The sequence below is a fragment of the Suncus etruscus genome, chromosome 1 (assembly GCF_024139225.1).
Source record: "Suncus etruscus isolate mSunEtr1 chromosome 1, mSunEtr1.pri.cur, whole genome shotgun sequence".
In the NCBI taxonomy this organism is placed as follows: Eukaryota; Metazoa; Chordata; class Mammalia; order Eulipotyphla; family Soricidae; genus Suncus; species Suncus etruscus.
In genome coordinates this window covers 184,262,157-184,405,988 of record NC_064848.1, presented here as the reverse complement: position 1 = coordinate 184,405,988, position 143,832 = coordinate 184,262,157, and the positions used below count along the sequence as shown (strand labels likewise).

General features: G+C 46.0%; 2 protein-coding genes across 2 annotated transcripts; one reads left to right on the top strand and one right to left on the bottom strand.

Moving 5' to 3' along the window:
- Nucleotides 1-31,017: 31,017 nt before the first annotated feature.
- TTLL6 (tubulin tyrosine ligase like 6) lies at nt 31,018-77,044 on the bottom strand. Its single transcript, XM_049766112.1, is given in 21 exon segments — nt 31,018-31,080; nt 42,440-42,685; nt 43,494-43,668; nt 44,857-44,903; nt 44,905-44,972; nt 44,975-45,045; nt 48,986-49,161; nt 50,440-50,555; nt 50,558-50,664; nt 55,627-55,712; nt 56,210-56,353; nt 57,122-57,278; nt 58,814-58,922; nt 58,925-58,943; nt 59,087-59,190; nt 60,342-60,350; nt 60,440-60,480; nt 62,453-62,541; nt 62,543-62,666; nt 76,463-76,800; nt 76,910-77,044. Coding segments are annotated over 21 exon segments (2,424 nt in total).
- Nucleotides 77,045-82,838: 5,794 nt separating this feature from the next.
- CALCOCO2 (calcium binding and coiled-coil domain 2) lies at nt 82,839-124,839 on the top strand. The gene is given in 16 exon segments (XM_049781789.1): nt 82,839-82,867; nt 93,026-93,184; nt 93,186-93,208; nt 100,086-100,095; nt 101,957-102,059; nt 102,756-102,889; nt 106,177-106,302; nt 111,538-111,626; nt 112,571-112,640; nt 115,411-115,533; nt 115,874-115,960; nt 117,383-117,532; nt 118,962-119,057; nt 120,149-120,284; nt 122,738-122,766; nt 123,933-124,839. Coding segments are annotated over 15 exon segments (1,482 nt in total). The 5' UTR covers nt 82,839-82,867; nt 93,026-93,037; the 3' UTR covers nt 124,092-124,839.
- The last annotated feature ends 18,993 nt before the right edge of the window (nt 124,840-143,832 follow it).

Genomic DNA, 143,832 nt, shown 5'->3' with positions numbered 1-143,832 from the left:
TGGTAGTTTCTTGCTTAGAAAATCAGATACCCACATGGAGCTATTTTAGCCCCTTGTTTTGCAGTAAATGCAAGAATCAGAGACAACCATCTTATTGCAGTATAAAATATTATGCTGGGGGGCTGAGAAGTAACAGTTCAGTGGGCACTTGTTTTGCATGTGCAGGCCTGGGTTCCACCCTGGCACCCCCTCAACAGAGTCTGCCAGGAGGATCTCTGTGCCATCTTCTCAGGGATCTTTTCAGAGCATCCGGCAGATCCCCACAGGCAGAGACAGTAAGTAGCACTGTAGGGCTGGTCCAGAACAGCACAGAGTCTGTGTTTAAAAGAAAAAAAAATTTTTTTCATGACGGGCTTGTGGAGATGAAATTGCTTATTTAAATATCATCTAGAAATACAGGAATGGCCTGTCAGCTCTGAGCTTCCCCCACCTCTGCCAAATGCCTTCCCTGGGTTAAAGCAATGGTGCTTGGGGAGAGGGTGCGGGCTGTGATTTGACATTGAGCCCCCTATTCAATGTCTAAGCAGATAATGATGGGAAGACTAAGGATTGTGTCTCCAAGAAACATTGTGGATATTTCTAGGAGGGATTTGGGGGAAGAATAGAGTAAATTTGCTCTACCTCTTAATTTTTATCAGGGCTCGGGAGACTGAGTTCATTTTGCCCTAAGGACTTCCTCCAACTTTAGTATTTTCCAGTTTTCTTTTTTTAACTTTATTTATTATTATTATTATTATTATTATTATTATTATTATTATTATTTTGGGGTTTTTTTGGGGGGCACACCCGGCGGTGCTCAGGGGTTACTCCTGGCTGTCTGCTCAGAAATAGCTCCTGGCAGGCACAAGGGACCATATGGGACACCGGGATTCGAACCAACCACCTTTGGTCCTGGATCGGCTGCTTGCAAGGCAAACGCCGCTGTGCTATCTCTCCAGGCCCAGTATTTTCCAGTTTTCTATTTTCCCCCTTTGCTACTTTTCTTCTCCTTCCCTGTCAGTGATTTCCTGGTATTTACAGGTTCTCCCTCATTGTCCAAAAGAAAAACGTTTCTAGTTGATGGCATTTTGCTAGGTGATGTTTTTGTTTTTGTTTTTAGATTTGAGAATAATATCACCATTCATTTATGTGGAAAAACTTTTGAGCATCCCCAGGCACAAAGGATTACCACTAAGTCATGTCAAACAGAACTATTCTAATGCATGTTTTTTGTGTGTGTTATGTGATTTTATTTTATACTACACGTAATAGACACAAAGCAATCCTCCTTAGTAAAGGTGACAGTTAGCTTCACTCAGAACATTTTTTAGAACATTTTTAATAACGCACTTTTGTGTGTGTTATGGGACTCCAAACAGAACTATTCTAATGAAATAAAGAAAATAAAAGGAGCTGTGTTTTTTTCTTTATGTAAACAAGTGAGGTTGAATTCCATATACTCCCCTTTTTCCTTCAGATCCCAACACTTTGAAGGACTTCCCCCATCCCACAACTTCTCTGGTTCTGGCCCTAAACAGGTAGCATAAAATCAAAGTCTGAGTTGGAGCCTCAACCAAAATTTCTTTTATTTTTTTTCCATACAGAAAGCAGCCAAGGAGATTCTCAGCTAAAACATAAAACCAATATCTTTGTCTTTGCCGGCCTACTGGAATATTCCTTTCAGGGGGAAAGCAGGTGATGTTATATCAAAACATATGGGAATGTGGGGGCAGAGAGAAAATACAAGTAGTTAAGATATAGGAATTGATTCTTTTGTTTGTTTGTTTGTTTTTTTGGTCACACCCGGCAGCGCTCAGGGTTTACTCCTGACTCTACACTCAGAAATCACTCCTTGCAGGCTCGGAGGACTATATGGAATGCCGGGATTCAAATCACCATCCCTCTGCATGCAAGACAAATGCCCTACCTCCATGCTATTTCTCCAGTCCCTGGAGTTGATTCTTGATACTACATATATATAGTCCCCAGAAATGATCCCTGAGAGCAGATCCGGGGATAAACCTTGAGCACTGCCCGTGTGGTACAAATCCTCTCCCCTCACAACCAGGGTGTTAGAATGTAATAGAAACAGGTGCTAGCCGGTTGTTCTCCTCAGGCTTGTTTGCTCCACCAGACAGGCTCAGGACTACCCCATGCACCCAGCTCTGAAAAGGCTGACAACAAACAACCACTTCCCAAAAGTGTGAGGCTGAAAGAAATGAAGACTTGCGACAGAGGGGCTGAGAGGAACAGAGCTATAGGGAAGGGCTGAAGTTGTTGAAGAGAAAGGAATGAAGGAATCTGAGGGTTCCGGAAAGTTGCCCAGAGCAGGCAGGACAATGGGGCTGGGGTCTTCCAGGACGGTGCTGACACAGACGCGTCTCCCAGCTCAGCCACCAGGTTGTCCTCAGACGCCAAACTAGCCTGGCAGCTCCCCCAATTTCAGCAGAAATCAGCCTCAGTTATTGTTTGGCTTTTCTTCCATTGAACAATAGTTGATTGTCTGGAAGTTTCACTTCCCCTGAGCTGTTAACTCTTGTAGGGAATTAGTCGGGCTTCCTTTGTCCTTACCCACCCACCCACCTCCAATAAGTTGAGTCCCGCTGCTTGGGGTTAGGGGGAGAAAATTCCCCCCATCTCTTCGGATTAGAGAGAAAAATCTCTCATTTCCTTAAAACCAAACTATGGAAAGTGATCCCCAAGTTTCACGAACTTGGAATTTATCTCTTTGATCAGAGTAAAGACTAGAAGCAGGACCAGAGATCCACCTAGAACATTATTTTTTTTTAAGTCTCAACAAAGTCAGTATTTTCCTTTCCCTTTTCTTCTTAGTTCTGTTCTTGGCCACCTCTATCTGTGCGAAAATTTCACAGACATTTTAATATTTGGGCAGATCCTCAGATTTCACACATCGCGTTTCCATTTCAAGTCAAATTGGGGTCGAGGAGGGCAGCTAATTCCAAGGGTTCTGCTGGACCATCTCCTGTCTTCTTTCTCCGGAGGGGACTGACCCTGGATGGTTGGGTCCCCAGAAAGAGGGAGAAAGGGGAAAGATCCCAATCTCACTTCAGCCTCTGCTACTCTTTGCAGTGACACCTAGAGCGCGGTTGTGCACCCCTTGTGTCCGGATCCTCCTCCCCAAGGAGCTTTGTTAGGATATAGGGGTGCTTCTCTTTGTTCCCCAGCACCTCCGTCTCAGTCCAAACCCGGACCCCATGCGCAGTCAGTTGTCCTTTCATAATTCACCCTCCTGGCTGGCCCCAAATGCCCTTGACCCCAGAACTCTCCCCAAGCTCGCCTCCAAAACATCTTTCTTGCCCCGTTCCGAGAAACCGCCTTCTAGGAGCTGCCTCGGTTTCAGGGGGGTTTTAACGAGAGATGGTTGAGGCTTTGGTCTGGGCAAGAAATGGGGATTCAGAGGAGCCCAGACCCAAGTCTCTGCAAGGGTTAGAATCGGTCCCTGGCGACGTGGGACAAGGAGAAGAAGGGCTCCAAAGAAAGGCCGGCGAGCTGCGCCCCAATCCCTCTCCCCATTCGTTTTTTTTCGGGGCGCCCTTTCAAAACACAGAGCCTGAGAACTCGCGGGACCTCCCTGGCCGCCCGGGTCTTCAAAGAATCGGCGCTCCGAGCTGATTTTTCGTTTGGAGAAATCCAGGAGTTGCGTCTGGGCCTCTTCGGGCGCTGGCAGCGGTTCCCAGCGGTCCTGGGTGCCAGGCGCCAGCGGCAATCAGGCCTTCTTTTTGCCCGATTGTGAGGCCTGGCAGGCGGCCGAGGGGTGCAGAACCAGCTCCTTCCCTCCAGGCTGGGACACGGAGGGTCCAGGGGTACCTCGGGTCCACGGTATGCGCCAACCCCACTCCTGCTGGCCCCAGCGCGGGCTGAAGACACCCTTGGAGACCCACCGCGCCGCGGGCGTCCCGGGGATCCGCCACGGGCATGTTTCGACGAGAAAACGAATCGAATTTGGCTAAATTTTCGATCTGAATGATGCAAATATTCGCCTTCTCATTCTGAAGCAGGGAACGGCGGGCCTTGATGGACGCGATCGAAGAGCCTTTAAAGCGTATTTTCACCCATTAATAAATCCCTTAACCCGGATTCCCAGTAAACTACCGATATTTTTGCATCGCTTTCTTGAGTTAAACTCTACACACCGTTGCCAAAAGAAATGTATCTTTTTTTCACTTTTAGTTTTAAGAGGAATTAAGACCGTCAAATCTGATTTTATTCATTCCGATCGTTTTCGATAGATTAGAAGAATTGTTTAGATCAGATCTTCAGAAACAGAAATTGATTTGGAGGCTAGAGAGTACAGCAGGTTGTTAAATTTTCTTTAAAAAAAAATAGGGGGCAGGAAAAAAAAAGTAAACACAGCAAGTTGGATTCCTCTAGTATACACTTAAAAGTGGCGCTATTGAAATAATAATTTCCGGGGCCGGAGAGATAGCATGGAGGTAGGGGGTTTGCCTTGCATGCAGAAGGACGTTGGTTCGAATTCAGGCATCTCATAGGGTCCCCCGAGCCTGCCAGGAGTAACCCCTGAGCGCTGCCGGATGTGACTCAAAAAATAAACAAACAAACAAACAGAACTTTAAAATAATAATTTCCATTTTCTTTTTTTTTTTTTTTTTTTTGGTTTTTGGGCCACACCCTGTGATGCTCAGGGGTTACTCCTGGCTATGCGCTCAGAAGTTGCTCCTGGCTTCTTGGGGGACCATATGGGACGCCGGGGGATCGAACCGTGATCCGTCCTAGGCTAGCGCAGGCACCTTACCTCCAGCGCCACGCCACCGCCCGGCCCCTTTTGTTGTTGTTTTTTTTTTTTTTTTTTTTTTTTTTTTGGAATAATTTCCATTTTCTAACCTCCTTTTTGAAATGGTAATTGGATGTGCAAAAGACGGAAATTCACAAGTTACAGAGGGGACCAGAGGACTAATACTTCTGATAGAGAATGAGTTGCTTGTACAAGCCCAACCTTGGTCAGTCTTCAGGGGTCAAATATGGTCCCCTGAGCTCTGGCAGAGCTCTGAGCACCATGAGGTGTGTGCCCCCTCCAATGTTCCAGAAGGTCATACATAGAAAAGGACAGCGGTTGAGGGAAGCAGACTGTCAGGTGAGGAGAGTGCGGTAGGCGGGAGACTGTTCTTGACAGCATGGTCTATTTTAGTAAAGAAGGAAGGGAAACGGAGGGGAAAAGAGTCTGTATTTCCTTATCTTTCTCAGATCTCCTTTCCCAAAGCAACCACTTACCCCAGCCATATCATCCCTTCCTGGGATATCTTTTTAATCACAAGTCAGAATATTATTCACATAGCTTTGTACTCGACTTTTACTAAAATGACAAAATCCCGTTACTGATGATTCTATATAACTTGACTTGTGCCCTCTTTTTAATGACTGTGGGTTTTTTTGGTTTTTGGTTTTTGGTCCACACCCAGCCATGCTCAGGGTTTACTCCTGGCTTTATGCTCAGAAATTGCTCCTGGCAGGCTCAGGGAACTAGCTGGGATATTGGGGATTGAGCCCGGGTCCGTCCAGGTTTGACCAGGCAAAGCAAGGCCAACACAGTGCAAGGCAAATAAATACCTTACTGCTGTGCTATCTCTTTGCCCTCTTTAATGACTGTTTATAATGTATGAATGTGCCTATATTAAGTTCACCTATTTTTTGTTTTAGACTTAACTCTTTTGTTTTATTTTATTTTATTTTGGGTTTTTTTTGGGGGGGGTCACAACTGGCATCAGTCAGGGGTTATTCCCAGCTCTACGCTCAGAAATTGCTCCTGGCAGGCTCAGGGGACCATAAGGGATGCAGGGATTCGAACCACCGTCCTTCTACATGCAAGGCAAACTCCCTACCTCCATGCTATCTCTCCGGCCCCTATTTTCTTAATTTTTTTAAAATAAAGTTCACCCATTTTTTACCTATTTTTTAAGATTAAAATTTGTTAATTGAGGGCTAGAAAAAAAAATAGTACAACAGTAAAGCACTTGCCTTGCATGCAGCTGATGTGAGTTTAATCTCTGGCATCCCATATAGATCCCTGGGCACTGCCAGGAGTATTCCTGAATGCAGTCAGTAGTAACCCCTGAGCATCATTGGGCATGCCCCCCCCCAAATTAACTGAATCACAGTGAATTAAAAAGTTATTAATAATTGAGGGGCCAGAGAGATAGCATGGAGGGAGGGTGTTTGCCTTGCATGCAGAAGGATGGTGGTTGGATTCCTGGCATCCCATCTGGTCCCCCGAGCCTGCCAAGAGTGTTTCTGCACATAGAGCCAGGAGTAACCCTTCATGATGCTGGGTGTGACCCAAAAACCAAAAAAAAAAAATAAAAGTTGTTAATAATTGAGTTTCAGGCTTTCAATGTTCCAACACCAATCTTTTCACCAGTTCTGACTTCCTTCCACCAATGTTCCCAATTTCTCTCCCATCCCATCTCTATGTCAGCCACTTTTTTTCTTTTTTCCTTTTAGGCACAGTTGTTTACAATAGTTACCGATAGGGTACACCCAGTGACTGTCCACAGACAATTACATCTTACATGATTTCCCCCCCTCCCCAGGCTGTTATGTTGCATCATCAGGGCACCTGCTATGGATCTACAAACACCTCTCTAAGAAAAATTCTTAGAAGTGAGTGACCTTCAAAACCAGTTTCATGTACATAGAGGTTGAACATGTTGTGCTAGAACAAAAAGCACTTGTTTGTCCTCTTGCAGAAAACTGCACATGTGTTCCCATTTTCTGTGGGGTTTGGCCAAGCTTGTTTTTCTACCAGTCTGCCTTGATAGCATTTTGCTAAAAATTGAGATTGTGGTTTGATTTTGGTGATGCAGCAGTCCACCTAACAGATATAACAGATGTTCAAAGAAATGTGTCAGCATTTGGCATTTTCACCCCCACTTTGTCTAGAAGTGGAGGGGAGACTGGCAGAAATCGAGTGTGGAATTTGAATTCTTCTCACTCTGTTTCCTATTGTCCTGTGGAATTCCCTCTTTGTTAAAAAGTGAGGGGAGATTTTTTTTTTTTATCCTTCAACATTTACTCATCTTGATATCTCTTTTAGGAGGCACAAAAGAGGCCCTTTTGTAGTAGAAAGAAAGTGGTTACAGTACAGCAGAACAGAGACCTCAGCCAGGGTTCTGCTCCAAACCCCCCATCCTGTTGCTCTCAGCCCTGAATAGATAAACCCAGGACAGGGGCCAGAGCAAGTAGCACAGCCGGTTGGGCTTTTGCCTTGCACAAGCAAGTTGGGTTCAATCTTCGAATCCCATATGGTTCCTCCCACCCCCAGCCTACCAGGAATGGTTTCTAAGTAAAGCAAGGAGCAACCCCTGCATTCTACCAGGTGTAGCCCCAAAACCAAAACCAAACAAAACAATACACCCAGGGCAACTCCTTTCAAGGGCTTCAGCCTCCTTTCCTAAGCTTGGCAAAGACTAGGAGACCAAGTGAGACTCAGCTAAGATCATAACCATTTCCAAACCAGAATGTTGTTTCCATGCTGGAGGAGGAGGAGGAGGTGATGGTGGTACAGCTATTAGTTCCTGAAACCTGAGAACAAACAGCTAGAAGGAAGGTGCCTTCCCCTGCTGTTTTGGGAATGGGACAGGGTGGGAGTGGGAGGTTAGGGGAGTGAAAGTACAGTACCATTGAGAGCACAAGAGTACACAGAATTGGGATAGCCAGTGCTGTTTGAGGGCAAGAGGAACAGAGGGAATGGAGTTGGGTTGGAGATGCCAGAGTAAGGAGTCTGAGAGTTTGGAGTGTTAGAGAAGACAATCCTGCTTTCTCCAGAAGTAATCAATATTCCAGCACTCAGTCACACTAAACTCCTGACCAAGCATTCTTTTTTTGTTTGTTTGTTTGTTTTGTTTTGTTTTTGGGGCCACACCCATTTGAATGCTCAGGGGTTACTCCTGGCTAAGAGCTCAGAAATTGCCCCTGGTTTGGGGGGACCATATGGGACGCTGGGGGATTGAACCACGGTCCTTCCTTGGCTAGCCCTTGCAAGGCAGACACCTTACCTCTAGCGCCACCTCGCTGGCCCCTGACCAGGATTTCTTGATCCCAGACGCAGTCCCTTTAAACTGTCCCAGATTTTCCATTGGCACCCCAGGAGGCATGGTCTGCACTGGCCTTAGTCCCATTGTTCAGCTTCCTCCTCCCCCAACTGCTTCACTTGCAGGAATTTTTCAGAAGACAGAATGCTTTGTGCCCATTTATGTTAATCCCAAAATGGAGCTAAAATATAGATCAGTGAGTCTTTAGGGAAAGAGGGCCAGAGCAATAGTACTGGCCTTGCATACAGCTGACCCAGATTTGATTTCTGGCACCCCCTAAGGTCCCCTCAGCATCTTCAGGAGTTATGCCTAAATTCAGAGCCAGGATTAAACCCGGAGCACTGCCAAGTGTGCCCCCCTCCAAAGTTAGGAAATGAGAGAATTTCCACACCCCCTCTATGGCCATGCTGGGGCACTCAGAGGTGGGCAAGGGTATGGGGAGGAGGGTTGGAGCCATTCTGTGCTCTTGTTGCTTTATGTTTACAACCTGTGAATGCTGACCATGTCAGAGTGCCTTGTCACTGATAGATCTCAGAATAGAAGCTATTGGAAATAAATTAAGAATTTGGTAGATTAAGTTTTAAGAAAAAAATTATTATTTTTGTTTGTTTGTTTTGGGGGGTTGGCCACACCCAGCAGCTTTCAGGGGTTAATCCTGGCTCTGCACTCAGAAATTGCTCTTGGCAGGTTTCGGAGACAATATGGGATACTGGGAGATTGAACCCTTGTTTTTCCCTAGTCTGCATGCAAGACACAGGCAATTGTTGATGTGCTATATCACTCTGGCCCCCAAGAAAAAAATTTAAAGTATTCAGATAATAGTGCTGAAGAGATAGTACTGGAGTAAGGCACTTGCTTGTATGTAACATAACCAGCTTAGGTCCCCAACACCGCAGATACTCCCCTTGAACATCTAGAGTAATTGCAGAGCAGAGTCAGGAATAAGTCCTGAGCACCACTGGAAGTGGCCCAAAAAACAACAAAGAAGGGCCTGAGTGGTAGGGCATTTACCCTGCACGCAGCTGATCCAGGAGAGACCGTGGTTTGAATCCTGACATCCTATATGGTCTCCCATGCCTGCCAGGAGCGATTTCTGAGCACAGAGCAAAAAGTAAAAAAAACAAATCAACAAAGAAGCAAAAATTATTCAGGGGCCAGAGAGATAGCTTGGAGATAGGATGTTTGCTTTGCATGCAGAGGATGGTGGTTTGAATCCCAGCATCCCATATGGTACCCCGAGCCTGCCAGGAGCCATTTCTGAGCTTAGAGCCAGGAATAACCCCTGAGCCCTATCAGGTGTGACCCCCACAAACATTTTTTTCAGAAATAACTTGCTATTTATTTCTTTTTGGTCTTAGACATCTCTTCCTGAGGAAGCTTGAGGGACTGACTGTCTTTCACACCTGATCTCAGACCAGACATTGAGCTGTGTTGTTTTGTTTGGGGGGCACACCTAAAGGGGCTCAGGGGCTACTTTCTGACTCTGCACTCAGAACTTTCTCCTGGCAGGCTCAGGGAACCATATGGGATACTGGGGATTGAGTTGGCCAAGCTGAAAAGCTGTGCTCTGCCCACTGTGCTATGGCTCTGACCCTGACATAGAACATTTTTGCTCATTTATTGAATTGCCCCAGGTAAGATTATACCCATTTCACTAAACAGTCACTTGCATTAGAAAAAAATGGCAACCTTGGTACTTCAGTACTCAGCTCCTTCTTGGAAAGGGTGGTGGCCAGGCCACCAGGAGGAGCTCCCATCCCACCAAGGACCCTTCTGTACCTCCCTCACCTCTGCCATTGACTTTCCCAAATAGCCTCCTGAGTTTTTTTTTTTTTTGGTTTTTGGGCCACACCCGGTGACACTCAGGGGTTACTCCTGGTTATGCGCTCAGAAGTCGCTCCTGGCTTGGGGGACCATATGGGACGCCGGGGGATCGAACCGCTGTCCGTCCTAGGCTAGCGCAGGCAAGGCAGGCACCTTACCTCCAGCGCCACCGCCCGGCCCCGCCTCCTGAGTTTTTGGTCAGGAAAGTCTCTTTCCTTGCCTGGGAATTTTCTTTTTTGGTTTTTTTTGGTTTTTGGGTCACACCCGGCGGTGCTCAGGGATTACTCCTGGCTATCTACTCAGAAATAGCTCCTGGCAGGCACGGGGGACCATATGGGACACTGGGATTCAAACCAACCACCTTTGGTCCTGGATCGGCTGCTTGCAAGGCAAACGCCGCTGTGCTATCTCTCCAGGCCCACCTGGGAATTTTCAATCAAACTGTCTTTCTTGGGAAAATGGTTGGGCGAACCAGCAATGTTGCTATCAACATTGTGTTTAAATGGGTGTGCATATCTGTATGTGTGTATTTATGTGTTTATGTATGCGTATTTGCATGCACTTGTGCATGTATATTGGTGTTTATGTGTGTGTGTAGGTGTGAAGATGTGCAAATATATGTTTGTATGTTTGTGTATGTATTTCTCATTGAGTGTGTTTGTGTATATGTTTCATGGGTATTTATGTGTCATGTGTGCATTTTTGAGAGCATGCATGCGTGTAAATATAATTTTGCGTATGTGTGTGCAAATGAGTGTCTAACATATGTATGCCTGTGTCTATGTGGGGGAGGAGTGAAGTTGCTGAAGCAAGCAGCTGCAGTGAGAATGGTCAGCTTCCTAATGGGATCCCCCCTCACCCTGACAGATGGTCTGAAAACCTGATACCATGGCCCAATGGGCTTTGCTTCATGGTACTAGCACAAAGCCATCTGATGTCTCCCAGCAAGGAATGATTTTCTTCTTTTTTAAAAATTTCAATCACCATGAAATACACAGTTATAAGATTGGTCATAATTAAAGTATCAGTCATACAATGTTTCAGCACCTCTCCTTTAGTGGACATTTACCACCGACCACCAATGTCCCCAGCAACTGAGCATTTTTGTATAGATGCTTCCTCTAAGACAGGCTCTCTGGCATGGTGGGGAGGGGGCTGAAGTTTTAACAAAGCAAATGAAAATAAACTGGGAGCATTGCATGGTTATTTAGTCCCAGGGGTAAATCCACTCTCCTTTCCCCTCTATTCAGGGTTGAATCCAGAGGGATTTGAAGCTTCCATTTCTGAAGTCATTGCTGACAGTCTCTGAGATTCACTTTTTCTTTGGATTTTTTTTTTTTTTGCGGGGGTCACACCTGGCAGTGCTCAGGGGTTACTCCTAGCTTTATGCTCAGAAATCACTCCTGGCAGGCTCAGGGGACCACATGGGATGCTGGGATGTGAACCACTGACCTTTTGCATGCAAGGCAAACGCCTTATCTCCATGCTATCTCTCCAGGCCCCTTCTTTGGATTTCTGAGTCTGAAGGCTAAATGAAAGCAAGGGATGAGGGGAGCTGGGTGGGGTGGGGATGGGGGTCACCCAGAAAGGTGATTCTAGTCTAGAAGCTGAAGACAGGGGAGGGACTATGAGTTTTGCCATGGAGGAGGGACACCTTCCCTGGCTGCTCCTCCTCCTGAGCCTGGGGTCGGGGAGAGGACAGACTGAGAAATCTAGAAAGGCAAAGAAGTTAACGATGTTTGGCTGTCTGGGGGCTTATCAGTGGGGCTGGGTCAGATGGGGGCCAGAGATACCCCAGACTGGGGCTGCAGAGCAAGGGTTGCCTGAGTACAAGTGCCCCGCCCCCCAAATGCTGATCAACAGTTCTTTGGAGTTTCTAGCTGGAGGGAATGGGGGAAAGAAGTGAAAGTTAACCCCTTCATTGTTAACCTCATGTAGTGGAGGCCCAGTGGTTGGGGACATGGAAGAGATGGTGGGAATGTTGCTATCTTCTTCCCAGCATTTTGAGATTCACTTCCAAATTGATTCTCATCAGCAGAACTTTCTAAACTCTTGGCAGGAGACTCCTCAGGTAGGTCATGAAAATCAAACATGTCTTATCTTCCAAATATCCCCTGAACCCCATAAAAGTGGGCAATACTAACAGCTATAGAGTTTGATACTAGAATCAACTCAGCGGGTTACTACATACCAAGCACAGCACAGCATATTATTTAGTGAGTGCAAAGTGAGTGGAAGAAAAGGAGGGAGAGAGTGTTTCCTTTCTTCTGGGGTAAAAGCAGTAACCCCTTCACAATAAGAGATCCAATAGCTCTGAGAAGACATAAATGCTCATAAACCATAATTTCTGGTGACAGAGACACTCCTTACAGCCTTTGAATCCAATACTGAGCTTTGTTGTTCTTAGTTTTGAGGCAGTGGTAGTGCTCAGGGGTTATTCCTAACTCTGCACTCAAATATCACTCCTGGCAGGCTCAGGGGACCAGATGGGATGCTGGGAATCAAATCCAGGTCTGTCGCATAGAGCTTGCAAAGCAAATGTCCTATCCACTGTGACATCGCTCAGGCCCCAACTGCTTTATTTCAAAGACAAAAATATGAATAGGGAGGTCATTTGCCTTGCATAAGCCAGGTCCTGGGTCAATCCCCATCTCTACATATAGTTCCCAAACCCATTTATCTATCCTGAGAATAGAGCCAAGAGTGCCCCCCCTTAAGCACTACGGGGTGTGCACCAACCTCCAAAAAGATTTAAAAAAATAATAATTAGGAGAGGACTGAAATACAGGGATTAAGACATTTGTACCCATATCACTAACCCTGATTCAATTTCCTGGTATTACATATGCCCCCCATGATAACTCCAGTGGTGATCCCTAAGCACAGAAAGAAGTAAGTAACTTGAGCACAGCTGGGTGGGGCTCAAAACTACTCCCAGCATTAAAATAAACATGAGAGTAGCCTGCCAACAGATCTCTCAGAGTTGACCATATCAAGCCTTTGAGTTCATCTCATTAATGGCAGAATGGCACAGGTCTTGATGATTTCCTGTTCTGAAAAGCTGGGACAATCTCCATTCTGTTTTGTTGGGGTTCTTCCTGGGAGCAATGGCGGAAAGGGGTGAATCACAAAGATTGCACAACTCTGTCCCCATCAGACAGGAATTCGAAGCTCGGAGCGTGAGCTCAGGTTCAAACCCAGTGGCAAGGGAGAAAGATGCCAAGTCCTGTATCACTTAACTTGCCTCGATGGTGTCTTGCTTCCTTCCAGTTGGGAGCCCAGGTTTCTTTTCCATAACTGTGGGGTGGAGGGAGATGGCCTCATTCTCCCGTATTTAAGGAATAAAGCCCACAAAGCACTTCCCTATAGGCTCTAAACACTGGGGGCTTGTATTCCCTGAAGTTAGTACCAGAGGGAGCCGCTTTCAGACAGACCCTTGGAAGAAACTACTTGACCCTTTGAGCGCTGGAAGATTCAGCGGCACCAGGAGAAAGGCAAGAGTTTAGCCTTCAGCCATGGGCTGTTTCTACAGGCACCAGCGTTTCTACCTTGCATTAGGCCCCCAGAGCCTCTAATTTGGGGGCTGCTTCCTCCAACCTCATCCTTCTCTAACTCCTCAGGGCTGGGGTACCGCGGAGAACTCTTGATACATCGTTCCTGACTCATACCATGCTCAGCAGAACCTTCAAACTAGCCCAGCATTGCCCCTGTCTCTGTCTCTCTCTTTGTCTTTCTGTTTCTGCTGTCTCTGTCTCTCTGTCTCTGTCTGTCTCTCTCTGCCTCTGCCTCTGTCTCTGTCTCTCTCTGTCTCTCTGTCTCTCTGTCTCTGTCTCTCTCTGTCTCTCTCTGTCTCTGTCTCTCTCTGTCTCTGTCTCTCTCTCTGTCTCTGTCTCTCTCTCTGTCTCTCTCTGTCTCTCTCTCTCTGTCTCTCTCTCTGTCTCTCTCTCTCTCTCTGTCTCTCTCTCTCTCTCTCTCTCTCTCTCTCTCTCTCTCTCTCTCTCCTGCTCCAATCTCCTGCCTCTAAGTTTTATCTCTGGAGATGGAGAATAGAAGGGAGATGTTTTCCTGCCCTCCTCAAGCCTACAGGCACCCCAGAAGCAAATGAGGATGTGAGTCACTGGGCCCACCCCTCCTTCCTTTCTGATCATCCCACTTTTTATACACACTGAAGAATAATCAAGGGACCCAGAGAGGACCAGCCCATCCCTGGCTGCCTTGTTTGCCTCTCAGCATTCCCAGGTTTCTCCATCAGACACAAGAATAGCAACGGCGCGGCGCGTCTCTCCCTGGAAGAGCACTGAACACTGTCCGTATACTTCAGGGATAGCACAGCAAGTAGTGTTTGCCTTGAATACCACCAACCTGGGTTCTTTACCTGTCACCTCATATGATCCGTGAGTCCAACAGGAATAATATCTGAGAGCAGAGCCAGGTGTAAACACTAAGAACAATTGAGTGTGTGTGTGTGTGTGTGTGTGTGTGTGTGTGTGAGAGAGAGAGAGAGAGAGAGAGAGAGAGAGAGAGAGAGAGAGAGAGAGAGAGAGAGAGAGACTTAAGAGTCTTAATGGGGGTTATAACTTTAGGGCTCTGAATTTTCATTGGTATGTATAGTAAACCTCAAGACACCACCATGAGACTGTATGTCATAACAGGGCTAATTTAGTTTGGTTCTGCCCAATTTCAATCTAAACAATGCCATCTAAACCAGAGATCTTGATTGAGAGCTTTTATATTTAAATAAAGGGACATGGGCCAGGGAGGTGGCTAAAAGTGCAGAGCACAGGCTGTGCCTGATGGAGCCCTGGGTGCCATCCCAGGCACCACATAGTTGCCTGAGCACTTCCAGGAATGTCTCTCACATTGGTGTTTGTCCCACACAAGCACCAAACTAGGAACAGTCCCTAAGCACTGATGTGTGGTCCCCAAACCAAAACAAATAACAAATCAGAAAGGGGCACTACTAGAATTACCTAAATGATAGAAAATATGGGGCTGGAGAGATAGCACAGTGGTGTTTGCCTTGCAAGCAGCCAATCCAGGACCTAAGGTGGTTGGTTCAAATCCCAGTGTCCCATATGGTCCCCCGTGCCTGCCAGGAGCTATTTCTGAGCAGACAGCCAGGAGTAACCCCTGAGCACTGCCAGGTGTACTCCAAAAACAAACAAACAAAAAAATGATAGAAAATATTTGTTTTGGGGCTAGACACAGCAGATAAAGTCCTTGACTTGCATGTGACTGACTGGAGTTTCATTTCCAGCCCCCCATATGGTCCTCTGAGTGCAGAGCCAGGAGTAAGGCTTGAGCACATCCAGGTGTGACCCAAAAACAACAAGAAAAATTGTTTTGTTTTCTATTGTTTTTGGACTCCAAGCATATTTCTGATTCTGAGCCAAGGGATAGTACCAGGAATTGCACTCATCTCATCTGCATGCAAGGCAAGAACCTTACTGCTGAAATTCTCTCTAGAATGACTTTGGTCCACACTCAGAGGTACCCAGGGCTTGCTCCTGGCTCTGTGCTCAGGGATAACTCCTGGCTGGCATCTGGGACTATAAGTGGTACAGGGATCAGATTCAGGTCAGTCATTTGCAAGGCAAGCACTTTATCCACTGTACCATCTCTCCAATTAAAAATATTTGGAGGGGCCGGAGAGATAGCATGGAGGTAAGGCGTTTGCCTTTCATGCAGAAGGTCATCGGTTTGAATCCCGGCGTCCCATATGGTCCCCCGTGCCTGCCGGGAGCAATTTCTGAGCATGGAGCCAGGAGTGGCCCCTGAGCACTGCCGGGTGTGACCCAAAAACCACAAAAAAAAAAAAAAATATTTGGAAACAGGGGCTGGAGCGATAGCACAGTGGTAGGGCGTTTGCCTTGCATGTGGCTGACCCAGTTTTGTGTATGTGAATATTTTATGGGATTATTATGTTACTGATCCTACCTTGATCGGTGATTGTGCCCTACCCTAGGGTGTGACCTGGCATTCTGCTCCCACCCTAGGGTGGTACCTGATTCTGCTCCCACCATTGGGTGGTACCTGATCCCACCATTGGGTGGTACCTGATGCTGGGGGATAAAAACAAGGGTCTGTGGAAGGCAAGAGGTTTTTTGCTGGAACTAAGGCTGAGACTTTGGACTTCAGTCTTGTCCACCAAATAAAGCTAATATTTCCACAAGCCTGACTGTCTGTGAGCTGTTTACCCGCTGTTACCCACCTCAGAACCGTCGGCTGGACAGGGTGGCAGACGCGTGCTCTGAGCTGGAGGGGAAAGTCCTCATCCTCAATCCCTCCATCAATCAACTTCTTCAGGGGCTGACTTGCAACAACCCAGGACAGACCGTGGTTTGATCCCCCAGCATTCCATATGGTCCCCAAAGCCAGGAGCGATTTCTGAGTGCTGAGCCAGCAGTGACACCTGAGCATCACTGAGTGTGGCCCAAAATAATAAAAAAAATTGGAAACATTAGTTCACTGGGCTTTTTTTTAATATTGGTAGGCATGGCAGAATCAGGAAATTCAACTAGCTGTTTCCTGATCTGAAAACAAGAATATCCCCTGTTCCTCCTTTAACTTATGCTTTTGAGATAATTTAAAGAAAGAGAATTTAAGGGGTCAGAGTTATGATAGTATAGCAGGTAGGGTGCTTGACTTTGATGGACCCGACCATCGTTAGACTCAAGTATGGTTCCCTGAGCATCATGAGGGATGATCTATGAGCAGAACCAGGGCAACACAGCTGGATGTGGCCCCAAAAAACAATCCCTCCCAAATAAAATGACTTGGACCAAAGCAATAATACTCTGTGGTAAGGCACTTATCTTGCACAGGCCTGAGCCAGATTTAATCCCTGGAAACCCATATGGTTGGTCCCCCAAGCTTCTCCAGGAGTAAGCCCTGAGCACTTCTGGCATAAAAATACAAAGAGATAAAGAGGATTCAAGTCCCTTTTTGGTATGGAAACCCCTGAAAGGGACCTTCGAAACGTCTTGGGAGAGTTTGTAGTGGAGAGGAGTGCAATAGCCATTGTCAGAGGCCCCGAGACCAGGTTTTTCACTGCCCCTGGCCTCAGTTTTTCTCAGCTGTTAGATGGAGATAATGCTAATCTCACAGGACAGCAGTGAAGAACCAAGTAAAACAAATGGAAAAAAAATTATCATCATCAGTCTGTCCTTCTCCTGTGCCAAGTGGAAAGGGCACCTGGGCAAGGAGAGTAAGGATCCAGATGGGCCCACTTCCTGGGATGACTTGGTCTCAGCATCTCCATTGGCTGCTTGAAGTTTTGACCTATAGACTTATCTGACTCCCTCTTATCTTCTGCCAGATTCAAGGGGGAATGAGAGCCTGTTGGAGTTTGCTTTGGCCACACTGTTGTGGCCCTGCTGGGGTTGCCAACAGGATTTCGCTGTTTGCTCTCCCACCCAGCATGACTGGTAAGGCAGCTGCTTTCTGCTCGCTCCATCACCACACTGACCAAGGCTGCACAGGACAAGGGGACTCTGTCTCAGTGTCACCTCCCCCAATTCAGGCTGCTTCTGCCCCTTTCTTCTATGACTGGAATCCCTTTACATGAGTATCCTTCAACTCCTGGGCTTAAGAATACCACAGTCTTATCTTTTAATATGGTTGTCCAGGGGCTGAAGAGATAAGATACTATTGCAAGTATGACATATGACTTGTTCACAGGCAATTCCAATTTAATCCCCAACATGGCATATGATCTGCAGAGCGCCACTCAGAGCAATTCCTGAGCACAGAGTCCAGAGAAAGACCTGAACATCACAGGGATTTTCCCTCAATAAATAGTTCAGTTGTAGGTCCCTGTCTTTCCTTGCATTCAAACCCTGGCACTGCTAAAATAAAATAAAATAGCTTTCCCAAAAAGTCCATACTTAAGAATTAAGAACCAAGAAATAAGGTAGGAAAAAAACTTGAGCAGAGAACCCCAGGAAGTTTAGACTTTCATCTTTTTAAGACTTTTGGTTCTTAAATAATTTAGATCTTTGCAACTCTTTTGGCTGTTTTCCCACACTTTTTCCCTCATGCTGTCCAGGGACAATAGGTATTCTGGAAGTTAAGAGAAAACTTTTGCTCATATTCATCCCAGGTCAGTCCAGTCCTAGCAAAAAAAAGTCTGATGAGCTGTTATTTACATACACAACAATGAGCGAGTGACTGATGGGAGAAACAGACCACATCAGGGCAGAGCCGGGAGCCCTGGTGCACCTTGCCAGCACACAGTGTGCATGCAGGAGACGTGCAGTGCCTTCCAGGATCCCCATTGCCTGCTTGGCTTTCAAGCCAGGCTGCTCGTTAATCACTTCGAGTCATGGCTGAAGAATGCAAAATAACTGAAAGCAATGCTTAGTCAATTGCAGTTCCAAGGTCTTCATTGCTTTCCTAACAATTTACAAAACCCACTTTATTGCTTTTTAGATTCCTTGAGTTGAAATACCACTGTGTGCTGTAATTAAGCTAAGTGACATGCCAGCTGTAAAATCAAGGGCTGAGAATGATTACGTTCAGCTCATATAATCAGCCAGTATGTGTGTGTGGAGAACACTTGGAACAGCTGCCAGTCTGTCTGACTTTCACTCCTTGCCAGGATAGAAGAAAAACTAGAATCTGAAATTTGCTCCTTTTATTTTTTTATTTCAGAGCTGTTGGGAGCAGGTTAATTGCAGTATGGAATCTGTCCAGTATAGAGTAAGTTGGTTAAAGGACTCTCAAGGTCAGTTTCTAAACTTGGTCAGACACAAACTTGGTCTCCAGGAGAACTAGGAGAGATAAGACAGTGGACAAAGCACTTGTCTTGCACACTGCTGACCTAGGTTCAATTCCCAGCATTCCATATGGCCCCTTGATTGCTGAGTGCAGAGTCAGGAGTAACCTCTGAGCAATACCAGGTGTGGCCCCCAAATGAAAAACCCCTTGATCTCAAGAGATGGCTGTTTCTTATCTTTTAAGCTATCCAGATAGTCTTAGATAATCTTAGGGCTGGAAATTTCGGACAATTCTCCTAGTTCGAGGTTGTCACTTTAAACAATTTGGTCTTCAGGAAAGCTTCTTTTACATTGGAGATTTTTTCCTTCAATGTGTTTCTTCAAAGTTCACCTGGGAGAACAATTATGGGGACAGAAGAAAACCCACACAGGTCTCCAGGTATAGTATCTTGGAATTATTCTTTCTGATTCAGCCCAATTGAACTAGGCATTTTTTTCTTTCCTCTTTTTCTTATCTCTCAGAACTCAGAACTTATCTCACACTTTATGGAGGGAGGGGGAAAACGTAGCCACATCTGTTGGTGCTCAGGGACTATTCCTGGCTCCATATTCAGGAGTAACCCTGACCAGTGCCAGGGATGGAACCAATACTGGCTGTATTTGCAAGGCATTTGCAAGGCCAGTTATTTCACATCTTATTGATCCTTTTCCTTTCTTTCTTTGTTTTTTCTTTTTTCTTTTCCTTTTTTTTTTTGTTTGTTTTTTGTTTTGTTTTTGGTTTTTGGTTTTTGGTTTTTGGTCATACCTGGTGGAGCTCAGGGGGTTACTCCTGGCTCTGCGCTTAGAAATCCCTCCTGGCAGGCAAGGGGGATCATATGGAATGCTGGAAATCAAACAACCATCAATCCTAGTTTGGCTGCATGCAAGGCAAACGCCCTACTGTTGTGCTATCTCTCTGGACCCTCCCTCCTTTCCTTTTTCCTTCCTTCCTTCCTTCCTTTTTCTTTCTTTTTCTTTTTTCTTTCTTTTATTCTCTTCCTTCCTTTCTTTCTTATTTCCTTCTTCTTTTCTTTCTTATTCTTTCTTTTTTGTTTGTTTGTTTTTTTGGGTGGGGCCACACCTGGCGGTGCTCAGGGGTTACTCCTGGCTGTCTGCTCAGAAATAGCTCCTGGCAGGCACGGGGGACCATATGGGACACCGGGATTCGAACCAACCACCTTAGGTCCTGGATCGGCTGCTTGCAAGGCAAACACCGCTGTGCTATCTCTCTGGGCCCTCTTTCTTATTCTTTCTTTCCTTTCTTTTTCTTTCTTTTCTTATTCTTTCTTTCCTTTCTTTTTCTTTCTTCTTTCTTTCTTTTTTGCTCTTTCCCCTTTCTTTCTCTTTTTTCTTTTTCTCTTCCTTTGACTCTCTCACTCTCTTCACCCTCCCTCTTATTTCTTTGTTTTCTATTTGTTCATTTGTTTTTGTTTTTAGTTTTTTTGGGGGGTCATACCCTAAGCTGCTCAGGAGTTACTCCTGGCTCTGTATGCAGAAGTCGCTCCTGGCAGGCTCTGGGGACTATTTGGGATGCCAGAAATAGAACCAGAGTCCTGCACTCAAGGCAAATGCCCTACAGCTATGCTGTCACTTCAGCCCCTGTTCATTTTGGTTTTGGGGCCACATCTAGCAAAAAAAAAATAATAATAATGCTCAGACGTTACTCTTGGCTCTGCTCTCAGAAATTACTCCATATAGGATGCTAGACTCAGGAGACCATATGGGATGTAAGGGTCAGGGAGATCATAAGGGATGCCAGGGATTGAACCTGAATCAGCTGCATGTAAAGCAAATACCCTAGCTGCTGTGCTATTGCTCTGCCCCCTCCTTTATTTCTTTTTATTTATTTATTTATTTATTTTGCTTTCAAACCATTCTGAGAGGTGCTCAGGGGTTCCTTCAGGATATATGTCAGGAATTACTCCTGGTGGGCTTAGGGGACCATATGGGATACCAGGGATTAAACCCTGTTCAGTTGCGTGCAAGGCAAATGCCCTACCTGCTGTCCTGTAACTCTGGCCCCACCTTTCCTTTTTAATTTTTTGGGGGTTTTTGACCATACTGGATGGTTCTGCTGACTCCTGACTTTGTGCTCAAGAATCACTCCTGGAGGAGCTGCAGGGGTCCTCAAACTTTTTAAACAGGGGGCCAGTTCACTGTCCCTCAGACCATTGGAGGGTCTGACTATAGTAAAAACAAAACTTATGAACGAATTCTTATGCACACTGCATATATCTTATTTTGCAATGAAGAAACAAAACAGATACAAATACAATATGTGGCCCGTGGGCCATAGTTTGAGGACCACTGGTTAGAGGAACATGTGCGATGCTGGGGATAAAACACAGATAGATTGCATGCAAGGCAAATGCCCTATCAGCTATATTATCTCTCCAGACCTATATTTTTATTTTTTGGGGTGGCACACCCTGTGATGCTCAGGGGTTACTCCTGACTATGAGCTCAGAAATCACTCCTGGCTGGGGGACCATATGGGATGCTGGGGATTAAACCCAGGTCTGTCCTGGGCAGCCATGTGCAAGGCAAATTCCCTACCTCAGTGCTATTGCTCAGTTACCTCTATTTCCACTTTTTAAAAACTTTTTATTTGCAAGCTACTTTGTCTTATCTCCTCCGATAAAGTGGTCTTAATTCCACACATCGCAGTTGGATGTGAAGGCATTTCCTTCTCACGTCCTGATACTTTTTTCCCTCGGGCTGACTAGCTATGAACCTGTCTCTCCCACAGTACTGCACAGTGTGCCAAGTGGGCAGGGATGCTGCAAGGCCTTTTGTGTTTGTGTTCCCCCACCCCAAGCCTTTTGAGGACAAACAGGAACTGAGCAGACGTGGAGAGCCACCATTTTGCCTTCTTCTAGGCTAACCCTGAACTACTAGTCTCTGACACAGTATAAAATGAAAATGCAGGGCTCTTGGTTTCTCAATGATCTTGAGACATCAAGACAACAGCACCTGGAACACAGGGCAGTGGCCTTCTAAGGGCAGAGAGCCCTGTATGTGGCAGACTGCATGTCCGCAGAAAACGATCCTGTCTCTAGGACCCAAGGTGCTGCCACCAAATTGTGCCAATAATGACAAATATTAGCCCCATTTTATTAAGAAACTTTCTTTTGATTGGATCAGGAACCTTGATTGGCTGGGCCTGGTGTCTAGGGAGAAAAAAAGGGAAAAGATATAAACCTTCTAGAAGGCCCATTTCTCTTACATATTCTAAAGTCTTTCTTTTTTTATTTTTATTTATATTTTTTGGTTTGGGGGTCACACCCAGCTGCATTCAGGGCTTACTTCTGGCTCTGTGTGTAGAGATGACTCCTAATAGGGCTTCAAGGATACAAAACTAGGGATTGAGCTAGTGTTGGCTGCATGCAAGTTAGGAGCCTTACTATTTGTATATTTTCTCCCATCCCAAGTCTTTCTTTTTAGGGGGGATTTTATCTCTGGTGATGCTCAGGGGTTACTCCTAGCTTTGAACTCAGAAATTACTCCTGATAGTGCTTAGGGACCATGTGGGATGCTGAGGATCAAACCTGGATTGACTGCATGCGAGACAAACACCCCATCTGCTGAACTACCTGTCTTCCAGCCCTGTCTTCCACCTTTTACTTGAGCCAAGCACTTGAACCTCATAATTGGAAAATTAGCATTGATGTGGGTGAGCTCTGACTCAATATTTTGAGGGTGGAGTAGGATATAGGGTGTCAGAAAATCCAGGATCTCAGATATCCAAACATCAGTTCTATCACTGGGCTCCAGTCCCAGCCCTAATCTTGAGCTTTCTAACTGGCATCTGGAAAGGACTGGGAAAGGGAGAGGGAGGCTTGAGTGATGCTTAGTCTTCTACTAGTCTATCCTTTGGTAGCCAGAGACTCCTGCTGCCATCCAGATGATCCTTACCTTGCTTTAAAAAGTCCTACATCAGGGGCCGGGAAGGTGGCGCTGGAGATGTCTGCCTTGCAAGCGCTACCAAGGAACGGACCCGCGGTTCGATCCCCCGGTGTCCCATATGGTCCCCCCAAGCCAGGGGCGATTTCTGAGCACATAGCCAGGAGTAACCCCTGAGCGTCAAACGGGTGTGGCCCAAAAACCAAAAAAAAAAAAAAAAAAAAAAAAAAAAGTCCTACATCAGACTACCAGACCTTGAAAACCAGGCCTAAGTGAGAATGAAAGTGGTGTTTATGTATGATCCACTGCTGGATACAAATGGCTTGAGTCTAAACTCCTCTATTGGATAGCTTATCAAATGAAAGTCTTTTGCCTGAGAAGTACTATAACTTACATGTATTCTAGAATGCCCTGATAGCTTCAAGGCCAGAAACCCATCCCACTGGGGACCGCATAAGGGAAAGCTGAGTCAACCTTGTGAAGTAGATGTTAGTTTTCAGACCTTACCCTTCTCTCAGGCCTCGTTCTCCTCTCCCAAACTTAATTCCAGGGCTCAAGATGAGCAAAGCATACATAAAACTGAGCTCCAGACCTGGAGCGTGGAAATGAATTGGCAGGCCAAGTGAGATGGTTGATTTGAAATCTAGCCAGGGCTGATCCTGGGCAGAGACAGTTATAGAGTCACCTCAGCTCCAGCAAGACAGAGCTCAATATAGTAGAATTTGTACGAAGATTCTTCAAAGGTTAATAGGATGTGTTTTTGTGAATTAGGAAGTTTTTGGTTTTTTTTTTTTTTTTTTTTAGGAAGATCGTTTGTTCCTTTTCTTTCCATTACCATTCTTTTGTCTTTTATTTTGTTTTGTTTTGTTTTTGGATCACACCCAGCAGCTCTCAGGGGTTACTCCTGGCTCTATGCTCAGAAATCACCCCTGGCAGGCACAGTGACCATATGGGATGCCGGGATTTGAACCACTGTCCTTCTGCATGCAAGTCAAACACCTTACCTCCATACTATCTCACCGGCCCCTCCCATTCCCATTCTTTTTTTGGGGGGGGCACACCCGGCAGTGCTCAGGGGTTACTCCTGGCTGTCTGCTCAGAAATAGCTCCTGGCAGGCATGGGAGACCATATGGGACACCGGGATTCAAACCAACCACCTTTGGTCCTGGATTGGATTGGCTGCTTGCAAGGCAAACACCGCTGTGCTATCTCTCCAGGCCCCCATTCCCATTCTTTTTTTTTTTTTGTTTGTTTGTTTTGTTTTTGGGCCACACCCTGTGACGCTCAGGGGTTACTCCTGGCTATGCGCTCAGAAGTTGCTCCTGGCTTCTTGGGGGACCATATGGGATGCCGGGGGATCGAACCGCAGTCCGTCCTAGGCTAGCGCAGGCAAGGCAGGCACCTTACCTCCAGCGCCACCGCCCGGCCCCCCATTCCCATTCTTACATCAGAAATGACTAGTCATTATTAAACATAACAATGTATTTTCTGTTTATTTTCATACTTTTGAGGGTGAGATGTATTATTTCTTCAGGTTGATTGAAGAATACCCTGCCAGCTGGGTATTCTTACCTCACCTCTGACTTTACTGGCAAGCAGAGCTGGAATGATAAGGGAAGTAGCTGGAAATTGTTTGGATACTGAGATGGCCAGGGTGGCAAGAAGTATGGTCTTGATCTGTGATGGGACAAGTGCCCTTTTTCTCTTGCTCAGGCTCAGACTGCCTAACCCTCCTTTCTCTTTTATCTTTGTCATCGGGCCCACTGACTCAGGCCTGCTAATGGATGGAAGGTCTTGCATTCCTGGACATTGTGAGTCCAATTCAGAAACATGCCACCTTTTATGCTGCTTTACCTGTGGGGCAATGCCACATAAGAGATCCAGAGAAAGGCCACTGGTGGAGCAAACTGGATATGTCCCGGGGCAGGGAAACACTAATAATTCCCAGAAGCCATGGTCCTTTCGTGCTGAATGCTAAAGGGGAGGGCACAGAAGGCAAGACTGTTGGCCTCAATGGTGCTAATGGGAGGTAGTTTTAAGACCAGTAAGTGAGGAGAAAAAAAACATTCAGTTGATTCCATGGACACTGTCAACACTGTAAGAAGAGACAATCATTTCCTAGGAGTATATGCCAGATGGAAAGGAAAGGATTGGCAGAGATCCAGCCTGAGTCTGGAAAAAAAGAACAAAAAAAGATAAATTTTTTTTAGATTTTTTTTTTCCTCTGAAATGACCTCTAGTCAAGGAATTCTTCATCACTATTTTTTTTTTTTTTTTGGTTTTGGGCCACACCTGGCGGTGCTCAGGGGTTACTCCTGGCTGTCTGCTCAGAAATAGCTCCTGGCAGGCACAGGGGACCATATGGGACACTGGGATTCGAACCAACCACCTTTGGTCCTGGATCAGCTGCTTGCAAGGCAAACGCCGCTGTGCTGTCTCTCCGGGCCCTCTTCATCACTATTAACTCATTACCACCATCTAGAGGTTGGGAGGTGTTTAGGTCATTAACAGCCACTAACATCCGAAACTACAAAGGCAATTGTGCAGCCTAGGAGAATGTTTTCTGCATCCTCTCAGCCTAAGCAATTGCAATGGTATTATATGAGTAGCCAGGCTCAGAGATGAAATGTGGTCAAGAACACAGGCTTAGGAACTCTCAGTGTCTGCTCTTGGGCAAAACTCTTATTCTCTCTAAACCTTGGTTAAAGGGAGAAACTCTTCATCCTGAGTCCATCATTTGTGTGAGATTGAACAGCCCAGACTTTGGGTCTCACCTGCAAAGTCAGGAAAAAGAATGTCTATCCTGCCAACCTCCAGCATCAAGCTGAGGATTCTGAAAGCTGTGGGATGGAAACTTGGTATGTGAAAAGTAGTAAGAAAGCCACTGGTCGGCTGGAGCGATAGCACAGTGATATGGCGTTTGCCTAGCATGCAGCCGATCCAGGACAGATGGTGGTTTGAATACCAGCATCCCATATGGCCCCTGAGCCAACCAGAAGCAATTTTTAGCACAGAACCAGGAGTAACCCCTGGGCACCACTGGGTGTGAACCCTTCCAAAACAAACAAACAAACAAACAAAAAAGAAAGCCACTGATCTATGAGTTAGATCTTGGCTCTGTTTTTTCCTTCTTTCATTCAACTTTGCTTTTTTTCTTTTTTTTTTTTTTTTTGGTTTTTGGGCCACACCCGGTGACGCTCAGGGGTTACTCCTGACTTCGCTTAGAAATTTCTCGTGGCTTGGGGGACCATATGGGATGCTGGGGGATCGAACTGCGGTCTATCCTAGGCTAGTGCGTGCAAGGCAGACATCTTACGGTTTGCACCACCACTCTGGCTGCTCATCCAACCATTTTTTAAACTATATATCTAAACCACTATTTATTATGTTTTATATATAATAATTAATATGTATATATATTTACTTCTTTCCTCCAACCATTATATACTATATATTTCATACCATCTCCTGCTCCACTAAAAATCGAGTTAATAAGTGAGTATTCTACTATATATTATTAGATTTCTGCAAGTTTGCCTTGTACATATCAACCCTTTATGATCTAAGAGGTTTGCAGAAAAATTTATTTCATTTATTTATTAGATAATAAATCTAGGGCCCGGAGAGATAGCACAGCGGCATTTGCCTTGCAAGCAGCCGATCCAGAACCAAAGGTGGTTGGTTCGAATCTTGGTGTCCCATATGGTCCCTCCGTGTCTGCCAGGAGCAATTTCTGAGCAGCCAGCCAGGAGTAACCCCTAAGCACCGCCAGGTGTGGCCCCCCCCAAAAAATATAATAAATCTAATAAATATGTTTATTTATTATGATAATAAATAATGTTATTTATTAATTATTTAATTTATTATAATATTTATTATTATTTATTTATTAGATTTCTGCAAGTTTTCCTTGTACATATCAACCTTTCATGATCTAAGAGGTTTGCAGAGAAATTTATTTTATTTTGGGGCCACACCCAAGTGATGCTTGGAGACTATTCCTGGATTAGCGTTTTACCTTCAGCAGTGGTTGGGGAGTCCATGTAGTACCAGGGACTGAATCTGGGTCCCCTGAATGTGGAACTTTTTTTAGTTATTACTCCAACCCAGGAGAAATATTTTGAGAAACCATGATTTGACCCAAAAGCAGAAAGTAAGCTTGGTTTGGATCGGTTTGAGGGTCACACTCAGCAGTGTTGGGGCTACCCTCGATTTGTGCTTATAAATGATCACTAGCAAGTGCTCATATGTGGTACAGAGAATTCAAACCAGGATCAGAGACACTGCAGTCACATGGCAGGCATATAATTGCTTAGCTGCACTATCTAGCTCAGAAGGCCAACTTTGGAACTCTATGACCTCTAATGTTATTCTAGAAAGCCCTGATTTTTTAATTTTTATTTATTTTTTTTATTTTTTGGTTTTTGGGCCACACCCGGCGTTGTTCAGGAGTTACTCCTAGCTGTCTGCTCAGAAACAGCTCCTGGCAGGCACAGGGGACCATATGGGACACCGGGATTCGAACCAACCACCTTAGGTCCTGGATTGGCTGCTTGCAAGGCAAATGCCGCTGTGCTATCTCTCTGGGCCCGGAAGCCCTGATTCCTAATGTCTTCTATTACATGCAGAAAGCCTCTACTGAAGAGCCATTTATGATGCTGCCAGGTCTAACTAAGTTATGAAAAGTTGCATTAGGAAGGAAGAGCTTGGGCCAGAGAGATAGCACGGAGGTAAGGCGTTTGCCTTTCATTCAGAAGGATGGTGGTTCGAATCCCCGCATCCCATATGGTCCTCTGTGCCTGCCAGGGGCGATTTCTGAGCATAGAGCCAGGAGTAACCCCTGAGAGCTGCTGGTGTGACCAAAAAAAAAAAAAAAAAAAAAAGAAGAGCTTTATTTTATCTTTAATTTTTGTTTTTGGGGCCATACCTGGCAGTGCTCAGGATTTACACCTCGGTCTGTGCTCAGAAATTACTCGCAGCAGGCATGGTGAGGGGCATATGGGATGCTAGGGATTAAACCTGGATTGACCACGTGCAAGGCAAATGTCTTACTCTCTGTACTATCGCTCTGACCCCTCAAAGGAAGAGCTTTAAAGCATGGAGTTTGGGGCTGGAGTGTGGCGCAAGCGGTAAGGCATTTGCCTTGCATGCGCTAACCTGGGACAAATTGCAGTTCCATCTCCCAGTGTCCCATACAATCCCCCAAGCCAGGAGGGATTTCTTAACCTTAACTTAACCAGGAGTAACACCTGAGCATCACTGGGTGTGCCCCCAAAACCAAAAATAAATAAATAAATATAAAATAAAACATGAAGTTTGAGAATAGAAAGATTTTGCTTTATATCCTTGCTCTATAATCAGGGGTGGCAAACACGCGACTCTTGAGCCGCATGAGGCTCCCGGCCAAAATGAATGCGGCTCTTTGCCTCTTATCATTGTTTTGTATACTGTGGCTCTTTGCCAAGTTTGGATTTTGTTCTGCTTCTTCTGAGGAGGGATCTCTGAGGAGAGATCTCCGAGCACGTAGTCCCTCCCACCCCCAGGCTGTGGCATCCCGTCTCCCATTCCTAGGAAAGAACTGCAGGAGCCAGCGAGTGGGGGGACCCGTGTGTCACATGTTGGGTTACATCTTGCCATTAGTTTTTAGTGTGGAGGATGCAGCACACCCTCACCATCACTGCAGAATTTTGACCCTCACTCAAAATGGCAAGATGCAATATGTGTTCAATAGATTATTGTTAAAATTAGATGCTTTTGTGTGAGTGTTTGTCTGTTTTGGCAGGTCACTGCGTGGTGTGGCTCTCTGACTCTCACAGTTTAAAATTTTGGCTCTTTGTGTCGAACTTGTTTGCCACCCCTGTCTATAATTATTTTTTTTGTTTGTTTGTTTGTTTTTGTTTTTGGGCCACACCTGGCGGTGCTCAGGAGTTACTCCTGGCTGTCTGCTCAGAAATAGCTCCTGGCAGGCACGGGGGACCATATGGGACACCGGGATTCGAACCAACCACCTTTGGTCCTGAATTGACTGCTTGCAAGGCAAACACCGCTGTGCTATCTCTCCGGGCCCAATTATTAACAGAAATAAAATGGATAGTCTTCTTCCTATGGCAGTTCAACTTCCTTTTAACAGCTATAATTAATAACACTTTTCATTGCAATTTGCTATATCATTTCCATTATTTTTGTTTTGTTTTGGGAACATACCTAATTATACTTACAGGTTACTCCTGACTATTCACTCAGGAATTACTACTCCTAGTGGCACTCAAGGGAAGATATGGGATACAGGGATTAAACCTGAATCAACCGTGTGTAAGACAAGCATCTTAACCATTGTAACTATCACTCTGTCCTTTTAAAAATCATTGTTGGGACTGGAGTGATAGTAAAGTAGGTAGGGCATCTGCCTTGCACGCAGCTGACATGGGTTCAATTTCTGGCATCCCATATGGTCTCCTGAACCCACCAGGAGTGATTCTTGAGTGGAAAGCTAGGAGTAACCCCTGAGAACTGCTGAGTATGGCCCAAAAAAACAAAACAAAAATATTATTGTTGGTGACAGTTCTGGAGGTACTTGAGAACCTAAAACACATCAGGACTGTTTGGGCCAAGGGTCAAATTCAGGACCCCTTACATTCAACTAATATAATTTATCATTTAAGCTACATTTCAATCCATAATTTCTTCCTTTTTTGTTTATTTATTTATTTATTTATAATTTTTGGGCCATGCCAGCACTGTTCAGAGATTATTCCTAGCTAATACTCAGGAATCACACCTGATGGGGCTTAAGGAAATATATATGGTGCCAAGAATCTGGTCTTGGTTGGTTGCATGACCTTACCTATTGTACTATCTCACCAAAAACTCCCTCCCCACTTTATTTAACCATGCCCTGTGACACTCAGAGATTCCTGGCAAGGCTCAAGGGACCATATATGGTACTAAGAATAGAAATAGATCAGCTACTTGCAAGGCAAGTGCCCTACCTGCTGTACTATTGCTCTGGTTCTTTTCTACTTTATAAAGAATATAAGTATACAGGGCAATATATAAGCAGCCTGTGGGGGTCAGAGCAGTGGCACAAACAGTAGGGCATTTGCCTTGTATGCTCGAACCTAGAATGGACCACAGTTCAATCCTCCAGCATCCCATATGGTCAAGAACCATTTCTGAGCACATAGCCAGGAGTAACCCCTGAGCATCACCGGATGTGGCCCCAAAAGAGAAAAAAGTAAGTAGCCTGTGTTGGGTGGGCCAGAGAAATAGTGATCCTTGAGCACAGAGCCAGGAGTAAGCCCTGAGTACTCTGGGGTGTGATCCCAAAACCAAAATACAGAATGGATTGGATGGGCTTCTTCCAGTGGCATTCAAACAGACCCACCTCCATCATAGTGATGTGCCATGAATCACCTTGAAATTCTTCATAAGCATTGTGGCTTCTAGCTTTGACCTGGGCTTTCCATACAGTAAATCACAGTTATCAGGGCCAGATCAATAGTACAGCATGGAGGGTGTTTGCCTTGCACAAAGTTGACCCAGGTTTATTCCCTGTTACCCCATATGGTCCCATATGCCTGCCTCTGGGGGCAGAGGCAGGAGTGAGTCCTGAACATTGCTGATGTGTCTTCCAAACAAAACAAAATAAAGCTACTCAAAGCTGCTCTTTGCTTCCACGAGGTCCCAAGCTCTACCACTCTGTCCCCTCATTCCACCCCTCATTGCACCATTTTGGGGACAAGTGCCAGTACTTAGCAGGCCAATACAGCCAAAAAGTGTGGCCATCAGTCCCACATTGTGGACATGCTCCTACTTCTGTGACTGGCATTTCCTAGTGTCTCTATTCTGAATTAATAGTGGACCAGGTCAAAGGGCTGGAAGCAGGGGAGGAGGGAGCGGCAGTCAGGGCATCAGAGCAGGAACAGATAGATCCTGAGGAAGCCACACTGTATGTGAGATTCTCATTCTTGTTTACTTACCTGTACTATCCATTTCATGTATTATCCATCCCCGGATGCCACTAACTTGGGCACATACACACATGTATTATGCTGCCTGTGTGATATAGGGAGGCCTGCTTTTGTGCTGAGTCCATTTGGGGAACAGGGGGTTACTGCATTTACCTAGTTCCTGCCGCTTCCCTTCTGACCAGAGACCAGGCAATGGCTACACGCCTGCTGGTCATGCAGATGCAGGGTCCTTAGGGAGGACATGGAGCTCCTGCTTGGCCTTGGGGCCAGGCGGGCTGGCCTGGCCACCACCAGCAAATCCTTCATGGAAACATCTGGGCTAGAATACTCCTTCCAAGGGAACACTGGCACCTTCCTCTTCTCAGCAGAGTTTCGGTCACAGGGCCGGTAGTCATGGGACATGATGGGTTTTTCTAGAAAGGCAGAAATAGAGGCAGCATCAATGTGCACAGTTGCCCTGGGCTCAAGGAAGGCCACCTCTGACAAAGCCAGCTTAAACTGCAAATTAGTACCATCCCTTATACCTTTTCCGTTTCCTGTCCCTGATTGCCCATACGCACCCCCTCATGAGTGGAATTCATCTAAAGGAGAACTGAGAAATGGAGGTGACAGTCCTTAGTCCCAGTATTGTTTCTTTGGGGTGTTGAAATGGCTTCCAAGTAGTGTTTAGGTTCTTGGGGCCACTCCCAGTAATACTTGTCTAATTGGACCAGACAGTTCAATGTTCAGGCCAATCCCATGGGGTGCCAGGGATCACCTAGAACTCTCCAGGGCAACACTTAAATCTGCAGGGAAGTCATACGGTGTTGGGTGGGCATCGAGAAGGCATGTACCCAGACCCTCCCATTCTCTTCTTCTCTTTCTCATTTTCCCAGTGAGACTAGAGACTTGCTAAAAAGATAGATGATGTCTCTACCATCAGATAGGGTCTCTGGAGGGCAGGAGCTACCTTCCCTCTCCCCATTGACTAGGACTGGTCCTGTGGTCCCTCCATCCCCGTACAATCACTCACGCAGTTGGTTGCATGGCACTGGATTTGGGCTGTGAGGTCGGATCCCAGAGAACATTTTCCCCCTCGCTGAAATCTTGTTGGGTGGATTAAACAACAGATATCGGGGCTGCTTAACCTTGGACAGAGAGAGCCAGCCCTGGTTCAGACAACCCAAGAATCTCTGGGACGGGGAAGGCAGTGCCGCTGTAGATCTATTCTCCTGGCCGATTGACGGCTGTTTGAAGGAGGTTGTCTTGAGTGCCTCTGGGCTGCTGCATTCTGAGCTGCTGGTTGCAGTTGGGTTCAGAGATTCAGCAGAGTCTGAGCCCCGTGTAGTAGATCCTATTGATGTTAAGGACTGAAAGGAAAAAACAGTTGAAATGGGAAATCGAATCTCTGCTCAAATATATATTTGAGAGCCATACCTGGCAGTACTCATAGCTCACTGTTGACTCTGAGTTCAGGAATCACTCCTACTAGGACTCAGGAAACCATATGAGGTGTCAGGGATAGAACCCAGATTGACTACATGCAAGGCATGTAGTCACTGCCTGCTGTGCCATTGCTCAGCCCCCACCTATGTCATTCTTTTTTGGGGAGGCACACCTGTCTGTGCTCAGGGGTTACTCCTGGCAGGCTTGGGGGACCATATGGAAAGCCAGAGATTGAACCCAGGTTGACCATGTTGCAAGGCAAACACTCTACCCACTCTGCTATCGCTCTGGCCCCCATGACATTTGCTGGGGTCACATCTGGCAGTGCTCAGGGTTACTCCTGGCTCTGCACTCAGAAATCGCTCCTGGCAGGCACAGTGGACCATATAGGATGCCAGTATTCAAACCACCATTGTCCTGAATTGGCTGCATGCAAGGCAAATGCCCTACTGCTGCGCTATCTCTCCATCCCTATTCTCTTTTTGAATTTTTTGACCATACCCAATAGTGTTCTGTGTCTATTCCTGATCTGTGCTCATGAGTGATCTCTAGTGTAGTGTGCTTAGGGGGCTTATGTATAAGGTACAGGAGATTCAAACTGGTGTCATTGGATGCAAAGCAAGCACCTTAAGCCCCTAGTATTGTCTGACTCCCAGGCCCTAAATTTTAATCTCTAGCACTGTACCCCCAGCACTGTCAGATGTGGCCTGGTTGCTCCCCACAGCAGGGCATTTTGGTTTGATTTTTATTAAATCACTGTGAGATACAGAGTTAAAAAGTTGTTGATAGTTAAGTTTCAATCATACAATGCTCCAACACCCATCTCTTCACCAGTGTTCATTCCCACACCAATCTTCAGTTTCCCCAGTTACCTTCCCATTACTTCCCACCCCTTCTGGCAGACACTTTTTCTCTTCCTTCTTTCTTCTGTCTTCTTTCTTTCTTTCTTTCTTTCTTTCTTTCTTTCTTTCTTTCTTTCTTTCTTTCTTTCTTTCTTTCTTTCTTTCTCTCTTTCTTCCTTCCTTCCTTCCTTCCTTCCTTTCTTTCCTTCCTTCCTTCCTTCCTTCCTTCTTTCCTCCCTCTCTCTCTCTTTCTTTCTTTCTTTCCTCTCTTTCTTTCTTTCTTTTTTTTTTTTTTTTTTTTGGTTTTTTGGGCCACACCCAGTGACGCTCAGGGGTTACCTGGCCTAGGGGGCTATGCGCTCAGAAGTCGCCTCCCTGGCTTGGGGGACCATATGGGACACCGGGGGATAGAACCGAGGTCCGTCCTAGGCTAGCGCTGGCAAGGCAGACACCTTACCTCTAGTGCCACCACCCGGCCTCTCTCTCTCTCTTTCTTTCTTTCTCTCTCTCTCTCTTTCTTTCTTTCTTTCTTTCTTTCTGTCTGTCTTTCTTTCTTCTTATTTCCCTATTTTCCTTTTTCAGAATATGGTTTGCAATACTGCTATTGAAGAAGAGGCTGTGAGTTTGATCCCCATTACCACCCCACATGCTGAGGTGTTCCCAGTAGTCCTGTCATAGAGATCCCAGAGCCACAACTAAGGATGTGCTCCCTGACATGTTGCCACCAAGTTCAGGATTCCCAAACCCCCATAAGCATATTTTCCCACCTAACCAAAAGCTGGATAAATACTAAGGACATGGTCCACAGTTTTCCTCTGTAAGTATTTTATTTTTTTAATCTTTTGTTCTGTTTTTTGTTTGTTTTGTTTTGTTTTTGGGTTACACTTGGTGTTCAGGAGTTACTCCTGGCTCTGCACTCAGAAGTCACTCCTGGCAGGCATGGGGGACCATATGGGATGCTAGGATTTGAACCACCATCTGTTCAAATCAGTTTTGTGCATGGCAAACACCCTACTGCTGTGCTATCTCTCCAGCCCCCTCTGTAGGTTTTTTATTTGTTTGTTTGTTTGTTTGGTTGGTTGGTTGGTTGGTTGGCTGATTTGGTTTTGGGCCATGTAGCGAAACAGCCCTTAAGATGGCCTTGGATAGTGGAGAGAGGCCTTTGTTCTTAGGCCCTGGCCACGTGACTCCATTCCCCCATTAACCTGCGGGTCTGGGTCCAGGAAAGCGAAGGGTATTGAACTCACTCACAGGCAGGCTTCCAGAGAGATAACATCTTTATTCAGCCCTAGCCATCAGATGCATTCAGCCCTGCATTCTTGCTTCTCCCTCACCATAGCTCTCCATCCAGGTAAATGCCCATTCCTCTCCATCCTGGCCAAAGACCAAAAGGCCAAAAGACCCTAATCTCTCTGGTCAAAGCTTTATCTAACCTTTCCAAGACTCCTCCAGGAATGGGCGGGGTCTTTCAGGTAAGATCAAGTTACCTGGTTAGAATGGGGGTGGGGCCACAGGCCTACCAGGGGATTCTCAGGATTACTCCTGGTTCTGCACTCAGAAATCATTCTTGGTGGTCCTTCAGGGATTGAAGTTCATTGGGGACCATATGGGATGCTGGGGATTGAACCTGGGTGAACCACATGGATGGCAAGTGCCCTACCTGCTAGACTATTATTTTTAGTTTTCCATGAAGATAGTTTATTTATTTTTAAAATTTATTGAATCACCTGAGTTACAAAGTTATTTATAACTGACTTTTACACATACAATATTTGAGCACCAGTCCCTTTATTAGTGTCCACTTCCATTCACAAATATCTTCAGTTTCCCCCTGTTCCCCACCCCACCTGCCTTATGACAGACACTTTTTTCTTTTTTTTTTTTTTCTTTTTCCTTTCTCTTTTAGGCACAAGGTGTGCAATACTGTTGTTGAAAAGGTATCTATAGAGGTTTTTAAACATGAGGTTTCAGGAGTAAAACATGCAGTGAGTAAAACATTTATCTTGGGCCCGGAGAGATAGCACAGCGGCGTTTGCCTTGCAAGCAGCCAATCCAGGACCAAAGGTGGTTGGTTCAAATCCCGGTGTCCCATATGGTCCCCCGCTTGCCTGCCAGGAGCTATTTCTGAGCAGACAGCCAGGAGTAAGCCTGAGCACCGCCAGGTGTGGCCCAAAAAGCCAAAACAAAACAAAACAAAAAAAAAAAAATTTTTTTTTTTTTTTGGTTTTTGGGCCACACCCTGTGACGCTCAGGGGTTACTCCTGGCTATGCGCTCAGAAGTTGCTCCTGGCTTCTTGGGGGGACCATATGGGATGCCGGGGGATCGAACCGCGGTCCGTCCTAGGCTAGTGCAGGAGGCAGGCACCTTACTCCAGCGCCACCGCCCGGCCCCCAAAAAATTTTTATCTTGCAGAAAAATTACCTGGACTCTCCCAGGTACCACATACAGTTCCCTGAGCACTGGCAGGAGTAATTCCTGAGAGCAGAGCCAGGAGAAAACCATGAGCACTGCTGGATGTGCTACCCACTTTAAATAATTGTGAAGTTTTGATAGGGCCAAAGTGGTGGTACAGCAGGTAGTACACTTGCTTTGTACGTGGCTAATCTGAGTTCAATCCCAGGTACTCCATTTGGCCCCCTGAGCCCTCCAAGAGTGAGCCCAGAGTGGAAAGTCAGGAGTAATCCCTGAGAAATATGTAGCCCTAAAGCAAACAAAAAAACATGAGGTTTTGGGAATTTTTGGTCTGTTGTTTGGAGACACTTTTAGTAGTGCTCAGGGCTTACAAAGCAAACACTTTGTATCACCCTACCACTGTACTATCTCTCTGGCCCAAAATATAATATTTTAAGCACCAGAGATAGGTTATCAGAGAAAGTAGTATTATTTCACAGTGATTAGATTGGTTAAATGAGAAAGATGGGTGTCAATATTGATACAGGGGTTCCGTGCAAGGCTGGTGGGAATGAAGATGAGAAGAGTCATTCTGGTTTCAAAATCATATTGGTAAAATAATATTGCAAGCACCCTATGACCCCACAATTCTGGTCTTAGGTATGCATTATAAATAAGTTTTTTTGGTTTTTTTGTTTGTTTGTTTGTTTTTGGGTCACACCCAGCTGTACTCAGGAGTTACTTCTGGCTCTCCGCTCAGAAATCGCTCCTGGAAGGCTCAGGGGACCATATGGGATGCCAGGATTCGAACCACCGTCCTTCTGCATGCAAGGCAAATGCCTTACCTCCATGCTATCTCTCTGGCCCCTAAATAAGTTATTAAAGAGGTCATCATACTATATGTAAATCAATGTTCCCAGAAACATTACTCATAGTAAGCAAAAGGTGAACACAACCCAAATATGAATTATTTGGATACACAAAATATGGCAGATATATACAGTAAAATGTTATCCATCCATAAAAGAGAAGGAAATTCTGATACATGCAACAACATGAAGAAACTTTAAAAACATTTTTCTCAGTAAAATAATGCAGACATAAAAAGACATATCATTTATATGAGGCGCCTAGGATAGCTACAGAGATCTAATGTGAAATAAAATGGTGGAAAATAAGGCAGAAAAATTGTGGGTGTGTTTATTTTGGACCACACCTGGCTCTGCATTCGAGGAGTGCTCACTGACAGTGCTCAGGGAACCATATGTGGTGCCAGAGATTTGAACCAGACTCAGTCTTACTCATTGTACTATTTCTTCAGCCCCAGAAAAAAACATCTGAAGAAATAATGGTCACAAGCACCTCAAATTTGGTGAAAGACATCAATTTACCTGATCAACAATTTAAGACTACTAACGAGGATCAACAGAAATAAGAAAACAATGAGACACTCCTATTATCTTTGCTGACATCCAGATGGACATACCAGACAAAAGTGATGCCTGACAGACAAAGGAAGATGAGACTAATAAGGTTGAATGTTTACCCAAAGAGAAAAAGGCAACAGAAGGGGAAAATGAAAATCTAGAAACCTTGGGGCCAGAGAGATAGCATGGAAGTAAGGCGTTTGCCTTGCATGCAGAAGGTCGGTGGTTTGAATCCCGGCATCCCATATGGTCCCCTGAGCCTGCCAGGAGGGATTTCTGAGTGTAGAGCCAGGAGTAACCCCTAAACACTGCAGAGTGTGACCCAAGAACCAAATAAATAAATAAATAAATAAATAAAATTAATAATAAAATCCAGAATCCTAAATCCAAAAAATATATCATTCTGAGCTGGAGTGATAGCATAGCGGTAGGGTGTTTGCACACAGCTGATCTGGGATGGACTAGGGTTCCATTCCCAGCATCCTATATGATCCCCTGAGCATGCCAGGAATGATTTCTGAGCATAGAGCGAGGAGTAACTTGAGTGCCGCTAGGTGTGACCAAATCAAAAAAAGAAAAAAAACACCACACCAAAAATCATTCAAAATAAAAACTAATGACATTTCAGAAGATAAAAAAGAAAATGATCACAATTGTGTGTGTGTGTGTGTGTGTGTGTGTGTGTGTACACTACAATAAATACAAAGAGTAGTTTTTCAGGCTTAAATAAAATAACATTGGGGCCGTCGAGGTGGCGCTAGAGGTAAGGTGTCTGCCTTGCAAGCGCTAGCCAAGGAAGGACTGTGGTTCGATCCCCTGGCATCCCATATGGTCCCCTCAAGCCAGGGGCAATTTCTGCGCTCTTAGCCAGAAGTAACCCCTGAGCATCAAACGGTGTGTGGCCCGAAAACCAAAGAAAAAAAAAAGAAAAAGAACATCATACAATAATTACTTATGAGTATTACCATAAATTAATATTAAAATGTTAATAGTTAATAAATTATGCAAACATACACTATTATTAAATACCACAACTGTTTAAAACCAAAGTTATGACACTATATTATGGGGTGTATAATATATATTAGTTCAAAAGAGGGATTATTATGGGCCCAGAGAGATAGCACAGTGGTGTTTGCCTTGCAAGCAGCCTATCCAGGACCTAAGGTGGTTGGTTCGAACCTTGGTGTCCCATATGGTCCCCTGTGCCTGCCAGGAGCTATTTCTGAGCAGACAGCCAGGAGTAAGCCCTGAGCACCGCCGGGTGTGGCACAAAAACAAAACAAACAAACAAACAAAAAAACACCAAAAGAGGGATTATAACTTCATTATTTACAATGGGCCTGGGATATAACTCCATGATAGAGCACATGTGAGGCTCTGAATTTAATCATACAGACACACAAACATGTACAATAATATATTCTTTTTAAGTAGGTTCTATTTTTGTGTTTGGGCCACACCAGGCAGGTGTTCATGGGTTACTCCTGACCCTGAGAATTCAGGAATTATCCTGAATAACTTCAGACTTTATGAGGTACCAGGGATTAAACCCAGGTCAGCCACAAGCAAGGCATAGACCCTACTTTCTGTACTCTTGCTCTTGCTTCTCTATCTCTCCAGCCCTAGAAAAACATCTGAATAATAGTCACAAGCACCTCAAATTTGGTGAAAGGCATCAATCTACATGAGTCATGGGGGCCGGAGAGATAGCATAGAGGTAAGGTGTTTGCCTTGCATGCAGGATGGTGGTTCAAATTCCGGCATCCCATATGGTCCCCCAAGCCTGCCAGGAGCGATTTCTGAGCATAGAGCCAGGAGTAACCCCTGAGCGCTGCCAGGTGTGACTCAAAAACCAAAAAAATAAAAATAAAATGAAAAGTTCTAAAGTTAAGGGGAAAATTAATTAAGTTTGGGGCTGGAGTGATAACACAGCAGGTAAGGCATTTGCCTTGCACCTGGTCAACCTGCATTTGATTCCTGGATTCCATATGGTTCTTCAGCCCACCAGGAGTGATTCCTGAGCAAAGAGTCAGGAGTAACCCTGAGGGCCACCAGGTGTGGCCCCAAAACCAAAAAAAAGTTAATAAAGTTAAATTCTAAAATTCTAAAATAGAACTAGAGAATTATAGAGGAAGAAAAACATTGAAGTTTAAATCAACTCAAAATATTGTAGAAAAGGAAAAACAGGAAAAAAAAGAAAAATAACAAAATTTTAGTCTCCCATTCATTCATATTAATAATTCAGTGAAACAGAATCAACACTTAAATTAAAAGAAGAAATTGGTGCTGGGGGAGCACTCAGATTACACAGGCCTCATGAGCAGAGGCCCCAAATTCAATCCCTGGTTCCATATGCACCCCAGTACTACCAGTTATCACCCTAGAAGTGCTCCAAGCAACATCCATTTGACTGAGTATTGCTGGTGTATCCCTGTGTCCTCTGACTATTGCTTTTGTTCTTATTTTTTATTTGGAGGCCATACCCAGTGGCACTCAGGGGTTACTCCTGGCTCTGTATTAAAAAATCATTCCTGGAGCTGAAGAGATAGTATGGAGGTAAAGCGTTTGCCTTGCATGCAGAAGGTCGGTGGTTCAAATCGCGGCATCCCATATGGTCCCCTGAGTCTGCCAGGAGCAATTTCTGAGCATAGAGCCAGGAGTAACCCCTGAGCGCTTCTGGGTGTGAACAGAAAAGAAAAGAAGAGAAAAGAAAAGAAAAGAAAAGAAAAGAAAAGAAAAGAAAAGAAAAGAAAAGAAAAGAGGGAGGAGGGAGGGAGGGAGGAGGGGGAGGGAGGGAGGAGGGGGAGGGAGGGAGGAAGGGAGGGAGGAGGGAGGGGGGAAGGGAGGGAGGAGGAGGGGAAGGAAGGAAGGGAGGAGAGGAGGGAGGAAGGAGGGAGGGGGGAGGGAGGGAGGGAGGGAGGGAGGGAGGGAGGGGGAGGGAGGAAGGAGGAGGAGGAAGGAGGAAGGAAGGAAGGAAGGAAGGAAGGAAGGAAGGAAGGAAGGAAGGAAGGAAGGAAGGAAGGAAGGAAGGAAGGAAGGAAGGAAGGAAGGAAGGAAGGAGGAAGGAAGGAATGAGGAAGGAAGGAGGAAGGAAGAAGAAAAAGAAGAAAGAAAGAAAGAAGAAAGAAAGAAGAAAGAAGGAAGAAGAAGAAGAAGGAAAGAAAAGAAAGAAAGAAGAAAGAAGAAAGGAAGAAAGGAAAGAAAGAAGAAGGAAGAAAGAAAGAAGAAGAAAGAAGAAAGAAAGAAAGAAAGAAAGAGAGAAAGAAAGAAAGAAGAAAGAAAGAAAGAAAGAAAGAAAGAAAGAAAGAAAGAAAGAGAAAGAAGAAAGGAAGGAAGGAAATAAAAGAAAGAAAGAAAAGAAAGAAAGAAAGAAAGAAAGAAGAAAAAGAAAGAAAGAAAGAAAGAAAGAAAGAAAGAAGAAAAAGAAAGAACTCATTCCTGGCAGTGCTTGAAGGTCTGTATGGGAGGTCAGAGATTGAATCCAGGTTGGCCATGTGCAAGGCAAGCACTTTACCAGCCAGCCATACTATCACTTAGCCCTATACCAAGGATTTTTCTGTTTCTTATGTTTGCATAAATTTACAAAAATAATTTAAGGGTACAATGAGAGTCTGAGAGGGTTTATTTCTTACCTTTTATGTTCCTTCACAAAGGAAGCACTGTATAGATGATATGTTGGATTCAAAGTGCCCCTCTCTAAATTCAGGTACACCCAAAACTTCAGAATGAGACTTTAGGAATTGGAGAGATAGTCCTCTGGGTAGGGAAGTTGCAGTGCATGTGGCTGACCCAGGTTTGGTCCTCAGCACCTATATGGTTCCCTAAACCCTGTCAGGAATGATCCCTGATCACAGAGCTAGGAGGAAGCCCTGGGCACTACTAGGTACCTCCCCAACACCAGTGGAGGTTATATGTGGACTCTAGCTTGATCAAACAAGCTGGCAAAAAACTACAAACTCACTCTGAGATTCCCTGGAAACCATGGTGGTTACTATTGGTTAGGGGGGATAGGAATGAGCTGAGAGTAGTTAGGTGGCATTGGAGCACTGATGGAGAGACCATGACTATTGCACACATAGAGAAATTACCATTTTCTGCCACTCTAAGAATATTCATAATACACTGGTGAAAGGGGCTAGGATATGGCTACATGCAGAGAACATACTCTGCATTTGTTTAATTGTGTGTGAGAGACAGCCTGGCACTGCACTGAGGAATTACTCCAAGTGGGTTCAGGGTACAATAGGGTTTGCTGGGGATCAAACTGGGTCGGCTGCATACAAAGTAAATGCCCTACTCCTGTACTACTTCTCTGGCCCAAGAATTTTTTTTAATAAATAAAGGAAGGCACTCCACTTAAGCCACCTGTATTCTAAGTACATTTATCTCCTTTACAGTGCCCCAGATTAGGATTGGACACCTGTTTTCATTTTTATTTGTGTTTTATTTGGGGGAACACACCCCGTAGTGCTTGATCTACTCCCATCTTGGTATTCAGTTCTAAGGATCTGGGCTCCCATGTGTAAAATATCTTTGAGCCACTCTCCTCAGGCCCTTGTGAGGGTACAAATTTCCTTTCCTTTAGGTTTTTTTGGGGGGACTATATTCAGAAGTGCTCAGGAATTACTCCTGGCTCTGTGCTCAGGGATCACTCCTAGTTTTACTTGGGGAACCATATGAGATGTGAGGTGTAGGAAAAGATCCCCGCCCACTATATTATCACACTGGTCCTCTTCTACTTCACTTTTTAGTTTTCCCTCTCTCTCTCCTCTCTCTCTCTCTCTCTCTTTCCTCTCTCTCTGTCTCTCTCTCCTTTCTCTCTCTTTCCTCTCTCTCTGTCTCTCTCTCCTTTCTCTCTCTTTCCTCTCTCTCTGTCTCTCTCTCCTTTCTCTCTCTCTCCTTTCTCTCTCTTTCCCCCGCCCCTCTCTCTGTGTGTCTGTGTGTGTCTGGCTGGTTGGCTGGCTCTTTCTCATATTCTAGTCTCCTTAGAATTAGTATCTCCCAGGATTGGAGCCATAGAACAATGGGTAGGGCATTTGCATTGCACACAGTTGACCTGGGGTTCTATCCCATATGGTCCTCAAGCCTGCCAGGAGTAATTTCTGAGTGCAGAGCCAGGAGTAACTCCTGAGTGCTGCTGAGTATAGCACCCTCTAACAAATTTCTTTAAGCCAGTCAAATTGAGCAGTGGGGAGGACCGGTGAGATAGCATGGAGGTAAGGCGTTTGCCTTCCATGCAGGACAGTGGTTTGAATCCCGGCATCCATATAGTCCCCCGAGCCTGCCAGGGGCGATTTCTGAGCTTAGAGCCAGGAGTAACTCCTGAGCGCTGCCGGGTGTGACCCAAAAACAAAACAAAACAAAACAAAAATTGAGCAGTGGGGGGATTATATACCAACTTTTGTGATACTAACGTTAATAAGTTCTGATAAACCACTGCCATCAGACCAGCCCTAAAAAAGTATTAATTCATTTTAAATCTATAAAAGAAAAGGAATAAAAAGATCATCTGAGGGGCCGGAGCAGTGGCGCTATAGGTAAGGCATCTGCCTTGCATGTGCTAGCCTAGGACAGACGGCAGTTCGATCCCTCAATGTTCCATATGGTTCCCTCAAGCCAGGAGTAATTTCTGAGCACATAGCCAAGAGTAAACTCTGAGCCTCAAATGGGTGTGGCCCAAAAACAGACAAACAAACAACAACAACAACAAAAAGATCATGTCAAGATGCTCAGAGGCTAAGGAACTTATTCAAAGAACCATCATAGACAAGAGAGACCCCACAGTCTCTCACTGACATCCCTCTGAGCTCTGCACCAGGCCCCAGACCACACTGGGAACCTCTTCACTTACCGAGGTGCTGGTGAGGGTGGTCCCCACCGAGGCTGGCCTGGAGTTCTCACTTGAGTTTCTCTGGCCAGCCACGGTACTGCAAAGCTTCAAAGGTGGGGGTGTGTGGGGAGCAAGACCAGCTTGTCCCTCGGGGGCCTCCGGGCTGATGCTGCCAGTAGTGTCGCTTCTCTCTTTGTCTGTGACACCCGAGGGCACTTCAGGTGTGCAGGGCATAAGTGTCATCAGCTGGAGGAAACCAAACACAGTCTGTGGAAAGGCAGCTCAGGCCACATCCAGAGTCAGTGCACCCAAAGGTGGTCATAAAGGAGAGGTAAAAAAGGAAATGACAGCGAGCAAAGGCCCTTTATCTGGGACTCTGAGCCTGGGGTCCCAGAACCCACTAGAAGGCTGGCAATGGTCTCTTGGGTCTCTGAGTACCAAGAAAAAACAGTTGTCGACGTCTCTGTGTCTGTACATTATCAAATCGTTGGATGAGGAATATGGTACTAACCACATGATATTAAAAAAAATATCTAATCAAGTCTGTTTTTGAGGCAAAGGACATGGACTTAGTCAATGATCACTCCGGAGAGTAGAAGAGAGAGGTAGGCAGAGAAGGAGGAGTCCAAAGATTGAGGTCCCAGGATAGTTGGCCTGGAGGAGATTAGTCTGGAGGGAAATAGCCAACCCATGGAATGTTCAGGGGTCCTTCCCCCCAGATGCTCTTCCCTGGGGCCTCCTCTTTCAGCTGTACCCTGGGCCTGCCAGGGAGCCACGAGTTGATATATGGGAGCCCACTGTGTCAGTGCAAGGGGATACGTCCCGCCTCCCAACTGCTTCCACTCTGGATGGAGGCCACAGGACAGTCCCAGGAGCTTTCTCTCTGCCTGGACGAAGAGTCTCTGCTCTGCTGGGGGATGCCAGGCTCCCCTACCCGTGGTCCAGCCTGGCGAGCAACTCTGCTCCTTCAGTGAGTCTGGGCTCTGAACAGGGGTCTCCTCAGCACCCCCCCACGAAGGGGCCCCAGCCGAGGAAGGGTGCCAGGTGGGCGGGCTCCCTTCCCATCTGCTTTTACTTGTTTGGAGGTGGCCGTGATGGTCTTGTATTTCAGCTGCGGTTTGGGCCGCCAGCTTCCGGAGCTCTTGCCCCGCACCTGCTCACCCGCAGACTCGCCCTGCGTCTCCACCTTCTTCTCCCTCTTCTGGAACAACTGTTTTTGCTGTTTGAGCTTCAAGTCCTGGATCAGTTGCCTGATGGGGAGGAAGAAGAAGATACAGTCTGGGGGCTAAAGACAATGGCAAGAGCCAGCTAGTTCTTGAGGGATGGCTAAGTCTTGACATAGCAGAGGCTGGAAGATAGGAAGTGGGGAAGGCAAGTCCCTTGCACATAGCCTACCCAGGTTGGATCTCCACTACCCTTGTATAGTCCCCTGAAAAAATCCAGAAGTGATCCCTGAGTGTAGACTCAGGAGTCAGCCCTGAGCACTACTGGTGTGTGTCACCACCAACCCCCAACCCCACACACAAATACTCTATCAAGAAACAGAGGGCTCCCCCAGATCCCCCAGTCCATACAATTCAAAGCTCTGGGGCAGGAGTAGAGGAAGACACTTTCTCTGACCACATCATTCCCAGTCTGGGGCCCAGGAAAGGGGATCACTATCCCCACCAAGTGGGCAGGTATGAAGAGAGGGTGTGAGTAGAGGCCCACTAGATCTGAGACCCATGTTTGACAGCTTCCCACATCAGCCCCTCTGGCTAATGAGTCAGTAGTGACAACCAGTCATGTAAATAAATCAAGGGTCTAGGATCTGGGCCTTTTGGGGATGGCTATGTGCCCTTTCCCCTCTTACCCAGATAAATTTGTTTGTTTGTTTGTTTGTTTTTTATTTTGGGCCACATCCAGTGGTGCTCTTGGCTCTGCTCAGAAATCACTCCTGGCAGGTTCAGAGAACCATATGGAATGCTGGGGATAGATCCCAGGTTGGCCTCGTGTACTCTCTCTGGCCCAAACTCAGACAATTTTATCCTGCATGACTCCAGAGGCAACTTTGAGGGAGAGTGAAGGTGCCTGTCTCGAGCTAAATTTCTAGGGGCTGGAGCAGTTGCTCAGGGGTAAGGCATTTGCTTTGCATGCAACTGATCCAGGATGGATGGTGGTTCGAATCCCGGCATCCCATATGGTCCCCGGGGCCTGCCAGGAGCGATTTCTGAGCATAGAGTCAGGAGGAACACGAGTGCCACCGATGTGACCCAAAAAATATATTTTTTTTCTAGAAGCTGTCAGACATCTGCTTCATGATGTCAGCCCCTATCAGAGAACCAGAATATCTCTAGGTCTGGTGAGACTAAAGCAAACTTTCCCCTGGGAATGTCTGTGAACTCTAACTGTTTTCCCCAAACCAGTTCCCCACCTCACTCCAGAGCCTTTTTACCTACCGGGCATACAGTTCCCGAGCCTGGAGGCAATCGATATTCTGGAAGATGTGAGTTGTTGTCCTGGAAAAAGTTCTCATACTTGTCTGGATTCTGACCAGGGTAGATGAGGCGGAAACGCCACAGTGCTCCTTCTCATACTTCTCCGTCTTCTCCAGCTGCATGGCCTGGAAAACTCTTCACTTCCTCATCCTGTTAGGAACAGAGCCAGGGATGGCCATTGGGCTTTTGTGGGACAAAGCTAGAAGAGTCTGGACAAGCTAGATGGCATCTTGGCTAGAGGGGGGTCCTTGTCCACAACGGGGGTGGTGGTGGGTGGTGGTCATCAGTATGAAATAATCAGCATGTCAGCCATTTTTCTGACTGGGACCCTTTTCTGATCCCTCTGCCTACTGGTTGGCCCCCTGCTCTGTGCTGTGGGTCCCTATTTATGAGACTTTCACTGTGGCCTCCTAGGGCTTCTGAGGGAAATATATAGCCCCCAGTGAGAGAAACTGAGCTAAATGAATGAGACAATGCTTCTTCTTTTGTTTGTTTGATTTTTTGGCGTCTGGCTCTGCACTTAGGAATCATTCTGGTGGTATTTGGTGTGTAGTGGGAATGCCAGGATTGAACCCATGTCAGCTATTATTCAAGACAAAAGCTCTCTCTACCTGCTGTTCTATCACCCAAGCCCCAATAATGCTTCTTTGACAGCTGTCTCTGGCCAGTTCATGTCTTAAGGCCCCAAGAGCTGGTGGATGTGTGACCCTGAAGGCTCACCAAGTCCTCTCGCCCTAAGTAAGACCCATTCCCAGGGCAGACTAGTCCAGGAGCCACCCGCAGCCATCGTCAACATTAGGCTTCTCTGGAGAATAGCAGCTTGTATTTGGCTAAATCTGGGGCTTCTGGGATGAGCTGCCAGAGCGTTTATAAGCTGTGATGATCTCATTCTTCCTCATAGCACCCCAGGGAGGCAGAGGTCAGGGAGGGAGGCGTGGAAAGCCCCCCTTCTAGGACAGGGGAAATAAGCACCACTGAAGCTATGAGACCACTGGGGCTCGGAGGAGGGGGCAGATGGGGAGGTTTCCCACTCTTGACCTACAATAGTGGGAAACTGGAACCATGCCAGATGTCCTGGCACTCCAGGCAGGACTCTGGGGTCAACCTGGTGACTTAGCAGCAGGGTGACCTTGGGCAGGTCAGCTCCATGACAGCCTTGGTCTCCTCAGCCCCAGAATAGGAGCTCACAAGGATGCGTATCCTTTTCCCCACTTGGTCCTTACAGGGTGGTAGGTACACATTCCAATAGAAACACTGCTGGGGGGCCGGAGAGAATAGCATGGAGGGGGTAAGGCATTTGTTCTTTCATGCAGAAGGACGGTGGTTCAAATCCCAGCATCCCATATGGTCCCCTGTGACTGTCTGAGCATAGAGCTAGGAGTACCTCCTGAGCGCTGCCAGGTATGACCAGAAAGAAAAGAAAGAAAGAAAGAAAGAAAGAAAGAAAGAAAGAAAGAAAGAGAAAGAAAGAAAAGAAAGAAGAAAGAAAGAAAGAAAGAGGGAAATAGAAGAAAAGAAAGAAGAAAGAAAGACAAAGAAAGAAAGAAAGAAAAGAAAGAAAGAAAGAAAGAAAAGGAAAGAAAGAAAGAAGAAAGAAAGAAAAAGAAAGAAAGAAAGAAAGAAGAGAAGAAAGAAAGAAAAATAAAGAAAGAAAGAAAGAGGGAGGGAGGGAGGGAGGGAGGGAGGGAGGGAGGGAGGGAGGGAAGAAGGAAGGAAGGAAAAGAAAGGAAGGAAGGAAGGAAGAAGAAAGAAGAAAGAAAGAAAGAAAAATAAAGAAAGAGAAAGAAAGAAAGAGAGAAAGACAGAAAGAAAGAAAGAAAGAAAGAAAGAGAGAAAGAAAGAAAAAGAAAAAAGAAATAGAAAGAAAAAAGAAAGAAGAAAGAAACGAAGAAAGAAAGAAAAATAAAGAAAGAGAAAGAAAGAAAGAGAGAAAGACAGAAAGAAAGAAAGAAAGAAAGAAAGAAGGAAAGAAAGAAAGAAAGAAAAAAAGTGAGAAAGAAAGAAAGAAAGAAAGAAAGAAAGAAAGAAAGAAAGAAAGAAAGAAAGAAAGAAAAGAAAGAAAAAGAAAGAAAGAAGAAGAAAGAAAAAGAAAGAGAAAGAGAGAAAGAAAGAAAGAGAGAAAGAAAGAAAGAAAGAAAGAAAGAAAGAAAGAAAGAAAGAAAGAAAGAAAGAAAGAAAGAAAGAAAGAAAGAAAGAAAGAAAGAAAGAAAGAAAGAAAGAAAGAAAAGAAAGAAGAGAAAGAAAGAAAAAGAAAAAGAAAGAGAGAAAAGAAAGAAAGAAAGAAAGAAAGAAGAAAGAAAGAAGAAAGAGAAAGAAAGAAAGAAGAAGAAGAAAGAAGAAGAAAGAGAAAGAAAGAGAAAGAAAGAAAGAAAGAAAGAAAAAGAAAGAAAGAAAGAAAGAAAGAAAGAAAGAAAGAAAGAAAGAAAGAGAAAGAAAGAAAGAAAGAGAAAGAAAGAGAAAGAAAGAAAGAAAGAGAGAAGAAAGAAAGAAAGAAAGAAAGAAGAAAGAAAAGAAAAGAAAGAAAAGAAGAGAAAAGAAAGAAAGAAAGAAAGAAAGAAGAAAGAAAGAAAGAAAGAAAGAAAGAAAGAAGAAAGAAAAAGAAAGAAAAGAAAGAAAGAAAGAAAAAGAAAGAAGAAAGAAAGAAAGAAAAAAGAGAAAGAAAGAAAGAAAGAAAAGAAAAAGAAAGAAAGAAAAAGAAAGAAAGAAAGAAAGAAAGAGAGAAAGAAAGAAGAAGAGAAAAGAAAGAAAGAAAGAAAGAAAGAAAAAGAAAGAAGAAAGAAAGAAAGAAGAAAGAAAGAAAGAAAGAAAGAAAGAAAGAAAAGAGAGAGAGAGAGAGAGAAACAAAAAACACTGCGGAGCCCATTCTAGAAGCCCAGCAGCAGGGATGGGCTAGCTCTGGCCCATGGCAGGGGATTGCAGTGAGCATCTCAGGGTACCAAAGGCGCTTCCTGAACCAGTTTCCATCTTCTCCTTCATTGCATTCTCTCTGCACAATGGGCTCATGTGGAAAGGCAGTTGCTGGACTAATATAGCACTAGAGCACTTGCCTTGCATGTACTTCTACCACAGTACTCAAAAAATAAAGAGAAAAAGAAGCAGAAATTGTTTTGCTGCAGGGAGCAGAGAGACATTGCTTCCTGCAGTATGGAAGAGGATGGGATGGATAAGTACAGAGAAAAAGAAAGGAATGGGGCCCAAGAAACAACTCAATGGGCTGAATTTATGCTATACATGTATGAAGCCTGGGTTTTGTTCCCAAGAATTTATGCTACCTGGAGTACCTTCATGAGTTACTCACAAATACTGAGCCAGGAAAATCCCTAAAAACTACTGTGTCTGTTCCCAAAATAAAACAAAATAAGAAAGGCTATCCCTTTTCTGTTGGCAATTCCTAAGCTTTCATGTGCTATTGATAAGCTCCTGGATTTGGAGATAGTTCATAGGTGGCTCATTTCCTGTGCTAAAAGTCTAAGTTTAATTCCAGGAAGGCACATGGTCCCCTGAGCACGAGAACCAAACCTGAGCAGAGTTGGAAGAAGCCCCCACCTACCACCCCAAACCCAAAAGTAAAAATCCACTATGTGTAAAGCTAATTCTATTTTTTTTTGTTTTGGTTTGGTTTTGGGTCACACCCAGCAGCACTCAGGGGTTACTCCTGGCTCTGTGCTCAGAAATAGCTCCTGGCAGGCTCGGGGAACCATATAGGATACTGGGATTCAAACCATCCTTCTGCATGCAAGGCAATATGTCCTACCTCCATGCCATCTCTCCAGTCCCTGTAAAATTATGTAAGTCTCCAAGTCTATATATTTCTTTGTTGGTTTTAGGCTCCACCCACTAATACTCAGGGCTTACTCCTGACTCTGTGCTCAAGAATCCCTCCAGGTAGGACTCGCTCCCACTGTCAACTACATTTCCTGAAGTACAGCTGAGCATCAGAGCACTGACAACAAAACCATGCAAGGAGAAAAATGTCAAGTGATAACGTGGATGTGATACGCCCCTCTTCCTGGAGCAGGGAAGAGAGAGGACTTGGAGGACAGGGCCATGCGGGGTGAGGGGGATGAAGGGCTCCCCTACACATCATTACCTGGTCTCCCGAGAACGACACTGCTGCAGGCATCGCCCCCGCTGTCGCTCCACCTCCAACACTTTCTTCTTGTCACAGTTGCCCAGATTGATGAGTACCAATGTGTCATAGAGCAGACTGTCCTTCACCTCCTTGTCCAGCCAGGAATCGGTGGAGAAGCTGGGGGAATGGTTGACCTGTGGGGGCAAGAGGAAGCTGAGGGCTGTGCCATGCAAGTGTCAAAAGGCCACTTCTGAGGAGCTGCCTGAGCCCATCTTGAGGTCCTGGCTATTGAGATGAGCTGAAGAGGGCTGGAGGGAAAGCTGAAGTCACAATGAAAGAAGCGTAAGTAGCACCCCATTTTAGCTTGTCCTCTCTCCTTGAGATGCCAAGGGAGGGAAATAGGGCTGGGGGCTCTTAAGGGCTCCACCTTCTGACATGTATGTAGCCCATAAAGCAATGAAGGGGAGACCTCAGGAATTGGAAGACAAAGGGTGAGGCATTCAGGGGTCTGACTTGGGGTCAGGTGTGGAAGACATGCAGGAAGATGAAAAAGAGTCAATCGTACAGACAGGAGGCACATAGGGACCCTAGAAGCTCTAACAGTTCATTTTATTAGGAAGGATTTATACCGTCTGTGTTCAGGAATTTTTTCCTGATACTGAACTCAGGGATTCATTCTGGCAGGCTTGGGGTACCATATAGGGTGCTAGGGATCAAACCTGGGTTGGTGTGTGCAAAGCATAGACCCTAGCCAGAACACCCTACCCACTATACTATCACTTCGGCCCTTCTTCTTGCAGATCCCAAAGGCTTAATCCATTCTTTCTTTCCAAACAACCTCCCTTTCACACCTAGGTATGGAGGAATGGCAAAGCTGCAGGAATCAAATGTGGGGTTCTAATTTCTCCCCTCTCTTCCCACTGAAGTCTGACTGTGTCAACATCACCCCACCCCGGCCCTACCCGATGCAGAGCCTTGATCCTTGGGATGTGTCATCTGAATTGCCCTCGTAAGAGGCTGTTGGGCCCAGTCCAATGAGGCAGAGAAGCTGCCACCCAGAAGCTTGTCCTAACCTTCGTGCATTCATCTCGTGGGTTTGGGGGAGGCTGGAAACTGAGCACTCCCCACCCCTTCCTGGGGTCTGAACTCTTGCTTCTTGGAACTAAGAAGTCTAGTCTCTGAATGTCACACTTGGCCTTCAGTCTAGTTTGAGGAAGAACAGCCCCTTTCTGTTAACAAAAGCTCTGTCTGAACTTTCCCCCTGCCCAAGCTTTCAGGCCTCAGGGACTCCAGAAAGCACGGGCAAACACCCTCATTCTTGGCCGTCTACCCCCCTCTGGTGGCCACTGATCAGCAAAGGGAGTGAATGAAAGAAAGCTGCCCTGTCCTGCTGGCAAGCTGGTGGGATGTGTCTGAAGCTGGTAAAAGCAGGAACAGGGTTCACCTGCAGCCCCTAGCCCAAACCTTTCTACCTCCAGCAGCCAGGGCTTAAGCTTGTGGTCCAACAAAATGTCGAAGCCCAAAATCTCAAAGCAGGCGCTGTTGACAGTGTGGTGGGGGAAGCAGGTGTGATAGTTGTGCTTGATGATGGGTGCGCCGAGATGATCGTCTTGATAATGACGTCCTCGATGTCTCTCCAGATCTGCTTCACATCATAGCCGTGGTCCTCCATGAACGTGTTGAAGGTGGAGAGCTTTCTAGAAGGGAACCACAGCCCGTGAGGCCAAGTAACCTGCCCTGGTCATCTCAGCCAAATAGAATCTCTGGAGCCAGTTGTGAACAGCCAGAAGCTGGGATATCTTGTGACTCTCCTTGTATCAGCACAGGAGAGAGACTCACAGGGTCACCTCCCTCATTCCCCAAGACCTGGAGGGGTTGCAGTGACAATAACCTGGTTGGTTACTTCCGCTGAGACCCAGAAAACCCCTATGGACTGGAGGTGCTGGTGCAGAATTTAACAAATAAATAAAAATCCGCTATCACCGATTATGGTTGCAATTTGGTGACAATGGGTTTTGAACCTCTGGTATTCATTGGAAGCACTTGGAGAGCCCTTTTGTGAGTAAAGAAGCCTACTCAGAACAACACCAGGATCTCACATTAGTTCTGGAAGGAGTTCTGGAGACATCAAAGACACAGAAATCTTGTTTGGGGGATAACCATAGGAAAATGGTATCCCTGGGACATTAGCACATTAGGTTTCCAAAGTAAATTCCAGTTCCAATCTTGGAACTAAAGGTGCCCCTCCTGAGAGACTGAACAGCTGGCTATGTTCCTCAGGGACAGAAGAAGAGAATTTGGCCCATGCAGGGAAGTCAGGAAAGACACATCTGATAGGACATGGCAGCTGATGGGAGCTGGACAAATATGACAGGGTCCAGAGGCAATGGTGAGGACAGATTTTGACTGTCGTGTGCAAAGCCCAAGTGCAGTGGAAACATGTAACAGGGTGGAATAGAGCTGAAAGGCTGGAATGATGTTTAGTTTGATCCCCACTCTGCTGGACTGCTCAGGTCCCCAGTACCACTGGGCCTGAGCATTGAACCATCTGGCCCAATTACTCTAATAACACCAGGAGTGCCCCACACCAGGTTCCCTAAACACTGCCTGGGAGGCATAGTCCTCTAAAACAAAACTAAAATCAAGTAGAAATATGGAAGAAGATGCTGAGGAGTAAACAGAAGGAGAATAAGAAGACAACAGACATAGCTCACCAGGCAGTTCAAAGAACTCTCTGAACCCAAGTCAAGGGAGTCAAAATAGGAGGAAAAGCTCCCAGAGAGCTTAATTATAGATCATCTGTCTTCCCTGAACAAGGCTGAGTTTGACCCAATACTCTCCCCCAGTCAAGCAAGATCTGGGTGATGCTCAGGGATGGTCACCTGGCAAACAGGAAAAAGTGTACCATCTCCAGATGGTGCAACCAAATGTGCAAGCTCCACACCCAAAGTGTATAACCCATGGTTAACTCAACAACTACAGCGCAGGCTGGTTAACGCACATTTACTAAAGGCCACTGTGAGTGCTCAGCTTATGCTAGGGGGTGACAGGAAAGAGTTGCCCTATCACAGGGAGATTACGGGCCACTTGGAGAGACAATACACTCAGGAAACAAGTCAGGATGCATCACCAGAAAGACAAGATGCAAATGCTGCTCACTGTTGAGGCACATGGCCTCTATCTGCCACCACAAGTATTGGGGTGGAATCTGGGAATATAGAACTGCATATAAAAAATTTTCCAGAATGCTTGAAATCAGTCATTTCAAGTGCACAAAAAGTTATTTGGTTTGCCTCTTTGGGAAATAAATTTATCTCAAAGTGATTATAACCTTCCCAGCCTCCTCCTACCAAAACATAATCTAACCTTTTCTTTTGTTTTTTGTTTTTGTTTTTTGTTTTTATTTTGTTTTTGGGCCACACCCGGAGGTGCTCAGAGGTTACTCCTGGCTGTCTGCTCAGAAATAGCTCCTGGCAGGCACGGGGGACCATATGGGACACTGGGATTCGAACCAACCACCTTTGGTCCTGGATCTGCTGCTTGCAAGGCAAACACCGCTGTGCTATCTCTCCGGGCCCCTAACCTTTTCTTAATGAAAAGAAAAGCACATCACAATGAATTCATAATGACCATCATCATGCAATTTCACAGAGTATCCTAGATCCCCCCCTTTCCAGGTGCCTTGAGAGATGGGAAGCAGCTTGCTCTGATCTGAAGACTGCCAGCATCCTTGTATTTCTGTCTTCTTTACTGTGGTCAGAGTTCTGCTCCTATGATGTCTGTGGTCATTCACTGTCTAAAAAGATGGGAAAGACCCAGGGATGTGGCTCACTGGTAGAGAGTCTGGCCTTGTATGTGTGAACACACAGAGTAGAAAGTCAGCCCTGCCCTCCATTGCCAAGTATGATCTGTTGGGAATCCTGGCACCACCAGTATGAAATCTCTAACACACTACAACCAATATGTGTGACACTGGACATCACAACAAAGATAGAGAAATGGAAGGGAAAATGGGAAGGAGAAAGAGGAAAAGAGAAAGAATATGGGAGATGAGCAAGAAGAACTCAGCAATATGAGAAGACTAACCCTCAAGGCATCATATAACCCTCAAGGAGTCAAAGCCCAACTGGGGACACATGACAAAAGATGCACAGGGCAAAGAACACACATGTGGGCTGTGGCTGATATTGACTATCAGGGTAATGGAGGACAGAGGTGTGACCCAAAAACCAAAAAAAAAAAAAAAGACATGATAATTAGGTGGGTTGAGTCTTATAAATTGCTTAATGCAGTGTTTGGCATATAGCAAGGGAAGAACTCAGTAAATTAAATGCTGTCTCAGTGCAATAGTCATAATAGTGGAAAACTGGATCTGATCTGTAACTTGAGTTGTTGATTGAGTAGAATTTTAGTTGAGTTTGAACTTGATGCTCTAGGCACCTAAGAGCACACATACTTAGTTACTTGAGTGTGAGAGTAATGAGAATTCACAGTGAGAACAGTAACAGCATCTTCTCACAGGGAGATAGATGAAGTCTGTTCCTATATATCATCTCAACAGATTCTTACAGCATATCTGTGAGGGTGGGCCAGTGGAGGTTAGTATTTTAATACATGATTTTGGAGATGAGAAAGTGGGGTTCATAAAGGTCAAGTGGAAGCACTTGGAACCTGGGAGAAAAGCGGGGAGGTGAGCACAGGTCTGAGGCCAGAGGGAACTCAGGGCCTGGTATAGAGACACCTAAAGGAGGATTCTTCAGGATTCAACGACTCACTGGAGAAGGAAACATCCCAGTTGACCTAGATGTGCCAGTCCTGTAGAGCAGAGTGTAGAAATGCAGAAGTTAGACAAATGAAGCTCAAGGAGAGAGAGCAGTTTAGTGAGGAAGCAAGTAACTGCTCAGAGGTGAAGGTGAAGGAGGAGAGTGAAGTGAAGAGAAGGAAGAGGCAGGAGGTGAGGAGATGGAGGACTGAAGAATGTACACCAGACCCACAGCTTAGCCCTGGGGCCTCAGTCTCTCTCTATCACAGCCAAAACCTGCTGTGGGGGTATCAGTTCTCATAAGAAGAAGGAAACGGGCCAGGAAGGTGGCGCTAGAGGTAAGGTGTCTGCCTTGCAAGCGCTAGCATAGGATGGACCGCGGTTCGATCCCCGGGTGTCCCATATGGTCCCCCCAAGCCAGGAGCGATTTCTGAGCGCATAGCCAGGAGTAACCCCTGAGCGTCAAACGGGTGTGGCCCAAAAACCAAAAAAAAAAAAAGAAGGAAACAAGGGCCCTTTGACTCACACTCTTATGTGAGGGGTTCCTCACACAGGTCATGCTTGTCTCACAGGGACAATGCAAGGGGGTGGGGAGAACAATGGGTGTCCCATGATCCGCATTTTCCAGAACCAGAGGAGTGGGTTGCGGACTGGAGCTACAGTGACTTGTCTGAGCTTCATCAGTAAAAGAATCAGGGTGGAAATAGGAAGGCGACTTCATTGAACAGGCCACAGAACCCCCACCCACCCCATACACTGGCAGGTGAAGAAAGAAGGAAGAGGAAGTGCCGTGGCCAAGAGAAGTAGCTAGTATCTTCTGAAAAGGGAAGAAAATCTTCTCCTGGCCCAAGACAGTCTCCTAGGAAGCTTGGCTCAGTAATGTTTCTAAAACTCTGTTCCTGAGGAAGGACGGCTTTGTGAAACTGGGAGGCTACTTATTGGTCTCTCAAAGTGTGAGGCAGGAGAAAGAGCAGAAGCTGCAGAGCCGGAAAAGCCTCTGGAGCTGCACAGCCTTGGACAACCAGAGACTGACATCATCACCTAACTCCCAGCTCCTAGCTTACCCCTTCTACCTGGTCTTATTCACAGTGCTCACTTCCCCCTTCCCTTAAAACCCATGAGAGACAGACAGGCTAGCTGATGATATAAATGAAGAGTCACTTGGGAGCTTCTGTCGTGTGTCTTCATGGACCACCTCTTTCTAGGGAACAGGAAAGAGCACTGGCCACAAGTCCACATTCACAGCACACCAGAGCCAAGTGACACATCATTTGAGACTCTCTATTGGAGTAACATGTGTGGTGATCCCCACCCCGACCACAGGTTATGGAACAAACTACGCAGCACAACCCTCTCCCACGTAGACTCATATCTGTTAGTATGGAAATGCTGGAAGTGCTGACTGTAATAAGAGTCTGTTTGGGGGGCCCGGAGAGATAGCACAGCGGCGTTTGCCTTGCAAGCAGCCGATCCAGGACCAAAGGTGGTTGGTTCGAATCCCGGTGTCCCATATGGTCTCCCGTGCCTGCCAGGAGCTATTTCTGAGCAGACAGCCAGGAGTAACCCCTGAGCACCGCCGGGTGTGACCCAAAAACCAAAAAAAAAAAAAAAAAAGAGTCTGTTTGGGGAGCGTGCATGCATGAATATGTGTGTGTGTGTGTGTGTGTGTGTGTTACTGGGAAATAATCCCTGTTTCTCTCACTTCCTCTCAGCCTCCTCAGATTTACAAGGTGGCTTTCTTTTAATGATTAACAGCTAGTGGGCAGAAATGAAGGAGATTGTCCTGTGTGTAAAGGCAATGAAATAGTTTCTGGAACCACGTGACCCAAGATGGCAGCCTGTGGGTGGCCAAGCAAAGACTGGCAGGGAATGGAAAGAAGGGAAGTCACATCTTTACCTTTTGCTTCCAGAGTGGTCATCTTGGATGAAATTGGAGCTGTGCTTATTGATGGAATAATTAGTCAGGTGCATGCAGATATCATCCTGGGGAGAGAGACAAGTCTGGGGGGCAGAAGGAAGGAAACACTTCCTGCTCTATTCTGGGACCTCACATGGCTCCAGGACTGAGAGAGATGGAAAGACAGAGGATGTCAAGAGGTTTTCTTACACTGGCAAAACAGGAAGTTGGAGGAGTGTCCTGCAGCCTGGAGTCTAAAAAACTCTAGCTCCTCCTGATTGAGTGGTGGCAGCAGGGATCAGGGAGTGGGGAATGGAGACACCTCCAAAATGGCTGTGAGTCCCAGGATTCCCTACTTTCTAGCTCTGTTTGGACAAGTCCCTTCTTTGATTCAGGTTTTAATGTCCTCACCAGTCAAGAGAAGTTACTGACTCCCATTTCTGAAGGCTCCTGAGAGGGGTCAATGACAAAACAAATGCAACCTGGCTCAACAAAAAAATGGGGTCCCCTGATCTGTTTGGAGAAGGCAAAGTCAGCTAGTCTTCATGCTGTGAAGGTCAAGCAATAGGACCCCGGAGCTTACCAGGTTGTCCATGCAAGGGTAGGAGTAGGAGGTTGTGGCGAAGCGGGCCAATCCCTCATTGTACACAAAAATCCTGAGGGGATCACAGGAGGTTATCAGCACATAAATCCGAAGGTCGAACTTGAACCCGTCAATGATGAAGGGCTGAGGAAGAAGAGAGACTCACAAAATTCACATTGGCCCACTATTAGGCCAGACTGCACAATCTACTATACAGAGCTTGGCCAGGGATGTGGGCTCGGTGACACTCCTCTCCCCCATAATTTTGCAGGAGTCACTAATGCACTATGAGCTTCTTGGTCTGTGGAAATTCACTGACAGCAACAGAGCACCCCAAGGATTGTTGCAATTTGGCAAGAGGATCCCCTACCTCCCACCATGCTAACCTACCATGCTAACTAGGTCCCTCATCCTATATTGGTCCTTCCCTGCAAGGTACTAGACCAGTGTTTCTCAAATAGAGGTCAGATGGCAGCCCCCAGGGTATTTCCAAAATTATATCAATGAGACTAGAAGGTCAAGCAGTAGGACAGGAAGGAAACAGGTTGAAAAAGGTTGAGAAACACTGGGTTAGACTGCTGTGACTTCTGACCTTCAGTCAAGGAGAAAAGCTGGTTGCCATTTTCTCTCAGGATGGCCCCATACCCAAATAAGGCGGGGTTGCTACAGGCCAAAGGTTCTGTCCCAGCTGCCATCTGTTGGAGGCAAGGCAGGGCCAGGCCAACGGATAAATGAGTACAAGGGTGGGGGGGCTCTGGCCTAGGCACTGGCCTTTCCCTGGTGAGAAGGCGTGGTCTGACAAAGTCCACAGAAGGCAAAGTCAGGACTCACCCCACCCCAGCCTTCTAGGCCCTCTGTTTACTTCCTGTCCCATGGAGCCAGAGCCTGAGGTTGCCTGGCATGAGGAAGTACCTTTGAAATATAGAGCTGACAGATCATATCCTCCCCAGGTTTGATTTCTTTCACAGTCCGTGTGATGAATATACCTCTCCCCTGGCAGCCCGAATCCGGCTTGCAAATGTAGGTCTTACTTTTTCGGGATCTACTATAGTTCTGCAAATCTCCCCAACTGCCAAAAAGGGAGGAAGCAAGATATACCTTTTAGCTGGAGAGCTTTGACATGTATACCAGCCTGCTGGGTATAACCCCAAAACATTAAAAACAACAACAAAAAAGATCTCTACGGGAGCAGCAGCTCTGAACCTAGCAAGGGTGAGAAGGCCAGCAAGGAAGACAGGTGTCTACAGTGTACTCAGGGGTCGCTCCAAGTGGTGCTCAGGGAACCCTGCAGCACTGAGGATCAAATCAGGATCAGCCACATTCCAGGGGAGTGCCTTAATCCTCTCCTCCCCTCTTCTTTTTTTTTTTTAAGCAGTATATTTATTGATTGATTGGTTGGTTGGTTGGTTGGTTGGTTGGTTGGTTGGTTGGTTGGTTTTTGGGTCACATCGGGCAACGCCCAAGGGTTACTCCTGGCTCTACACTCAGAAATCACTCCTGGCAAGCTTGGGGTAACATATGGGTTGCCAGAATCAAACCCGGGCCCTTCCCAGGTTGGCCTCATGCAAGGCAAATGCCCTACTGATGTGCTATCTCTCTGGTCCAGGGGTCCTCAAACTTTTTAAACAGGGGGCCAGTTCACTGTCCCTCAGACCATTGGAGGGTCTGACTATAGTAAAAACAAAACTTATGAACGAATTCTTATGCACACTGCATATATCTTATTTTGCAATGAAGAAACAACAGATACAAATACAATATGTGGTCCGAGGGCCACAGTTTGAGGACCACTGTGAGTCTGGTCCCTCCTCCCCTCTTCTTAAACATAATGAGGTTGAACCCAGGTCCCATTCCCACTATGCTGCACTTCTTCTGTTTCTAGAAAGCATATGGTCAAGTTTATATACCAGGAATGGGTGTTCAGTTTCAAGATAGATAAAGTGGGATCATGTAAGGATACAGGCATCCATCCCAGCCCCTGCCCTGGCCACTACCCTTACTTTTTTATTTATTTATTTATTTTTGGTTTTTGGATTACACTTGTCGGCATTCAGGTTACTCCTGGCTTTGTGCTCAGAAATCTCTCCTTGCAGGCTCAGGGGACCATATGGGATGCCAAGGATCGAAACCGGGTTTATCCCAGGTCAGATGTACACAAGGCAAATGCCATATCGCTATGCTATCTCTCCGGCCCACTACCCTCACTCTTTCCAGAAAGGTTCTTGGACTTTAACAATTCAGAAACTGCACAGTTATGAGGTAGAAGTTAGGGACAAAAATGCTAAAAGCTCAAAAGACTTAGAAATATTGCTCTTGCATGCAAAAAGACTGGAGTTTGAGCCTGACACCATGAGGACCCAGGTACAACTTCCAATGCTCAGCTGTTTTTCAAGGTAAGAAGCAGGCACAGACCCCAAGGCACACCAGCCCCCTCATTATCATTTGATTTACAGGCAAGGCTGTATTATTGCTAAACTTTGCACAAGTTGAGGGGGGAAGAGGTGAGAGGGGAAGGGAAAATAGCAACCACAAGAACCAAGGAAAAGAGGAAATTAAAACTGGGGGTGTATGAGGAGAAAATGGGGCACTGGCAGGGGAACTCACTCAACAGGAAGACACCAGGTCCTGGGAAAAAGTGAAAATCTTTGGGGAAACATCTTTAACATGCGGTTCATATTCCTGGCCAGCAAGTCCTTGCGGCAGATTTCATTCATCCCGGGAAGTGATTGATTTTCTGTTAAGGAAGCCAGATTGTTGAACATTGAGGGAAAGATTTCAAAGGATAAGTAGCCCCAGAAAACCCCCCTTCAAGGGATAATCATACACCTGGGGGAGCAGATGCCACACACATTTAAGTACCAGCAGGGACCCAGATACCTGGTAACTTTTCATCTCCATCACCCGCTCCAGAGACACTGAGAAGTCAGTCCAGTAGAGGGTCCAGTCGTCACTTTCCCCCGCCCTCCCGTAGGCCATACTCGCTGGGCTGCCCTTCGAACTGTGCAGAAAAAAAACCAGAGAAAACCATGAAACACCCAGAGAGGAACAAACAGAAGGGGCAGTTACTAGGGGTCTCCAAGCACTAAAGCCATAAAGCATGGGCTTGCTGGAATCAGATGTTATCTTGCCTCATGGTATCCATTCTCGTCAGAGAGGGTGGTGGTACAAGGAATGTCATGGAAGAACACAATTCTAAGGGTCAGAGAGATGGTTCAATGGGCTGAGCACAAGCTTTGCAATACAGTAGGCCAAGATTCAATCCCCAGCACTGCACAATACTTCAAGCACTGCCAAGAAATACCCCACAAGCACAGAACTGGGAGTAGACCCCAATTAACAATGGGTATGGCTCCCCAAAATAAAGAACAGAATTTTGACCTGGTGATCCCCATAGTTTATCTGAGATAAATTACATGCCTGGGTTTTCCCTGGCCTGGAAGTAGTAGGCCTCTGGCTCTCTTCCAAACACTAAGCCCTGAATGTTCAGGGAATAGAAACTAATCCTTCACATCAGTCGGAGTCAAGCTTAATTAGTAAGATGCAGTGACAGGAAAAAGAATACTAAACAAGCTATTTCAACACCACCTAGATGTTGTCACATCCTTCTTTCCTGTCCCTGTTGGTTTTAATAGCCAGGAGCTGATTCCAACACAAACTCAGACGCCTTCCAGTGCCAAGAAGAAAGCAGAGCCTGCAGGAGACTAAGGCTCAAACTTAAAGCCTTCAAGTTCATGGCTTGACAAATGACAATAGTGAAGCAGGTCAGTGTAGGGGACGGGGGAGTGCCCCAGAAACTCACAGACTCCAATATATGGTATCTGTTTCAAAGAGCCACTGACTACAGTGGCAGCTGTTTCTTGGCCATCAGCTCCACAGAACTAGTAAGAAGAGCCAAAAGGGGTTGTGGTTCCAATATGTGGTACATGCCCTGGTGTTTTGGGAATGAGACTCCCATAAATCCATGTGTATCTTGCTTTGTTTTGCAGCCACATCCTGTGGGTTGGGGAAGGATCCTATGTGATGCCAGGAATTGAATCTAGGTGCAAGGCAAGCACCTTAACCGCTGCCCTATCTCTCTGGCCCTTACAGAGCTAAATACGCAGAAGGAGACAAAACCCAGGATTAAAGACACCTCTTTTCACTCAAAAGAAGATACTAAAGTGACTTCCAACACCTAAGGTGGGGAGACAGGGGCCCCCTAGATGCAGATCCCTCAATGCTGATGCTTACCACTCTCATAGCGGCAGCTGGATAAGTTGATCACCAATCATCTGGAAAAGAGAAGAAGGAAAGCAGCAAGACAGAGCAAGTGTCCCCAGAAACATCCTGTTTCAGGTGGTGTTGCACTGAGCTGGTCTGCCCTCCCCCTTCCTAAGGATTCAAACTCCCGTGGTAGGGAGTGTCAGAAGGGACTGTAGTTGTGGCTAATTCTGCATTGCCATTTCACCTTTTCTATCCTTTTATTCCAATGGTCTATCCTGAATAAGCATTTTTTTTTTGGCAAAAAAAAAGGTGGGAGGTGCTTGGCAATGCATGCCTGGAGATATTCAGGGGTTACTCTTGACTCTGTGCTCAGGAATCACTTCTGGCAAGCTTTATGGTTCCTATGGGATGTTGGGGGTTGAACTAGAGTCAGCTGTGTGCAAAGCAAGTGCTCTACACTGTGCTATTACTTGGCCCCCTTACCAAAATGTTTCCCCTCATTCAAGGAGGCTGAGTTAGAAAGTGGACAAGAATTCAGACATCAATCAGGATGAGGAGTGATTCTGAGTGGAATAAGGTATGGCTAAGCATAAAACAAGAACAGGGGATCGGGGCCGGAGAGATAGCATGGAGGTAAGGCATTTGCTTCCCATGCAGGTCAGTGGTTCAAATTCTGGTGTCCCATATGGTCCCCCGTGCCTGCCAGGAGCGATTTCTGAGTGTAGAACCAGGAGTAACTCCTGAGCGCTGCCGGTTGTGACACAAAAACAAAAACAAAAACAAACAATCAGTAAGAACTGGGGACTAGGGCCCAGAGTGATAGCACAGTGCTTAAGGCATTTGTTTTACAAGCAGTCGGCCCGGGTTCAATCCCTGGAATCCCATATTGTCCCCCGAGTCTGCCAGGAATAATTTCTGAGCACAGAACCAGGAGTAACTCCAAGGACAGCCAAGTATGGCCCAAACCCTACCCCTACCCCCCCAAAAAATAGAAAAGAACTGAGGACTGGATGCCAGAGAGATAGTACAGCAGGTCAGGCACATGTCTTGCATGTGGCCTCCCCAGGGTTCCATCTCCAGCACCCTTATATGGCCTCCTGAGTACCACCAGGAATGAACCCTGAGACAAAATCAGGAATAAGTCCTGAGCATCATCAAGTGTGGCCCAAAATCAAAAAAGAAAAAACTAAGGGCCCAAGAGATAGCTTAATGAACTGAGTAAAGTCTGTATGTAAGACCTGGCAGCACTTGGTCTCCAGGAGTGATTACTGAGCATTGAGTCAGGTGTACTCACTGCATACAGGTAGATGTGGGGAAAAATTGGAATGCAGAGCTTTGGTCTGCTCCTAAGAGATGAGTATGCTTTCATTATATTTAAAGGTCACAAACTGGGGCCAGAGAGATAGCATAGGGGTAAGGCCTTTGCCTTGCATGCAGCAGGATGGTGGTTCGAATCCCAGGTCCCCCCGAGCCTGCCAGGAGCGATTTCTGAGCGTAGAGCCATGAGTAACCCCTGAGCGCTGCTGGAAATGACCAAAAAAAACAAAAACAAACAAACAAATAATAAAGGGTACAAACTCCTCAACAATAGCACACCCTTAAAAAAAGGAAATTATCTCTCCCCATCCACCCACCTATCCTTAAAAAAAAAAAGATATTAGGCCAGAGCAATAGCACAGTGGTAGAGTGTTTGCCTTGCACGCGGCCGACCCAGGACAGACCCGGGTTCAATTCCCGGCATCCCATATGGTCCCCAGAGTCTGCCAGGAGCGATTTCTGAGCCCAGAACCAGGAATAACCCCTGAGCACTGCTGAATGTGGCCCCAAAACTTTAATAATAATAATAATAATAATATATTTTTAAAAGATATTCTCCAATAGAACAAAGATTTGAGGCAAAGGGTTATAGATTTTGTTCTATAAAAGATTATGCAAAGTAGATTCTTCTATTGGGTGGATCTTGGCCATCCCCACCCAGTTTACGCTTTTCCTCCAGGCCCCTCCTGCTGTAACCAACATGGACCATCTTTCAATCCTAACCTCTTTTTCTTCCTCCTCTTCTTGCCTTGCTGCTGGGCATTCTGAAGCCCTTTCTGCGTCCCCGAGTTCTCTCTCACAAAGCCAGGGGTTGATATGTTCCGTCTGGTCTTCCGCAGAACTGTTGGCCCGCTCCTCGGTGCCAACCTCTTTCTGAGGCTGCCGTCTGCGCTTCTTCCAAGCTTCGGTGGAGGCTCTGGGGAAATACCAGCCACCCCTGGAGAAAGGTCAGAGGGAGAGGCACTTTCGTGGCTCTACCTGCAGGGGGATCCCCTCCCTTGTGCATGTGGGGAATGGACCCCTCCTCAGCCACCAAGCAGCTGGGGGCTGGCTACAAAGTGCCCGGCAAAGTCCACTGATGGCATGAGCGCTGGCAGGGGATTGATCCCACCGTTTTGCCACTGACTCTGACCTTAGGGAATCATTCAGCCAACCCTGGCTCTGTTTTTTCCCCTTTGGGGGTTCTCAGGAGCAAGCTGAGAGGCGATGCATGGCACCTACAGGTAAACAATCTTCTTATTAAAGCGAGAGGGCGAGTGTCTGGAGAGGCCTCTGAACCAAGCCCAGAGCTTGCCTAGCTCCGGGAGGCAGTCCCAGGGGCAAGCAGGTGCTTTGAGGAGCTTGGTTTAACTGCTTGGTTTAACAGCTCTGCCCCCCAAGTTCCCTGTAAAAGGTGGAAGTGAATGTGGACCGGGGAAATGGGGCTCCAGAACCCAGCTCGCTTGTTGCTCTTGGGACAGGCTTCAAACTCGGAGTCACTGCGGAGAATCCAACCAAGAAAAAGCCACTGTCTTTCCACTATCCAACTCATCAAAGATCAAATGGGCAAATATCTTAGTTTCCCTCATATTTCTCATCTCATATTTCCCTCCCAGCCACCCTCCAGTCACTAATAGTTGCTGAGGTTTTTTTTTAATGTCTTTTTTTTTTTTAAGTTTTTTTGGGTCACACCCGGCTCGTGCTCAGGGGTTACTCCTGGCTATCTGCTCAGATATAGCTCCTGGCAGGCATGGGGACCATATGGGACACCGGGATTCAAACCAACCACCTTAGGTCCTGAATCGGCTGCTTGCAAGGCAAACGCCGCTGAGCTATCTCTCCGGGCCCTTTTTTTTAATGTCTTAATGTCTCTACATCACTCATCTTCAGGATGTGCTGAGAAAGCCTTTAGACTCCCAGCTGCCCCTAGTCCGTCACTGGTCTTAGCCCCTTCTTGTTCCTGAAGTACTTTGAAGGTTTTTGTTTTTTTTTTTTTTTTTTTTTTTTTTTTTTTGTGGTTTTTGGGTCACACCCGGCAGTGCTCAGGGGTTTTTCCTGGCTCCAGGCTCAGAAATTGCTCCTGGCATGCACGGGGGACCATATGGGATGCCGGGATTCGAACCGATGACCTTCTGCATGAAAGGTAAATGCCTTACCTCCATGCTATCTCTCCGGCCCTTTTTTTTTGTTTTTTGACCATGGAAATAGTCTTCTGGTTCTTTTCTCTTCTTCTCACCACCCATGACCCAGACAACCTCCTTACTCTGCCAATCTCTGTCCTTTGATACTTATAGTCAATCCTCTTACTACTTACTACCTGATTTTCCTTCAAACATTTTTATTGTTGTTTTGGGGCCATACCTGGCACTTCTCAGTGCTTACTCCTGGCTCTGCACTTAAGCATTACACCTGGTGAACTCAAAGGAGCATATGGAATGTCGAGGATCGAACCCAGTTGGACACATGCAAGGCAAACACACAACCTGCTGTACTATCGCTCTGGTCATCTTGAAGGTTTAGGTATAACCCTAAAGCAAGATGTCAATAAATCAACAAAATAATTTTTTAACTTTTTCAGACATTACAAGTATATTTGGGGGCCAGTGGTGTGGTAACAAGTGCCTTGCCTAGCAGACTGATGCAGTAACACTGTTTGAACACAACCACCATAGATGGTTCCCTAAGTAGTGCCCCATGTGGTCCCAAAACTAATAATAACATATCTGCTACAATATATTATTTTAATATAATAAAACAGTAAGGGAAGAATGGAAGGAATTTAGAGGGGAAAATATCTGTAATTTTCCTCTCCTTTATATAGAAATGTTCTTTTTTTGGGGGGGTGGTCCACCCTGGCTACTTGGTGGTGCTTGGGGGCTACTCCTGGCTCTGTGCTCAGGGAATCATATGTAGTGCTAGGGATGGAAATGTTCTTATTTGGGGGGGGGTTCACCCTGGCTACTTGGTGGTACTTGGGGGCTACTCCTGGCTCTGTGCTCAGGGAATCATATGTAGAGTGAGGGATGGAATCAGGGTTTGCTGTATGCAAAGCAAATGCCTTAACCCCTGCACTATCTCTCAGCCCCAGCAACTTCATTCTTGACCTCTAAGTAATAATGGCTTTTTGATCAATATAATCATAACGTATAAACAATTTTCATTCTGTGTTTTGCTCAGCTGACATGGCATGTACATCTTAGTTATGGCCATGCAGACATATTTCTTGTTGTTTTTTCCCCCAGTATCCCATATTTATTGTTTGTAATGGTGTTTCTATGTGTATTCAGAAGTATTAGTCTAAGTTAACAGGTTTCCCATAGAGGAAAAGTATGACTTGACCCATTTCCTGTTGTTGGCAATGTAAAATTGCTTCCAACGCTTCTATTCTGTAAATAGCTCTAAAATTAAAATATCTAAAATAGCTCTAAAAGTACTCTTTGGGAGCTGGAGTGATAGTACAGTGGTCAGGGTCTTGCTTATGAGTGACATGAATATAATCCCTAGCACCCCATTTGCTCCCCTGAGCCTCAACAGGGGTGATCCCTGGGCACAGCTGGGTGTTACCCAAAACAAAACAAAAAAAACCTTAAAATGCTCTTTTCATTGATACTTGAGGGCTTGGGTGTTTTGTTTTGTTTTTTACTACTTTTAAGGGATAATTTTCTTAAATCTTCCATCCAGAACCATGATTATGAGGTTCATAAGAAGGGAAAGCATGTGGCTTTTTGGTGACTTATTTATTTCGATCACTGTGCGATTTCCCAGGGGATCCCAACACCTGGGACTGCTCCAGGCGATGTGCAATTATAGCAGCTTCTCCAGAGTCCTGCTGTCTCTCGAGGATCCCTTCCCCACTGCCCTCAAATGTGCTCACTTCAGTCATGAATTTAACTTCCCTGCACTTCCCTCACCTTTCTCTCCTCCCTGTCCCCAAACCGGTATTGAGAGTGGGAGCCCCTCATCCAGAGGCTATGTATAAACAATTTCAAAAGGGGGCTTAGGTGAGTACAGTTCTCTAGACTTTCCCAAGTCTCTACCATCTCCTTGAAGACTCAAGAGCATCCTCATAAGAGAGAGGATGAAATTATTAAGTCAGCCATGGACATCTCTATGCATCTCTGCCTAATGACAACAGCCACATCCCACTTGAAGCAGGGACAGGGCATCGTGCAGCTCCCCAGTGTAACCTGAGACTGAAGAAACAGCCCATTCTCAGCAAGTTCACAAGGACTAAGGCCTAAGAAATCTGGCCCAGAGAAGTACCCAGAGAAGTACACTGGCTCCCCTCTACTATAGCTCCTATGTACCATACTCTAGAAGAGTGTTTCTCTTCATCTCTGGGAAAATTCACAAGAGACCAAACTGACCCTGAAGTTGTCCTCTGGAGTTTTGAGTCCTCTCGGTTTGTTTTCTTTTCCTTGCCCAAGTGATACGAATAAGTCATGGCTCTTTACGCCAGCCTTAAAGAGAAAACACAGTAGTTGAATTTGGTTTGCTGGGACTTAGGTGATAGTACAGCAGGTGGGGCACTTACCTTACATGCTACAACTTGGGTTTGACATCCCCCCAACATTTTCTATGATCACCTGAGCTCTCCAGGAGTGATCCCTGAGCACAGAGCTTGGAGTGAGCCTTGAGCATCACCAGATGTGGCCCCAGAACAAAACAACACAAAATTTAGTTTGCTCCCACTGGAGCCCAGGAGCTCTAAAAAGAATGAGTCGTAGGGGACCTACAACACACTTATGGCCAATAGGACAAGTGCCAGATGTCTCATGCCAATGACTTTCTGCTTTTATGGCAGCATCTCTGGAGTACTGCTATTTCTCAAGGATCCCTTTCCCCAAGAGTATTGGCACTGCCCCATCTCTTCCCCTTTTCCTTCCTCTCAACTTTCTCCTTACTGTTAAATCCCCCCCAAGACTAAACTCTGCTGGCTTCTCTCCCCATTGCCTGTGAAAGAATCTATTGATCCCTGTTGCCTGCCATGGCCTGCATCCTGGTTCTGGTCTGAGGAAACATGATCTAATCAATGTTATTAAGTTAAGCAGTAATTGCCAATAGAGAGGACCATAAGCTGCTGAGAAATATGCAGATTGTGGTCACTTTTTGAAAAGCAGACCCCCATGTTTCATGCTAGTAGCCCCAGAGCTGAGTGATGATCCCCTCTTCAGACTTGTATCTGTACCCCAATCCCTAGCATTTCCTGCTGTCTTCTAGATGCAGAAGCTCAATAACAATTGCCCTTCTGCTATTACTTTCCTTAGAGTAGCATTTAGAGATAAACACTTCCTTCTTTCTTCCTCTATTTTTGGAGGTCTTTGGGTTTTGTTTTGTTTTTGTTTTGTTTTCGGGGGCCACACCCAGCAGCACTCAGGGGTTACTCCTGATTCTGAGCTCAGAACTCGCTCCTGACTCAGGGGACCATATGGGATATCAGGGATCGAACCCGCATCCATCCTGGGCAAGCCACATGCAAGGCAAATGCCCTACCACTGTGCTACCACTCTGGCACATTGGGTGTCTTTGGCCACAACTAGTAAAGGGGCTAGTTGGAATGAGGGGTGTTCCAGAGTCCATGCGATATTGGGATTGAACCAGGGTTGGCCACATATAAGAAAGGTCCCTTAACCCCTATACTATCTCATCAGATCCTCTCTGTCTCTATCTCTCTGTCTCTGTCCTCTGTTTCTCTCTCTATTTGTCTCTCTCTTTCTCCTGCCTCTGTGCTCAGGCGTCATTCCTAGTGGGGTTCGGTGCCAGGAATTGAACCCAGGTCAACTGTGTGCAAAGCAAATGCTTTACCTACTTTCCTATTTCTTCATGACACTATCAACCCCCCCCACTTTTATTTTTAGTGCCAGCCTTAGTTCTCAGTCACAATGCAAGGTCTGCCCTCCACTGCAGTGCCACTTCCCTGGCCCTGCATGTACATTTCCTTATGCCCACATCACTTCTCTATTTGGCCCCTGCTTGGCTCCACAGACATCTGGTTTGCCCATCCTCCTCCTGACGCTCTTTGGTCTCCAAGCAGCAACGAGCGAGAACAGAAACTGCCTCCCCCAGGGCTGGACCAAAAGCCTTTTAACATCCTCATTTTAAGTCCAAGCATTTGTTCTGCCAGCCTTGCCAGCCTCACTTAGCTCTCCCAAACTTCTCCCCAGATTTGACAATTCCTTTCTCTTTTTTTTTTTTTTTTTTTTTCCTTTTTGGGCCACACCCAGTGACACTCAGGGATTACTCCTGACTTTGTGCTCAGAAATCACTCCAGGCTTGGGAGGCCATAAGGGATGCCTGGGGATCAAACCGAGGTCTGTCCTAGATTACTGCGTGCAAGGGAAATGCCTTACTGCTTGCACCACCACTCCGGCCCCAACAATTCCTTTGTCTTACCTTGAGTTCCCAGCCACTCTTCTGACTAACGGCTGGTTGTCAAAAACAGACTGGCTGCATTGAGAAATCAAAGGAGCTGGGAGCAATTCAAAGGACAAAGCCTAAGAGAAACACAAGAGCAGAGGAGGATGCTCAGGCATAACTGAAATTCTTGTAAGTGGCAGCAGATTTGGAGGGAGTGCAGGAAAGATTCTGGAATCCTGCGGCCTGGATTTAAATCCCATGCTTGGGGGTGGGAGAAATTAAGTACAGGTTGGAGCATCTGTGTCTTGTATCCTCTGACCTGGGCTGGACTCCCTGGCACTGCACCACCAGGCGTTAGTCCTGAGCACAAAGCCAGGAACTGGCGCTGAATACCTCCAAGTGTGGCCCCCTAAACTTTTAAAGTCAAAAATAAAGTTCAGTTCTGCCACCACCTACCATATTTTCCGGCGTATAAGACGACTTTTGAAACAAAAAAAAAAAGTCAACCGAAAATCGGGGGTCGTCTTATACCCCAGTATTCCCGAAAAATGTTTCAATATGCTTCTAAACAAAAATTGTCTGAATATTGCCACAAAATAAATTTTCCAACTCGATCCTGCACCAATCACTGCAAGGCTGCTCGGATCGACTCTCTAACTCAGCCAATCCAAACTGGCTTTTTATACATACAAATTAGACAATGTTCTGTACCGAATCTACACTGTAAAAAGCCTGCTCAGATTGGCCAGAGTCAGAGAGGAAGTCTATTACAGTATAACCTCTGAACCTTTGCTTGTTGTGATTGGCTCACTGTGGTACATACAGTTGCAGCACAGGAACGTTCTGTCTGATACAGCGAATATAGGCCTAAACCTAGGTTTTAACTGCAAAATTAGGGAGTTGTCTTATACGCCCGATCATCTTATACGTCGGCAAATACGGTAATTGTATGACTTCGTTCAATTTTCATTTATTTTTATCTTTTCTTTTTTTTTTTGAGGGATTGACACTCCAGACTTCATTCTTTAAGAATCAGTTCAGGGTATAGAAGGTAGGAAGTTTGCCTTGCACACAGCCAACCTGGGCTTGCTCCCCAGCACCTGCCAGGAGTAACCTGAGTGCAGAGCCAGAATTAAGCCCTGAGCACCACTGGATAAGACCCAAAAACAAAAGAGTGGGGGTGGGGAATCAGTTAAGGTCCAGAGAGATAGTTGATGGCCTCCTGGCAGAAGGCCCAGGTTTGGGCCCGGAGAGCTAGCACAGCGGTGTTTGCCTTGCAAACAGCCGATCCAGGACCTAAGGTGGTTGGTTCGAATCCCGGTGTCCCATATGGTCCCCTGAGCCTGCCAGGAGCTATTTCTGAGCAGACAGCTAGGAGTAACCCCTGAGCACTGCCCGGTGTGACCCAAAAACCTAAATAAATAAATAAATAAATAAATAAATAAATAAATAAATAAATAAATAAATAAATAAATAAATAAAAAGAAGGCCCAGGTTTAATTCCTGGCACTATCTATAGTTCCCAACACCACCAAGAGTGACCCCTGACCACTGAGACAGGAGTAAGCCTTCAGCACTAACAGGTGTCACTAAATAAAGGGGAAGAGAGAGAGAGAGAGAGAGAGAGAGAGAGAGAGAGAGAGAGAGAGAGAGAGAGAGAGTATCTCACCCACATCATTTTCTTTAAATTTTTTTTTTTTTTTTGTGGTTTTTGGGTCACACCCGGCAGTGCTCAGGGGCCACTCCTGGCTCTATGCTCAGAAATTGCTCCTGGCAGGCACGGGGGACCATATGGGACGCCGGGATTCGAACTGATGACCTTCTGCATGAAAGGCAAACGCCTTACCTCCATGCTATCTCTCCGGCCCCCATTTTCTTTAAATTTAGCACCCATTTTGGTGGTGGGGCATTGGTCTCTAGGAACCATGTGGTGACAGAAATTAGACCCAGTACATGCAAAGCATGTGCTCTATATGTTGAGCCTGCTGAGCTCAATTGAAGTACTCAGGAGTCACGACTGGTAGTACCCTGCAGTGCTAGGCATCGAATAAACCCAAGTTCCGCGTGCAAAGTAAGCACTCCAGTCCTCTGAGTCACCTTTCTGGCTATCCTGTTACTTGGTATTTCTTTTCATTTGCTTCTTAATCTTTCAACGATATCTATATTGTTCCAGGGCTCTTGTTTGGAATGTAACTAACACATTTTCTAAGCTCTTTTTTTTTTTTTTTTTTTTTTTTTTTTTTTTGGGTTTTTGGGCCACACCCAGCGGTGCTCAGGGGTTACTCCTGGCTGTCTGCTCAGAAATAGCTCCTGGCAGGCACGGGGGACCATATGGGACACCGGGATTCGAACCAACCACCTTTGGTCCTGGATCGGCTGCTTGCAAGGCAAACGCCGCTGTGCTATCTCTCCGGGCCCACATTTTCTAAGCTCTTAAGGAATTCTTGAATATTATAGTTGTATTTAATTTTGAGACCCACTTCTCATGCATTTAGAAGAAGGAATATGCAAATAGCCACAGAACCACAGAACCAGGACCAAGGGCCCAGCTTCCTGTAGCCTCTGTTTATCTTTCCATTATGCCGGTGGGTGGGTGAGCAATATGGACATATATTCTGGAGAGTTTAAAAAAGACTTAGCGTGAGGCCAGAGATATAGCATAGCAGTAGGGAGTTTGCCTTGCTTGCAGCTGACCCAGGAGGGACCTGATTCGATTCCCAGCAACCCATATGGTCCCCTGAGCCTGCCAAGAGGGCAGAGTCAGAATTAACTTCTGAGTACTACTGTGTGTGGCTCAAAAACCAATCAATCAATGAATCAATAAAGTTTTTAAAAAAGACTCGGGGGGGCCGGGCGGTGGCGCAAGAGGTAAGGTGCCTGCCTTGCCTGCGCTAGCCTTGGACGGACCGCGGTTCGATCCCCCGGTGTCCCATATGGTCCCCCAAGCCAGGAGCGACTTCTGAGCGCATAGCCAGGAGTAACCCCTGAGCGTTACCGGGTGTGGCCCAAAAACCAAAAAAAAAAAAAGACTCGGGGCTGGAGAGATAGCATGGAGGTAGGGCATTTGCCTTGCATGCAGAAGAACAAGGTTCGAATCCTGACATCCCATATGGTCCCTGGAGCCTGCCAGGAGCGATTTCTGAGCGTAGAGCCAGGAGTAACCCCTGAGCGCTGCCGGGTGTGACCCAAAAACAAAAAACAAACAAAAAAAAGTTAAAAAAAAAAAAAAGACGTGGGACCAGAAAGATAGCATGGAGTTAGGGCGTTTGCCTTGCATGCAGAAGGACGAGGTTCGAATCCCGGCATCCCATATGGTGCCCGAGCCTGCCAGGAGCGATTTCTGGGTGTGGAGCCAGAAGTAACCCTTGAGCCCTGCAGGGTGTGACCCAAACCTCCCCCCCCCAAAAAAAAAGACAGTGGTGTTTCCAGTGAAACAAACATGATAAAAAAAAAAACAAAAAAACTATCTTCCACTTTTTTTTTCGGTTTTTGGGTCACACCCGGCAGCCCTCAGAGGTTATTCCTGGCTCTACGCTCAGAAATCGCTCCTGGCAAGCTCGGGGGACCATATGGGATGCCGGGATTTGAACCACCATACTTCTGTATGCAAGGCAAATGCCCTACCTCCATGCTCTCTCTCCAGCCCCCTTCCATTTTTCTTAATTACAGAAGAAAATTCACTTCACTTTTCCAAAGTGAATATTTTAGATACGAAAGGGCGTGGGAGGTGGTGGCAAAAACTGCTGTTTCCTTTCGGTTTAGAACTGGGGTTTGATTTTGGGTTATCCAAGCCAGAAATGGGCCGCTAGACAGCAAGGAAATGACCTTCCTTTGCCACCAGGGGGCGAGATGGAGTACTGACAGGGCTCGGTGCACTGGCTAGTTGGAAACTCAAATGTCTCATTTCCGGCTCTGAAGGATCTTAAAACTTAGGTTCCAGACTCTTCCTCTCCTAAAGGGGCTGTAGATGGGTGGAAAATGTTTTGTGCAACTCTGGGATAACATGGGTGTTCTTAAACAAGAAGAATAATTTAAGAAGGTTAAGACAAGAACAATAGGTCTACCAAATTCTTTTTTTTTTTTTGCCTTTATGTTTTGTGGTTTTGGGGTCATACTTGGTGGTGCTCATTGCTTACTACTGACTCCTGCTGAGAATGGTATTGAGGGACCTCGGCTGTGAAAAGGCAAGCACCTTACCTGCTTTATTGTATCTCTGGCACTCAGTCTTCATGTTTTAGCCAATTTTTTTCCAGTCTACCTGTCACAGCCTAGACTTTCCATTCAGTCAATAGAAACATATATGCCATGAAGAATTCTTACTCTCTCATCCTGGGGCTTTCTTCTCTTCCTCCATAGCAATAAAAGGTTTTCTTACATTCTGCTTTTTGTGTTTTTGTTTTGAGTGTTTTAAGCACCCCAGCGGTGCTCAGGGGTACTCCTGGCTCTGTGCTCAGAAATTATGCCTGACAGGCTTCGGGAACCATATGGGATATTAAGGATAAAACTAAGGGTCAGCCACCTATCCTCTCTGCTGTCTATTACTTAGGCCCCTCTTACAGCCTGCTTCTCATCTTTTGGTCCCTATTCCCCTACTAGAAGCAGTCCTCTGAAGACTTCTAGGAACTAGCTCTCAGAATGTTCAAAGTAGATGGAGGAAGAAGATATGCTATCCTCTCTGCTATCTATTACTTAGGTCCCTCTTACAGCCTGCTTCTCATCTTTTGGTCCCTATTCTCCTACTAGAAGCAGTCCTCTGAAGACTTCTAAGAACTAGCTCTCAGAAAGTTCAAAGTAGATGGAGGAAGAAGATATGCCAGTAAGACTTATGATTGCTGCTTTCAGCTTGACCTTATTGGCTTCATTCATATATGTCATAAAAATAAGCAAACAGTAAGTAAATTTCCTATTTTCTCTGCAGGATCACCAGGAAAATAAAATTTCCATATATCTAGAAAAGTACATATACTTTGGGGCCAAAGACATAGAACAGGGGATAAGATGTTAGTCCTGTTTCTTCCCCAATATTTACTGTGCCTATGCAAAAAAAAAAAAAAAAAAAAAAAAAGTGGGGGAAACACCAAACCCTGCCACTCCAGCATTCCTTTTTCTTGTTTTGTTTTATTTGTTTTTGATATTATTTTCCTTCCCTTTTTTCTTCCACTTTTTTCTTTCTTTTTCACTCTTGTGGATATTATTTGGTAATTTTTTTTTTGGCTGGGTGCATTTTTTTTTCTTGGTAGTTGATACCAAATTTTTCTTCTCTTTTCCTTAACCTTTTTATCTCCAACAGAATCGCATAACTTGAATCATTCAGCCTCATAAATTGAGGGGGGGAAATGATGATACCAGGTCCAGTCATATGAACATGTAGTGAAAATAAAAAATGATCAGACTTGAACACCAAAACCAAAGTCAATGACAACAGAATAGATACCTAATCTACAACAAACTGTAAAGTGGAGACCAGTTACACTAGTATTCTGGGGTGGTAAAGGAGGGAGATATGGGAGACATACTGGGAACAGGAGTGGAGGGAAGACAACATTGGTGGTGGGAAAGCCCTTCATTCATTGTCACTATGTACCATAAATAATTCTGTGTAATGTGCTTCAGTCACAATAAAAATTAAAAATAAGGGGCCGGGCGGTGGCGCTAAAGGTAAGGTGCCTGCCTTGCCTGCGCTAGCCTTGGACGGACCGCGGTTCGATCCCCCGGTGTCCCATATGGTCCCCCCAAGCCAGGAGCGACTTCTGAGCACATAGCCAGGATTAACCCCTGAGCATTACCGGGTGTGGCCCAAAAATCAAAAAAAAAATTAAAAATAAAAGATGTTAGTCCTGAATGTAGCCAACCCTGATTCCAGAACCACATATAGGTGTCCCAAGACCTGTCAGAAGTAATCCCTGAGTTCAGAGCCAAAAGTAAGCTCAGGACACAACTAGTATTGTCAAAACCAAAGCAAAAACAAAGATGTGCACAGCTACTTCAGGCAGGATAAAATAAGGTCTTTTCAGCTTTCTGTTCAAGACATCCTTTGAAGTATAAGCACAGAGCTTAAGGATCTTTAGCAAACTGTGAACTAATAAGAGGGAGATGGGGACACTCAAATAATCAAGCAGTTAAGAAATACTACTGCTTGCTAGTGGCTGACCCAGGTTTGATTCCTAGCACATTATATATTTGGTCCCCGAATTCTCATCAGGAATGATCCCTGGGCTGACCAGGAATAAGCCTTGAGGATAGCTAGATGTAGCCCAAATCCCAAGCTCAAAAGGTCAAGGAAAAAAAAAAAAAAAAAAGAGTACCACATTCACACATTCACTGGGAACAGTATGAATTTTGCTGGAACCAGAGAGATAGCTCAAGTTTTGCACGCAGGAGGCCTGGGTTTGATCCTGGTACCTACCACATAGTCTTAGAGCACCTCTGGGAGCCACCCCTCAGCATAGAACAGGAGTAACCCTTAGTATCCTGTGTCCCTGGGTATTCCCCTGAAGCCTCATCACCCCCCCATTCTTCCTAGGTAACTTGACCTTACCTGCAAGACCCCGCCCATTTCCTGGGAGGGGTCTTGGAAAGGGTAGATAAGGCTTTGACCAGAGGGGATTAGGCCCTTTTGGTCTTTTGCCAGCATGGAGGTCAAAGGGAAGATGGCTGAAAGAAGTTAAGATGCAGGGCTAGCTAAGAATGGCTGAATGCTTAAAAAGTTATGATATAGGCCACACATGTGGTGTAGGGCATGAATAAAGTTGATGCTTCCTGATACATGTCTCTGGATGAGTCTGATTCCGTCATTCAACTAAACCTGGGACCCGCCAGCTGAATGGGGATTACGGAGCCACGTGGCCTGGGATGGCAGAGAAAGATCCCTCCCCATCCATCCACCTCAATCCAGAACCATTGTTCATTATTTAATTCTACATGCCCCCAAACCAAAAAGAAAACTTGCACTCTAATGCCATATTTTGTTCTACTAAAACCTTTAGGAATTCTACAACATACAAGTCACAGATCAAGCGCATGCCCTGACATTTTCTCCACAACATTCAATACATTTCTAGCAAAAAGATTCTAGATTATTGGGGCCTGAGCAATGGCACAGTAGTAGGGCGTTTGCCTTGCAAGTGGCTGATCCCGGACAGACCTGGTTCGATTCCAACGTACCAAAGGTTCCCCAAGGGGCAATTTCTGAGCACATAGCCAGGAGTAACCCCCTGGGCATCACCGGATGTGTCCACCCCCAAAAAAGATTATGGATTCAATTTCTGGGTCTCTCACTGACTATAAGGATGAGTGGGGTGAGCTAATGAGAAACTGAGTTTTTTTGTGCCTCTATGAGATAAGAATATTAACATTCATTGATGGGGATAGAGTTAAAGATTGGTTTAATATTTCTAATGTTCTTAAAGGAGCCGTTGGTTGAAAATAAGAGGGGCAGGTGAGACAGCCCAGTGGATAGGTGCTTTCCTTGCTTGAGGTTAACCTGGGTTCAAATTCCTGGCACAAGCCAGGAGTGAGCCCTGAGATCAAAGCCAGGAGAAAGCCCTGAGCACAAGCGTGTGAGACCCAAAAACAAAACAAACAGAAAATAATGGGCTACATTATAAAATAAAATATAAGTCAGGGTGGGTTATATTAAATAACTTAGTGAAATGTCTGCCACTGGAGCTTAGTAATGTAAGATCCCGCCTCAAAGATAAGATACTTTTTCCTTGAGTTCAAATTCCAACGGGAGACTAGAAGAACTTCCTAGCAAGAGGGTGAGAAATAACAACTGAAAAGTAAAAGAACTAGAGGATGGGAAATGGGGGTGAGGATATTTGTGCTGGGCTAGCAGGAAAAACAAAAAAAGGTCTTTCTGGAAGGTTTCTGCGGCAGGAAGAAATGGAATTGGTGAAGGACCCAGTGGCATAAGAGAAAGCAGAGGAGAAAGGTGTGCTGGTCCCAGGGTCCCAGGGTCAGCTGTTTGGGGCACCCAGACTGGAGGCCTGGAAGTGAGTATATTGGGCGGGGAAGCAGGGAGAGCAGGGTTCAAGAAAAAGGAGAGGGAAGGGAGGAATGAGGAGCTGGGAAAGGAAGGTTCTTGCTGGGGGGGCCAAGATCCCAACCTTGGGGTGTTGAGGATAATTATGACGGGGTTTAAAGGTGTTTTAGGTGTCCACTAGTGTCCGTGGGGAGGATGGCACGCGATCAGAGGGGTGCAGGAGACGCAGCTGCGAGTGGGTTCTGCAACCACCAGGGAGCCCCAGGGAGCGTGGATGGAAACGGGGCACCGTGGAGGGGGAAATCGGGGCTGGCAGAAGTAGGTGTTGGGGGGTGAGTTGGAGAGGGATTGGCTAGGGGAGTAAGCACTAGGTGCCAGTACTGGGTTTTGGGGTTCTCTTACCTAAATCCTACGATTCCTTCCCCCCCTTGTCGCCCCGCAGGGCGGTCAGTATCGCTGGCTCGCAATGCCAACCTTCGCGCCCCACCTCGCTCTGGCAAACGGCCCGACCACCCCCTGATTCCCGAACCCCGACTCCTCCTAATTTGGGGTGCCCAGATTTGCATATAGGTTTTCTAGACCTTCGATTGGCCCCCACCGTGAGCCTCCGGCTTTGTCCAAATAACCGCCCCCGAGCTCCGGAGAGCGAAGCGCTGGCTGGAAGTTGTCCCGGGAGACGCACACACACGACGCGGCCGGCCGCGGGGCGCGAGTACCGGGTCAGCGCTGTCGGGGCGCGGGCGCAACCGAACTAAGAAGCGGGCGGGGATCCGAACGGTTTGGCAGCCCCCCCGCCCAGCCCAGCTGGGTTGGGGACATTTAGTCCTCGGTTTTCTCCCCAGGAGGGGAACTAGCCAAACTAAATGTTGGAAGCACCGTTCCGAGAGCTTCGGATTGCGACCTAAAGCAGGTAGATTGTTGACGGCGTAACCTGGACAGCTGCGAGGCTTGCAGAGGTTTAGTTTGCTTAAGAATAAAATCCTCCGGAGGGCCATAGCGGTGGTGCAAGTGGTAGGGTATTTGCCTTGCATGCACTGACCTAGGACAGACCTTGGTTCAATGCCCCCCGCATCCCATATGGTCCCCAAGTCAGGAGCGATTTCTGGCCTTATAGTCAGCCAGGAGTGACCCCTGAGCATCCAGGTGTGGCCCACCCCACCCCCCAAAAGAAAAGAAAGCAAAAAAAAAATCCTCGGGGCCAGAGCGATAGGGCATTTGCTTTGCAAGCAGCCAACCCCAATGGACCTCAGTTCGATTCCCGGCAACCCATATTGTCCCCCGAGCCTGCCAGCAGCGATTTCTGAGTGCAGAGTCAGGAGTAGTAACCCTTGAGTGCAGCCAGATGTGACCCAAAACCCAAAAATAATGATAGCAATAATAATAATAACAACAATAATAAAGAATAAAACCCTCCAGAAGTGATTTCTGAGCAATGTCGAGTTGTCTCCCCGTCCCCAAAGACATAGATCATGGAGGAGCGACAGTACAGCTAGTAGGACATTTGCCTTGCCTGAGGCCCACCCAGGTTCACTGTCCTTAGTCCCAAATAATCCCAGAGCACTGGCAGGAGTAATTGCTGGAGAGATGATACACCGTGTAGTACACTTTTCTTGTACATGGCCGAATCAGATTCTATATGATCTCCCAAGCACCATCAGGAGAAATAATTCCTGAGCACTAAGCATAGTATCCCCCTATGGGGCAAAAGGGATCCTGGTTATACCATTAACCTGTCAATTAAAGAGGACACCCAAAGGCAGGGGTCCTTGACTTCTGACAAGAACGTCTTGATTTTTCTCTTACAGGTGGAAAAACAGGATTAAAAATAACTGTTTCTATTCCCAGCAAAACCCAGATCCTGCCCTCTGGCTGCAAAGGATTGGCAGTGGAAGCTATTTCTGCTATATATGTGCTGTTGGTGAAAGAGCACAGAGAGGATGGATTGAAGCTCCTAAACATTCACGAAGCCAAGAATTTTTGTGGTCGATGCCCTTCCTCCTTGTTAAGAATGTTCTGGATCTGTCATTTCTTCCTACTGGAACAGAACTGTTTCCTAGAGAGGGATTGGAAAGTCCCAGGGGTAAGACTGGGACAAGGGGCCAGAGCAATAGCACTGCAGGTAGGATACTTGCCTTACACAGGGCTGACCCAGGTTTCATCCTCAGCATCGCCTATAGTCCCCCAAACCCTCCAGGAGTGATTCCTGAGCAATGTCGGGTGTGCCTCCCCCCCCAAAAAAAAGACACAGATCATGAGTGTTGTTGAGGGGCAGAACTCTTTTCTGTCACGTTAAGGGGAAATATAGAAGACAAACCTAGAATCCAACGACTAATGGCTGAGACAGGATCCCTAGCTCATGTAGAATGTGCAGGACATAGCCAGAGAAGCATTTTTTCAAATTCACACAGGGGTACTACGCCTCCTGCTTGTGCTGAGGGCTTCATTCTGTGATCAGTGAAGAAAAGGCAGGATTGCCTGTCTCCAGATGCTGAAAGGAATCTAGTCTGCATGTACCTTATGTGCATAAAGCAGAGCTCTCCACACCAGATTATTTAAGCATCGAGTCTCTGTCCTTGGACAAATGGCAAATCCCCCAAATTGTGTGAACCAGGATATATCCCTACTCCATGAAGCCTTAAATCTTCTTATTAAGCAGTCCATAGAGTTTAATCACTAGCTGTTTGGAGAGGGCCTTACTACTTACGGATTCTTTTGGTTACCTAAAAATACATCTCGTACCCTGACATTTGGGACCTAAATTAGTAGAATTAGTTTCCCTTCTGCAACTTCCACTGCTGACCCAGGAGGGTGGGGACAAAGGCAGTACTGCCCAGAGAGCTCACAGGCACCTGAAAGACCCAAGGTGACAGCATCAGCAGCTGTTCCAGAAATTTCCTCGCGATTTTAGCCTCCTCCACCAGGCCTTGGGCTATCCTGCCTCTCCCCCAGGGAGGCAGGGGACCACCATCAACTGGCCACCCGGCAGATGCTTTTCTAAGACCAACTGGCCCAGTTCTTTTCCCCTCCCCCCAAACTCCCCCTACCAATCTGCTCGACCAAGCTCCCCGCTTAGTTATCAGGTCCCTCTGGAGTGATATTGTGATGGAAATGAGGGAGAGGATGCCGGAGGGAGACACAGAGATTTACGGTTTCCAGAGGGCTTCCATTAAAATCCCTGACAACCGGTTATTTATGAGAGCAAACTGCAATGGGAGCTAATAGGCCAGAGCCTGGCACTACTGTCCCTTCAGGGGCGAGGACAGGAGTGAACCCAGGGGGAAACCCGGGGAACTGGCCCTGCTGGGAAGCCAAGTAGCTTTGACCCTAGTCAAGCATCCCCTCCAGGGCCAGAGAGTGACAGACTGGATATCAGAGTACCCTTGTGATTTGTGCCAGCAAACTAGAAAGAGAAGACGCCTGTGGTAAATAGTGAGGAATTTGGTGGGTCCAGACATGAATGGCTGAAGACATGAGTTGGGATTATTTTTTTAAAAAACTAACAATATTTTAGAGGCCAGAGCGGTGGCACAAGTAGTAGGTTAGCATCTGCTAACCTAGGATGGACCGAGGAGGTTTGATCCCCCAGCATCCCATATGGTCCCCCAAGCCCGGAGCAATTTCTGAGCGCATAGCCAGGAGTAACCCCTAAGTGTCACCGAGTGTGGCCCCCTCAAAATAAAAATCTAACAATGGGGCCCGGGGAGATAGCACAGCAGTGTTTGCCTTGCAAGCAGCCAATCCAGGACCAAAGGTGGTTGGTTCGAATCCCGGCGTCCCATATGGTCCCCCGTGCCTGCCAGGAGCTATTTCTGAGCAGACAGCCAGGAGTAAGCCCTGAGCACCACCGGGTGTGGCCCAAAAACCAAAAAACCAAAAAAAAAAAAAAAAAAAAAAAGAAAACTAACAACGTTTTAGATAATAATTTTACTTATATATGGACTGTGTGTGTCCTTTCCTCTGAGCTCCAATTCAGAGTACGTGACAAAAAGGAAAAGATCAGACTGTTTTCACTTTGTTCCTAAGGCAGCCACCTGACTAAATAAATAGTAAGACAACACCAAAATCCTCCAAAATCTCTTAGCACTACAGTTAACATGTAAACTCTATTTCAGTTTGAGATTCTGTAAGGCCCTTAATGAGACATAGAGGACTGGAGAGATAATACAGTCGTAAGGTGCTTGTAATCATGCAGCCCACTGGGGTTTGATCTCCAGCATCCCATATGGTCCCCTGAACATCATGAAGAGTGATTTCTGAGCACAGTAACCCCTGAGCGTTGCAGGATATGATCCAAAACAAACTAACAAACATCAAACCAAAAATGAAATGGGGAGGGGTGCTGGTAGGGCATTTGCCTTGCATGCCAGATTCCATCCCTGTCATCCCATATGTTCCCCCTCACCCCAGCTTACCAGGAGTAACCCCTGAGCATTACTGAGTGTGGGTTCAACATTAAAAAAAATAATAGGGGCCGGAGAGATAGCATGGAGGTAAGGTGTTTGCCTTTCATGCAGGAGGTCATCAGTTCGAATCCCGGCGTCCCATATGGTCCCCCGTGCCTGCCAGGAGCAATTTCTGAGCGTGAAGCCAGGAATAACCCCTGAGCACTGCCGGGTGTGACCCAAAAACCACAAAAATAATAATAATAATAATAATAATAGCAAGTTTTCTGGCTGCTGGTATAGTAGCAGGTACGTATCTTGAGCTCTTTCTTTATGCAGAGCAATTTGGATGCTGTAGGAACTGTACAGACACATGTTTTTTTTGTTTTTGTTTTTGTGGTTTTTGGGTCACACCCGGCAGTGCTCAGGGGTTATTCCTGGCTCTATGCTCAGAAATTGCTCCTGGCAGGCATGGGGGACCATATGGGACGCCGGGATTCGAACTGATGACCTCCTGCATGTAAGGCAAACGCCTTACCTCCATGCTATCTCTCCGGCCCCTGTACAGACACATGTTAATACACACATAACATGTAGCAATAGGAGCCTCTACTTTCTAATTATCTTTTTATTCTATTTGTGGGGGGGGGGGCATCCACACACCAGGCTCAAGGCTCAGGAATTACTCTTGCTCAGGGCTTGTTCCTGGCTCTCCGCTCAGGAATTACTCTTGGCTCAAGGGACCATATGAGGTGCCAATAAATTGAACCTGAGTTGGCTGTATGCATGGCAAATATCCTACCTGTTGTACTACAATTCTATTTTCTCCTTTTTTTGTTGTTGTTATTTTTTTTTGTACTACAATTTTTTGGGGGGGTCATACCTGGCAGTGCTCAGGGGTTACTCCTGGCTGTCTGCTCAGAAATAGCTCCTGGCAGGCACGGGGGACCATATGGGACACTGGGATTTGAACCAACCACCTTAGGTCCTGGATCGGCTGCTTGCAAGTCAAATGCCGCTGTGCTATCTCTCTGGCCCCTGTACTACAATTCTGGACCCCTTGTCTTTTCATTCTTCTCAAAGTGCTTACAGCATCCCTCTCCCACAAACACTTGTTTTAGGTTGATTAAATATATGTATGGATATGAAATAGTATGTTATATACATGCTTTCATTTAGCATGTCAATGTTACTTTGGTAAAAATAGTAAATATATTGGAGCCGGAGCGATAGTACAGCGTTGGGACATTTGCCTTGCATGTGGCCGACCTGGGACAGTTCCAGGTTCAATCCCAGCATCCCATATGCCCCTCCTCCCAGCCTGCCAGGAGAGATTTCTGAGCAGAGTCAGGAGGAACCCCTGAGCACCACCAGTTGTGGCCCCAAACCCAAAAATAAATAAATATAGTAAATATAGTCAAATTCAAATAAGTCCCAAAGCAGCTAAATATATGCAGCATTCCTTGTTGGTTATTGAATAATTTAAATAAGTAATATTAGAAAATGCTGATGTGAATATGGTAGAATCATATGTAACGAAAAAGAATGAAAACATTTTGTATTTGTTAATGTTTTATCATTGGAACGATAACACAGCAGGTAGAATTGCCTTGCATGCAGTCAGCCTGGATTCAATCCCCAGCATTCCATATGGTCCCTCAAGCACCACCAGGAATGACCCTTGGGTGCAATCAGGTGTAATCCCTGAACACTGCCAGGTGTGACCCGAAAACCAGCCAAACAACCAAAGACTTTTTATCTAATATCAGTAATTGAGAAAATGTAAAAGCTATGAATATAAATATTTCAAGTGGATATTCGTAAACATTACAAATTAAAGAAACGTTCTTAAAAAAAAAAGGCAAAAGCATAATCTCGTAGTTATTAAAGTGAACACATTAAAACATTTCATCTCACGGGTTGCAGCAATAGCCACAGTTGATAGGGCATTTATTTATGCCTTGAACATGGCCAAACCTGAGTTCAATCCGTCACCCACATATGGTCTCTGCTCTGAAACCTGCCAGGAATGAACCCAGAGTGCAGAGTCAGAAGTATTCCCCTGAGCAACGCCAATTGTGACCCCAAAACAAACAAAATTAAGGTTCAATAGAGGGAGCTTTCTGGAGAAGAACTGAAGGAGCAAAATGGGGGTTGAGTTGGTTGGCTTTGGGTGAGTGAAAAAAAGGGCTCTAGAATGAGGGTGTGAACATGAACAGGCCAGACAGCTGCCCTGTAGGCTTAGGGCAAAAGCCAAAGGCCGGGCTCCGTCAGGCCAATACTACGAGTCCCAGCAAGCCCCGCGGCGGGGGCGGAGCCTGTCGACCGTTAAAACGTGGTAGGCGTGGCCAGGAGGCCCCGCCCCTTGGAGTTTTCAGCCCCGCCCCGCCCCGTCCAGGCCATTGCTGTTGCGCTGCGGCCCAGCTGCTACCCCTGGTGAGTGAGTGAGTGAGTGAGTTCCTGGGGGGCGCTGGAGGCCTTTGGGGCCCGCGGGGTGCGCGGGTTCTGGCTGCCAGGGCCCCGGGCAGAGGGAAGTGCAGCTGGTTTCGGTTCCCACTTTCCACCTTTCGAGGTGGGAGAAATGTTTCTGGAAGCCCCCCCTGGGGCCCCTGGATGGCTGGGCCCTTTTCTCCCCAGCGGGGCCTGGTGGGGTTCCTGGGGCCCGGGGGGACCCGAACCTCGGCCTTGCGTCACGAGGTCAACCCTCCCCGAGCTGCCTTCCTCGCCCCTGGCCCCCCCCACATCGTCTTAATCCCCTTGAAGGCCTACTAGCCCTGCCTGCCACACACACACACATACCCAGACTTCTGAATTTCTCTCTGGGCCTCAGTTTCCCCGTCGCCCCCCCCAGGCCAGGATCTATCCCCCCAAGTTCCTGGGCTGAACTCAGGCCTTGCTGGCCGCTGATAAGAATGGAGCGGTGGCAGGCCGTGGCCCTTTGCTCAACACCCTCTTCAGTCCTTTATTGGGGAGCGCTCTTGTGCACTCCCACCACGCTCACATCGGGGTTTCAGCCCTGCAGGGCCTTATCACTATTTTGTTGTTGTTGTTCCTATTCTTTGGTTTCTTGGTTCTGCTACAAATCAACAAGTGGCTACCAGTTGAATCCTTGGTTAGTCTAGTCAACTCTTAGCTATTTAAAAAAAAATTTAGGAGAGGCAGGCCTGAGCTATGATAATGCAGCCCCGAACGGGTTAGACCCCCTTGGCATCCCATATAGTCCCCCCCCCCCAGCACCACCAGAAGTAATTCCAGATTACAAAGCCAGGAATATCCCCTGATAATATCCTCAGGGGTATTGCCTCCACACACACACACCCAAATAAAAAGTTGAAAGAGCCACAAAGACATGTCGTATCAGGGGTCCAAAAACTCTCCTGGCATGTGGTAGACCCGTGTTCCATCTCTGGTATGTTTGGTCCCAATAGCAGAGAGCCAAGAGTAGACCCCATGCATTGCAGGGTGTGACCCAAAGCCATCCCCACCATTCCCAAAAGTATTCTAACTGCTTTGGAAAGCCTAGAACTTTGTCCTCAGTATGTTTCTTAGGCCAGTTAGGTAGTGAGTGCACAAGAGAAAAGGGCTGGCCAGGTGGTTGGCTCCACCAGCCTGAAAGGCAACGCTGGCACCCGGGAGACAGCTGTGGAGTGGAAAGGCCCCTGTCTCAGTCAGATTGTCTTTCCAGCTCGGAGCCCAGCTAGGGCTCTTTAAGACCTTGATGGTACTTACTGATACCTTGGCAGGTTCCTTCCTTCAGTGATAAGAGAGACAAAGTCAACTTGAACTCTTCTCTTTCACTTAGAACCATTGTTGGAGCAGAAAGGTTTCTTAAAGGATTTCTAGGCTCACATTTTTGGGGGGCTGGGGAAGACAGCGTAGGAAAAAGGCTTGAAAGGGTAGTAGTGGGCCCGGAGAGATAGCACAGCGGCGTTTGCCTTGCAAGCAGCCTATCCAGGACCTAAGGTGGTTGGTTCGAATCCCGGTGTCCCATATGGTCCCCTGTGCCTGCCAGGAGCTATTTCTGAGCAGACAGCCAGGAGTAACCCCTGAGCACTGCCGGGTGTGACCCAAAAACCAAAAAAAAAAAAAAAAAAAAAAAAAGGGTAGTAGTGAGATGTAGCCAAAAATCTCAAAGCTGGTCAGTGGCAGAACTAAAACAGACACCTAGGTCCTTTCCCCTCTCCTCCAGGCTTTTTTTTTTTGGGGGTGTGTGTGTGTGTGTGTGTTGGATCACACCCAGCGTAGCTTAGGGGTTACCCCTGGCTCTGCGCTCAGAAATCACTCCTGGCAGGCTCAGAGGACATATGGGATGCCGGGATTCAAACCACAGTCTGTCCTGGTTCGGCTGCGTGCAAGGCAAATGCCCTACCACTGTGCTATCTCTACAGCCCTCTAGACTTTTGGTGGGGGAGTTTGGGCCACATCCGGTGACAGGGGTTACTCCTGGCTGTGTCCCTCCTCTAGGCTTTTCAATTATAGTTACTGTTGGAGTCTCTTTGGGAGGTGCCACACTTGCCCCATTCTAGGAAAAGGTGAATGGTACACCCCTCAAAAATGATGATTTATACGTAGTTTTGAGATTTTTCTTATACTTTCTTCAGGTTGCTTACATCTCGGCCCAGAATTACAATTTGCTTCTTCCCCTAGTACTTCTACCCTGTGGTAGTGTGTGTGTGGTGTGGGTCAAGGACCTACTGAGAACAAGCAGGGCAGCTGGTGCAAACAACAGGTGACAAGAGTTAGGATAAAAATCCTCTGAGGTAGAGTGGAAAGAGTATGATGAGCAGGGTGCTTGCCTTGCTTGGGGCCAATCCAGGTCCCATCCCCACCAGGAGTTATCCCTGAGTGCAGAGCCAGGAGAAAGCTCTGAGCGCTGCTTGGTGTGACCCCAAAACAAAACAAAAATAAAAATCCTCCTGGGGACATAAATCACAAAGATTTTAGATAAGAAATTAGGAGGATGGGCCCAGAGAGATAGCACAGCAGCGTTTGCCTTGCAAGCAGCCGATCCAGGACCAAAGGTGGTTGGTTCGAATCCCGGTGTCCCATATGGTCCCCCGTGCCTGCCAGGAGCTATTTCTGAGCAGACAGCCAGGAGTAACCCCTGAGCAACACCGGGTGTGGCCCAAAAACCAAAAAAAAAAAAAAAAAAAAAAATTAGAAGGAGGAATCTAAGGGATAAGGACATGTTCTGCTTGTGAGAAGCCAGGGTTCAATCCACACGGTCCCCTGAGTACGTTTAATATTTGTGTTATGAAACTAGAATGGACTTGGGAAATTTTATACCAGAACAAGTGACTCCATCATTTGAAGGCCAACCAGCAATTGTGTCTTAGCTTATGCCCAGGGCCATCCCCACATCTTGGGAGCCATTACCTGTTTCTCTGAAGGGAATATGTTGAACATATCTTTCTGAGTCTGGCAGCAGCAGATTTATACTTCATTTTGCTAATTGAGAGGTTTAGGAAGCTAAGTAGGTAAAAAGAGGAAGGAACTTGATCAAACATAGGTTTGGCTTTTACTGATCTTGGCTCTTATTATTCCTGAATAAAAAACCACTCTGCATTTATGTCTCTCTTGCCTGGAGAAGCATTCAGGTTTCCTGGCTATGCACTCAGAAATCGCTCCTGGCTTGGGGGACCATATGGGATGCTAGGGGATGGAACCGAGGTCCGTCATAGGTCAGCCACATGCAAGGCAAATGCCCTGCCACTGCACCACAGCTTTGGCCCCAGCTAGGAGCGATTTCTGAGCACAGAGCCAGGAGTAACCCCTGAGCTCCCCCCGGGTGTGACCCCCCCCCAAAAAAAAATCCAAAAAGGTTAATGTTGAATCCAGAGAGGTAGACACTTGCCTTGCACACAGTTGACACAGGTTTGATCCCCAGTGCCCCATATTGTCCCCGGAACACTGCCACGAGTAATCCCTGAGTGCAGAGCCAGGAGTAAGCCCTGAGCACAGTGGGTGTGGCTTCCTAAAATACATAAAAATAAAAGACTGATGTAAAAATGTTGGATATTGGAGCCAGAGAAATACCACCTAATCCAGAGACCTATAACCAGGTATAGACTAGTACAGTGGTCGGCAAGCCGAGGCTCGAGAGCCATATGTGGCTCTTTACACTTTTTTTTTTTTTTTTTTTTTTTTTTTGTGGTTTTTTTTTTTTTTTTTTGGGTCACACCCAGCAGTGCTCAGGGGTTATTTCTGGCTCCAAGCTCAGAAATTGCTCCTGGCAGGCACAGGGGACCATATGGGGCGCCGGGATTCGAACCGATGACCTCCTGCATGAAAGGCAAACGCCTTACCTCCATGCTATCTCTCCGGCCCTCTTTACACTTTTTAATGCGGCTCTTCTGTGTATCCGGCGGCCGCTCCAGGAGTCAGGACTCTGCTCCTAGCCTCTGTCAGTGCGCGCCCTGTGTGGCTATCAAAATAAATTTCAATCGTGGTTTTGGCGAGATTTGGCTCAGTTGAAAAAAAAGGTTGCCCACCACTGGCTAATGTAACTGTTTTGTTTGTTTGTTTTGTTTTGTTTTGGTGGCCACATCTAATGACCCTCGGGTTACTCCTGGCTATGCGCTCAGAAATTGCCCCTGGCTTGGTGGACCGTATGGGATGCCGGGGGATCAAACCGATGTCCGCCCTAGGTTAGCATGTAAGGCAAGCGCCCTACTGCCTATGCCACCGCTCCAGCCCCTAGTGAACTGGTATTTTTAAAAATGGTTAATATTAGGGCCGAAGAGATAGCACAGTGGTAGGGCATTTGCCTTGCACCAGCCAATTCAGGACAGACAGACAGCATCCCATATAGTCCCCCAAGCCTGCTAGAAGTGATTTCTGAGCACAGAGCCAGGAGTAACCCCTGATTTTTGCCAGGTGTGACCCAAAAACAACAACAACAAAAAAATAGTTGAACATTCTCTAAGATCAAATGTTAGTGACTTTTAATAAGGCTATTTCTTCTTCGTAGTTCAGCATGCATGAGGAAAATTGGTGAGTTGATTTGGTTAAATGTTAGCATTATTAGAGTCTTGAACCAGGCAGTTTTATTGCAGCATTTTCAGTTTTTCTGCTAAAAAGCACAAGAGTGTAGTTTATAGATTCACTCAGAAAGAGCAGAAGGAGAATCAATGGTTGTTCTTCTCTTCAACAGCACCTAAGAGTCTCAGCGCTCCCATGGCAGTCCTGGGAGTAGTATATTAAGCTCGCAGCTCATTAGACGAAAACATGTCAGATTTTTTTTTTTTTTAAGAAACCAGGAGTCAGTTCAGGGAACTAATTTGAAAATACATTGCCTATTATTGTCTTCCTTGGAAGAGGATCCTAGCTAGTCCTTTTGCAAATCAAACTGGGGGGAGTGGAGGATGGATGAATGGATGGATAGAGGAGAGGGGAGAGAGAGATCAGCTATGCTAGAATTCAAGTTCTAGATAGATAGATAGATAGATAGATAGATAGATAGATAGATAGATAGACAGACAGACAGACAGACAGACAGACAGACAGACAGACAGATAGATAGATAGATAGATAGATAGATAGATAGATAGATAGATAGATAGATAGATGATAGAGGAGAGGGGAGGGAGAGAGAGAGATCAGCTATGCCAGAATTCAAGTTCCTGACAGTTCATGGAATCCCAGCACTGTCTTCTTTTTAAATGTATAATAGTATGTATGTATGAGTATATAGGTATTGGGTATGTATGTATGTATGTATGTGTCCCATCCATGCATACAAGCAGTGCTGGATCAGATCATACATGGGGTCTCAGGCATATAAGGCATCTACTCTACACCTGAGCCATATTCCTCCCCCGAAGTGATTTTTTTGTTTTTGTCTTTGGGCCATTCTTAGTAGTGCACAGGACCTTACTTCTCTGGCTCTGCACTCAGCAATCCCTCTCTAGGGCTTGAGGAACCATATGGGGTGCCAGGGTTTGGCTGACCAAACCCAGGTTAGCCACATGCAAGGTAAGTGCCCTACCCACTGTACTATCGCTTAGTCCCTCAGTGATTTGATTTTTGTAAAATTTGCTTTTCTTGGTAATGCTTATATGGTCAGTCTTTAATTTGAGGTAGGGGTAAGAATTAAGAAAGTATGGAGCCGGCATGATGGCGCTAGAGGTAAGGTGTCTGCCTTGCCAGCGCTAGCCTAGGATGGACCTCGGTTCAATCCCCTGGTGACTCATATGGTCCCTCAAGCCAGGAGTGACTTCTGAGCACATAGCCAGGAGTAACCCCTGAGCGTTACTGGTGTGGCCCAAAAACCAAAAAAAAAAAGAAAGTATTTGATGATTTCTAGGAGAATGAATTCAATTCATTGCCTTTTTATGACTGAGTAGCTCTTTAACTTCTAAATTTAACTTTTGTTCAAATATTTAGTGTCTTCCTCATCCCTGTGGATATTGGCTATTTCTAGAATTAGAAATGAATGGTGGACAGGTTTCCTAGTGTGAAGAGTGGTAAAGGAGGAAGAAGCTGATGCTTAAATCATCTTAATTTTGTATTCTTCCCCTGTTATACTGTCCCCTCCCCATACTCATCTCTAGATTGCTTTGTCAGAAAACTAAGACCCCCAACCCAGGCAGTTCTTATAACTAAGAAGGAGGAAAAGCTACAAGGGTCACTGCCTTAAAAAAAAAAATCAGGGCCTGGAGAGATAGTACAATGGCGTTTGCCTTGCAAGCAGCCGATCCAGAACCAAAGGTGATTGGTTTGAATCCGGTGTCCCATATGTGTCCCGTGCCTGCCAGGAGCTATTTCTGAGCAGACAATCAGGAGTAACCTCTGAGCATCGCCGGGTGTGGCCCAAAAACCAAAAAAAAAAAAAAAAAAATCAGTAGATGGCTTCTTCCTGGAAGAGGTGAAAGTGGTATCTCTGTTCTGATCAACTTCAGTGTGGCACAATAATTATCCTCTAGATTTTTTTTTTTTTTTTTTTTTTTGGTTTTTGGTTTTTGGTTCACACCTGGCCGCCCTCAGGGGTAACTTCTGGCTCTACACTCAGAAATTACTCCTGGCAGGCTTGGAGGGACCTTATGGGATGCCGGGATTCAAACTACCATCCGTCTGCAAGAAAGGGAAACGCCTTACCTCCATGCTATCTCTCCGGCCACACATAACCCTTTTTGTCTTCAACTTTTGTAAGAGCAAGGAAGCCACTGATACTCTCTACTTGAGAGGAGAGATTTTTGTTTCGAGAATGACTGAGTTCTGAATACCCGAAGTGCCACTGGGTTCCCCCAGTCTTTCTTGGAAAAACATTGAGATCTCTGATATGGGAAACCTTATAGAGACCCTTTCGTTTTTGATAAGTCAAGAGCCCAGATCATTGACTTTTCTCAAGCAGGTGATTAGGTTTTCAGATGAATCCTTTTCATTTGTCTTATTTATTCAAGCCTCAGATGCTTTAGTCAGTATTTCTCAGTCTTATTTTGTGCTTTTTTGTTTGTTTGTTTGTTTGTTTGTTTATTTCTGGACCATACCTGGTGGTGCTAAACTCAGGAATCATGCCTAGCCAGGTCAGGAGACCCATAGTGTGCCAAAGACTGAATCTGAGTCTCCCTGTGCAAAAGCAAGTGCCATACCCACTGTACTATCACTCCAGCCCCAATCCATCTTTCCCTAACTACTTCCCTTCTCACCTTGTCTTCTTATGCCACCATCTATCCTAACAGTTGGCTCCTTCTTCTTGTGCTGACACTCCATGTTTACATGATTATTCACCTGTGAAGAGCCCTGAAAAAATATCCTGGGAGACAACATCAGAGACTATATGACACCCATCCCCCTCAGTTTAGGACAAATAGCTGGTTTCACGGTGACAGGAGAGTGCTAGGAAAAACTGTTTTTTCTCTGCAAGCCGAGAAGGCTCCGTGCCTTCCCTCTCACGAACACACACAGGCTTTCACTAAGGTGGCAATTTAGCATGGGAACAAATCTGGGTCCTTTCTCAAAAAGGTTTTCGTGTGAGATTGAAGATGTAGCTAAGTAGTGTTACAGAGAGAGCCAGCACCCTTCTTCATCTCTTGGGCTCAGTCCTAAGAATAAACAGATCAGCAGCCCTAATGTCTTGCTCTCTATTGAAAAACTTGATTTTTGTTTTGTTTTCTTTTGGGGGGGCCACACCTGGTAATGCTCAGGGTTTCGCCTGGCTATGCACTCAGAAATCTCCTGGCTTGGGGGACCATATGGACTGGGAGAGGGTCGAACCAAGGTCTGTCCTAGGCAGACGCCTTATCGCTCTGTGCCACCGCTCCAGCCCTCAAAAACTCATTTCGAAGGGACTAGAAAAAAGAGGCCCGTCGGGTAGAGAGTTAGAAATAAAACTGGGAAATGGAGGATGGGGGTCAGGATCGAAGAGCTCAGTGTGTTTACAATCAATTGTCCACTATGTTCCCCAACAACTAATTGTAAGGGATCCTGTAGTATTTGCATAGCTTCAGCCATCAGCTGTGTAAATCTGCCATTTGAGTTTTGTATTGTTTTTTATTTCTTAGTAAAACCCTGCATTGACAAGGCACAGGAGGACAGGAAGTATACAGTCTCAACAATTCAAAGGGCTTTCATTATTTTTTTTTTGGGGGGGGGCACACCCGGTTGTGCTCAGGGGTTACTCCTGGCTATCTGCTCAGGAATAGTAACCACCTTTGGTCCTGGGACGGCTGCTTGAAAGGCAAACATGCCACTGTACTGTCTCTCCGGCCCCTCATTATTATTATTATTATTATTATTATTATTATTATTATTATTATTATTATTATATTTTTTGGTTTTTGGGCCACACCCAGCGGTGCTCAGGGGTTACTCCTGGCTGTCTGCTCAGAAATAGCTCCTGGCAGGCACGGGGACCATATGGGACACCGGGATTCGAACCAACCACCTTTGGTCCTGGATCGGCTGCTTGCAAGGCAAACGCCTCTGTGCTATCTCTCCGGGCCCATTATTATTTTTTTTAATGAGTTGTTTCCCCTCCAAAATAATGTCCCGTCTGTACTGCTACCTAAATCAGTGAAGGACAAGCTGTTATCCTTGTTCATGGAGGAAGCCAGAGTAATTTGCAGTTCTCCAAACAAGGGCTGTATGTTTTTATACACTTGTGTAGGCTATTTCATTGAAATTTCTTCCCCCCCACCCAACCACACTTTTCAAAATTCTTTTTTTTTTCGGGCCACACCCGTTTGATGCTCAGGGGTTAACCCCTGGCTAAGCACTCAGAAATTGCCCCTGGCTTGGGGGGGACCATATGGGACGCCTGGGGATTGAACTGCGGTCCTTCCTTGGCTAGCGCTTGCAAGGCAGACACCTTACTTCTAGCGCCACCTTGCCAGCCCCATGTTTTTTTTTTTTGCTCAGATACCGCCCCTGGCAGGCACAGGGGACCATATGGGATGCCGGGATTCTAACCACTGTTCTTCTGCATGAAAGGCAAACAAACGCCTTACCTCCATGCTATCTCTCCGGCTCCCCCAAATTCTAATCTTTAATAACTTAGCTGAGATTTGTCAAACTCCCTCACCCTTTTCTGCATTTGCTTAACCATTTGTTTCTGTTCCTCCTTTGAACCCTATAACATTTTGCTCTTATTACGTCCATGTGCACTCTTGTAAACTCAGCTAACCTTATTCTGATTTATGTTGGGATCTTTTTTTTTGGGGGGGCAGGGATTTGGGGGTTCCAGTAGTGCTCAGCATTTTACTCTGGCTCTGTTGTCAGGGATCACTCTCAGTAGTGCTCAGGGGACCATATCTGACACCGAGGATCAAACTCAGGTGCTTGAAAGACAAGTGCTGTAAATCATACAATATCTTACTATACTTATAAGTGGTAGGTTTGTGTAATAGCTAAATGTGAACTCCATTCTTCAATCATACTTTACCTTACTGCTCTTTTCTCTTCCCTTTCTTCTTGTCTGTTCCCACCTTTTATCTTAGCAGATAGCCTTAATGTATAAGCAGGACCTGATAACTAGACTGGATAGTAACTGGAGCTGAGAATTGGGGGGGGGGGGGGAGGGTTGGCAGGCTTGAGGCTCATAGGGTGTGGGGCCCATATGGGGTGCGGGGCCGTCTGTGTCATTGCTTTGGCCCCTGGAGCTGAGAAATTAACATGGAGAATTTGACATTCTGAAGGTGATAAGGCTTGCTGCAAGAAACAACATCTGGGGCAAACAACTAGCCAGCGAGAGGGAGGAAGGAGACACCAGTTCAGAGAGTTGGGAGGCTGGCTTGCAAGCTAAACTTGGGGGGGTGGGGGTGGAAAAACAAACAAAACACAACACCTGGACTCTAGGTCTGAGAGTTCCCAGCTCAGACGCTTTTCCTCTAAGCAATGCTATTTCAAGCCTTGAGAAGAGGGACTAATCTAGCCACAAGTTTACAATTAGGGGAGTGAATATGGTATGCCTGTGGTAGAGAGGCCGAGATTCTTTCAGAAGCTGCTTCCAGCAGAGGAAGTTATGAGAACTGAATGACTCGGAAGTGAAACTGGAAGCAAGTTGTGTGATCTCAGTATGTGTCAGGCTTTTTTGCTTTGCCGTCAGAGTCCAGATATTTTCAGCTTTTCAGTCCTTCGTTTCATATCTCTTAACAGGACACCCTCACCATGGAAGAGACTGCCGAAGAACCCCCCATGTCAGCCGTGTTGCTGGATGATTGTCATTTCTCTCAGGTCATCTTCAACAGTGTAGAAAAGTTCTATGTTCCTGGAGGGGACGTCACCTGCTTCTACACCTTTACTCAACAGTTTGTTTCCCCGTCGGAAGGACTGGATTGGGCATCTTTAGAGTAAGTGGTTTATTTAATACCAAATGACAGGGCTCTGGAGGTGAATCTTGGTTACATTGAGCATGTAATTGTCTAGTGTAAGATACGACTTTCTTTTTTTGTTTGTTTTTTTTTTGTTTTTTTTGGGTCACTCCCAGCAGTGCTCGGTGGTTACTCCATGCTCAGAAATCACTCCTGGCAGTCTCGGGGGACCATATGGGATGTCGGGATTCGAACCAATGACCTGCAACTTTCATATTATATCTGACAAATTGTATTTTATTTTTTGTTTTTGTTTTGGGGCCACACCTTGTGCTTATCTTTGGTTCAGTACTCAGGGTGGCTCTGGTGCTGCTCCAGGATGGTGGGAGGTGCCAAGGAATTTAACCCAGGCCTCTGGCATGTAAAGTCTATGTTCAGTTCATTGAGCTGTTGCTCCGTATGTCAGGCCAACATGTGTGTGTGTGTGTGTGTGTGGTGTCAGTCATTTGTTTGTTTTTGGCCCACACCGGTGACACTCAGGGTTTACTCCTGGCTATGCACTCAGGAAATTGCTCCTGGCTTGGGGGGACCATATGGGACGTTGGGGATTGAACCGAGGTCTGTCCTGGATCAGCCGCACTATCAAGGCAAGCCCTGATCAGTTTGTTTTTTGACCTTTTTATTTTTTTTTAGCCACACCCAGCATTGTTCAGTGGCTTATGTCTGGCACTGTGAGTGATCTCAGATATCACTCCTGACAGTGTTCATGGGACCCAGATAAGGTACCAGGAATCAAACCCAAGTTGGTTGTACAAGGAAGGTACCCTACTTGCTGTACAATCGATCTGGCCCCATCTGACAACTTGGGTTCTTGAATCACTTGTGCTTTCTATGGTAAATACTTCCGAGGATAAGCTTATATGCTTCCTTTTGGACTACTTCCAGAACCCATTTCCCCTGTACTGTCGTTCGTTCACATATAGAAATGCACTGCCTTTCCTGCTCCCTGGCTAGTCTGTCTTTCCCATCACATTCAGTGACATGCTGTAATAACAAATCTTCCTTCCCGTTTCTAGAGACAGGAGATAAAGGTCAGATTTAAGTAATTTTCACTGCTGAGTCCCAACGTCACTGACCTTTGTTTGACACCTCGTTATGTCATATGCTGTATGTCAACAGCCAGTGCGGTTCGTTCTAAAAGCAGACATCACTCTTGTGTGCACTGTTGGCGGAGCTGGTGTGTGTTTCCATCCATCACATTTTACTCTTCCTTAATAGCTTGGAATCTGAGCTAATTAATGGAGCAAGGGAAGCCGGAACTATCACATAACTGATTAGAGGTTTGGGGAGCAGACCAAGAGATCCTGAAATGGAAGGGACATCTAGTCACCAGGCAGACTGCTAACACGCCAGAGTGGTTTTATTTCCCTTTTGGAAAGAAAACGTAGTTTTTTTCCTTCTCCATATGTAGCATTGCTTCTCAAATAGTGGGGCGGGTCCCCCAAGGTGGGGGCGCAAGGCTCCATAAAGGGGGTCACGTTTGACCTCGGCAAACACTGTCATAACAAGCTAAGCCCCGTGTTTGTCTCTCTATGTCTCGAGCTGAGAGTTGCTGTGTCCTGCTTCAAACCCGCTTCGAAAAGCTATGCATTGCAAGACGTGCTCATTGTAGCCATTGATCCAGACATCACCTCTGGTTAAAAAATCAGCTTAAATTATTTTAAATATTTTTGTTTTGCAAGTTAATTTTTTTTTTTTTTGGTTTTTGGGCCACACCCTGTGACGCTCAGGGGTTACTCCTGGCTATGTGCTCAGAAGTTGCTCCTGGCTTCTTGGGGGACCATATGGGACGCCGGGGGATCGAACCGCAGTCCGTCCTAGGCTAGCGCAGGCAAGGCAGGCACCTTACCTCCAGCGCCACCGCCCGGCCCCGCAAGTTAAATATTTTTTAAATAAAGATACTATTTACAGTCACCCGGGTGGCGCAAAAATGTTTCCTTCTTCCTGGGGGGGCATGGCAAAATTACTTGAGAAGCACTGATATATAGCAAGGGATAGAGACCAGCACTTTCCAGTCTTGTTCTTTTTTTGTTTGTTTGTTCTTTAGGGGTTTTTTTGTGTTTTTTTTTTTTTAGTCCACACCTGGTGACACTCAGAGATTACTCTTGGCTATGAGATTGGCTATGTCAGAAATGGCTCCTGGCTCGGGGGACCATTTAGGACGCCAGAATAGAACCCAGGTCCGTCCTGTGACAGCCGAGTACAAGGCACTACCGCTGTCCTATCTCTCCAGCGCCCACCCCCCCAGGGGTGATTTTCTAGCACAGAGCTAGGAGTATCCCTGAGTGCCACCAGGTGTGCTTCCCCCCAAAAAAGACAAAAAAAAAAATCGCAATGCAGAAAAGGCATCTGCACTCCTATATTAATTGCAGCACTATTCACAATAGTCAGAATCAGGAAATAACCTAAGTGTCCGAGAACAGATGAGTGGATAAAGAAGTTACATCCCAATGCATGGGGGTGAGGGTATGATGGGAAGGAAACTGGGGAGATTGGTGGTGGGAAATGAACATTATTACCAAAACTCAACCGTCAACAACTATTTCTAGGATGGTTTTTGGGCCACACCCAGTGACACTCAGGGTATCAGATTTCTGGCTATATGTGCAGAAATTGCTCCTGGCTTGGACGACCATAGTGGGCCATATGGGATGCAGGGGATTGAACCCAGGTTTGTCTGGGTCAGCCAAGTACAAGGCAAACACCCTACCACTGTGCTATCGTTCTGGCCCCTTGTTCTTGTGACTGGTTTTGAGTTTTGGTTTTTGGGCCTCACCCAAGTGATACTCAGGAATTTGTGGCTTAGGGTTCATTTTAGTTGGTGCTCGGGCACCTGATGGATCAGTGGGTTGAGTCAAAGCCTTATGCATGCAAAACGTGTACGTTAATCTTTTGAGTTATCTCCCCAACTCTGTCCAGTAAAATATTTCTATGAAAGGACTCGCCCTGCACCATCTAGCACAATAGCCTCTAGCCACATGTAGGTATTGAGCATTCTGAATGTGACTGATGGGGCCTGAGGTGAGCTCAAAGGGTTGAGTGTGCATGCTTTTCATACAGGAGTTACAGTCTGATCCCTGAACACTGCTGGAGGCAATACCTGAGCACTGATCCAGGACTAGTCCCTGGCCCATCCAACAAGTTGGTTCTTGAATAAGTATGCTTTCTTGGTAAATATTTCCAAGGTGGACACTGGGTGTGACACCCCCCCCCCCCAGAAAAAAACCCCACATAATGTTACTAGTATTGATTGACCTTTGGGATGTGACTCAGCAGCAATGGAGCACATGCCTGGAGTATGTGAGGTCCTGGGTTCAGTCTCCTCCCCACCCCACTCACACTCTTCAATAACAAACAACCACTAAATAAAAAGTGCCAGATGTAGCTGAAATTTTTATTGTAGTTAATTTTAATATACGTATATTTAAATATGAGATTGTAAAGGTAATACCAGGGTAAGGCTCTTCCCTTGCATGTAGCTAACTGGGTTTGATCCCCCAACCACATGTGGTCTCCCAAGGCCCATCAGGAGTCATCCCAAAGCCAAGAGAGAGTCCTGAGCACAACCTAGTAGGCCTACCTCTACCCACTGTACTTTTATTCCAGCCCCGTGAATAAAATTTTAATAGCCTTTCTGTTAATTTTGGGTTTTGAGCCACACCTGGAGGTGATCAAGAATTAATTATGGTTCTGTGCTCACAGAGGTCACTCCTGGCAGGCACAGGGTACCAAATGATGTTCTGGATAGATTACCCTCCTGTTAGCTAGTCACTATCAACTGAATAGCTGCTAGAAATAACAAAAAAGTGATTCAGAAGTCACAAGATTTGTAATCCTTTTCTTTTTTGCAATTTAGTTATATGTCTGTCTTACATAAATTTGATTACACTTTCCAATCTATGTATAATGTAGATTAGAAGCTTCCAGTAAGGATTTTGCTGTAAATCTTATGCTTTCATAAAAACAAGATTTTTGTTGTTTTGGGACCACATACAGCAATGACGGAGCCCTACTCCCATCTTGTTGTTCAGGGCTCCCTGTATTGCTGGGATCAAACTATGACCCTAGTCTTAATAAGAAAAACTTTCTAGGGCCCGGAGAGTTAGCACAGTGGCATTTGCCTTGCAAGCAGCCGATCCAGAACCAAAGGTGGTTGGTTCGAATCCCGGTGTCCCATATGGTCCCCCGTGCCTGCCAGGAGCTATTTCTGAGCAGACAGCCAGGAATAACCCTTGAGCATCACCGGGTGTGGCCCAAAAACCAAAAAAAAAAAGAAAAGAAAAACTTTCTAGTTTTGTTTTAGGGTCATAACCCATGGTATTCAGCAGCTACTCCCAAATCAGTGTTTGGGAATTGTTCCTGGCCATGCCTGAGTGATTAAGTGTTGCTGGGGATCACACTTGGGCCCCCCACCTCTCTAGTCCCTTAAACTTTTTTTATTGGCGGGGAGGACTATACCCAGAGGTGTTCAGGTGCCACTCTGAACTCTGAACTCAGGAATTATTCTTGGAGATGCTCAGACAACTGTATAGGAGGCCACATATCAAACCTGCATCTGCCACTACAAGGCAAACACGTACCCCTACTTACCCACTGTATTATTACTCCAGCCCCTAAAAAAATTTTAATACCATTTTTGTTCATTTTGATTTTTTTGATTTTTGAGCCACACTTGGAGTGCTCAAGACTTAATCCTGGTTCTATGCTCAGAGATTATTCCTACTGGACCAAATCATTTGGGGGGACCAAATAATGTTCTGGATATTGGACCTGGGTTGCCATGTGCAAGACAAGTACCCTGCCTCCTGTACCATCTCTCCGGTTCCATTTATTAGCATATTTTAGGTAGGATTTATTTTCTTGCTGATGATGGCTGTTGTTATGGTGCTCTAGGAGCATTAGGACCTCCATGAGGAAGCACACAATGTCAGTGTTGAACTCTGGACTTCATATATGCAAGATGTGCTTTAGCCCTGGAGTTCCCACCCTATCACCCACCCTCTTTTGATGTGTATAGGTGATGTTAGTGATTAAACCCAGGGCTTTGCCCATCTTAGGTATGGGCTCTAACTGCTGAACCACATGCTAGAACCTGCTTTTCTTTATCTTTTTTAAAAATCTATACTAATATTTGAAATACTTCATCCATTTCAGAGGCATTGCCATACCTCAATAAAGAAATCATGGTTAGGGGAGAGAGAAGTAGTATAGCAGGTAGTGCTTGTCTTGTGTATCCCCTGAAACCTACCAGGAGTGATCCAGGAAGCTCAGAGCTAGGAGTAAGTAAGCCCTGAGCACTCATTCCCCCCGCCCCAAATAAAGTGGGTAGGAATTGATTTTTCATCCTGCCAGTTAGAGATCCCCCATCCTTTCCTTTCTGTAGGAGATTTGCCATTCCAGGGCTTCAGAGGGTAAATCTACCACAGAGCCAAGCTTGCCCAGGACTCCTCAGACTGTGGAGATTTCTGAGCACCAAAGGTTGAAATTGCAGGTCATGAGAAGTTTGCTTCCTGATTCCAAGCAGCAGTAATTTTTAATTCTTAGACCTTCCTAAGTATGGTATGTTGGTCAGAGTACATTAAGAAGCTCCAGGATGTGAATGAGAACTCTATAAAAACCCTGTTTCCTGTAACCCTGCAGGCTGCAGTAGCTTCTAGAAGCTTACAGCCATGGGACATGTATTAATGAGATACTAAAACATGCCCTAGTCTGATCTGATGAGCTTTCAGCACAACCTTTTCAACCCAGCTCTGAATCCTTAATATACAAAAAGATAAATAAATAAATAAAATTTATTTGTAGTTCTTTCTCTTCCCACTGGGCTCAGGCAGGGTCAAAATATGGCAATAAACGTAATTTTCCTTCTAATTTGCTGAGTATTCTTCCCCTTGAAGATACAATGGCCCCCTTTCTAGTCTCTGGTGTGCTCTTATGTTCCGAGACAATTTAAGCTATCTTTTACCCCTTTTCACATTTAGTGAGAATGTTTTCTACTTAGCCAGCTTTCTGTCTGAAACGTGTTTTACCAGCTCCTTTCTTAAAACTTACTGCTTTCAATACCTAGAAGAGGCCTCTGTAACTACCAGATTGTTGCTATTATCTTTAGCTCTAAAAGGCCTTCTTTAAACGTGCATTAAGACAAAACACCGAAGAAAGGGAGTTATATAGAACTGGACTCATGTGGGGCCGGAGAGATAGCACAGCAGTAGGACATATGCCTTGCACACAGCTGATCCAGGACGGACCTGAGTTCAATTCCAAACATCCCATATGGTCTCCGGAACCTGCCAGGCTGGGTATAGCTCAGAAACAAAAAATAAATAAAATAAAATAACTGGGTTCACGTACTGCCTCAAACTGAGAACTGTCTTGCTTCTTCATCTTCAACACATGCATTCAAAGGAGGCATTTCCAGGGCCAGAGAGATAGTACAGTAGGTGGGGCTTTTGCCTTGCAGGAGGCCTGCCTGGTCTCAATCCCTAAACCCAAAACTAGGAGTAAGCACCACAGGTATAACTCCCTCCTCTAAAGGGGGCATTTCAATGATCAGTAGTATGTATAACCAAGTCATAGACAGTCATAGCAGAAGATAATCCAGTGGGAAGGACAGATTGGCAGTATTTCCTGATTAGGTAATTCCAGAAGAGGGCTGTAGGTCATTTGACAAGCAAGTGACCAAGATGGGTTTGATCCCCAGCACACCATGTGGTCCCGAGCCCACCAGGAGTGATCTCTAAGCACAGAGCCAGGAGTAATTTCTGAGTACCACCATCAGAGAGGGGTGAGGAGAGAGAAGGAAAGAAAATATTGGAACCAAAGTTAACAATCCCACACTCAACTTGTAGAATTTTCAGAGCTCTTGACTTAAGTATTGTATTTTTTTCATTTCCTTCTGAGATAGATATTTTAGATCTCAGCACCTTCTCCTCTTCCTCCACCTCCTCCTCCTCCTCCTCTCCCACCACCTCCTTTTTCCTTCCCACCTCAGAATCTCAGCTTTTTAAATTGTGACTCGTGACCCAGGGTCAAGTAACTTTTAAAAAATATATTTAAGGGTTGGAGAGATACCACAGAGGTAGGCTGTTTGCCTTGTATGCAGCCAATCCAGGATGGACGGTGGTTCAAATCCCAGCATCCCATATGTCCTCCGAGTCTGCCAGGGGCGATTTCTGAATACAGAGCTAGGATTAACCCCTGAGCACTGCCGGGTGTGACCCCAAAACCAAAAAGAAATGTATTTAAGGGGGCTGGAGTGATAGCACAGTGTTAAGGAGTTTGCCTTGCACGTGGCTGATCTAGGACGGACCTTGGTTCGATCCCCAGTGTCCCATATGGTCCCCCAAGCCAGGAGGGATTTCTGCACATAGCAAGGAGTAACCCCCTGTGCATCACCAGGTGTGGCCCAAACCCCCCAAATCAGGTGGAGGGCTGGAGCAGAGCCAGTGACACAGGCAGTAGGGTGTTTTCCTTACATGTGCTAGCCTAGGACAGACCGTGATTCGATCCCCTGGTGTCCCATATGGTCCCCCAAGCCAGGAGCGATTTCTGAGTGCATAGCCAGGAGTAACCCCTGGGCGTCATCAGAGAGAGAGAGAGGGAGAGAGAGGAGGAGGCTTTGCACATGGCTGGCTGACCTAGGTTAGATCCCTGACACTGAAGGGGTGGCCCACCCATAGATTGCTTTATTTTCACCCCCCATATTGTTAAAAAATACATTTCCTTATGATTTAGTACCAGTAAATGTCTGATTGGTACATATATTTCACATATGTATAAACCTAAGGTTGTATAAGTGTACTTTAAGAAAACACAGAAAATAGTGGATAGGGCACTTTACTTGACTGCAAGCCAGCCTGAGTTTGATCCCAGCATCTCATATAGTCCTATTGAGAACCACCAGGAGTGATTCCAGAGTAAAGCCAGGAGAAACTCTAAGAACTGCTGGATGTAGTGTTCTCCCCGCCAAAAAAGACAGAGGGGCCAGAGCGATAGTAAAGTTGGTTGGGCACTAGCTTTGCATGCAGCCAACCCAGGTTCTATGCCCAGCATCCCCTATGGTCTCCCATCCTCAACCAGAATTGATTCCTGAGCTTCTCAGATTCGTGGCCCGTGGGCCATTTGCTGCCCTCCGTACAGCATTTTGTGGCCCGCGGCCGGCCTTCAAATATCGCAGTAATCGCAATAAAAAATTGCATTAGTAAGAAAAAAATCGCATTAAACATTTGCATACCCTGAACAGAACTGCTCGGGGTATGCGAATGTTTAATGCGATTTTTTTCTTACTAATGCAAATTTTTATTGCGAATATTCGGTACGCGAAATCCCTTATGTGGCCTTGCCTCACCCCGACTTTGCCTCCTATGGCCCCCAGGTAAATTGAGTTTGAGACCTGGCTTAGAGCCAGGAGTAACTCTTTATGATCTAAGAGTGTTGCCTCCTAACCCCTCCAAAAAAAAAAGACATGGGGGCTGGAGAGATAGCATGGAGGTAAGGCATTTGCCTTGCATGCAGAAGAAGGACGGTGGTTCGAATCTCTGCATCCCATATGGTCCCCTGAGCCTGCCAGGGGCAATTTCTGAGCGTAGAGCCAGGAGTAGCCCCTGAGCGCTGATGGGTGTGACCCAAAAACAAAAAACAAAACAAAACAAAAAGACAGAATTCAAATATTTTCTGTGAGTGCTTTCAGATGCTGACTGAGAACCTCTTGTTGTTGTAGGTGGGATGGAAGACCACCCGAGAGTATTACACCTTCATGTGGGTTACTTTACCTCTGGACCTAAACAGTGACGAAGCCAAACATCAGAATGTCCACTTCAAAGGTGAGAGAAGCACTGAGTCTGTTTTCCTGGAGAATGAGCTCTCTGAACAGATAAGAGACTTGCAGATTTTTGTTTTGTTTTATTTTTGTCTTGTTTTTTGAGCCATACCTATTGTGGGTCAGAGAGCCCAGTGGCAGGGCATTTTGCCTTACATGCAGCCGACAGTGATTTGAATCCCAGCATCCCATATGGTCCCCCGAGCCTGCCAGGAGTGATTTCTAAGTGCAGAGCCAGGAGAAACCCCTGAGCACTGCTGGGTGTGACCCCAAAAACAAAAACAAAACAAACCCTATTGATTCTCAAGGATTATTCCTGGCTCTGCACTCAGGAGTTATTCCTGATGAGGTTCAAGGGACCATATGGGATATTGGGAATCAAACCCAGGTCAGCCACACATAAGGCAAGCCAAGTACCTTATCCACTGTAGTTTCTCTCCAGCCGGACTTTGAATTTCTTATTTTGAACAAAAAATCCTGCTTGTAAGTACACACACACACACACACACACACACACACACACACACACACACTCACACACACTCTAAACGCCCTGTTACACACACACACACACTCTAAAAGCCCTGTTACACACACACATATTCTCTCTCTCTCTCTCTCTCTCTCTCTCTCTCACACACACACACACACACTCTCTCTCTCTCTAAAAGCCCTGTTTGTATTTTTTTTTTATTTTTAGCTTATTACCTGCCCAAGGATGATGAGTATTACCAGTTCTGCTACGTGGATCAGGATGGTGTGGTCCGGGGAGCAAGTATCCCATTCCAGTTTCGTCCAGAAATTGAGGAGGATATTCTGGTTGTTACTACTCAGGTCTGTAAGAATCTCACCTCAATTCCTTGGGGCCACTAAGAATAGCAATTCTAGGAACTGGAGATATAGTACAGTAGACTTACTTTACAAGCAGCCAACCCAGTTCAATCCTTTGCATTATATATGACCATCCAAGTTCTTTCAGGAGGGGCTGGTGTGATAGCACAGCAGTAGGGCGTTGGCCAACCCAGGATGGACCCAGGTTCGTACCCCAGCATCCCATATGGTCCCCTGAACCTGGCAGGAGTGATTTCTGAGCGCAGAGCCAGAAGTAACCCCTGAGCATTGCCGAGTGTGGCCCAAAAAACAAAAAACAAAAACAAACAAACAAAAAAAAAAAGACCAAGTCCTTTCAGGAATGACAGGAATGATTTCTGAGTGCAGGGCCCAGGAGGTACAGGCTTTGCAGACAGGAGGCCCAAGTTCCATCACAGCACAACATGGTTCCCTGCACATTGCCAAGAGCAACCCCTGAGCAGTGCCAAGTGTGGGCCCCAAAATAAACAAAATTCCAGGACAGGCTGGAGAGATGACATGGAGGTAGGGCATTTGCCTTGCATGCAGAAGGACGGTGGTTCGAATACCAGCATCCCATATGGTCCCCTGAGCCTGCCAGGAGCAATTTCTGAGCATAGAGCCAGGAGTAACCCCTGAGCACTGCCAGGTGTGACCCAAAAACAAAATAATAATAATAATAATAATAATAATAATAATAATAAAACCTCCAGGACACTCTTGAGTCAATTCTGCTTGTATTGACTGTCTAACAAATAGTACTGGGGAAAATATATACAGTATGAGTCAAGGCCACTGAGGAATGATTTAGAAATGTTGAAAGTTTGGGGCCGGAGAGATAGCATGGAGGTAAGGCATTTACCTTTCATGCAGAAGGTCATCGGTTCGAATCCCGGCGTCCCATATGGTCCCCCGTGCATGCCAGGAGCAATTTCTGAGCACGGAGCCAGGAAAAACCCCTGAGCACTGCCGGGTGTGACCCAAAAACCACAAAAAAAAAAAAAAAAAAAAAAGAAAAAAGAAATGTTGAAAGAATCAATCAGTGACTCCTCCCTCTTCTGAAACTTCTGTATCCAACTTGGCATTCAGTTACTCCCATAAATTTTCCAATTGCAGGGACCAGAGAGATTGCACAGCAGTAGGGTGTTTGTCTTGCATGTAACTGATTCAGGACGGACGGTGGTTCAAATCTCAGCATCCCATATGGTCCCTTGAGCCTGCCAGGAGCGATTTCTTAGTGCAGAGCCAGGAGTAACATCTGAACCTGCTGGGTGTGACTCAAAAACAAAAACAATTTTTTTCAACTTGCATTTTTTTTATCATCTACACATTGACAGTAAATTTATAGGCTTCTCAGAGAAAAGAGCACAATCTTATTTTTGTATCTCCTTTCTACTATCTGAGTAGTAACTTCATTTACTTTAATGTTATTTAACTAGAAATTTGCTTTCTATTGAGCACATTAGAAGCTATTAAGGATATGCTAGAGTCAGTTAGGGCAAGGTTGTAACTTAGTGGTAGCATACATGCACGAAGCTCTGGCCTCAGCCATAGCATCGAAACAAACAAAAGAGTTATCTCCCAAACAAAACAATATGGATATTCTCAGAAAAAATAGAAATTGAGGGGCAGGAGAGATAGCATGGAAATAGGGTGTTTGCCTTTCATGCAGAGGGACATTGGTTTGAATTCCGGCATCCCATATGGTCCCGTGCCTGCCGGGGGCAATTTCTGAGCATAGAGCCAGGAGTAACCCCTGAGTGCTGCCGGGTGTGACCCAACCCCCCCCCAAATAGAGAGGGATAGATATAGAATGGGACATACACACACATACACACACACGTACACGTAATAATGTTCAGAGACAATAGAGACAAAGACCAGGAAAACCAATCTATGTTAGGAAGCTTGCCATAAATAACAGGGGAGGAAGTTAAGGCAGAGAAGGAGCCACTGTGACAGTAATAGTTGAAAATAAACACTCTGGGCAAGAACTGATACTGAAAGGACATAAAGTGATATGCATGTGCCTTTTCAATGACAGTATTGCAAACCACAGTGTCTAAAATGAAAAAAAGAAAGAGAAGGAAAATGTCTGCCACAGAGGCAGGCATAGAGGAGAGTGGGAGAGAAACAAGGGACATTAGAGGTAGTGCACTGATGAAGGATATTGTACATTGAGGGTAAAACTCAATTATAATTGTGTATTTCATGGTGATTCATATACATATATTATATATATATGTATATATATATATATATATATATATATATATAAAATAATTACCTCCCAGGCTAGGACTGTAGCTCACTCAGGATTTAGAGAGTTTGCTCACTCAGGATTAGAGAGTCTGGCACTGCAAAAGGACAAAAGAAAAAGAAAAGATAGCAAAACACTGTCCATGTCATCAAGAATTAAGTTCAGAGCCCAGGAGATATTGCAATAGACGGGAGTGCATTCTTTATTTTTATTCTGTAGTTGTTTTTGTTTTGTTTGGGGGGCCACACCTGGCGGTATTTAAGGGGTTACACCTGACTGTTCTCAGGGATCAGTCCTGGCAATGCTCTAGGAACCATATGGGATGCCAGGGATTAAACTAAGATTGGGGGGCAGGAGAGATTGCACAGCAGCATTTGCCTTGCAAGCAGCCGATCCAGGACCTAAGGTGGTTCGTTTGAATCCCAGCATCCCATGTGGTCCCCCGTGCCTGCCAGGAGCTATTTCTGAGCAGATAGCCAGGAGTAGCCCCTGAGCACCGCGGGGTATGGCCCAAAAAAACAAAAACAAATAAAAACAAAAAACAAAAATAAACTGAGGTTGGGTTGGCCATATGTAAACTAGTGCCTTATCTGCTGTATGTCTCTTCAGAGGCAATTGTATGGAAGAGCCCCAGGTTCCATTGCAACACCTCCTGCTCCCACAAGTAATAAACCAGAAGTAGACCCCAGTTACTTCTAGGTGTGGCACAAATACAAACAAGCAAAAGGAGCTGTACTCATAGGGGAGGCGATAGTGCCAAGAATTTGCAAGGAGAATCTGCATTTTTTTCAGTCATTTCCTCCTCTATCATTTTATGTACTTAAATTCATTTCTCTTTCTTGGCAATGGTAGACTCGATGCAGTTCTGATACCGTGTCCCAAGGGGGTAAAGAGGGTATTACAAAGAGTGGGAACCAGCTATCCCAGCCTGTGAGAATTTCCTGCAAGAAGTCCTGATTGTCCACTGAGCTATTAAGGGTCAAATGTGAAGTTATGGAACATTTTTTCATAGGGAGAGGTGGAAGAGATTGAGCAACAGAACAAAGAACTTCACAAAGAAAATCAGGAACTGAAGGACAACTGTGCCAGCCTCCAGAAGCAGAACTCAGACCAGCAGGCTGAGCTCCAGAAGAAGCAGGTATGACTGTCGGTTAAAGGTGAACAGAGAAGGGAGTGGCTGGAGAGAGCACAATGGACTGTGTACAGCTGCTTTGCATGTGGGAGGCCCACAATCCCCTAAGCATAACTCGGAGCAAAGAAAGTAGAAGGAAAAGTTGTGGGTTCTCCAGAGACTCTTCTTTTGCATCATTCCCCCAATCAGCAGCCTGTCATAAGGGTTGATAATACTAGAGGACAAGAGGAGAATTCTTCAAAGGTTGAAGAAATCACAGCTTAGAAGCTTCCAAAACACACAGATCTTGGCAGTTACCCCTTGTGAAACCCTCATTTCCTGGTGAGGACACTGATGAAGCCCGGAGGAGAGGTCAGAGGTGTGTTCAGTGTCTTCACAGGCTGAAACCTCAATTCTCTTGATTCCTTAACAGGACTTGACCTGTTCCTTGCTCCTGTGAGGAGCTCAGCACTGGGCTCGCCCAGACTGTTGCTGGCAGGTCCAGGCTTCAGACCTGGCCTGTTTCAAGCAGTGAGATACCATAAAAGCACTTGGGCAGAACTCAGAGTCTTGCAGTCAAGACAGAATATTTGGGGATCAGAGCTATGCTAGATAGTACAGAGGATAGGGCATTTGCCTTTTACACAGCCAGCCTGCGTTCAATCCCTACCATCCCAAATAGTCCCCCTAGTCCACCAGGAGTAATTTCTTTTTTGTTGTTTTTTTGTTTGTTTGTTTTTGGGTCACATCCAGCAGCACTCAGGGGTTACTCCTGTCTCTATGCTCAGAAATTGCTCCTGGCAGGGCCCAGGGGATCATCTGGGATGCTGGGATTCGAACTACCGTCCTTCTGCATGCAAGACAAACATCCTACCTCTATGCTATCTCTCCGGTCCTGTCAGGAGTAATTTCTGAGCACAGAGCCCTGAGCACCACACAGAAAACAAAAGGGGGATGGTGTGATATCTATCTTACTTTTAATTTTTTTCTATAATACCGTGATTTACCAAGTTGCTCATACAGTCATTTCAGACATGAAATGTTCAAACACCACTCCTACTACCAGTGTGACCTTCCCTTCAGCAGCGTTCCCAGTCTTACCCAACACCATAGCATGCCTCCATGCAAGCACAAACAAATTTGTGTAACAACTTAAAGGCAAATGGAATTATCAAATTAGATCAACAAGGGCCAATTTGAATTGTGTATCTCTCCATGGTGTTACTAAAGTCAGTGTCTAAGGATTTACTGGGCTGCACTCAGTGCTAGTTGCTGTGTTACGGGTTAGGCTCACTGAGCTTGGTAGATTTCTATGTAACTTTCCTATCAGATTTCCTGTGATAATACTGGGCTGACACTACTATAAGATATCAAGATGCAGAATTTATGGGTCTGAAACAAATTTGGTGGCTTTTGCAAGTTTGATAAGGTTAAGTTGCAGAGCTAGGCTGTTTCCGTCGGAGGATTTAGAGTGTGGTGTTGGGTTGCAGAAGTTCATGCAGAAAGGAAACTGCTTCTCCCTTTCTGAGAGTGCTCCAGAGGTATCAGCCTGGACTGAGCTATCTGGGATGTTTTAGTGGACATTATTTTCTTTTTCTATTTTACTAAAAAAAATTTTTTTTGTTTTGTTTTTGGGCCACACCTGGCAGTGCTCAGGGGTTACTCCTGGCTATCTGCTCAGAAATAGCTCCTGGCAGGCACGGGGGACCATATGGGACACCGGGACTCGAACCAACCACCTTTGGTCCCGGATCGGCTGCTTGCAAGGCAAACACCGCTGTGCTATCTCTCCGGCCCCAATATAATTTTTAAAAAATATTTCAAATGCCTATAAACTGTGGTTCAAATCCTGGCATCCCATATGATCCCCCAAGCCAACCAGGGGTGATTTCTGAGCACAGAGCCAGAGTAACCCCTGAGCGCCGCCGGGTGTGACCTGAAAACAAAACAAAAAAGCTTATAAACCAAAAAATTAGAAAGATTGAAGTTAAAATCAGTGAGTTATTGTCATATTTATTCAGTACAGAGTAATATTAGAAAAATAAAAAGAAGGGGCCTGAGAGGTAGCACAGCGGTAAGGAGTTTGCCTTGCAAGCGCCTGACTCAGGACTGATGGTGGTTCAAGTCCCGGCATCCCATGTGGTCCCCCATGCCTGCCAGGAACTATTTCTGAGCAGAGTCAGGAGTAACCCCTGAATGCTGCTGGGTATGGCCCAAAAACCAAAAAAAAAAAAAAAAAAAAGCTTTGAAACTAGTTGGGTTGTCATGAACCACAAGTGATTGATTATTAAATATTAATAATGTGGGAGCCAGAGAGATAGCATGGAGGTGTAAGGCATTTGCCTGCATGCAGAAGGACATCGGTTCGAATCCCAGCATCCCATATGGTTCCCTGTGCCTGCCAGGAGCGATTTCTGAGCGGAGAGCCAGAAGTAACCCCTGAGCACTGCTGGGTGTGACCCTCAAAAAAAACAAATATATATATATATATATATATATACATACATACATACATACATACATACATATATATTATGTGGCATACTAAAATGGAATATAATAGAGCCGGAGAGATAGCACTGTGGTAGGCCATTTTCCTTGCACACAGCTGATTCGAACAGAGGTTGTTCAAATCCCAGCATCCCATATGGTCCTCTGTGCCTTCAAGGAGTAACCCCCGAACGCTGCAGGTGTGACCCAAAAAACAAAACAAAACAAAAAACAATAGGCTAAGCATGAACTATAAATCTGATTTTGAATCCAGAATATAAAAAGCAGTATAAAATGTTTCCTTTTTGTTTACAGTTTGAAATGATTTAGATAAAATTTAGTTAATACTGGTTGTAAAACTACTTTTTTTTTTTTTTTTGGGTCTCACCCAGCAGTGCTCAGGAGTTACTCCTGGCTCCATGCTCAGAAGTCGCTCCTGGCGAGCACGGGGGACCATATGGGACGCCGGGATTCGAACCGATGACCTTTTGCATGAGAGGCAAACGCCTTACCTCCATGCTATCTCTCCGGCCCCTAAAACTACTTTTTTTATGTTTTGGTTTTTGGGCCACACCCAGTGACATTCAGGGGTTACTCCAAGCTCTATGCTCAGAAATCATTCCTGGCAAGTTTAGGGGCTATCTGAGATGCTGGGGATCAAAGCTGGGTTGGCCATGTGCAAGGCAAACTACCTTTTTGCTGTACTATAGCACTGGCTCCTAAAATTACTTTTTACTTTTTTAAATATGGTCACTAAAACTTTTGTTTGTTTGGTTTTGGTTTTTGGGCCACACCCAGTGATGCTCAGGAGTTACTCCTGGCTATGCCCTCAGAAATCACTCCTGGCTTGGGGGACCAAATGGGATGCTGGGAAATTGAACCTCGGTTTGTTCTAGGTCAGCTGCATGCAAGGCAAATGCCCTATCGCTGGGCCACTGCTCTGGCCCCACTAAAACATTTTTTTTTTTTTTTTTGGTTTTTGGGCCACACCCAGTGACGCTCAGGGGTTACTCCTGGCTATGTGCTCAGAAGTCGCTCCTGGCTTGGGGGACCATATGGGATGCAGGGAAATCGAACCGAGGTCCGTCCTAGGCTAGCACTGGCAAGGCAGACACCTTACCTCTAACGCCACCGTGCTGGCCCCTCCCACTAAAACATTTTAATTTTAAGTGCAACTTTTGCTAATTTATTAGACAGTAAGTAATGTTCTATAAGAAAGAAATTTTGGGGGCCAGAGACATAGCATGGAGGTAAGGTCTTTGCCTTTCATGCGGAAGGTCATTGGTTCAAATCCTGGCATCCCGTATGGTCCCCAGAGCATGCCAGAAGCGATTTCTGAGTATGGAGTCAGGAGTAACCCCTGAATGCTGCCAGGTGTGACAAAAAAAAAAGAAAAAGAAAGCAATTTTATTTTCCCACTTTTTGTCTCTACAGCACCAGAACAGTTTCTGATCATGAATAGACATGAAATACTTTAGTGAGTTGAATAATAGCTCCAATGTACAAAAAAAAAAGTTAAGGTAGATGCTTTTTTTAGCTTTGTTTTTTTTTTTTTGCTTTGTTTTGTTTTGTTTTTGTTTTTGGGTCACACCTGGCGGCACTCAGGGGTTACTCCTGGCTCTGTGCTCAAAAATCACTCCTGGCAGGCTCAGGGGACCATCTGGGATGCTGGGATTCGAGCTAGAGTCTGTTCTGTATTGGCCAAGTGCAAGCCAAATGCCTTACTACTATGCTATCACTCCGGCCCCAAGGTAGATACTATTTTTTTGGGGGGGGGGGCACTCGGGTTAGTCCAGGCTATGCACTCAGAAATCGCTCCTGGCTTTGGGGATCATATGAGATGCCAGGGCATCGAACCGAAGTCTGTCCTAGGTTAGAGCATGCAAGGCAGACCACTTGGGTAACTGCTCTGGCCCCACATTTTATTTTTTAGTTTTAATTTGGGGGCCAGACCCAGCAATACTGGGTGGGGAGCTATTCCCAGCATGGTGCTTGGGTGCCTGGATGGAACTCAAGACCCCCACATACAAAGCATGCTCTCCAGCCCTTTGAAGTATCTCACTGGTCCTAAATGTATTTTTAATTGGGGGCCAACGAAAAAGCTTCAAGGGCTGGGTACATGCTTTACATGCAGAAGCCTCAAATTAAATCCCTGACACACATGGTCCTCCAAGCACCAACAAGAGTGACCACCGAAGCACAGAGCCAGAAGTAGTCCCTGGATAACTTAACTTGATGTGGCCCCAAAGCAAACAACATTTTTTTATTTTTTTAACTTTGTTAGTTGATTGATTGATTGTTGGGCCACACCCAGCAGTGCTCAGGGGTTACTCCTGGTTCTTCACTCAGAAATCACCCCTGGCAGGCTGGGGGACCGTATGGATGCCGGGAATTAAACCAGGTCCCTCCCAAGTCAGCATGAAAGGCAATCTCTCCGGCCCCACAACGTGTTTTTTAAAACTAAAGAAAATTCAGGGGCTGGAGAGATAATACAGTGGGTAAGGCATTTGTCTTACACACAGCCAATCTGGGGTTTGATCCCTGGCCCTAGAAGGTACAGTGAGCACCACTAAGAGTAATTCCTGAGTGCAAAGCCAGGAGTAAACCCTGAGCATCATCAGGCATGACTCCAAAATGAAACCAAACGAAAAACAAAAACTAAAGAACATGTTACATGTTTAAAACCTTTATTTGGCTATTTTATTCACTGCTGTGCTTGACATCGTATTTGTTAACTGCTGAGATAAGAAAAACTTGACTTCCAATCTACAGGAGGAGCTAGAAACCCTGGAAGGAATCAATCAGAAGCTGGAACAGAAGATGAAAGAGCAGCAGGACTGCTGGGAGACTGAGCTGCTTTCGTGAGTGTGGTTATTGGGTGGGAGGATCAGGTGATTTCTGGGAGTTGTTAGAAAACACTTTTTGGAGGGCAGGGTGGGCTCTCTGGGAGTGCTCAGGGGACCCAGGGTTCGTTTCTGGTGATACTTGGTCAACATGATCAGCCCATTCAAAGTTAGCACCTGAAGGTAAGTACGGTTATACTTGGGCCCTGCTCAGAGGCACCATTGAGTGACACAGGTAGTAGATGACTACGGCTATACCCAGGAGTGTCTGGGGGGGTCCATTTGGTGCCAGGACTCAAAAAAGGTCCCACACATGCAAAAAAAAAATGTGCCCCTTGGGGCCAGAGAGATAGCATGGAGGTAAGGCGTTTGCCTTTCATGCAGAAAGTCATTGGTTCATATCCCAGCATCCCACATGGTCCCCCGAGCCTGCCAGGAGCGATTTCTGAGCGTGGAGCCAGGAGTGACTCCTGAGAGCTGCCGGGTGTGACCCAAAAACAAGACAAAACAAAACAAAAAAAAGAATGTGCCCCTGTCTCCTGTGCTGTCTCTCCCACTCCTGAAAACAGGAGACTGTCTTTATGACAACTATAGGTATGATCCCCCCTCCCTTTTCACTCAGGAGCACTTTGATCCTAGTTTAGGGAACCAGTATGAGAATGGGGAGAAAGTATCTGAATTTAAGTCTTAATAGAGCTGAAGAGATAGTATGGGGGTCTCGGTGTTTGATTGCCTTGCATACAGCAACTCCAGTTTGATCTCTGGTACCTCCAAAGACTTCCAGGAATGACTCCTGAGCACAGAGCCAGGAGTAGCCTGAGTGAGCACAGCTGGGTCTGGCCCAACATCCCCTCACAGTCCCTCTCCCCCAAAGAGCAATTCTGGGGTTAGGACCAAGACAGACTATTGAAGGCCTAGCTGTGGTCTTTGCTTCACACAGTCATCTATCTCTACCTCTGCAGAATGAAAGAACAGAACCTGAAGCTGTCCTCTGAGAATAAGAAGCTGGGAGTGAAAGTGGACCAGCTTGAGGTAGGTGATGCTCACCTTTGAAAAATGTGTGTTAAGGGCTGGAGCGATAGCATGTAGGTAAGGCATTTGCCTTGCATGCAGAAGGTCAGTGGTTCGAATCCCAGCATCCCATATGGTCCCCTGAGCCTGCCAGGAGCAATTTCTGAGCACAGAGCCAGGAGTAATCCCTGAGTGCTGCCGGGTGTGACCCAAAAACCAAAAAAAGAAAACTGTGTGTTAGTTTTGCCACCTCCTCTCGGCCCAGAAGATACATTTTATTGCAGTGGTGCCTAATGGTATATTCCAAAGCAACATACTATGATTTCAGAGATTATTTCCTCTGTTCTTGAACGTCTCTCCACCCCTTTATGGTTAATACTATATTTCATAAGGAACAAAATGAGTTATTTTTTGAGGGGAATAGTGGTTTGGGGCCATACCCAGAAGTGCTCAGGGCTTTTTCCTGGCAGGCTCAAGGACTATATGCTATCTGGGGTGTCTGGGGTTCTAACCTGGGTTGACCACAGAGTTTGCAAGGCAAACTCCCTACCCGCTCTACTATTGCTTCAACCCTAGGAATAGAATGATCTAGTTTATCTCTATCACAAGCTCTTAAAATTGATGACTATCACATCAGTGGTTTTCAGGTTTTTATCTTTTAGTTACCAGTTCTTCCCCAGCAAAACCTTATACTAGAATGTAAAGCAGATAACTACTTGCAGAGGCCCATGTGGTCCAGCTGCGAGGAAGGGCCTTGTGCCCACCCAGGGATGCCAACATGTAGTAACCGCCTGCCCAGGATAGAGAGAGAGAAAAGAGATGGAACTAAGTGTACTTTTTATTCCTCCTAGAGTTTGAGGCCTGCCTACATGTAGGCCTGGAGGTTTCAGAGAGAGGGAGAGAGAAATAGATGGAAATTTACCAGCCAAAGATGGCTGGGGGAGCCCTGGTGCAAAAAAGAAAGAAGAGTGAATAGATACAAAGCAGCAGCATCTCTCCCAGTGCTTTATCTCTGGCCCCCAGGGACCAGTGGACACTGCTCGGTCACTTTCCTGGGCCCCGCAAAAGTCCAAGTTTTTTCTTTTATACTTGGCAAGACAAGGGGGCATGTCCAGCTTCAAAAGTTATTACAGGGGCCGGCGAGGTGGCGCTAGAGGTAAGGTGTCTGCCTTGCAAGCGCTAGCCAAGGAACAACTGCAGTTCGATCCCCCAGCATCCCATATGGTCCCCCCAAGCCAGGGGCAATTTCTGAGCGCTTAGCAGGAGTAACCCCTGAGCATTAAACGGATGTGGTCTGAAAAACCAAAAAAAAAAAAAAAAAAAGTTATTACAGTGGGGGCATCCAAAGAATGTATCCAAGTCCAACTGCCATACAATTACTTTTTTCACAAAGCTATATTATAAAGGGACTTTTAGAAATGACTAATTAGGGGCCAGAGAAATAGCACAGCAAGTAGGGCTCGTAGCATAATAGCCTTGCACATGGTTGACCCGGAACCAACCCTGGTTCAATTCCCTCATCCCATATGCCACCCCCAGCCTGCCAAGAGTGATTTCTGCAGAGCCAGTAATAAGCCTGAGCATCAGCTTATTGGTGTGACCCAACCCCCCAAAAAAATTTTTGTTTGTTTGTTTTTGGGCCACACCCGATGACGCTCAGGGGTTCCTCCTGTCTATGCGCTCAGAAGTCGCTGCTGGCTTGGGGGACCATATGGGACACCTGGGGATCGAACCGTGGTCCGTCCAAGGCTAGCGCAGGCAAGGCAGGCCCTTACCTCTAGCGCCACCACCCGGCCCCCCAAAAAAAATATTTTTTTAAAGGCTAATTCGGGACCAGGATGTGACTTGAGTGGTAGAGAACATGTTTTGCATGTGTATAGCCCTGGGTTTGATTCCTAGGATCACTCGGTATCCACACCAAAATAGACTTGCCTTTTTCTTTTAATAGTTTGTGAAATTTCACTTTTTGTTGTTGTTGTTGTTGTTGTTGTTTTGATTTGGAGCCATACCCAGCAGTGCTCAGGTGTTTCTCCTGGTCTGCCAGAATCACTCCTGGCAATGCTCAAGGGGACTAGCTATGATGCTGAAGATTGAACCTGGGTACAGCTCCAAATTTTACTTTCTAGATTCTTGAATTCTTAGAATATAAGATAGATGAAAAATGAAACAATTTGTCAAGTGGAAGACTGCTTAGAAACACACATCTCTTTATGGTAGTATACTTAAAAGTATTGTTCCTAAGGCTAAGAAATCGTAGAGCTCTTGTCTTGCATGTAGCCTACCCAGTTTCAATCCCTGGCAACATAAATGATCCTCTGAGTACCATTAGGGGTCACTATTGAGTCAGGAATAGACTGGGAGCACTTCCAGGTATGAATCAAATATCTTTCCCCAAAAAATAGATAAAATAGATGATTGATAGATAGGTAAACAGGTAGGTAGATAGGTAGACAGGTAGGTAGGTCGGTTGGTAGGTAGGTAGGAAGGGTAGATGATTGATAGATAGGCAGACAGGAAGGTAAGTATGTAAGATAGATGATTGATAGATAGGCAGACAGGTGGGGGCAAAGGGCCGGACTGATCATACAGTGTGTAAGACTTGTTTTCCAAGCAGCTGACCCAGGTTCAATCCCCAGAAACCCAAATGGTCCTCAGAGGTCCACCATTGCTGAGTGTGGCCCAAAAGAAGAAAAAAAGAATAGCTAGCTAGAGAGGTAGTTAGATAAAAGTATTGTCCTGTTTAGTTTTCTTAATTTTTTTAAATCTTGGTTATATTAAAACTTTGCTTTAGGTCCAGCTGTCAACTCAAGAGAAAGAGATGGAAAAACTTGTTCTGGAAGATCAAGATAAGACAGAGGAGTTGGAACGTCTGACACAGGAAAATGAAGAGCTCTTTTTCAATTTAACCAAACAGGTAGTCATGGGTGAAATAATGTTTTAGAAGAATACTTCAGAGAAAGTATCCCCGTATTCTTTACTCTGTCCTATACCAGGTCTCCCTAATTGTGAGAAGGATCTCAGGAACCACCTGAAATCAGGTTGCTCCTGGCTCTCCCCTAAGCTAAGCGAGGTTTGCTGCTCTCTGCATCTGCCCCCCCCCCCATTGCTCAGCAAGATATATGTGTGTGTGGTGTGCAAAAGGTGTGTGCAGGTGTAGGTGTGTCCCATCACTGGTACCAAAACCTGTTTTTGTGCAGAGGGTATGTGTAACTATTTGTACCATCACTGGAAGTAATATCTGTTTTTCTGTACAGACGGAAAGCTGCAACAAGCTGGATCAGACAGTGCAAGAGATGAAACTGAACGAAATTACTGAAGTGCAAAAGCACCAATCGATACTGGCATGTCTGTCTTTGGATGTTCTGTGGGAGGAAGCTCAGAGGAAGGAAGATGGGGCCAAATTGATAGAAAAGGAAATAAGGCCTTTGTCTTGTATGCTGATGCTGCAACCACAACCCTGGTTCAAATCCCTGACACCAAAGTCCCCTGGGGTCACTCAGGAAACGAGTCAGGAGCAGTCCCAGAATACTGCTGGGAGTGGCTCAACCCACTATACCCCAAAAGGAGGATAAAATAATATCTTCCTAGGTGATAGAAAAGGGTAAGACAGATTAGAATCACATTTGCCTCTGAAAATGGTGTTTTCTATCCCAGAAAACAGAGACCGTCATCTTTGAAATGTTTAGCTGGGATAGCCATTTCTAATATATAAGGAGTGATAAAGAATATACTTTCTAGGGCCAGAGAAACAGTACAATGGCTAGGGTACCTGCCTTGCACAGAACTCACCTGGGTTAAATCTCCAGAATTTTATTAAGTATTTTATATGAGATACTATATAAATATATATATGTATGCTATGTTTGTATATATATACTATATAAAAGATACTATATGTTTTAGCATGTATAATAAGAAGAGGAAGAAAGTAAAAATTAGTAGTTTATGAATTAAGTTTAACCCATTGACCATAGAAGGTATTATTTGGCCTTTAAAAATAATTATTAAGGGCCAGAGAGATAGCACAGCGGCGTTTGCCTTGCAAGCAGCCGATCCAGGACCTAAGGTGTTTGGTTCGAATACTGGCATCCCACATGGTCCCCTGTGCCTGCCAGGAGCTATTTCTGAGCAGATAGCCAGGAGTAACCCCTGAGCATAGCCGGGTGTGCCCTAAAAACCAAAAAAAAAAAAAAAGAAAAAAAAGAAAAACTTACTAATGCTTTAAATTGGGACAACTTCTCTTGGAAAATTAGTGGTAGACCAGCAAAATGGTACAGATCCAGTTTGGTTCCAGGCACCTTCAGCTTCCCAGGAGTGATCTCTGAGTGCAGAGCCAGCAGCAAGCCCTGAGCACTGGCAGGTGGGGCCCAAAAACAAAAACAAAAAAATTAAAAGTTCTGTCAATAGGGATCCACAATGCAGCCCCCAGTATTACCTGGCACTGAGGGGCAGCTGTGCCCAGCAAAGATGGGTCACATCTTCCCCAGTTAGCTATGGTTTCTACTGCTTCCACCTCTTTCATTCACTTATATTACTTGCCTGGCTGCTCATGACACCGCTGTAATGAAGAAATTTCTGCTCTGAATCTTTACCCTTCATAGATTTGAACCTCTCCAGCAAAGGTCTGTCTGGGTTTCCTTGGTTTGCATGCATCAGTGTTCAAGACTTAGGACCTTGCCTGTTGTCATATAGTAACACTTGATCCCTCGTATCTTCAACAAAAAAAGCCTCTAACTCTAAGGACTACATATTTTATACTTCAGGATCCTAGGAACGAGCTAACAGCAGTGGAGGAGCAGTTAGTACTCGAGGTGACCAGCTTAAAGACAAAGGTAGAGGCCTATTTCTTAGAGAAGCACAAAGAGTGCCAAGGACTCTACAAACAGATCAGGCATCTCAGGGCTGCTGCACTGGTAGGTGACAGACATAAGGGAACCAGGAAGCAAGGGGTGCTGCTGATTCTTAACCCAAGCCCTGAGACTTGTGAACCCTGTGTTAAAGCAAAACTTTTTCCTCTTCTGTGTTATAGAGGAGGGACTGTATATGAGACCCAATCCCTAGAAATGGAATCTCAATACCAGCCTGGGTCTCTGGGTTGTACTCAGATTCAACTGGTCCTCTTCTCCTTTCCTCCCTCCCTCTCTCCCCTCTCTCTCCTCCCACTCTCCCTCTCCTTCCACCCTTCCTCTCTCCTCTCTTTTCTCTCTCTCTGTCTCTCTCTCTCCCTCCTTCTCTCCCCCCTCTATCCCCCTCATTCCACCGTTCCTCTCTCCTCTCTTCTCCTCTTCTCTTTCTCACACTCTCTCTCCCCTCTCACCTCTCTCCTTTCTCTCCCATCACCAGCAATGCTCAGGAATTATTCTTAGCTCCACACTCAGGAATCGCTCCTGGCGGGCTTAGGGAATCATATGGGATGCCAGGGCTCATCCCTGGGAGAGCTGAGTGCAAGGCAAGCATCCTGCCTCTTGTACTATCTCTATCTCTATCTCTCTCTGGGCCCTATCAGCTTGTCTTCTCATCTCTGTCTTTTGAGGAAGTGACCAAATCGGCCAGCAGGAGCTAATGGAGATGGAGAACCAGGGGCCTGCAGTCAGCTCTGCCAATTTAGCCACATCCCCAGCTCAGGCCCCAGCCCTGGGCTCCCTCACTCAGGCTGATGGAGCACCCAACACAGATAACCTGTAACCTGAGGGTCCTTGCCAGCTCCAACCTTCAGATTCAAAGTCTGGTGGGTGAGGGGGTGGACACACCTGTTTGGAATCACCCAAGTTGCAGGGTTGAGGTCTGCACGTGTGTATACAAGTAGGTTAAGGGGGTCAGGAAGAGGCATCAGTGACAGTGACCCCTGAAAGGCCCACACAGCCACTCACACTGGGTAGTCTGGCCTTCTTGTGGCCTAGGCCCCTCCTCCTCATCCCCTTGATAGTCTCACCCTCGGGAGGGAGTACTTCACGCTGCATTGAGTGAGGTGTTTATCGAGGACAAAGATGATTATCTCCATGGTTGGGTAGAATGAAATAAGACTCCATTTATCCCTAATTTATAAGCCAGGCTTGCGATTTTCTGTATGCTTAGCTTCGCCTTATCTCTCTTTGTTCACTTTTGCTCTGGTTGAATCCCAAAGAAACTGGCATCTTGCTGTCAGCTCAGGCCTGGGGTGTTGTTTTAAGTAACCTTTCATGAGCCAGTGTCCTTCCCCCCCCCCCTTCTACCTTCACTCCTCAGTTCCCCCATTTTTGGAAAGCCAGATCCTCCTCAACTCTCCTGTTTGATGACCCTACCTGGATGCGCTTACACTGTGTGATACTAATGTGTTTTTTTTTTTTAAACTATTATTGACAGGAAGAGAACTTTGACCTGTCAAATAGACTAAGTGAGAACAAAATGATATGTGATGTTCTGAAGAGAGAGAAACAGCAGCTGGAAAGAGAAAATGAGGTAAGTGTGCCCAAAAGGGCAGCAAACTCAGACCAGAGTGACCTAGAGATTTGGTGGTAATTTTTTTGTTTGTTTTTTGTTTGTTTTGTTTTGTTTTGGGGCCATACCAGCGTTGCTCAGGGGTTGAACCAACCACCTTTGGTCCTGGATTGGCTGCTTGCAAGACAAACGCCACTGTGCTATCTCTCCGGGCCCCTGGTAATTTTTTTTTTAATTCATGAAAGGGCCTTTTCTGACGCAACATGAGAGACAGCTGCTCCTTACACAGAGTAAACTTCATCTGATTTCCCAATCTACCACAAAACTCTGCCTTTGTTCTCTAACTGAAACTTTTTGGCATAGCAGTAGTCAAAGTGAAAGATCTTTTTTTTCCCCCCTTTTCATTTCATAGCTACTGCAGATGCTATCTCTGGGAGCCAGAGCCCATGCCAATGTTATGCTGACAGAAGGGCCCCTTTCCTGCAACACAACTTTCTCCTTTTTCTCTGCTGTCAAACCTAGAGTAGAGGTGGCCATTTGTCCCAATGACCACTGGAGGCTCCTCACAAATGCTATGTTCCTTTATTCTCTCCTTCACACAACCAATATTTACTTTCTGCTGGGAGTTAGAAGCAAGGAGTCAAAGCAATAGTACAGCAGTACGGCGTTTGCCTTGCATGTGGCCAACACAGGATGGACCCAGGTTCGATACCTGGCATCCCATATTGTCCCCTGAGTCTGCCAGGAGTGATTTTTGAGTACAGAGCCAGGAGTAACCCATGAGTTCTGCCAGGTGTAGCCCAAAAATAGATAATAAATTTTAAAAAAAGGAAATAAGCTACCAATTGACCAAGGAACATGAAAGCCGAGTGATTGCATTTGTGATCTATTGCTGACTTCCCTGCAGCATCTAGCAGTGAGTGTCAGTGCTGATCCCTCCCCAGGCCCCCCAATACAGTATTCAACAGGCAAGATGCAGTCCTGATGCAGCCCTCTTAAGAGAAGACTGGTTTCTCATTTCGGGGGCTGTTTTCCCACTACACACTTTATTGAGAACTAATCATACAGGTTTCTCATCATTGTTAAATTTCTCTATAATCCTCTCTCCTTAGATTCTAAAACGGGAGAACAGCAGATTGCTGAGTTATATGGGTCTAGAGTATGATTGTCAGCCATATCAAGCCCCTACCTCTGGTCTAGAAGGTGCGGGACAGAACTCAGGACTTGTCTTTGGAAACCCATATTCTGGTAAGATTATGTTGCTGTGTAAACTGGAAAGGCCTTGGCCTTCCTCCCTTTGCCCCACTAAATTTTTGGTGGTGGGATTTTTGTTGTTGTTGTTGTTTGGTCTGAGATGCTAATTAAGACTAGTCTCGTCGTTAAGACTTGCTGGGCAAAAGCTGAGTACCTAATAGAAAGATTGCCAGGCGAGAAGTGTTAATTGAGAAATAAATCTGAATCTAGAAGACGCAAATCAGATCATTCGCCTAGAGGCAGCAAACACAAATTGAGTCCCGTGGCTATATTCCAAATATATAAATCAGAGAAATGTCTTCGTGTAGAAGATATACACATACTGAGGAAGCTAATTAAGGTTTGGAAAGAGAAGCACAAAAGGGGGGTGATGCTGCCCCAGAAGTGGGCAGTTACAACAGCCCCCTCCGTGGCTGACCCTGGGGGGCGGGGAGGTAGAGGCCTTCTGTGGAGGCCCATGAGTGGTTCAGAGGACTAGACATAAGCGTGAAAATCAGCTTGTCACAGAGGATTGGGGCCCTCTGTTCTTGCCAACGATGACCACCTTCTTTGTCTCCAAAAGCAACAGAACCTTGTTTGCTTTTGTGGGGGGACAATTTAAAGCAGTCATGTTTTCCCTAAGACTCACAATCATATCTTTGCAACAGGCAAGAGTACAGGGTTTTTTTTGAACATTATTTTTAGGGTGTAGAGAGAGAAAGTATAGCAGACAGGACACTTGCATTCCACATGGCTGATCCAGGTGGTACCGCATAAGAGTAAGGCCTGAGCACTGCCATATGGGGCCCAAAGCAAAAGAAGCAAAAAACATTTTGGGAACTAAAATATTTGGGCCACATTCGGCAGGGCTACCTCCTGACTCTGTGTTATGGGTCACTCCTGGCAGTGCTTGGGGCTACCATACGTTATCCTAGGGATCAAACTGGAGTCAGCCTTATCCCCTATATTGTGTTTCTGGTCTTTAAAACATTTTAAGTATTTTATTTTTAAAATATTTGGAGGGCCAGAGCAGTAGAACAGCAGGTAAGGCATTTGCTTTACATGTGACTGATGTGGTTCTGATCCAGCACCCTATATTTTCCCCTAAGCCTGCCAGCGTGATTCCTGAGCACAGAGTCAGGAGTACCACTGGGTGTGACCCTTCAAAAAATTGGGGCCAGAGAGGTAGCTTAACAGGCTGCACTCATACTTAGCATGCACGAGCTTCACCTATGATCCCTGACACCATAGATAATTTCCTTGAGCACCTCAAGGACAAGTTAGGAGTAGCCCTACGCACTACCAGGTGTAGCCCAAAAACTCAAACAAAAATTTGTAATAACTGTCCATGATTTCAGTCCTAAAATCAATTCTCAGGGGCCAGAGATGTGGCTCAGCTGGTGGAGTATACAGTCGGCCTTGTATGTGTGAAGCCTGTTGTTCTGTCTCTTGCACCACCACAAAAAATAAGATTGTTTCCTTGTTAAATGGTTTGATTTATATCCCTGTTAAATTGCTGTTGTTTTTAAAAGCTCATTTCCTTCACACGGAGAATAGGTGGTTGTTTTTTCTGATATACTGTAACAGACATGGCCTCTAAAAAGGCTATTTTATTTTCATTGTTGTTCCTTTATCATTAACCTAGATTTCTACCCCCAACCCCAGCTCTACCAGTGGTAAAAAGAATATCTGAGAAATAAAGAGTCACAATTGGAAGGTCAAAGAGATAGTTCAGTGGGCTGAGCACATGCTTTCCATGTCAGTGGACTGGGAATAATCCCTCAACACTGTCAGGAATGGCCCCTGAGCACAGAGCCACAAGTAGCCCCTGAGCATTGCTGGGTATCCCCCCCTCTCTCCCCTCCACCGTAACATCTACTAGAACATAGTTGCAGAATCTAAAGATGCTATTTTTGTTTGGTTGGTTTTGGGCCACACTTGACTGCACTCAGGTCACTCCTGGCATCTGGTACTCAAATTTGGGTGAGCTGCATTCATGGCAAGCATCCCTACCTGCTGTATTATATCTTCAGCCCAACATGCTATTTGTTATTTATTTTGGTTTTTGGGCCACACCCAGTGACGCTCAGGGGTTACTCCTCGCTATGCGCTCAGAAGTCGCTCCTGGCTTGGGGGACCATATGGGACGCCGAGGGATGGAACCTCGGTCAGTCCTAGGCTAGCCCTGGCTAGGCAGACACCTTACCTCTAGTGCCACCCGCCGGTATTTTTTGTTTATTTTGTTTTGTTTCTGGGCCACAGTCACCAGTGTTCAGGTCTTATTAGTCCAGGCTTTGTGCTCACAGGTTACTCCTGTGGGGCTCAGGGTGGGGACCATATGGGATGCTGATGATGAAACCCAGGTCAGCCACTTGCAAGGTAAGCACCTACCTGTTACACTATCACTACTGCCCCAAGACCCAAGATACTATTTATTTTTTAATGAAATCTTTTTTTATTGTCTGCAGGTATCCAAGAAAGTTCTGCTCCCTACTTGGTAAGTAATTGATAACAAGACTGCAGAGCTAGCCTTTGAGACAGTTTCCCGTCCTACTCCAAGTCAGCTGAGCAGTTTGCTCAGAGCCACAGTTGAGTGGGCCTAGTCGAGTGGGCAAGTACTTTCTTCTTCCCCAGCATTCTGCTCATAATGTCTACCCCTGAGGTGTTTGTCACAGGATACATGCCTGCCATGTCCTTATTGGGCAGTACCCTTGTTAAATCCAGAATCAAGCTTCCCCCACTGCTCAGAACTCAGAAACCAGCCTTGATAATGTAATAGCAAAAGGGAGGTTTAATTTCCAGCTAGCTGGGTTCCATGCCTGTCCAACACAGCAGACCTTTGACAAGGACCCCAAGTCAAATATTCAAGCAGTATATATAGGGTTACAATCTTAACATTTGCTTACCATTTCAAGCAGCCACCTGGTATCTATTCTAAACACACTCTGTAGTTTGTTTTTTGTTTTGTTTTGTTTTTTGGAGCCTGCATCATGACCTTAACCTCTTAAATTATTTTTGCCATCTCTGGCCATATTGGTGGGAACATCATCTCCTCAGTGTTCCTGGGGGCACTAGCCCACATCTTGGGCCCATCTTGGTGCGAACATCCTGTGTTAGCCCCTTCTTCAAAAAGGGATTTGACAATTTCTCACATTACAAGCTTTTACATGCTTATTGTGGCTGGCTATAGCTTTAGGATCTCCTTAAGTAATGAGGGTATAGGGCTAGGTAGATGACTTAAAGGTCTGTAATGCATGACTGGCATGTAAGAGGCTCAGGTACAATTCCTGGTACAGCAGTGTCTCCTGAGCACCTCTGAGAGGGCCTCTCTGAGCACCAAGCCAGGAGTAGATACTGAGCACTGCTGGGTTTGGCATCAAAAGCAAAACAAAAATTAATGAGCTGGAAAGATAGTACAGTGAGCACGGTGCTTGCCTTGCAGCCAGCCAACTTGACTTAGATTCCCAACATCCCATATAGTCCCCTGAACTTGCTAGGAGTAATCCCCGAACACAATGTCAGGAGTGAGCCCTGAGCACCACAAACAAAAATTAAGTCCAGAAGAGAGGGGATCTAATCAAAGAGAATAACATAAACATGGTCTTTGTCCCTTATAGCTTCCATCTGTACTCATCTCTTTGCTCTTCTTCCCAATTCTCCCAGAAATGCCACTCTTACGAACCTGAATTTCCTGAGCATATTTTTGAGCCCACCATGGAGCAACAGCACCTGGTTTGTTTGAATTGTCCAATTTGTAACAAGATCTTCCCAGCCACAGAGAAGCAGGTCTTTGAAGATCATGTGTTCTGCCACTCGCTCTAAGTGTCCCAGCCTCTTGGATCTCTGTTGTACAAAAACTTTTAAGAGTAGAACCTTTGTCTTCTCTGCATTATGGTCTAAGCTAGCCTGTAACCTGACGTGATTAGGGATTGACCCTGTCCACTCCATCTCAGCTAAAGGTGACGTCATGTCAGTTACCTAAAGGGTAGTGGTAAGGGCCATTTCTACCGTCCTGTGGAAGAACTTGAGGATGTTACTCCCATCCTGTTGCTTCCATGCCTTAGGTTACTCCTCTTTGATCACTGAACCCAGTTTCTTTTCCTAGGGATCTCATGCCAATAGACCCCAAAGTGAAAAGATTTTTCCCTTTCCCTAGAAATCTCATACCAGTAGACCCTGAAGTGCCCAAGTCCCTGGGATGGAACAGATCTGGTTGTTCCATTCTTTTTTTTTTTTTTTTTTTGATCTGGTTATACTTAACATGTATGTCTAAGCTGCTGTTTTGTGATTTGATTTATAAGTGTCCCCTGTCCGTTCATGGTCAGGCCTTGTGCTCAGTTCTCAATCCTAACCCTAGGTCTGACCAGAGTATGAGAAGTTCCTCTTCCTGCTGCTCCTCCTCCCAACACGTCTTCTCCAGCTGTTTGCCTTACACTAGCCAAAAGTGATACGATAAGAGAACTCCGTCGTTTGATTTTGTACTGCAGGTTTCTCGTCTTGATTTCTCAGGTTTTCACAGAGCATCTTATATCTAAGCTGTTGACTGGAAATAGTATTTCAATCACAGAAAGCCTTCTTTGTCACTGATGCTTCTGCTGGCATTTTCCTATGCACATGACTCTAATTGCTAATCCTTTCTTAAATGGTTAGAAATTGTTAGTTAATATGGGTTTACAATTTTCTTACCGGGGGAGTTTTGACTATGGATAAGTCTAAATAATAAAAATTATTGTTAATTGCTTTAATACTAAAAATAAACTAGACCTCTATTTTAAGGACTTTGGTATTTAAAAAAATTGTGTTTATGGTCTTTTGCTTTTTAACTGATGAAGATAATGTGATCTAAAAAGTTAAAGGCATTGAAAACCCCCATCACTGATCTCTTCGCCTTTCATCACTTAAAAATGTTCTAGGCATTTGGGTTTTCTGGGATTCTTGTTTATTTGTTTTTGGGTCACACACCAGGCAGACACCCTACTTGCTGTACTATATCTTCAGCCCCTTGAAGTATTTATTTTGAGAAATCTGTAGCTCGAATTTTTGCTTTAGCATCCCATGTTGTGTTGCAGATGTGTGGACATGCACACATTCACTCAGGACCTACATGTGTTCTACATTCGAGCCTCATACAATTTTTTATCTCAATTTTAATACAATTTATATCTCTTTTTTTGTTTTGTTTTGTTTTGTTTTTTCTTTGATTTTTGGGCGACACCCAGCGGCGCTCAGGGATTACTCCTAGCAGGCTTGGGGGACCATATGGGATGCCGGGGATTGAACCTGGATCCGTCCTGGGTCAGCTGCGTGCAAGGCAAATGCCCTACCACTGTACTGCCACTTCAGCCCTTCTTTCTCTCTCTTTTTTTTTCTTTTCTTTTTTTTTTTATTTTAATTTTTTGGTTTTTGGGTCACACCTGGCAGCTCTCAGGGGTTACTCCTGGCTCTACGCTCAGAAATCGCTCCTTGCAGGCTCGGGGGATCATAGGGGATGCCAGGATTCGAACCACCATCCTTGTGCCTGCAAGACAAATGCCTTCCTTCCAAGCTATCTCTCCAGCCCCCTCTTTTTTGTTTTTTTCTTTTTAAATGGGAGCTCAGGGGTACTCCTGGAGATTATGGCCTGCTGGACCAGTGCTGAAGGCAATGAGACAGGCTTATCCTCAGAGCCAGAACTGAACTGTAGTTCTCACATGGATGGTACAATCACTCCACCTCTGAGAATCTCCCTGACCCCTTCATGCACTTCTTTAAAGGGGGGCAGTCTGAATTTTTGGTACCCTCTTTTAACTTTAATTCCTTTTGTGGGGGAATGTGTGATTCTGCCTAATAGAACTCTAAGAATAATTCTGTTTTATCCCCCCACCCCTGTTCCCAAGGGACTAAATAAATGGAAATGATTACAGAGACATTTACAGAAATGTGAATGATATGAGACTTGAGGCCACAAATAAGACTGAGCTCTATCTATAGTTCCACACCCTCTGGGGCTTTTCCCCCATTGTGATTTCAGTCAGACTCCAGGCCATTGCACCATTTGGAGCTCCCTGCCTTTATTTCTCCTCATAAGAAAGGGAATCTCGACTCCTCCTCTATCACCATTTCAGCAAGTATCTTGGACTAAGAAGCCTTTTGCCCATTAAGAATCAGATGTGAAGGGAACAAAAAAATAGAGTCCCAGCAGGTAGGATGTTTGTCTTGCATGTGGTCAACCCAGGTTTGATCTATAGCATTCCACATGGTCCCCTGAGCCCTGTAGGAGTGAATCCTGAACACAGAGTTAGAAGTGGATCCCACTTCACTTCTGTGGTCTTTCACAACTGTAGGGGGCTTCCTGCATGCACGCCCTGAGAGCAGAGCTCTGAGTGCCACCGAATGTGGTCCGATACAAAAAGAAAAATCAGATCTATCATAAAGACCAGCAAGGGCTTTTGCCTTGCACGCAGCCAATTTAGGGCGGACGGTGGTTCAAATCCCAGCATCCCATATGGTCTCCCCGTGCCTGTCGGATGATTTCTGAGCGCAGAGTCAGGAGTCACCCCCTGAGCATCGCCAGTTGGGACCCCAAAATAAAGACCAGCTCTGTATAGAAGTCTAAATCCTAATATTAACAGTACTGTAAATCATGATGCAAAAAATAAACAACAGTACTATAAATCATGATGCAAAAAATAAACAATTAAACAAGATAACTAATAAAAATAGAATGGGGAAACGGTACCCACAGATACCCTTAAGAAGATGCCCTGTAAAATATCCCCGACTCTCTAGATAGCTGCGGTGCAGAACTGCGGTTTCATTTATTCCGTACTCATCAGCTCTTAATTAAGCCCGTGAATGGAGCGTTGCAGTGGTGCACATAATCCAGCTCAGTGAATCCCATTTTCTGGTGAATTACCTGTCCCTTTGCCCCGACTACCCTGAGGGTTGTCGTGATTATCAACAGCAGCAGGAGCCCTTCCGCTAGCTTGGTTTAAAAAAAAAATTTTTTTTTAAGAAATAACAGTTGAGGTGTTAATGATCCTCTTTTGCTGGATGTAAAACAAAGCATCTTTAACCACTGTTCTTTATCCACAGCTGCTCTGAGCAGGCTTAGAAGGGGAAAATTATGCTCCAGGCAGCTTCTAGGGGTAAAGGAAGCAATCCTCTTATAATCCACCCTTGGTCCCACCTCTCCCCTCTAACCCTTGCATGGCACATTGGATGGCTGAGTGGTACCTGCAAACATGTACCAAGAAGCTACAGGGCAAATAGGATTGCTATTCAGATGGAATTTTTTAGACTCTGTTCATCCTTCTGACAAGTTTTCCTTCCTCCTCATCCCTGTCTAGTATCCTAGTGACTTGGTGTGTGTGTAGGTGTCAAAAGGAAAAGGGATCTCAAATCCCAGAATGGGGTTGGGGGGACACGAGAGTTAGCACATTGGGTAGGGCGTTCGCCTTGCAAGTGGCCAACCCAGGATGGACCTGAGTTTGATCCTGGCATTCTGTATGATCCCCGAGCCTGCCAGGAGCGATTTCTGAATGAAGAGCCAGGAGTAACCCCTGAATGCTGCCGAGTGTGGCCCCAAAACAACAAAAATCAAATCCCAGAATGGGGAATTGGCAAGATATGGGCAAATCGAGGGCCCTGAGCACACCTGTAGCTTCAACAAGGCTTTTATTTTGGTCTTACTAAGAAATGAAATGAAATGACACTACGTGGATGTTTAAACAGCGTGCCCTGATTGGAGTGATTTCAGTGGCAGTGGGTTGTGCTGAGCTAAACATCCTCAACCTGGTCTCCTAGCAACAAATGTTGATGAGATGCAGTCCATTACCTAGGAAAAAAGCAAAACGGATTCTACAGAGAGATTAAGCCCAAAGAAATAGTCACCTAATTCCCCCCGTATTAGCGAACAATAGAACTGTAGCTCAGGAAATTTACACTGGCCCACAGTTTCTTTCATTATCTTGAACAAATATAAAAATAATCTCTTCCTGTGTATGTAGTGCTCAAGCTGTATTTCAGTAGTAGTCTGTGGGTATTTGCAGTAACCATCTGAAATAGTTGCTTTTAACGTTCAGCTTTAGAAATAGGTTGATATTATAGAGAAATGGTCTGAAAGTGAAAACCACTAGAAAATGAATGGGAGAATAAAATATGGTCTATACGTCTAGCAGGATATTTGGCAATAAAAAGAAAAGTCCTATGTGGATGAAGCTTAAAATTTTGCCAAGCATTGAGTTCCAATACAGAAGACTCCATTGTATGTATGGTTTTATTGATATAAAATATCCAGAATGGGCTAATCTAGAACAAAACAAATCAGTATTTTCTTTTTCTTTTTTTTTTTTTTTTTGGTTTTTGGGCCACACCTGGAGGTGCTCAGGGGTTACTCCTGGCTGGCTGCTCAGAAATAGCTCCTGGCAGGCACGGGGGTCCATATGGGACACCGGGATTTGAACCAACCACCTTTGGTCCTGGATCAGCTGCTTGCAAGGCAAACACCGCTGTGCTATCTCTCCAGGCCCCCAGTATTTTCTTAAGTGTGGGTTTGGAGAAACTGGTAATAGGTATATAATTTCTTGGTACGGTTTAAAAAAAACTCATCCCTGGGGTCAGAGAGAGATGGAAGTAAGGAATTTGCCTTGAATGCAGAAGGACAGTGGTTTGAATTCGGCATCCCATATGGTCCCCTAAGCCTGCCAGGAGCAATTTCTGAGTGTAGAGCCAGGAGTAACCAGTGAACGCTTGCTGGGTATGACCCAAAAACCAAAAACATCCCAAAAACAAAAAAGAGGGGCCAGAGTGATAGCACAGTGATATGGCGTTTGTTTGCCTTGCACACGGCCAACACAGGACAGACCTCAGTTCAAATCCCAGTATCCCATATGGTCCCCTGAGCCTGCCAGGAGCGACTTCTGAGCACAGTCAGGAGTAACTCCTGAGCGCCACCAAGTGTGACCCCAAAACAATAAAAATTTGAAATTGTGGTGGTTGTACAACTGAATATATATTAAGAACCATTGATCTCTACACTTCATATGAGCAGACAATGTGTTGTGAATTATATCTCAAACATGTATGTATGTATGAGTGGGTATTGGGTCACACATAGCAGTGCTTGGGGGACCTTCTGAGGTACTTGGGGACAAAATCAGAGTCAACCATATGCATGGCAAGTGAGTTTACTTTTTTTTTTTTGAAACTTTTTTTTTGGGGGGGTCACACCCAGCAGTGCTCAGGGGTTACTCCTGGATGTCTGCTCAGAAATAGCTCCTGGCAGGCACGGGGGACCATATGGGACACCGGGATTTGAACCAATCACCTTTTGGTCCTGGATCGGCTGCTTGCAAGGCAAACGCCACTGTGCTATCTCTCCGGGCCCGTGAGTTTACTTTTGTACTATTAAAAACTGAAGGGCCCGGAGAGATACCACAGCAGCGTTTGCCTTGCAAGCAGCCGATCCAGGACCAAAGGTGGTTGGTTCGAATCCCGGTGTCCCATGTGGTCCCCTGTGCCTGCCAGGAGCGATTTCTGAGCAGACAGCCAGGAGTAACCCCTGATCACCACCGGGTGTGGCCCAAAAACCAAAAAAAAAAAAAAAAAATCTAGGAGCTGGAGTGATAGCACAGCAGTAGGGTGTTTGTCTTGCACGCAGCTGTCCCGATCCCCAGAGTTCCATATGGTCCCCCAAGCCAGAAGCGATTTCTGAGCACATAGCCAGGAGTAAACCCTGAGTTTCACTGGGTGTGGCCCAAAAACAAAAACATAAAAACTTAAAATACAATTTGTCAGGCAGGAAAAGAATTCAAAGGGCTGGAGTTCATGCTTTGCATGTAGGAGCCCCAAGTTTGATTCTTGGCACCATATATGTCCTCAGAACAGTGAGTGAGTCTGATGTAGCCCCTGAGCACCATCAATATCTAATGTAGCCCAAAACAAAACCCAGAAACTTATTGGCCTTTTTTGAGAAGAGGGGCAATGCCAAAGGCTTCCTCCTGGCTCTGTGTTCAAGGATCACTCCGGATGGGCTTAAGCGACCATATGGGGTGCCAGGAATCAAACCAGGTCAGCAGCATACAAAGTAAGCACCCTGCCTGCTATACTATCTCTGCTCTCCTTTCGCTTGGGGTGGGGGTGGGCAGGAGAGGACATATTGGTCCAGAGGAAAGGATGCAAACCCTGGGCGAGCACCATAGTGAGCCAATCCCCCACACACACACACACCATAATCTCAACACCACAAAGGGAAAGGGGAAGGAGTAAAGACCAATAGGAAGGAAAATGAACTCCAGGAAGATGTGCAGAGCAAAATGGTAGAGCGCAGCCAAACCTTATCTGAGTCGTGCTTATGTGAGTACAGCCACGGCCAAGACAATGTTGAGATCCCCCATCACACCCTTTCTCTCAGGCTAGAGTCCTTTGTGCTGTAGCAGAGATGACAGAGGCAGGGCAATGACTGGCAGCCTCAGTAGTCTCGGGATTCTATTCTGTGGAGATGAATGGACCCAATAAAGTGAGCCAAGAAGAGCCCACACATCACAGGTAATCCCATTAAGGGATCCAGCCTGCTCCCTGAATAGAATTACTTGCTTCCTGCAGGAAAGGGAAGACGGCACTCCAGGGAATAGAGTCTGTGGTATATACTCAGTCAGCATTTATTGAGCACCCACAGTGTGTAAAGCAAGGAGAGAGGACCAGGGTTTTTGAAAAATCATCTCTGCAAAATCCACTGCCCTTCAAGAACTCTCAAGGTGTCTAGGGAAGAAAACATCAGGATTCAAGGGCCTCCTGATCTAATAAAGAAAAGTGATCACACACACAAACATACACACACACACACACACACACACACACACACACACACACACCAGATAAGGGAAGTGTCTGTAGAATGAGGTTACAGCCCTAAGTGGCAATCAGGGTCTATCATGAGGGTGTAGGGATAGGGGTTTGCCTTGTACACAGCTGACTTTATTTCGACCCCTGGCACCCCACATAAGATCTCTCAGCCCTGCCAGAAGTGATCCCTGAGTGCAGAGTCAGGAGTAAGCCCTGTGCACCACAGGCTAAAACAAACAAACAAGCCAACAAATCAAGGTCTGACAAGTCTGTTGATGAGTCTGAAAAGTGCTTTGGGCCAGAGGAGGAATACAAGGTTAAGGCACTTACCTTGCAATGTGGCTGAACCCAGTTCTATCCTGACACCACATGTCACCACCCTATGTACTGCCAGGAGTGATCCCTGAGCTATTTCTCAAATTGCAACTATTCATGTGATTCAAAAAAAAAAAAAAAGTGTCCTTGTGGCACACAGAGAAGCTGGAAGATGATCAGAGTTGTGTTGTACCACTCTAAAGAAAATTCTGGACTTGATCATATTATAGACAAAGAGAACTTCATCCCCTCCACTCCACCCCAGTGTTGCTAGGGTTCGAACCAGGATCTCACACATGCATGACCAGTGTTGTACTACCAAGCCACATTCCTGGTCAGCATTAGAGAGCTCTTAGGATGTTTGATAATAGTATCAGGGGTGCTACAGAGAATGTACAGCAGACAGGACACTTGCACATGACCAGCCCAGTTTGATCCCTGGTACTGTACAGGGTAGACCAAGCACCCCAGGAGAGCTCCCTGAGTAAGAGACAAAAGAAAGGCTTGGTACAGCCAGGTGTAACCAAAAACAAAAAAAAAAGTTTTATGGTCAAAATATGTTCTGAAAAGATTTCTGTGTTTCTAGTTTTGTTAGAAGTGGGTGGGGCTGTGGCTCAGAGGCAGAATATATGTGCCTTGCATGTATGAAGCCCAGGCTTTAGCCTTCCCCTGCTCCACTGGATAAAAGTAGTCTGGAGAAATAAAGGAAAATAAATAAAAGTACTGAATTGATGGGTGGATCTAGGGGAGAGCGGGCAGAGGAGGGAAGATCTGACAAACTGTACTAGACATTCTGAAGAGCTCTGGGAGCCTGGGACTATGTGGGGAGCAGTGGCTAGAGCAGAACCACTGGATGCCAAGGAATAGAGGTGTACATCTTTCTACTGGAAGCCATCACAAGCTCTCCTGAATGGGGTCCCTTTTTTTGGTTTTGTTTTGATTGTTTTGGAGCCAAACCCCACAGTTCTCAGGGCCCACTCCTGGCTTTGTGCTCAAGAACCACTCCTGGAGGTCTCAGGGAATATATGGGATGTTGGGGTTGAACCCAAGTGTTCCACATACAAGGTAAGTGCCAGAAGGAGCACCATTAGGCAATAGTAAGTTCCAGAGTTCTGTTCTGCCCGAAAGCTTTGAGAAGGCAGAAGCCTGTGGGGCAAGACCACAGCTCCTCTGGCTACTGCCTGTGGGAACACCTTGTTCTTTTGGTAACTCTTGGCATTCCACACTTCATGGCGCCACTCCAACCGCTGCCTCCATAGGCACGATGCCACCTCCTCTCCTCAGAGCATGTGCTCCCATGTCTCACAGGGACACTTGTCTCTGGACTTCAGCCTTACCTGTATTACCCATGATTAAATCCCTCTCAACATTCTCAATCACAGGGAGTGTTGGATAAGGGATTGCTCTTCAGTTATGAGCTGACACACACTGATTCAGTATATTATGGCAAGGACACCTCTTTGGGGATTTTTAAAATTTGATTTACCAGGGGCTAGAGCAGTGGCACAGTGGTAACGCCTTGAACGCACTAACCTAGGACGGACCACGGTTTGACCCCCAGTATCCCATATAGTCCCCCAAGCCAGGAGCGATTTCTGAGAGCATAGCCAGGAGTAACCCCTGAGCATCACTGGGTGTGGCCCCAAAACAAAAAAAAAATTGATTTACCACTGTTTTACACTACAGTCGAACATCCATTATAAGTATAATACCTAGGGGGAGGGTATCTAGGTTTAAACATGTTAAATTAGAGGAATATATAGAAGAAAATAAGAAACATGCACTTAAATAACTTTCTGCAAAGAATTGGCTGGTGCTGTCATCATGACTGACAAAGGAATAAGGAAAAACATACCAGGGCTCGGAAGGAGCAGAGCTGGAGAGCAGAGAAAGGGACAACTTCTACCTGTCAGCAACTTTGGAGGCAAGGCAGAGAACCAGAAGCCATTCAAGAAAGAAGGATGGGGACAACAGCCTAAAAGCCATTCTAAAAGAGAGCTTCCAAAGGGCTGAAGAGAGCTTAGCAGATAGGGTGCTTGCCTTGCATGTGGTGGGCCAAGCCCAATCCCTAGAACCTCATAGGGTTTCCCTAGCGCTGCAAGGAGTGATCACTGATCATAGAGCCAGGAGTAAGGTCTGAGCATCACTAGATGTGGAGGGAAGGAAGAAAGGAGGGAGGGAGGGAAGGGAAGGAAAGGAAGAAGGGAAGGGAAAAGGGAAGGAAAGAAGGGAAGGAAGGGTTCAAGAAGAGTCCAGGAACACCTAAGCAAGCTAGAACAAGAGGGCAAGAGCCTGTGTCCCTGGGTGTACTCCTGCTCCTTCTTTCCCCATCCCCAAGCACCAACACTAGGCACTTTCCCAGGATCCCACTTCACTTCTGTGATCTTCCACATCTATTCCCCAATACTGAGTTCTGCCCTACCACCTCTGCCTTCTGGTCTTTGCTACCCACCCATGTGCTTTCAGGCACATGGAGAAATTATGGACTTCTGAAACCCTCTGCCCTTTGCTAAATCCATAATCCCTTCCACTCACCAAGCAGCCTTTCCACCTGGAGACTTTTCCTGGTCAAGGATCACAGGGACATGGAGGCCTGGGTTTGGGAGGGGAAAGAAAAAGTGGTCCTTTGGTCCTGGATGGGCTGCTTGCAAGGCAAACGCCGCTGTGCTATCTCTCCGGGCCCAGAGGCATAGGATTTTTTACATTTCCATGTATATGCATATTAGCTTAAGTTAACCTCAAATTTTAAGTGGGTTTTTTTTTAAGGATTAGAGTCAAAGGAGCCCAGTAAAAACGATGTTAGAATGGCAATTGTTGTACACACAATTTTTGTGTTGTGAATAGATACTTTTATTTTGTGTGAAATAATAACAGCAATGTTAAAGGAGTTATTTTCTAAGTTGTTCCTTCATTCTGTAAACCAAAGTAGCTGTGGGGGAACTGTGCCACTAGCCGGCTTTAGTGTTACTGTCAGAAGTTGGTGGGAAAAGTAGCCCAGCACATTTGTAGGTTTGGAAAGGTTTTTGGAGGATGAGCCTCAGGAAACTGATAATGTCTTACAGCACATTCCCTGAAGAACCAAACACTGTACTTTCCTTATCTGACTTTCATGCTTGTGTATGGGTCCGTCTGAAAGAAGGACTGGGCTTCTGTTATTTTGGTGTTTAGTGTGTTTCTCTGTAGGACAATCCTTATATTAAGGTGCTTCATTGTGGGTCTTGAAGGTCTGAGATATGGGTTAAGGGGTTCACTTTATTCCTAGGCCATTTAGCTTGGGCAGAGGCAAGGATGGGGAGAGGGAAGAGGACCATGGGACAAAACAGAATAAGAGGAAAGTAAACTGTGCCAAGGAGCCCCTGTCTATATTTCCAGCCTTACCTCAAACCTTTATTTTTGTTTTTGTTTTTTTGGTTTTTGGGCCACACCCGGCGGTGCTCAGGGGTTACTCCTGGCCGTCTGCTCAGAAATAGCTCCTGGCAGGCACAGGGGACCATATGGGACACCGGGATTCAAACCAACCACCTTTGGTCCTGGATCGGCTGCTTGCAAGGCAAACGCCGCTGTGCTATCTCTCCGGGCCCAAACCTTTATTTTTACCCTTGTTTTTAACCTGTGCTGTTGTTTTGAGTGTCTGTGAGTTTTTTAATTTAATTGTATAACTTTGTTTTTGCCTTTACTGTGAAACTAAGGTATTGTGCTTTTTTCTTTTTCTTTTTCTTTTTAACAAATGTTACTATTCTTATTTAAGAGAATAAATTCCAAACAATCAAAAAAAAAAAAAAGAAAAGAAAAGAAAAGAAAAAGTGGCTTGTTACCACGTGCTGAATTCTAGGATTCTTTCATCATCTTATGCTGACAACCTGGTCTCAGTAGCCCCTTTGTGTTCTCCCAAAAGGCCCAGACCTAGGCTCCCTTCTGCACTACCCAATATCTGTGGCAAGCCTGTGGTGTGCTGGCTTTGAATAGGGACTCCGAGAGGGATCAAAAGGGCCAGAAAGACCCTGCATGCAGGTATGATCCCATGTATCCCATTTGGTCCCCTAGGCCCCACCAGAGCCAGGGTAAGTTCCAACACTACCAGTTGTGACCCAAAACTGAAAAAAGAACAAAAAGAGGGGGAAGGGGGAATAAAGTGCATACCTGTGACATGATATCCCTCCTGTAAGGTAACAAGGAATTGTCAACACAGCTGGAATTTCATCTCTACTATACAGAGCATTTTTCCAAACATACTTCTTGTGACTTGTGCCTATTTGGCTCCTCTACTCAGCCAGGCAGATCCTGTTCTCTGTTTCCTGCCCTCAGTTCCAAATTTCTGAGCCAGGATTAAATGGAGAATTTACAGGGCCAGAGAGATAGCACAGCAGTAAGGCGTTTGCCTTGCAAGCAGCCGATCCAGGACAGATGGTGGTTCGAATCCCAGCATCCCATATGGTCCCCTGTGCCTGCCAGGAGTGATTTCTCACACAGAGCCAGGAGTAACCCCTGAGCACCACAAAAACAAAAACGAAAACAAAAAAAAATGGAGGATTTACATGCAACAGGAGCTTCCCCGGATAAGAACTGAAGTCCATAAAATACCAACCTGCTGATCTCTCCTGGGAAGAAAGGCTGTGTCTGGAAACCAAACAATGGAGCCCTGGGCCCTTAGAGAAGCAGGGTCCCAATTGCACTTCTGCCTTGGGGCTGAGCTCAAGAGTAGTGCCGTGGGCCCTCTGGTGGGGAGTCTGGGATTCTGCGTTCCCACTTCAAGCCACAGATTTGAATTATCGATCTCTGGTCTAATTATGAAATGATAATTTTTAAAACAATTATCCATTGCAGTATCAACCCAGATATAATATTGTATGTCTATTATGCCCAATACATACCCCATTAGAGCCTATCTCATAGAGGCCCGGGGCTACTTCTGATGACACCTGAGCAATATAGGGCCTGAGATGCTGCTGCTGCAAGGGCCTCATGGTTCAGGACCACCAGTGCCACTTCTGCCATGTTTGTGATAGGAACAAAAGAGGAACAGGGTGAGACTATGAGTACAACCCTAAAGAAAGAGAATTAGGAAGCAATAATTGGAGCAATAGCACAGCATGTATAACTCTTGTCTTGCATGAGACCGACCCAGGTTCAATCCCCAGCACTTCATCCTCAAGCCTACCAGGAGTGATTTCTGAGAATAGAGGAGGGGGGGATGAGTGAGAGGAGGATGGGAAGGGAGAGAGAAGAGAAGAGAAGAGAAGAGAAGGAAGGAAGGAAGGAAGGAAGGAAGGAAGGAAGGAAGGAAGGAAGGAAGGAAGGAAGGAAGGAAGGAAGGAAGGAAGGAAGGAAGGAAGGAAGGAAGGAAGGAAAGGAGGGAGGGAGGGAGGGAGGGAGGAAGGAAGGAAGGAAGGAAAGGAGGGAGGGAGGGAGGAAGGAAGGAAGGAAGGAAGGAAGGAAGGAAGGAAGGAAGGAAAGAAGGAAGGAAGGAAGGAAGGAAGGAAAGGAGGGAGGGAGGAAGGAAGGAAGGAAGGAAGGAAGGAAGGAAGGAAGGAAGGAAGGAAGGAAGGAAGGAAGGAAGGAAGGAAAGGAGGGAGGGAGGGAGGAAGGAAGGAAGGAAGGAAGGAAGGAAAGGAGGGAGGGAGGGAGGAAGAAAGGAAGGAAGGAAGGGAGGGAGGGAGGGAGGGAGGAAGGGAGGAAGGAAGGAAGGAAGGAAGGAAGGAAGGAAGGAAGGAAGGAAGGAAGGAAGGAAGGAAGGAAGGAAGGAAGGAAGGAAGGAAGGAAGGAAGGAAGGAAAGAAGGAAGGAAGGAAGGAAGGAAGGAAAGGAGGGAGGGAGGGAGGGAGGAAGAAAGGAAGGAAGGAAGGGAGGGAGGGAGGGAGGGAGGAAGGGAGGAAGGAAGGAAGGAAGGAAGGAAGGAAGGAAGGAAGGAAGGAAGGAAGGAAGGAAGGAAGGAAGGGAGGGAGGGAGGAAGGTAGGGAGGAAGGAAGGAAGGAAGGAAGGAAGGAAGGAAGGAAGGAAGGAAGGAAGGAAGGAAGGAAGGAAGGGAGGGAGGGAGGAAGGGAGGGAGGAAGGGAGGGAGGAAGGGAGGGAGGGAGGGAGGAAGGGAGGAAGGAAGGAAGGAAGGAAGGAAGGAAGGAAGGAAGGAAGGAAGGAAGGAAGGAAGGAAGGAAGGAAAGGAGGGAGGGAGGGAGGGAGGAAGGAAGGAAGGAAGGAAGGAAGGAAGGAAGGAAGGAAGGATGGAAGGAAGGAAGGAAGAAAGGAAGGAAGGGAGGGAGGGAGGAGGAAGGGAGGGAGGAAGGGAGGGAGGAAGGGAGGGAGGAAGGGAGGGAGGAAAAAAAATGAGGGGCCGGAGAGATAGAATGGAGGTAAGGCGTTTGCCTTTCATGCAGGAGGTCATCGGTTTGAATCCTGGCGTCCCATATAGTCCCCCGTGCCTGTCAGGAGCAATTTCTGAGCCTGGAGCCAGGAATAACCCCTGAGCACTGCCGGGTGTGACCCAAAAATCACAAAAAAAAAAAAAAAAAGAAAAAAAAGAGAAAAAAACATGAGACATTTTGTGGGGAGGGGTTGGGTTTGGGGGCCACACCCGGATTGCTCAGGGGTTACTCCTGGCTCCTTCGCTCAGAAATCAATTCTGGCAGCTCAGGGGACCATATGAGATGCCAGAGATTGAACTTCAGGTTGATCGATGATGTGCAAGGCAAAAGCCCTACCTACTGTGCTCTGGCCCTCTCTGGAATGATGTGTTGTTTTTTTTTTAAGAGGCCCCTCCCATTCATTATCTGGAAGCTTCCTTGCCTTCCTTTCCTTTTCCTTAAATAAAGTCCTTTCTCAATTTGGCCACTGGGTATCCAGTTCCTTGTTTTCTGTCTTGATTGCTTAAGGACAAGAACCTGAGTGCCTGTACCCACTGTGACATTTAGGGCCCCCCAAGACTACTATTGTGGGTGAGACATGATGTATCCCCTGAAACTGGGGTCCTGCATTTCCAGGGCAGACACCCTTGAACACTGTGCTTTCTCCTCAGCCTGCATATTCCCTTTTAGAGATGAGAGGGGACCGAGGCATAATGCAATGGACCTTTTTTTTTTTTTTTGGTTTTGGGTCACACCCAGCAGCACTCAGGGGTTACTCCTGGCTCTCTGCTCAGAAATTGCTCCTGGCAGGATCAGGGGACCATATGAGATGCCGGGATTCGAACCACTGTCCTTCTGCATGCATGCAAGGCAAATGCCCTACCTCCATGCTATCTCTCTGGCCCCCTGCAATGGACCTTTTTATGGGTTCCTGACACTGGCCTCTGAAATGCAACTATCTGGCCATGGGTGGAGTAGGACTGACTTTCCTCAGCATCAGTGTCTCCTCCCTGCCTCGAAGGTCAAAGGTCAGAGGGTAGGAAATTCCCAGGACTGTGACTATGGGCACAACCTCCCTGCCACCTCTTCAGCTGAAGTGCTAACTCTCCCTCTATAGCTGCTAAGTCAATTCAGGCCTTCCAACGAAACAGAGAGACTTCAGGCAAAATGCAGCCATCCCTATCCTTACAGCCCCACAGCTTCCTTCCTTCCAGGGCTTTCTGGAGCTATGTCCCCCTCAACCCTCATAAGTAAATGAGAAATAATGGAGAAATGTAGGGAAAGTTCAGTCCTTCTTTCTTCTTTCCTTTCTTTCTTTCTTCCTTCCCTCCATCTTTACTTCCTTCCTTTACTCCCTCTTTCCTTCCCTCCTTTCCTTCCTCCCTCTCTCCTTGCTTCCATCTGTCCTTCCTTCCCTCTCTTCTTCCCTCTCTCTTTCCTTCCCTCTTTCCTTCCTTTCTTCCCAAGACATAGAACCCAGGTAACGCTAGGCCTCACACAGGTAATGTCTGTGCTCTCAGAGTTTCCTCCCTGGCCCCAGAAGGTACTTTTAAAAAATTTTCTTTTTTTGTTTTTGGGTCACACCCGGCGTTACTCAGGGGTTACTCCTGGCTATCTGCTCAGAAATAGCTCCTGGCAGGCACGGGGGACCATATGGAACACCGGGATTCAAATCAACCACCTTAGGTCCTGGATCAGCTGCTTGCAAGGCAAACACCGCTGTGCTATCTCTCCGGGCCCACTTTTAAAATATTTTTGCAGGGCCAGAGAGATAGCACAGCGGTAGAGCATTTGCCTTAAGTGCGGCTGACCCAGGAGGGATGCAGTTCAATTCCCGACGTCCCAAAAGCCACCCCCCCCCCCAGCCTGCCATGGGCAATTTCTGAGTGCAGAGCCTGTAGAAACTCCTGAGGGCCGCTGGGTGTGAGCCAGAAATCAATCAATTTAAATAAATTTAATTTAAATAAAATTTAAAATATTTTTGCTTAGGGGCCAGAGAGATAATACAGCAAGCACTGTGCTTGTCTTGCACATGGTCAACACATATTTAATCACCTGCTCCTCATATGATCCCCCAAACACTGGCACCTGGCAGGAGTGAACCCTGAGAGCAGAGCCAGGAGTAAGCCCTGGGCACAGCCAGGTATGACCCAAAACAAACTAAAAGAGACTTGGTGGAGACACTCTGGTGGACAGTGTGGGGTTGGAATGTTGTAGGCATGAAACCCTATAATCAACAGTGTTGTAAATCACCATGTTTCAAGCCAAAAAAAAATTAATAAAACTATAAGATTTGGGTTCAAAAAAAGAATAGACTTGGGTTCAGAAAGATAGTCCAATGAGTAATACACTTGCTTTTGCACACAGCCAACCTCGGTTTTTTTCCCCAGCATCCCGTATGGTTCTCTTAAGCAACACCAACAGTGATTCCTGGGTGCAGAGCCAGGAGTAACCCCTGAGTTCTGCCGGGTGTGGCCCCAACACAAAACAAAAAATTTATATATATGACTTGTAGTTAGGGATAACTCAGTGAATTGAACACTACAAGAGACTGGGGTGAATTCCCAGCATCACATATTTCCCGAATCACTGCAAGGAGCAACAACTCAGCTTGGTGCCCTCATAGGATCTGCAGCCTCTGTGTAGGTAGGTGCTGAAATCAGGCACAGTGTCCCAGGCCCTCTGGTGGAGAGTCTGGGGCTCTGCCCTCCACCCCATTCCACCAACCTTCTCGTAGGGCCTTTTGAAGGAACTGTTAGGTAGGAGTGTCCACGTCGTCTCAGAACCACAAGATGCATCCACAGACCACCAGAAAGCTAACTTCTGATGTGCAAGCAGATTTGCCACTGGCTCACATTTTGCTGTACAGCCACTTAGATATCAACGTATTCTTTTCATATTGAAATCAATAACCTTTTTCTAGCCAGTCACAGTTCCCTAGGCTTAAGTTCTGAGTCTGAGTAAGAAGCCAGCCATGCCTCTCTGGCTTCTTAAATCAGTTTGAATCGATTCTGGGGCTCCAAAGCCCATCCATTCCACAGCCCACCTGGACCAAAAGCACCCCCGTCTATGCACCCACCCAACCCATCTATCCCTCCTTTTCTCACGTATAGTAAATGCATGTGGATGTAGCCTCAAGCCTGTCTAGCCGCTAGTGGTATGAGACTGCCCTCTAGAGGATGCTCCCGGGAGATGCAGGTGAGAAGCCCCCTGTTTTATCAGATTCATAACAGCCCCAACACCCACTACTACTAGCAGCGCCCACCTATCCACCTATCCATCTATCCATAACTGCAGCACCCATCTATCTTTGCAACGACGAACAGAATCTCTGTGTGGACCGTTGTATGGGAGCCGAGAGGGCTTGGGAGTCACGGGGAGATGACCAGGCCTTGGAGGATGAAGAGGGTCTACCTGGAGGAAGGAAAGGCATGGTGGAGGGAAGCACAGGAACAGCATGGGAGTACAGACTTGTCTTGGAACTGAGGCTGTGTGACTGCAGCAAACGTTGCTGAGGCCTGAGACTGATGCATTGAGCAGAGGCAGGTCCCCCCCTTGTAGGAAACTCGCGAGCAAACTTGGTCTATGATGCTCTGCACAGAGCCTGCAACTGCCCCTGGCTCGGAGGACACCCCCCCCCCCCGTGCTGGGGGGGATCAGATATTCCGGGGCACCAGGACAGCAGAGGCTGCTACATCGAGATGCTGCCTGCTAGGCGGGCTGAGAGGAGTTGAACGTATCCAGAACATTCTGTCCTCCAGGCACCCCACCACCACCACCATGTTCCTCCCCTCAGCAATGCCTGCCTGAACTGGAAACAGCTCCACCCGCACCTCACTGGGTTCTCCAGTCAGTGACACAGAACCAGTTTCCTCACCCCCAAGGGGATGGCTATGTCATGGCTACTGCCTGAAACTAAAGAAAGAATGTGTCTGGCCCTTCCTAAATACCCAACAATATAAGTAGAGGCTCTACTACTCCGTTCTGATTCTCAGACCTTTTCCATCAATTCCCACTTCTTCACCTTAGCTTTTCCGTCATTCCCAACACCTCCAACACACACACACACACACACACACACACACACACACACACACACACACACCTCTAGTCCATCCTTACCTTTCCCCTCTCCAGATCGTTCCACGCAGCCATCCAGAAGACAAGATAGTCTGAGTCCGGGAGTGTCTCAGTGCTATAGTCCCTGAACTGCTGGTGCAAGGCCACGGCTTCTATGCCAGCACTGGCCTACATGTGAGGTGCAATTCCCAGGGGCAGCCCTACTGTGCCATACTCAATTGTGTGCAGCCACCACAATCAAGATCGAGACCCCAAACATCACAGCAATAAAGACTGGGGAAATGGTGAGGGCATTTAATTAAAAAAAGAGATGGGAGGGCCCGGAGAGATAGCACAGCGGCGTTTGCCTTGCAAGCAGCTGATCCAGGACCAAAGGTGGTTGGTTTGAATCCCGGTGTCCCATATGGTCTCCAGTGCCTGCCAGGTGCTATTTCTGAGCAGACAGCCAGGAGTAACCCCTGAGCAAAGCTGGGTGTGGCCCAAAGAAAAAAAAAAATTCATGACTGGGCCCGGAGAGATAGCACAGCGGCGTTTGCCTTGCAAGCAGCTAATCCAGGACCAAAGGTGGTTGTTTCGAATCCCGGTGTCCCATATGGTGCCCCGTGCATGCCAGGAGCTATTTCTGAGCAGACAGCCAGGAGTAACCCCTGAGCACCACCGGGTGTGACCCAAAAACCAAGAAAAAAAAAAGAAAGAAAGGATCCATCCACAACACACACTGTCCCCGTATGGGCCACCAAAAAAAAAAAAAAAAAAAAAAAGAGGTGGGGGTGCCGGAGAGATAGCATAGCGGTGTTTGCCTTGCAAGCAGCTGATCCAGGACCGAAGGTGGTTGGTTCGAATCCTGGTGTCCCATATGGTCCCCCGTGCCTACCAGGAGCTATTTCTGAGCAGCCAGTCAGGAGTAACCCCTGAGCACTGCCGGGTGTGGCCCAAAAACCAAAACAAAACAAAACAAAAAAAAGAGATGGGGGCCAGAGTGGTGGCACAAGAGTTAAGGCCTCTGCCTTGCGTGTGCTGCCTAGGACTGACCGCAGTTTAGTCCCCCGGCACCTCATATGGTTCCCCAAGCCAGGAGCGATTTCTGAGCGCATAGCCAGGAGTAATCCCTGAGCGTCACCGGGTGTGGCCAGAAAAACAAAACAAAACAAAACAATAAAAGACAGATTGAAGCCGGAGTATTGTGGGTAGTGCACTTGTCTTGCACACAGCCCATCCAGGTTCAATTCTCGGAAAATCACATGGTTTATCAAGCACCACCAGGAATAATTCCTGGGTGCAGAGCCAGGAGCAACCCCTTAGCATGATCATGTGTTGCCTGAAAGCAAATGAAAGTTTGAAGGTGGCGCTAGAGGTAAGGTGTCTGCCTTGCAAGCGCTAGCGTAGGATCGATCGCAGTTCGATCCCCCAGCATCCCATATGGTCCCCCCAAGCCAGGGGCGATTTCTGAGCACATAGCCAGGAGTAACACCTGAATGTCAAATGGGTGTGGCCCAAAAACCAAAAAAATAAAAAAATTAGATAGATTGATGCAGTAGACCTTGGTTCGAGACCTCAGCATCATATATGACAGGGTCATTTCCTAGCACAGAGCCAGGAATGTATGTCTACATACTTCCATATAGTGGAATGCTACATAGTTATCATATAATTTTTCTTGTTTGTTTGGGGACCACAGCCAGTGATGCTCAGGGGTTACTCCTGGCTCCACATTCACAACTCAGGGGATTCTGGAAATTAAACCCAGGTTAGTGGCATGCAAAGCAAATGACTTACTAGCATTACTATCACTCTAGCCCCACAGAGAGGTATACTTAAAATAAAAATATAAAACATAAAGTATAAAGTGTTGGATGAGTCCTCCTCCAGCAACGGCACTTCTAGCCCCTTTGGTGGGCAGGTCTGAAGATGCAAGGTAAGGGCAGAGAAATAATTCACAAGCAGTCAGTTAAAGTTTCATCAGAGTCATCTTGTTTTTTTTTTTTCATGGCCCTGTCTGCCATGTGCATT